At 42.2% G+C, this 119,932-nt stretch overlaps 4 protein-coding genes across 30 annotated transcripts; 2 read left to right on the forward strand and 2 right to left on the reverse strand.

Moving 5' to 3' along the window:
- The first annotated feature begins 371 nt into the window (after nucleotides 1-371).
- On the forward strand, nucleotides 372-90,705 carry LOC110530483 (obscurin). Of its 20 annotated transcripts, XM_036986132.1 has the most exons (74): nucleotides 372-584; nucleotides 2,417-3,515; nucleotides 6,541-6,810; nucleotides 7,298-7,558; nucleotides 9,715-10,020; nucleotides 10,527-10,793; nucleotides 11,554-11,660; nucleotides 12,019-12,187; nucleotides 12,928-13,200; nucleotides 13,426-13,704; nucleotides 14,179-14,457; nucleotides 15,421-15,696; nucleotides 16,154-16,432; nucleotides 19,212-19,487; nucleotides 19,857-20,132; nucleotides 20,473-20,748; nucleotides 20,834-21,106; nucleotides 21,220-21,486; nucleotides 23,532-23,801; nucleotides 26,266-26,535; nucleotides 27,213-27,482; nucleotides 27,594-27,706; nucleotides 27,855-28,008; nucleotides 28,302-28,463; nucleotides 29,273-29,377; nucleotides 35,511-35,780; nucleotides 35,983-36,249; nucleotides 39,488-39,754; nucleotides 39,923-40,189; nucleotides 40,909-41,175; nucleotides 42,249-42,515; nucleotides 42,969-43,235; nucleotides 43,884-43,958; nucleotides 44,655-44,756; nucleotides 44,978-45,070; nucleotides 46,275-46,361; nucleotides 47,061-47,138; nucleotides 50,298-50,567; nucleotides 51,240-51,503; nucleotides 53,823-54,101; nucleotides 54,573-54,830; nucleotides 55,095-55,361; nucleotides 55,844-56,119; nucleotides 59,627-59,893; nucleotides 60,482-60,757; nucleotides 61,035-61,307; nucleotides 68,644-68,934; nucleotides 69,207-69,479; nucleotides 70,078-71,484; nucleotides 72,447-72,728; nucleotides 72,946-73,027; nucleotides 73,161-73,282; nucleotides 74,010-74,207; nucleotides 74,364-74,396; nucleotides 74,545-74,643; nucleotides 75,387-75,605; nucleotides 75,832-76,002; nucleotides 76,897-76,953; nucleotides 78,043-78,182; nucleotides 78,490-78,690; nucleotides 78,815-78,891; nucleotides 79,226-79,396; nucleotides 82,632-82,791; nucleotides 82,909-83,025; nucleotides 83,188-83,352; nucleotides 83,472-83,630; nucleotides 83,916-84,093; nucleotides 84,305-84,418; nucleotides 84,557-84,724; nucleotides 85,483-85,585; nucleotides 85,788-85,917; nucleotides 86,304-86,397; nucleotides 86,635-86,677; nucleotides 87,255-90,705. In XM_036986132.1, exons 2-74 carry the CDS (start codon nucleotides 2,426-2,428, stop codon nucleotides 88,393-88,395), a joined length of 17,700 nt encoding a protein of 5,899 aa, XP_036842027.1. In that variant the 5' UTR covers nucleotides 372-584; nucleotides 2,417-2,425; the 3' UTR covers nucleotides 88,396-90,705. The 20 variants fall into 20 exon arrangements, 19 of the variants coding, with proteins under 19 accessions (XP_036842027.1, XP_036842035.1, XP_036842028.1 ...); XM_036986140.1 differs by lacking the exon at nucleotides 50,298-50,567; XM_036986133.1 differs by lacking the exon at nucleotides 43,884-43,958.
- A 298-nt stretch (nucleotides 90,706-91,003) lies between these two features.
- Nucleotides 91,004-101,766, reverse strand: LOC118936258 (guanylate kinase-like). Of its 8 annotated transcripts, none has more exons than XM_021611245.2 (8): nucleotides 101,466-101,766; nucleotides 96,706-96,850; nucleotides 95,436-95,549; nucleotides 95,294-95,335; nucleotides 94,906-95,141; nucleotides 94,619-94,703; nucleotides 94,433-94,518; nucleotides 91,004-94,254 (listed from the first exon to the last, which is right to left on the reverse strand). In XM_021611245.2, exons 3-8 carry the CDS (start codon nucleotides 95,545-95,547, stop codon nucleotides 94,216-94,218), a joined length of 600 nt encoding a protein of 199 aa, XP_021466920.1. In that variant the 5' UTR covers nucleotides 95,548-95,549; nucleotides 96,706-96,850; nucleotides 101,466-101,766; the 3' UTR covers nucleotides 91,004-94,215. The 8 variants fall into 8 exon arrangements, with proteins under 8 accessions (XP_021466920.1, XP_036842043.1, XP_021466919.1 ...); XM_036986148.1 differs by having other exon boundaries at nucleotides 96,706-97,617; XM_021611244.2 differs by lacking the exon at nucleotides 101,466-101,766 and adding an exon at nucleotides 100,423-100,539.
- On the forward strand, nucleotides 100,621-105,140 carry c8h1orf35 (chromosome 8 C1orf35 homolog). Its single transcript, XM_021613612.2, has 8 exons — nucleotides 100,621-101,177; nucleotides 101,952-102,105; nucleotides 102,188-102,233; nucleotides 102,532-102,614; nucleotides 103,025-103,097; nucleotides 103,299-103,387; nucleotides 103,501-103,593; nucleotides 104,435-105,140. Exons 1-8 carry the CDS (start codon nucleotides 101,081-101,083, stop codon nucleotides 104,682-104,684), a joined length of 885 nt encoding a protein of 294 aa, XP_021469287.1. The 5' UTR covers nucleotides 100,621-101,080; the 3' UTR covers nucleotides 104,685-105,140.
- Nucleotides 105,141-108,320: 3,180 nt separating this feature from the next.
- Nucleotides 108,321-110,267, reverse strand: arf1 (ADP-ribosylation factor 1). The gene is given in 5 exon segments (NM_001165170.2): nucleotides 108,321-108,805; nucleotides 108,968-109,092; nucleotides 109,191-109,301; nucleotides 109,493-109,672; nucleotides 110,238-110,267. Coding segments are annotated over 4 exon segments (543 nt in total). The 5' UTR covers nucleotides 109,638-109,672; nucleotides 110,238-110,267; the 3' UTR covers nucleotides 108,321-108,643.
- Between the last annotated feature and the right edge of the window lie 9,665 nt (nucleotides 110,268-119,932).

A 119,932-nucleotide genomic window follows, 5' to 3' on the forward strand; every position in this document is an offset into this window, starting at 1 on the left:
TGTGGATAAGTAGTGGTGTAGCGATGTTATGTGATTTACTGTTTAATTGTTTGCTTAATTGTAATGTAAATGCCTTGATGTGCTTAGACCCCAGGAAGAGTTGCTGCTCCCTTGGCAGAAGCTAATCTGCATGCATAATAAAATACAAAAAAATACTAATACAAATGTTTGATGGCCCTCATATGCACAATTTTGAATCTGTTGTTATGGGGTAGGTTAGTCAAGGTAGATAAGCTATACCAGCCTGTCCAGCCCCCTGCTCCAGCACCCAGGCTATATCTACAGTAAATGACAAGTCTATTTTGGGAAGGAGGCTGCACCATAATAGGAACGTCAGCTACTTGGCATCATGAGATACCAATGAAGAAAAAAGAAACACCCGTAGTCAAACACCCACTGCAGGAGACTGGGGGATGTTATACCGCCCTGGATACAAATCATCATTGTAGGAATATTGACCAAACATACATTTGTTGAATCTCAACGGCAAAGATTGCATCATCTTTCGGACTGTAAAACTTTGTTAAAGTTTTCGTCCACATGTTTCAGTGCTTGTTTTACCAGAGAGTGTCTGAAGACTCAAGGTGAGAAAATTATTGCTGAAATTGAATTAACCCAGTTCCCAGTTGAAATAGTCTAAATGTAAATTAAATTTGCAATAACTGAACAGCATAAATTGTAATTTAATCAGGCCTAATTAATGTAGGCCTATTTTTAAATGTCGAGTTTCTTATTTTTAGACAAATCATCTTCATTAGTGTGCTGTTCTATGTTTGTGGTGACAGTTTTACACGGTCTAAAACCTATGTTTTTATAACTTATATGTTGAATTGCAATGAGTAACTTATAGGTCGAAGAAGACCATATCTAAAATGTTTTTTGCCGACTATCTACAGTATATCAAACCATCTACATAAAACATGTATGATCTATTTGCATCATTGTATTGGTACATTTATCAAACAATATCGAATAACGAAGCTTTTCCTTCTCTTGCGGGTTCTCTACCAAACAGCTGAACTGTCTTTGCTACTACAAATGGCAATGGACAGAGACGCGGCCTGACAGCTGAGGTTATTTTTGGGACAGGCAGCTCAGGGGAGGGAGGTGACAAAGATGGCAAATGTCACCCTTTCATATACAATATTTGCTGTATTTAACTGGGTTAAAACAGCATTTATGGTAATCTGACAGTGCGCTGATCAGTTTGGGTAGGCTACAGGCCTAATAAACCACCTGCTCCCCTCTGGATACGCCTTTTTAGCAAGTGTGTGGGTGTTATTTGATCTTGATATGGGTCTGGTTGATGTCATATGCGACCGTGCTCCTCAAGTCTGGTCCTGCAGACTCAAATAATGTATTAATAAAGAATGTGCACCCCTGTGGGTCCCAGGACCAGAATTGAAGAACAGTTATGCCTATGGTACCAACTAATCTAAATATTCCACTTCAGTAGGCTAGTATTGTTTTAAGTGTAACAAATAGGCAGAAACCTATGAAATATGCACTTCTCACCCAAAAACCTACTGTCGGCTATTATTTTGGAAAGAATGAGGAGGATTGTTTTTCTATGCATCCCTCTGTCACTCTAGAATCTGCCTCCCTCTTGGTTAGCTCTGATGATTATTTATCATCAGTTGGACATTTTTTGCTAGAATATGATCCATTTTGTGGTTGTTACTTGTAATCTTGTTAGCCTACTCTGTATCACAGTGTTTTAGTTGGAAATCTGTCCTGGGTAGGCAAATGTGCTGTACAAAACAATAAAACTGCAGATTGTTACATTGAATGGGACAATTTTATGTTCGACCTTCATAGAGACATTATTTACAATATTTAAATCAGTATTCTGTATTGTTTATGTAAATGTAAACAGATGAAGGCTGAGTGATTTGCTCTATAAATGTTTTAACTACTGAGATATCATTGTTATCTGTCCTCAATGCATATCTTACATTTTGGAAAATATGTTTTGTTGACTTCCATTGCAGACAGACGTCACTAAAAATATCTAGGCCATAAGTGAGACATGTTAACACATTCCTCCAAGTTCCGATGAAAACAATCTTAGTTTACAGCAAACAATTAACTCTACAATGGCCCACCCAAACACAGTGTGAACCTATGTGTGAACAAGGTTTTCCAAACTTTAGTCATTACTTGCTGATGTAGAGTTACATTATTATGTCAGGCATGAGAAGGATGAGACACTAGAGGCTGTGTAGTGTCATGCAAGTTTGACATTCCAGTTCAAGAGGCAAGTGATTTAAATGATTGACAATAAGATTAGAAGGATATCTCATAGATTTGGTTGCCTTTCCTATACACTTCTTGATATAGCCTAGTAATCTTGATTATTCTATTCTCTCAAAGGTGTGTTTCAATTCTAAATGACACTATTTCCTTGGTACACTAGGATCTAGTAATGGACCAGAACCTGTTTGGAGGGGCCCCCAGGTTTCTCACGCGGCCCAAGGCTTTCGCAGTGTGCGTGGGAAAGGATGCCACCTTGAGCTGCACCATCGTGGGCAACCCCACCCCACTGATTACCTGGGAAAAGGAGAAGCTACGTCTGACCTCTGGGGGCCGCTTCAAGATGGTGGATGATGGTGACGTCTACCGCCTCACCATCTACGATCTAACCCTGGAGGACAGCGGCCAGTACATGTGCCGGGCCAAAAACAATGTTGGGGAAGCATATGCATGCGTAACCCTTCACGTAGGCCTTCCACAGGAGATGGTGGAGAGGGCCCCCGTCTTCATGGTCAAGCCTACCTCCACACGCGTAGGCCTGGGGGGCGATGTGGTCTTCCACTGCCGGGTTGCGGCTTACCCAGAGCCCAAATTTGACTGGGAGAAGGACGGGCGTTACCTGGCCGAGACGAACCGCATCAAGGTGACATCGGACAGTGACAGCAGCTCTCTGAGGATCCAGAGCGTGCGCAGTCTGGACAGCGGCACATACACTTGCCGTGCCCAGAATTCGGTAGGCCGCTCTAACTCCGCCGCCACCTTGGTTGTAGACACCCAGGACTCCCATCACCTGGGCAAGGACAACAGCACCTCCCTCCTCTCCCACCTGCAGAAGCGTAAAGAAGGGATCTCTATCTACTGCACCGCCGAGACCAGCAGCTCCACTTACAACTCCACCACCACCTCCTCGACCGCCACCACTATGGTCACAGATGGGTTGAGCCTTCTGGGTCTAGACCACAGCAGCGCAGCACTGGTCAGTCATCTGCCCAAAGGCGTCTTCACCCGCACCTGCACAGTGACTGAAGGCAAGCACGCCAAACTCAGCTGCTTCGTGACAGGCCACCCCAAGCCTCACATAATCTGGAGGAAGGATGGGGGGAACATTGGCGAGGGACGCAGACAAATCATGTATGAGGACCAGGCCGAGAACTTCATCCTCAAGATCCTGTACTGCAAACAGAGGGACAATGGTCTGTATACCTGTAACGCCTCCAATATGGCTGGACACACCTACAGCGCCGTGCTGGTGATAGTTAAAGGTAAGCAAAAAAATACATACAAATCACAAATGGTTGGTATTTCAAGAGCGATGTTTGATTGGAATATAAATTATGTAGAATAGTGCATTTACTCCATCGATTATTATTTTAATTTGAGAGTGCATCACATCTAAGTCTTCTAAAAATAAAATGTTTAGCATTAGTTATTCCATATTCTGCCATTACCGTACTCCCAAGTCTAGTTCATCACTCGGCTGTTGAGGATAAAGGGAGGGTAGTTTTCTTTAACGTTTCCATAACGAGGCAAAGGGATTCAGGTGTATTTAAGGGACAATGCTTGTCATGTGGGGAGATGACCTTAGATTAACTCTCTCTCATTGCTCTATATGAATTGCTGATAATCGACTAGTATATAACATGTATAGCATTTGCTTAAATATAGCTCAAATGTCTCTGCAATGCAGGCCTGCATAACAGTGGAGTTTGTCATTCTCGTGATGTTGAGGTCCCCCTGTACACGGGCTTATGTATGTGAAAGCATTGATTTCAAAGAGTGTTTAAAGGCCCAATGCAGCCATTTTTTACATGTTTTACCTTTTACATTTTAGTCATTTAGCAGACGCTCTTATCCAGAGCAACTTACAGCAGTGAGTGGATACATTATTATTATTTTTTTCCCATACTGAGCTCATTATCAAATAATTTCTGGGCGACAGTTAAGTACCTTATTGTGATTGTTCTCAATTAAAATAAAGAAACAAAAATAGCTTCTTAGCAAAGAGCAATTACTCCAGCAATAATTTTACTAGGACTGTCTGAGTGGTCTGAGTGGAGAGGTTAAAAATGAAAAAATGAGCTGTTATTCACCACATGTTGATGTCTCCATGGCAACACTCCATTCCACCAAAACAGGCTGAAATTTCAGGCGGTCTTTACAAACAGCTTTTACACTAAAATAACATTATCAACAATTGTATAATACACAGTATTATTACAATTTCATTGTGTGGAAATATACTGTATATAAAACACAGGAAAATCACATGGTCCTGCACTGGGCCTTTAAACATGATAGTGCAAGGAATCTGAAGAGGTTAAACGAGGGTGTGCTGTCCTTGAGATATCGGATAATGTCATACAGTCATGCTCTTACGGAAATGAGTCTCTATCCACACGAAAATAATTAACCAAAGTGAGCTAAAACGTTCACCTGAGCACAGTTTTACTTTGCCCCAACATAGACTTAAACTGTGCAACTAAGTGGTGGAATGCTGGCAGCGAAATGAAGGGGGAGTGTCATGTTTCATCTATTTTCTGCTAGTGATGAGTAGTTCACAGTTGCAATGATGGCCATTAGGTGCCAGAGCTAGGGTGATTTTCCATGAGCAACTCCTGATTTGCTAGAAGCCTGGAGCATGGAGATTTATCAATGGCGGTTGTTAATCTCGGTCTCAATTTGACAGCGAGTGCAATGCCCATGGCAGTGATTTTGGTTGCATCTGGTTATACAGTAATTGACACCAGATAATGGATTCTTGAGAGGCTTTACAAGCGAGAGGGACTGTATCCCTCCACCCTTTATGTACCTTTGTTTTTATTAACACCAGATCATTTGATGACCCACTGGTGTACAATAAGAACCTCTAGGAAATGTCATAATTGAAACATACTCAGTAGTCACAGTCCCAGCCAAACATTCAAAACACACATTCAAATGATAAGTTATGTGGAAAGATGATACCAGCACATAAACGCTAAACTAAAATGTAAGTGAATATGGTTTAGCCTCTGTTCCTTCTCAACTGTTTTCAAAGAGCATGAGCCAATATTTAACCTTTTACTGCAGTGGGCTAAACAAGGGTCACACAGTATGTCTTGGCAGCCTTACACAAATTTACTTTAAAACACAAGTCTACACCTCACACACATGGTTATGGTCTTAAAACAAAGAAGACACCTGTACCATGTCAGATATGGAGTTGAAATGCATTCCATTTTGAGTTTGCATCACAATATTACACTTGATATATATCACATAAGACTGAAATATAACAAAACAGTTTGACATAGAAACACCTGATTTTCGGGTGGGTTTTTGAAATAATGTTTATTAATTAAGAAATTATGCAAAATATGAATAACATTCCACCCATGAGGCAACTAGGTCATTTGACTGCGCTGCCTATTTTGAAATAATAAATAAATAGAGCTGATTATTCTGAGTGCTGATGTCTTGTTCTAAACTTGTCCAAATGGAAATGCAGTACATAATAATAGCCCTGTAAGTAGCCTTTTAAGCTCATTCCATAATAAAGTAAACAGACAGTTAAATCGTAGAGAACTAAAGCATTCTCAAAATGGAATGTTTCCTTTTGTTGCTGAAAATGGAACAGCACTTGTCTATGTAATCTGCTTTCTAAGGACTGTAAATTTTAGTTTTATTTGATGGAAATACTCTGTGATGTATTGGAGCCCATAGAAATCAGTCCTGTAGAATGTGTGTGTATCACATGAGGTGGACACATGACAAAATGCTGGCTTGGACTGGTCCAACCTTGGGTTGTTGATGGAGTACAACTGAAATACATAAGTGATTGAAACTTTAGTACTGTACAAGCACTTTAAAGGTTGAATCAGTGAAATTACGTTGCCACAGGCAGCACCGGAGATATTGAGATGAGTGAGAGTCACACGCAGTATCTGCGCATGTGCACAGATTCGCTTTGTGCTGTGTACAGTGTGGTAGCCAGGGCACCAAAACAGTGGAGAAGTTGAGTCTTGCGCTTCAATGCTCTTAGTTGTTGCTGTTTACTTTCTGCTGAGAACGGTTCAAAGTAAGATACATTCATTTAATTACAGGAGTCACTCACCTTTTTAAAAATGTTCTGCAATCTTCCTATGTCAGAGCCCAAGGCAGGGTATGGCATATTAAAATAAATACATCCATTGTATCTGCAAAACAGAAAGAGATTGACTTTATGAGCAATTGATTTACGCATCCACCAATTTCCATAATTTCACTCACCTTCTGACAATTATTGTGTGTTCTTTCAATGATCCTCAGAGCCCAAGGTGCCTTTCAGGAGGAAGCTGCAGGATGTGGAGGTCCAGGAGAAGATGACGGCCACGCTGCTGTGTGAAGTGCCCATCTCCTCAACCCAGGCCAGCTGGTTCATGGAGGAGACGCGACTGGAGGACTGCTCCAAGTACCGAATGGAGGAGGAGGGCACCATGCGGCGCCTCACCATCCACAACGTCACCACCAATGATGATGCCGTCTACATCTGCGAGATGAAGGAGGGGAGCCGCACCGTGGCCGAGCTCACTGTGCTGGGTACGACAGCCATTTTCTTGTATCTAGTCTTCTGACAAACTTTTGATGCCTCAATAACAAATATTATGCAACATTATCAACATTGAGATTGTTCCTACATCATACTTTGATGGAAAATATATCAGAGAGAAGTTTACAATGAAATGTTGTGCAGTTTCATCATGTAATAGGCATTACTGCCTATTACTGTCAAAATACTGTCAAAATATACTGTCAAAACACTGTCAAAGTATACTGTCAAAATATACTGTCAAAGTACTGTCAAAATATACTGTCAAAATACTGTCAAAATACAGTGTCAAAATATATTGTCAAAATATACAGTCAAAAAACTGTCAAAACATTTAATGATGCAAAGGGAGTCTCCAATTTCCTTTCTGACCTTTCAAGGGGGCAATAACCTTGGTATTCAGTTTACACAGTGTTAGTGCTGCAGCGTTGTAGACTACACTTGCCATTTGGTGACCCTTGTACTTGTCACTCACAGGCAACATCACTAAGAAGCTGCCCAGGAGAACTGTAGTGCCAGTGAGTGATACAGTGATCTTCTGCGTTGAGCTGGAGCACCCCTGTTCTGACGCCTACTGGACACGCAATGCCGAGCGTCTGAAGCCGGACACACGCATAATAATTGCGTGCACCCTCAGGCAGTACACTTTAACCATCAGCCACTGCCAAGCTGACGACTCAGGAGAGGTGGCCTTCATGGCTGGAGACTGCAAGACCTCCACAAGATTCTCTGTCACAGGTGAGCTACAAACATAGACCTACATGCATAGCACAGACTCTAAAGCCCTTTTCCTGTCACAACATCAAATTAGGAAATCCTACGTTTAAATTCCATTTTGATTAATCTGATCACAAAGGCTAACTATATTTATTTTATTTCACCTTTATTTAACCAGGTAGGCTAGTTGAGAACAAGTTCTCATTTACAACTGCGATAACCAAGATAAAGCAAAGCAGTTGGACACATACAACAACACAGAGTTACAAATGGAGTAAAACAAACATACAGTAAATAATACAGTAGAAGAAGAAGAAAAAGTCTATATGCATTGTGTGCAAATGAGGTAAGATAAGGGAGGTAAGGCAATAAATAGGCCATGGTGGCGAAGTAATTACAATATAGCAATTAAACACTGGAATGGTAGATGTCCAGAAGATGATTGTGCAAGTACAGATAATGGGGTGCAAAGGAGCAAGATAAATAAATAAATACAGTATGGGGATGAGGTAGATGGATGGATGGGCTAATTACAGATGGGCTATGTACATGTGCAGTGATCTGTGAGTTGCTCTGACAGCTGGTGCTTCAAGCTGGTGAGGGAGATAAGACTCTCCAGCTTCAGTGATTATTGCAGTTCATTCCAGTCATTAGCAGCAGAGAACTGGAAGGAGAGACAGTCAAAGGAGGAATTGGCTTTGGGGGTGACCAGTGAGATATACCTGCTGGTGCGCGTGCTACGGGTGGGTGCTGCTATGGTGACCAGTGAGCTGAGATAAGGTGGGGCTTTACCTAGCAAAGACTTGTAGATGACCTGGAGCCAGCGGGTTTGGCGACGACTAAGAAGCGAGGGCCAGCCAACGAGAGCGTACAGGTTGCAGTGGTGGGTAGTATATGGGGCTTCGGTGACAAAACTGATGGCACTGTGATAGACTGCATCCAATTTGTTGAATAGTGTTGGAGGTGTTGGAGTAGAGTGTTGTAAATTACATCGCCGAAGTCGAGGATCGGTAGGATGGTCAGTTTTACGAGGGTATGTTTGACAGCATGAGTGAAGGATGCTTTGCTGCTGAATAGAAAGCAGATTCTAGATTTAATTTTGGATTGGAGATGTTTAATGTGAGTCTGGAAGGAGAGTTTACAGTCTAACCAGACACATAGGTATTTGTAGTTGTCCACATATTCTAAGTCAGAACCATCCAGAGTAGTGATGCTGGACGGGCGGGCAGGTGCGGGCAGCGATCGGTGGACGAGCATGCATTTAGTTTTACTTGCATTTAAGAGCAGTTGGAGGCCACGGAAGGAGAGTTGTATGGCATTGAAGCTCGTCTGGAGATTAGTCAACACAGTGTCCAAAGAAGGGCCAGAAGTATACAGAATGGTGGCGTCTGCGTAGAGGTGGATCAGAGAATCACCAGCAGCAAGAGCGACATCATTGATGTATACAGAGAAGAGAGTCGGCCAAAGAATTGAACCCTATGGCACCCCCATAGAGACTGCCAGAGGTCCGGAGAACAGGCCCTCCGATTTGACACTCTGAACTCTATCAGAGAAGTAGTTGGTGAACCAGGCGAGGCAATCTTTTGAGAAACCAAGGCTGTTGAGTCTGCCGATAAGAATGTGATGATTGTCGAAATCTTTAGCCAGGTCGATGAGTACGGCTGCACAGTATTGTCTCTTATCGATGGCGGTTATGATATCGTTTAAGACCTTGAGCGTGGCTGAGGTACACCCATGACCAGCTCGGAGACCAGACTGCACAGCGAAGAAGGTACGGTGGTATTTTAAATGGTAATCTGTTTGTTAACTTGGCTTTCGAAGACCTTAGAAAGGCATGGTAGGATAGATATAGGTCTGTAGCAGTTTGGGTCTAGAGTGTCTCCCCCTTTGAAGAGGGGGATGACCGTGGCTGCTTTCCAATCTTTGGGAATCTCAGACAGAGAGGTTGAACCGGCTAGTAATAGGGGTTGCAACAATTTTGGCAGATCATTTTAGAAAGAGAGGGTCCAGATTGTCTAGCCCAGCTGATTTGTAGGGGTCTATATTTTGCAGCTCTTTCAGAACATCAGCTATCTGGATTTGTTCTATACATCTGCAGATACATCATATCACTGACTTTTCTCAGGATTTATCATACATACGTGAGCCATTCCAAACTATACCTCCCTACCTCCCAGCTGCCAGAAAGCATCCTCCTGATCCCCCCATCGATGTGGTGGTGCGCAACAAGACAGACTCATCCATCACCCTCCACTGGTCCCCCCCAGACAGTGACCGCCCTGTGCCCATCAAGGGGTACATGGTAGAGAGGAGGAAGGTGGGTGCCCAGACCTGGCAGAGGTGCAATGGCATGGAGATCAGCCCCTTTACTGAGATCACGATCCAGAACTTCACAGAGGAGGCCAGCTACCAGTTCCGCATTTCTGCAGTCAACAACTATGGCCAGAGCCAATACCTGGAGGTGCCCGGGACCTTCTACCTTGGTGAGACAGACAAACATCTTCTTACTCCTTATTATTTGGTTTTATTGAAGAAGAAACTAATGGCAGTCTAGAAATACTCCTGGAGATGTATGAGGTAGACAAGAAGAATGTGGGTCTGCACCAAGGCTTTTAGGTAGAAGGTGACTTGTACGTAAGAGTAAAATAACTAAGTACACTCTTAGAAAAAAAGGAGCTATCTAGAGCCTAATAGGGTTCTTCGGCTGTCCCCATAAAAGACCCTTTGAATTATCCATTTTGGTTCCAGGTAGAACCATTTTGGTTTTGAGGTTCCATGTAGAACAAGAAGAGGGTTCTACATAGAACCCAAAAGGTTTCTACCTGGAACCAAAAAGGGTTCTACCAGGATCCTAAAATGGTTCTCCTATTGGGACAGCAGAATAACCTTTTTGGAACTTTTCAACAGGTACTCACAATCAAACCGTAATATATAAAAACACCAGCATGCTACTTTTGTAATACTGATGTGATTCAACCATTTCTTACAGAGCCCAGTGCAGAGGTGAAAACAGGCCTGATGAACAGCACAGCCATCTCAGGTGAGGAGGCCTCACTCTCCGTGGATCTGTCTGCCGTGTGCTCTGGCTTCTGGTCTATCAACGGACGCCTCCTGCGTAGTGGTGGTGACTACCTCATCACCCGCCAAAAGACCATGCACACGCTGATGATCCGGACGGTCTTGATGGAGATGAACGGAGCCGTGGTCAAATTTGTGGGCGGTGGCTCGGAGAGCACTTGTATACTCAAAGTGAAGGGTAAGCACTGGAATAGGGGGCAATGCCAAGAATAAGAACTGTGGTTGAATATGCATATCTTCATTAGCATGATGCTTTGAGTTGCCTGTATAAATCAAATCAAATAAAACATGCTTTGTAAACAACAGGTGTAGACTAACAGTGAAATGCTTACTTATACGGGCCCTTCCCAACAATGCAGAGAGAAAGAAAATAGAGAAATAATAGAAAGTAAAACATGTAATAATAAAAGTAATAATAAATACACGATGAGTATAAAGGCTATACATACATAATCCAAAAAATGTACTACCTAGAACCGAAAAGGGTTCTTTGGCTGTCCCCATAGGAGAAGAACCCTTTGTTGAACACTTTTTGGTACTACTGTAGGTAGAACCCTTTTGGTTCCAGATAGAACCCTTTTGGGTTCCATGTAGAACCCTTTCCTCTCTTTCTTATTGATCTATTGACTAATTTACTGCATGGTGATGCCACCAGGCAGACCAAAACTCCATCCCACCAAAACAGGATGAAATTCTAGACTTTCTTTACAAGTAGCTTTTACACTTTTACACTAAAAGGGTGTTATACTAATTTTCACAATTTCACACTATTATTCCAACCTCATAGTGCTGTACAAGCAGTTAGGAACCTCATCTGTTAGCTGTTCTGTTGGTAGACAGTCACCATCTTTCCATTGGAATTTCCCATACAACAACTACAATTCAATACTCTGTAATAAGCATAGCCCCGGTAGCTTATGTGAAACCTCTATTTACAGCTCCACCTATCCGGTTCACCAGTAAGTCTGCTCACACTGAGGTGGTGACCTGCAGCGCCCAGTCCTCCGCCCAGATGACCACAGAGGTGTCTGATTACCATGCCCAGGTGTGTAGTGGTCCTTTTGTAGCTCAGTTGGTAGCGCGTGGCGCTTGTCACACCGGGGTAGTGGGTTTGATTCCCAGGACCAGCCATGCATAAAATGTATGCACGACTGTAAATCACTTTGGATAAAAGTGTTTGCTAAATGGCATATATTTTCTAATGGCATATAATATATGAAGTCCAGATGACTGAATTAATTAATGAACCCTGTTAGTGTTAGGAGTAGTGTTATAAATACAAAAATAAAAATACTTAAGACTTTCTCTTTTGAATTGTTCAGATTCAATTCACTGTGTAAATCACTGTGTAATGCTGTCTCTTGTGCGGATTGTGCATTTCAATGTTTCCTCCGACTCTGTAGGTGGTCTGGATGAAGAATGGACGGGAGCTGAAGATGGGCAAGAAGTATGAGTGCATAACCACTGACCACAAGAGGATCCTGATGGTGCACAATGTCACTGAAGAGGACACGGGAATCTATGAGTGTGTCCTAAACGAAGACAGAATGTCCCTGAAGCTTTCTCTAAAAGGTACAACAGGACAGCCGAAATATCAAGAATAAAGACTCAACTCCTGTAGTAATCTATCATGCTAGAAATAAGAAACCACTCCAATGTCTACAACATATTAATAACTTGTTGACACCTGGTGGAAAGTGGAAACCTGATCCCTCAGATTCCCATATAATTGTAATACAATAACAGAAATAGCTACATTTTGTACAGCTTCACTGAAAACCCGTTTTGTACTTTATCTTTATTTTTTACGTATGACAGATGTTGTTACACTATCTTAAACTGACACTTATGAAGTGCGACCTCTAACCTACATAGCCTACAGAAAGCCCCTCTCACAACCTGTGACACACAGGGACAGACTGTGCTGTGACAGCTAACACCAGGTGGTAGTGAGTCGTCTAGCATGGGAAAGAGCTCTCTGTCATCATGTAATAATGTCCAATGTGTCACTGGTACCGTCCCCAATCCTCCAACCACGCACAGGCAGACACCCACCTATCATATGATGGTGTATGAAATTTAGCTGTTTGGTTATAAAAGCATAATCAAATATTTGTAAAGCGAATAAATCATCATAGATGATTCTGTCATTGCATATTTTTTTGTCATATTCAATTCCACATGGGCCTTTGTTAACATTTAATTATAACCTTAAGGTATTAATAGATTTCCACCACAACTCTATAAACTAAAAAAGCAGACAAATCATGTTTTTGTTCTTGATGACAAATCCATCCATGTTTCTCTTCCAGATGAAGCAAAATTCCTGAACAAGCCCAGGGGTCCCATGGGGGTGGCACCTGCCCTCAGTGGGCACCTTGAGTTGAACTGTGAGGTATCGTCTGCCAGCGGGGTGGTGGTGTGGAGGAAGGATCAGACAGTGGTCATTGAGGACCAAAGAACGACCATTATCTCCAAAGGGACACAGAGGAGACTGGTTATCAAGAACGCCAAGAAGAGTGACGAGGGACACTACTCCTGCGAGACAGCGGAAGACAAAGTCACATTCCAGGTCAAGATAAAAGGTAAGAGAGAGAAGGAATGTCTGTAGAGCACACCGGACAAACAATATCATTGTATTCAGCTTGTATAATACCTAGTCATATATTTTTTTTTATGTTTAAGCTAGAAAAACTAGTGTCCCCTCAGAATCATAGACTGCCCATACAAATACTGTTCCTGTTTTCAGTGTTCAACCCAAAAAGAAATGTTTCTGATTTTACTTAGCCATTCCATGACTGTTCCCTCAGAAGTTCAACAGGCTGCCTTCACCAACAAGGACTCTGTACAGAAGGAAGTGAGAGCTACTCTCTCCCAGAAAGCCACTCTGAGCTGTGAGGTTGCAGATACTAAGACAGAGGTGAAATGGTACAAGGATGGCAAACAGATCATTGCAAGTAAAACAGTCTCCATGGAGACAAAGGGCAAGAGTCGTCTGTTGGTAGTAGACAAAATGGAGAAAAAGGATGCTGGAGAGTACACCTGTGAAGCTAGAGCAGAGAAGCTGGTCTTTAAAATACATGTGTCAGGTAAGCCAAATATTGAGTTACTGTCTATTGTCTACTTTTGCACGAGGTTGCTGGAGTGGTTGTCCATGTGCCAGTCTTGCAAATTTGAAATGTTTTCCCCCTTAGTCCTTGGTGATGGTTTGAACAATGTACAACATTTGAATTTCTTCAGCTCTGCTCATTATGTTAGAAATGTATGGTTGTTTTGTTAGTTTCAATGTGTTCTAATTGAGACCTAAAAATGTGTGAGGTTATCAGATAAAATATTGTTTGGAGATATGGGCTTCAAAGCTGTTTCATTGGATGATTTTGCTTTCATGGCTTCTGAGGACACCTCAATGATGCGATGTGTCTGCCTCTGCTATATTAGTGCTGTAGCTGGTTGACTATGGCTGTTATATATGTCAATGCTACCCATGTCTGTCCAGTGTCGAAAAATTATTCCTGTTTTCATTATTTGACCCCTACTACGCCCCTCCATGATTGTTCCCTCAGAAGCCCAACAGGCTGCCTTCACCAACAAGGACTCTGTACAGAAGGAGGTGAAAGCTACTCTCTCCCAGAAAGCCACTCTGAGCTGTGATGTGTCAGATTCCAAGACTGAGGTGAAATGGTACAAGGATGGCAAACTGCTGACTTCCAGTAAGACAGTCTCCATGGAGACAAAGGGCAAGACTCGTCAGCTGGTGATAGAGAAGGTGGAGAAGAAGGATGCTGGAGAGTACACCTGTGAGGTTGGAGCAGAAAAACTGGTCTATGAGATACAGGTGACAGGTAAGGAGGATATCGACTTGCTGTCTTGTCTCCTTTCTGCCCGATTGCTTGAATGGTTGTCTGTCTGCTCTTTACATTAATGAGGAATTGGACCTTGCATGTTACAGGCACCAGCAGTCCGCCACCCCACCTCCAAGCACTCTGAGCTCTTCAGCCTAATATCTGTTGCTTCTAATATTGTTATGTAGCCCAGCTCATTGTCTTTTTTCAATTATATGTGACATTTGAATTGTCCATTTTTTTTATTCTTCCACATATTCCTTGTTAATATGTATTCACTCCTTTTTCGCCAGTCTCTAATCAACTATCTGCTTGCACCTGTTGTGCCTGTTACGCACAGCAGGTGTGTCTTCTTAAGTACGTCTTCCTAATTTGTTTGTACATTACTGACGATAAGGCCGAAACGTATGCTCCGTTTTTGTTTATTAACTTTGTACTTTTTGTATTCTTTTGAGCGTGGATTAAATTAAGTGTATTATTTTTGCACGTCGGCCTCCTTGGGTTATTCCTTTTCATGGTTTTGAGTGCCAGTACCTTTTGAACTCTACATATATTTTTTCTCCTACACACCGGCTGCCTTCCATTGTAGCCTGACTGCAAACCCTCATACTGGCTTTCTGCTCTACACATTGGACATGTTTATCTTAGGAGAAGATAACTATTAAATATTTACCTCTCCCCTCGGATGCTTTGGCAAGTGTACTGTTGAATTACATTTAGCTTTTGTCTCAGTAAGAAACAAATGCCTAGTTTTTTGCCATACTGATAAAGTTGAGATCTTAGGATTAGTTGATTCCATCAGACAAGGGGCTATGTTTGAGGCTTCAACGTTGTTTCCTTGCTTGATTTGGCTCTGGTTGTTTTGCTTTGTGGCTTATGGGGGCGTCTCACTGGTCTCTGTCCCTTTTGTGGCTGTGTGTCTATTCCCATTCTAAATTTGAACTGCTAATGGTTGATTTACAGAGGCCCAGGCTGCCTTCTCCAATAAGGACTCTGTACAGAGAGAGGTTAGAGCTGCTCTCTCCCAGAAAGCCACTCTGAGCTGTGATGTGTCAGATACCAAGACTGAGGTGAAATGGTACAAGGATGGCAAACTTCTGACTTCCAGTAAGACAGTCTCCATGGAGACAAAGGGAAAGACACGTCAGCTGGTGATAGAGAAGGTGGAGAAGAAGGATGCTGGAGAGTACACCTGTGAGGTTGGAGCAGAGAAACTGGTCTTTAAGATACATGTGACAGGTATGGAGGATATATTGGATTTACTGTCTGTCTATTGTTTGCTCTGGGGCATATAGTGGGACGAATGGTTGTCTATATGCCTGACCTACAAATATTTATTTGATAAAACTTGTCTTTGACAAAGGTTGTTTCATTTGTCGAGTTGTCTTCCCAAGTTGACATCTCCTACATTCTGTGTTGCTGCTCTAGCTTATATTACATCTGAATAGTCTGTTTCTGTGTTGCTGCTATAGCTTATATTACATCTGAATAGTCTGTTTCTGTGTTTGTTGCGCAGTTTGTTTGTCTCCGTACCATGTTAGAATTGCTGACAGTTAACTCTCGGTGTCATTCTGTAGACAATTCTCCCCGTGTCTGTACAGGACAGTAAGTAGTGTGTTCTGTGTTTGGTGCTGATACTGTTTGACCCTAAATTAAGTTTTTCTGCCATTGTGCCCCTCCATGACTGTTCCATCAGAAGCACATCAGGCTGCATTCACCAATAAGGACTCTATACAGAAAGAGGTGAAAGCTACTCTCTCCCAGAAAGCCACTCTGAGCTGTGAGGTATCAGATACCAAGACTGAGGTGAAATGGTACAAGGATGGCAAACTTCTGACTTCCAGTAAGACAGTCTCCATGGAGACAAAGGGCAAGACTCGTCAGCTGGTGATAGAGAAGGTGGAGAAGAAGGATGCTGGAGAGTACACCTGTGAGGTTGGAGCAGAGAAACTGGTCTTTAAGATACAGGTGACAGGTATGCAGGAGTTGTTTTTTAGTTAGGAGCCCTCTGTGATGTGATTTAGGTTTTGGTTGCTTGAATGGTTGTCCGTTTGTCTGTCCTATTAATTAAAATTGTATTCTCCTTATTTAAAGATAATCGTAAGAGATTTTCTTAAGTCGGAGAAGATGTTATGGGACATACACAGTTACATTTTTAGTTCTGTTTTTTAACTTACAGCTATTTAGTTATTTTCTAAGTGTAATTGGTAACGTTGCCTTAGCATTTGTGAGTTCTATCTTGCAAAAAAATAGGTTTAATTGGTTGTTTTGATTGTGCACAGCATTGTCCTTTGAACATTTTGTCTCGATTCACAGATGTTTCTCATGGGGATATCTGAGTGCTCTGTTTCCCAGTTTGTTGCTCTGGACTGTGTGTCCATCTCCACGCCACATTTGAATTTCAGATGGTTGACTTTGCAAGGCTGCTCTATGTCGAATAACTCCCGTATTTGTCCAGTCTAGAGATATGGTTCCTGTTTTCATGTGATATTGAGGTTTCTCATTTCCATCATATCCCTAAATTGTTCCTCCTTTAGAAATGAAGGCTGCTTTCTCCAATAAGGACTTTGTACAGCAGGGAATGAAAGCTACTCTCTCCCAGAAAGCCACTCTGAGCTGTGAGCTGTTAGATACCAAGACAGAGGTGAAATGGTACAAATATGGCAAGCTACTGACTTCCACTAAGACAGTCCACATGTTGTCAATGAGCAAAGCTTGTCAGCTTGTGATAGAAAATGTGTAGAAAAAGGATGCTGGAGAGTACACCTGTGAGGCTGGAGCAGAGAAGTTGGTCTTTAAGATACAGCTGGCTCTATTATTGTTTCTCAGAAGGCTTTGGAGGCTGAACAGTTGTCAATGTACAGTGGGGAGAACAAGTATTTGATACACTGCCGATTTTGCAGGTTTTTCCTACTTACAAAGCATGTAGAGGTCTGTCATTTTTATCATAGGTACACTTCAACTGTGAGAGACGGAATCTAAAACAAAAATCCAGAAAATCACATTGTATGATTTTTAAGTAATTCATTTGCATTTTATTGCATGACATAAGTATTTGATCACCTACCAACCAGTAGGAATTCCGGCTCTCACAGACCTGTTAGTTTTTCTTTAAGAAGCCCTCCTGTTCTCCACTCATTACCTGTATTAACTGCACCTGTTTGAACTCGTTACCTGTATAAAATACACCTGTCCACACACTCAATCAAACAGTGCAACCTCTCCACAATGGCCAAGACCAGAGAGCTGTGTAAGGACATCAGGGATAAAATTGTAGACCTGCACAAGGCTGGGATGGGCTACAGGACAATAGGCAAGCAGCTTGGTGAGAAGGCAACAACTGTTGGCGCAATTATTAGAAAATGGAAGAAGTTCAACATGACGGTCAATCCCCCTCGGTCTGGGACTCCATGCAACATCTCACCTCATGGGGCATCAATGATCATGAGGAAGGTGAGTGATCAGCCCAGAACTACACGGCAGGACCTGGTCAATGACCTGAAGAGAGCTGGGACCACAGTCTCAAAGAAAACCATTAGTAACACACTACGCCATCATGGATTAAAATCCTGCAGCGCACGCAAGGTCCCCCTGCTCAAGCCAGCGCATGTCCAGGTCCGTCTGAAGTTTGCCAATGACCATCTGGATGATCCAGAGGAGGAATGGGAGAAGGTCATGTGGTCTGATGAGACAAAAATAGAGCTTTTGGTCTAAACTCCACCTGCCGTGTTTGGAGGAAGAAGAAGGATGAGTACAACCCCACGAACACCATCCCAACCGTGAAGCATGGAGGTGGAAACATCATTCTTTGGGGATGCTTTTCTGCAAAGGGGACAGGACGACTGCACCGTATTGAGGGGAGGAGGGATGGGGCCATGTATCGCGAGATCTTGTCCAACAACCTCCTTCCCTCAGTAAGAGCATTGAAGATGGGTCGTGGCTGGGTCTTCCAGCATGACAACTACCCGAAACACACAGCCAGGGCAACTAAGGAGTGGCTCCGTAAGAAGCATCTCAAGGTCCTGGAGTGGCCTAGCCAGTCTCCAGACCCGAACCCAATAGAAAATCTTTGGAGGGAGCTGAAAGTCTATATTGCCCAGCGACAGCCCCGAAACCTGAAGGATCTGGAGAAGGTCTGTATGGAGGAGTGGGCCAAAATCCCTGCTGCAGTGTGTGCAAACCTGGTCAAGAACTACAGGAAACGTATGATCTCTGTAATTGCAAACAAAGGTTTCTTTATCAAATATTAAGTTCTGCTTTTCTGATGTATCAAATACTTATGTCATGCAATAAAATGCAAATTAATTACTTAAAAATCATACAATGTGATTTTCTGGATTTTTGTTTTAGATTCCGTCTCTCACAGTTGAAGTGTACCTATGATAAAAATTACAGACCTCTACATGCTTTGTAAGTAGGAAAACCTGCAAAATCGGCCAGAGTATCAAATACTTGTTCTCCCCACTGTATATGTTCTCTACATTGTCTACAAATGTTTTCCATAATAGAAAGACGTTATAGTGTTGTCTTTTTTTATTGTTTTGCTAATGTCTGAATTGTCCGTTACCCTGTTTGTTGCATTGTCTTGTCTGAGTCTTACTACTTTATAAATGCAGATGGTTGATTTATCTAGCATTTGTATTGCTTATGTCCCCTAATGTCTGTGTGTAAGATATGGTTTGGTTGTTGGGATTGTTTGACCTTGAATGTTATGTTTCTGGTACTATCATGCCCCTCCATAATTGTTCCCTCAGAAACTCAAGCAGCTTTTACCAATAAGGACTCTGTACAGAAGGAGGTGAAAGCTACTCTCTCCCAGAAAGCCACTCTGAGCTGTGAGGTATCTGACACCAAGACTGAGGTGAAATGGTACAAGGATGGCAAACTGCTGACTTCAAGTAAGACAGTCTCCATGGAGACAAAGGGCAAGGCTCGTCAGCTGGTGATAGAGAAGGTGGAGAAGAAGGATGCTGGACAGTACACCTGTGAGGTTGGAGCGGAGAAGCTGGTCTTTAAGCTACAGGTGACAGGTATGGGACGATTTCAAAGCTGGCTGTCCATTGATGTTTCTCTCAAGGTTTTGGAGGCTGGATGGTTGTCAATGTACTGTGTCTGTGTTCTACGTTGTCTACAATTTTCTTCTCCCAAGGAAAGACATGTTATACTGTTGTTTGTTTTGATGGTTTTGTTAGTGTGGAAGTCTAAATTGTATGTTCTTCTGTCTCATAATGCTTTAGAAATGCAGATTTTTTTTTAACTTACTCTGACAATATCGCTTGATTTCCCTTTTGTATGTCATGTGCAAGATATCCAAAGGGTTTCTGATTTGGTGTTGGGATTGTTTGACCCTAAATGAAGGGTTTCTGGTTTTACCATACCCTTCAATGATCCCCATTCAGAGGCCCAGGCTGCTTTCTCCAATAAGGACTCTGTACAGAAGGAGGTGAAAGCTACTCTCTCCCAGAAAGCCACTCTGAGCTGTGAGGTATCTGACACCAAGACTGAGGTGAAATGGTACAAGGATGGCAAACTGCTGACTTCCAGTAAGACAGTCTCCATGGAGACAAAGGGCAAGACTCGTCAGCTGGTGATAGAGAAGGTGGAGAAGAAGGATGCTGGAGAGTACACCTGTGAGGTTGGAGCAGAGAAACTGGTCTTTAAGATACAGGTGACAGGTATGGAGGATATGAAAGCTGGCTGTCTATTGATGTTTCTCTTAAGGCTTTGTAGGCTGAATGGTCCCAAACCAGATGATGTTTTGTATACTCAAGTCAATGGCCTCTGAATGTATTGCCCATTTTGTTTTGGTAGATGTCTGTCTCTTGGTTGCATATTTGTGTCTAAAGCTATATTTCAATAGCTGGTAATTGACTTAATAGTCTAGCCATTGTATTGCTCAACACCTCCCAGTCTCATGTCTGTCCAGTGTAGAGATGTGCTTCCTGTTTGTTTTGTGTTCAACCCTGAATGAAGGGGTTCTAATTCCACTGTGGCATGTCATCATTTCTCCTTCAGAGATTCAAGCAGCTTTCACCAACAAAGAGTCTGTAAAGAAGGAGGTGAAAGCTACTCTCTCCCAGAAAGCCACTCTGAGCTGTGATGTGTCAGATACCAAGACAGAGGTGAAATGGTACAAGGATGGTAAGCTGCTGACTTCCAGTAAGACAGTCTCCATGGAGACAAAGGGCAAGACTCGTCAGCTGGTGATAGAGAAGGTGGAGAAGAAGGATGCTGGACAGTACACCTGTGAGGTTGGAGCAGAGAAGCTGGTCTTTAAGATACAGGTGACAGGTATGATGTCATTGACTCATTCAACCGTATTTGTTATACCCATCACTATCATCACTATGCTAACAAGTCTTATTTTTTTCTCTAGAATCCTCTGCCAAGTTTAAAAAGACTGCTGTGAAGGATATATGCAGTGTTCAAGCAAGTGAGAAGATTGTTTTGACCACTGAGCTGACTTCGGAGAGTGCCAGTGTTAAGTGGTTCAGGGATGGAGTAGAGTTGAAGGAAGGCACTAAATATGAGATGAAGAGAGAGGGTCATTCTCGTACCCTGATTGTGAAGTCCACCGAAGTCAAAGACAGTGGCACCTACTCTTGCCACACTGATGATGACAAGCTTGAGTTCAAAGTTCAAGTCAAACGTTAGTTAGCAATTCATTCATCAGAACAATTGATTGGCGTGTACAGTCAATACTGACATGAGAGTGTGCATATAAAATGTAGTTAATTAAGTTCTGTCCATGTTTCCTCTCAGATACACCGCTGAAGTTTGTGGTGCCGTTGCAGCCTGTAGCCACAGAGCTGGGTGTTACGCTGACCCTGACCTGTGAACTGAACCAAGCCTCAGGGGACGTACTCTGGCGCCACAACAGTCGTGAGGTCAAACCCGGTGGCAGGTTCTGTGTCAGCGCTGACAGTGCCAAGCGGGTCCTTACCGTAACAGGAATGACCAAAGAGGATGAGGGAGAGTACATCTGTGAATGCAAAGATGATAAGACCTCTGCCAAGGTCTCCACCAACGGTAGCTGAGGCTTTACTTTCATTAGATTTAACACTTGGTCACTCATTACTGCAGCATATAGTTACAGACATAAACAACATAGTTAATGACATATACAACACAGTTACAGACATGTACAACACAGTTACAGACATGTACAACATGGTTACAGACTTGTACCAGAAAGTTACAGACATGTACTACATAGTTACAGACATATACAACACAGTTACAGACATGTACAACATAGTTACAGACTTGTACCAGAAAGTTACAGACATGTACTACACAGTTACAGACATATACAACACAGTTACAGACATATACAACACAGTTACAGACATATACAACATAGTTACAGACATGTACAACATAGTTACAGACTTGTACCAGAAAGTTACAGACATGTACTACACAGTTACAGACATGTACTACACAGTTACAGACATATACAACACAGTTACAGACATATACAACATAGGTACAGACATATACAACATAGTTACAGACATATACAACATAGTTACAGACATATACAACATAGTTACAGACATATACAACATAGGTACAGACATATACAACATAGTTACAGACATATACAATGCAGTTACATACATATTCAACAGAGTTACAGACATATACAACACAGTTACAGACATATACAATGCAGTTACATACATATTCAACAGAGTTACAGACCTGCACAACATAGTTACAGACCTGTACAACATAGTTACAGACATATAGAACATAGTTACAGACCTGTACAACATAGTTACAGACATATAGAACATAGTTACAGACCTGTACAACATAGTTACAGACATATAGAACATAGTTACAGACCTGTACAACATAGGTACAGACATATACAACATGGTTACAGACATACACAACATAGTTACAGGCATGTACAACATAGTTACAGACATATAGAACATAGTTACAGACAAATACAACATAGTTACATGCCTGTACAATATAGTTACAGACACATACAACATAGTTACAAACCTGTAAAACATAGTTATAGACTACACCATAGTTACAGACATATACAACACAGTTACATACATATACAACATAGTTACAGACATATACAACATAGTTACAGACATATACAACATAGGTACAGACATATACAACATAGTTACAGACCTGTACTACAATGTTACAAACATGTACAACATAGTTACAGACAAATACAACATAGTTACAGACATATACAACATAGTTACATGCCTGTACAATATAGTTACAGACACATACAACATAGTTACAAACCTGTAAAACATAGTTATAGACTACAACATAGTTACAGACATATGCAACATAGTTACAGACATATACAACATAGTTACAGACCTGTAAAACATAGTTCCAGACATATGCAACATAGTTACAGACATATACAACGTAGTTACATACATTTATAACATAGTTAAAGACATATGCAACATAGTTGCAGACATATACAACATAGTTACAGACACATACAACATAGTTCCAGACATATACAACATAGTTATAGACATATACAACATAGTTACAGACATATACAACATAGTTACAGACATATACAACATAGTTACAGACATATACAACATAGTTAGAGACACATACAACATAGTTACAGACATATACAACATAGTTAGAGACACATACAACATAGTTACAGACATATGCAACATAGTTACAGACATGAGTATCATAGTTACAGACATATAAACATAGTTACAGACATATACAACATAATTACAGACATATTAAACATATTTACAGACATATACAACATAGTTACAGACATATACAGCATAGTTACAGACATATACAACATAGTTGCAGACAAATACAGCATAGCTACAGACCTGTACAACATACTTACAGACATATACAATATAGTTACAGACATATACAACATAGTTACAGACACATACAACATAGTTACAGCCATATCGTCAAACATACTAGATATGAACCCATGTATTTCAATATTAACTCATTTTCTTTGTGCCTGAGTCTAATTAAGTGTCTCCAGATAATCTTTTCCATTCTGAACTTTTCAGCCCCCAGACTGGTGAATCTGACTTCCAAGCTGAGCAGCATCGTTGCAGTGGAAGGGAAAGATGTCATCTTCAAGTGTAGTGTCACCCCAGCAGACGTCAAAGTAAAATGGTTCCGCAACAACGTGCCAATCACTGCTGGGCCCAAGTATAAGATTGAGCACAGGGCCACCAGCCACTCCCTCACCATCACATCAGTCAGTCAGGAGGATGCTGGGGAGATCAGCATGGCAGCTGAGGGCAAAACCTGCAGCGCTACCCTCCAAGTGCAACGTAAGAACCAACCTCTATTCACTTTAACACTTACTGTATGATATAATATCTGAGCTAATTTCCAATGGATATACTTCTGTTCTGTATTATCATCAAATAAAATAAAATGTATTTATATAGCCCTTTGTACATCAGCTGATATCTCAAAGTGCTGTACAGAAACCCAGCCTAAAACCCCAAACAGCAAGCAATGCAGGTGTAGAAGCACGGTGGCTAGGAAAAACTCCCTAGAAAGGCCAAAACCTAGGAAGAAACCTAGAGAGGAACCAGGCTATGTGGGGTGGCCAGTCCTCTTCTGGCTGTGCCGGGTGGAGATTATAACAGAACAAGGCCAAGATGTTCAAATGTTCATAAATGACCAGCATGGTCGAATAATAATAAGGCAGAACAGTTGAAACTGGAGCAGCAGCACGACCAGGTGGACTGGGGACAGCAAGGAGTCATCATGTCAGGTAGTACTGAGGCATGGTCCTAGGGCTCAGGTCCTCCAAGAGAGAGAAAGACAGAGAGAATTAGAGAGAGCACACTTAAATTCACACAGGACACCGAATAGGACAGGAGAAGTACTCCAGATATAACAAACTGACCCTAGCCCCCCGACACATAAACTACTGCAGCATAAATACTGGAGGCTGAGACAGGAGGGGTCAGGAGACACTGTGGCCCCATCCGAGGACACCCCCGGACAGGGCCAAACAGGAAGGATATAACCCCACCCACTTTGCCAAAGCACAGCCCCCACACCACTAGAGGGATGTCTTCAACCACCAACTTACCATCCTGAGAAAAGGCCGAGTATAGCCCGCAAAGATCTCTGCCACGGCACAACCCAAGGGGGGGCGCCAACCCAGACAGGAAGATCACATCAGTGACTCAACCCACTCAAGTGATGCACCCCTCCTAGGGACGGTATGAAAGAGCCCCAGTAAGCCAGTGACTCAGCCCCTGTAATAGGGTTAGAGGCAGAGAATCCCAGTGGAAAGAGGGGAACCGGCCAGGCAGAGACAGCAAGGGCGGCTTCCCACTCCTGGGCCAGACTACACTCAATCATATGACCCACTGAAGAGATGAGTCTTCAGTAAAGACTTAAAGGTTGAGACCGAGTTTGCGTTTCTGACATGGGTAGGCAGACCGTTCCCATAAAAATGGAGCTCTATAGGAGAAAGCCCTGCCTCCAGCTGTTTGCTTAGAAATTCTAGGGACAATTAGGAGGCCTGCGTCTTGTGACCGTAGCGTACATGTAGGTATGTACGGCAGGACCAAATCAGAGAGATAGGTAGGAGCAAGCCCATGTAATGCTTTGTAGGTTAGCAGTAAAACCTTGAAATCAGCCCTTGCCTTGACTGGAAGCCAGTGTAGGGAGGCTAGCACTGGAGTAATATGATAATTTTTTTGGGTTCTAGTCAGGATTCTAGCAGCCGTATTTAGCACTAACTGAAGTTTATTTAGTGCTTTATCCGGGTAGCCGGAAAGTAGAGCATTGCAGTAGTCTAACCTAGAAGTGACAAAAGCATGGATTAATTTTTCTACATAATTTTTGGACAGAAAGTTTCTGATTTTTGCAATGTTACATAGATGGAAAAAAGCTGTCCTTGAAATGGTCTTGATATGTTCTTCAAAAGAGAGATCAGGGTCCAGAGTAACGCCGAGGTCCTTCACAGTTTCATTTGAGACGACTGTACAGCCATTAAGATTAATTGTCAGATTCAACAGAAGATCTCTTTGTTTCTTGGGACCTAGAACAAGCATCTCTGTTTTGTCCGAGTTTAAAAGTAGAAAGTTTGCAGCCATCCACTTCCTTATGTCTGAAACACATGCTTCTAGCGAGGGCAATTTTGGGGCTTCACCATGTTTCATTGAAATGTACAGCTGTGTGTCATCCGCATAGCAGTGAAAGTTAACATTATGTTTTTGAATGACATCCCCAAGAGGTAAAATATATAGTGAAAACAATAGTGGTCCTAAAACGAAACCTTGAGGAACACCGAAATTTACAGTTGATTTGTCAGAGGACAAACCATTCACAGAGACAAACTGATATCTTTCTGACAGATAAGATCTAAACCAGGCCAGAACTTGTCCGTGTAGACCAAAAGAATGTGGTGATCGATGAAATCAAAAGCAGCACTAAGGTCTAGGAGCACGAGGACAGATGCAGAGCCTCGGTCTGATGCCATTAAAAGGTCATTTACCACCTTCACAAGTGCAGTCTCAGTGCTATGGTGGGGTCTAAAACCAGACTGAAGCATTTCGTATACATTGTTTGTCTTCAGGAAGGCAGTGAGTTGCTGCGCAACAGCCTTTTCTAACATTTTTGAGAGGAATCAGATTGTTTTGATTGACTGATACACCATTATAGCCATTGTTTACAAAAATGTATAAGCCTTTTAAGCATTTTAGCTTAGAAGGGCTACAGTTATCACGAAGGAGTTGTAATATCTGTGTTTTCTTTGTACCCTGACAGTGGAGCCGGTGATGTTCAAGAAAAAGCTGCAGAACGTGACGACGGTAGAGGATCAGAAGGGAGTGAAGCTGGAGGTGGAGCTTAGTAGACCTTCTAAAGAGGTCAGGTGGATGAAGAACAGCGTGGTGCTGCAGCCCGGAGCAAACATGGACATCAGGGTGGACGGGGCCAAGCAGACCCTGATCTTCAAGAGTGTGACTACCGCTGACCGCGGCTACTACTCCTGTGAAACTCTGGATGACAAGACCCAGGCCAAACTCACGGTGGATGGTAAGTGCATTTATATTTTAGTCATTTAGCAGACGTTCTTATCCTGAGTGACTTACAGTAGAAATTAGGGTTAGGTGCCTTGTTCAAAGGGACATAGACAGAATTTTCACCTAGTCAGCTCGGTGATTCGATCCAGCGACCTTTCAGTTACTGGCCCAACGCTCTTAAGCACTAGACTACCTACCGCCCAAGTAAGAGTATGTCGCATTTACAGATGCTGTAGTTTTATGATTATGTATAAATAGCGATCTAGTGATCTTAGTTAAGCACAGACAGTATTTCCTAATCTGACATGCAGTTTGTACATTTGATCTCCACACAGATGTTTATTTTGTTATGTATATATTTTTGTACCTTTTTTAACTCGGCAAGTCAGTTAAGAACAAATTCTTATTTACAATGACAGCCTACCCCGGACAAACCCTAACCCGGACGATGCTGGGCCAATTGTGTGCCGGTTGTGATACAGCCTGGAATTGAACCAGGGTCTGTAGTGACGCCTCTAGCACTGAGATGCAACGCCTTAGACCGCTGCGCCACTCTGTAGCCCCAGACTATATATCTACAGTGTCAGAGCCGAAAATAGATGCACAGGACACTTAGCGATGATTCTTTATAACCTAAACATTTAGCATATTCCAACACACCTAAATATTCCCTCTATCTGTATTTCACAGTGCAGAAGATTGAGGTGGTCAAGGGCCTGCTGGCCGAGGTCAAGGCCAATGAGAAGGAGACAGTGACCCTGGAGGTGGAGCTCAGTCAAGCTGACGTGGAGGGTTCCTGGACCAGGAGCGGAGCCAAGCTCAAGGCAGGGTCCAACTGTCGCATCACGGCCCTTGGAAAGAAGCATGCCCTTACACTGTCCCAACTCAAGATGGAGGACGCAGGAACGATTGTCTTCCAAGCGGAAGGGGTCAAGTCTTCTGGCAAGCTCATTGTTGCAGGTAGGTTATCTCAATTTTTGACCAACATTAAGATATTCATCAAGTTGAGTGTTATTTGAAGTGGCACCTCTTATTTAAATACTGTACCTTTTTGCATTGTGGCTCATACAGAACCTGCTGCCATGATCTCTAGGCCCATGGAGGATGTCAAAGCTCCAGAGAAGGAGAAGGCAACACTTGAGTGTGAGGTGTCCAGAACCAATTCTGAGGTCAAGTGGTTCAAGGTGAGAAAACATATTCTAGTGGTAAATCATAGAACTCGAACATTCAGTCATGCAAAACGAGAAAATTTTCAATGTCAGCAATTTACTTTGCATAATTGTGTATACAAAGTGAAGTAATCATTTGTACTAAAATATCACTGTTCCCTAGGGTGATACGGAACTAAAACCAGGAAAGAACTTTGGCATCCACTCCCAGGGTCGCACACGTAGCCTCCTCATCCATAAATGTTCCAAAGAGGATGAGGGCACATACGTTTGTCGAACGTCTGACGACAATACATCAGCCAAACTCACTGTACATGGTATGAGTCCTTACATGTTATTCTTATGATACAACATGATACATGGTATATTATGCGATCCAATGATAATGATCGTATAATACAATCCAATGATTGTATAGGCTTGTCAATGATAGATGTACTTACAGGTTGGTAAAATAGTGCATGTCTCAATTTTAAATAATAGGTATCCTTTTTACCAGATATATGGCTATGAATCAATGGAAAAGAATGGCCCTATTCCATTCAGCATTAGATGTGTTGAAGGCTCTCTGATGTCTCTTTTAATGGTCTCTTGTGATTCTCCCCCAAAGCCCGAGACATTAAGATAGTGAAGAAGCTAGAGGATGTGGAGGTGATGGAGAAAGAGAGTGCGTCATTCATGTGTGAGATCTCTCACGATGAAGTGGCCTGCCAGTGGTTCAAAGGTGACACCAAACTCAAAGTTGGTGACAACATCAAGATGAGACAAGACGGTGAGGAGGATACACACATTTAGAATTCTTTCCAAGTATATGTTTAGATGTCCATTTTAGCAATAGACTCTCATATATTATATTTTAGTAATAGACACTCATATATTTTAGTAATAGAAACTCATACATTTTATTAATAGACACTCATACATTTTATTAATAGACACTCATACATTTTAGTAATAGACACTCATATATTTTTGTAATAGACACTCATATATTTTTGTAATAGACACTCATACATTTTAGTAATAGACACTCATGCATTTTAGTAATAGACACTCATGCATTTTAGTAATAGACACTCATACATTTTAGTAATAGACACTCATGCATTTTAGTAATAGACACTCATACATTTTAGTAATAGACACTCATACATTTTAGTAATAGACACTCATACATTTTAGTAATAGACACTCATACATTTTAGTAAAAGACACGCATACATTTTAGTAAAAGACACTTATACATTTTAGTAAAAGACACTCATACATTTTAGTAAAAGACACTTATACATTTTAGTAATAGACACGCATACATTTTAGTAATAGACACTCATACATTTTAGTAAAAGACACTCATACATTTTAGTAAAAGATACTTATACATTTTAGTAAAAGACACTCATACATTTTAGTAAAAGACACTCATACATTTTAGTAAAAGACACTTATACATTTTAGTAATAGACGCTCATGCATCAGCTTTTGAATTATTAGACATCATTGATTAATTAGGTATAATGTACTATTTCTGTGTTTTACCATTCTGTACTGTTCTTATAAGTTGCCCTCTTTCAATTAAAGGTAAAATCTATGTGCTGCTGATTAAATCGGTGACACCAGAAGACGTGGCGGAGATTAAATTCACAGCTGAAAAGGCCTCTTCAACGGCCAAACTGACAGTGAAAGGTAAAGAAACAAAGTCCATTTCCAGCATGCATTCCTCATAGAATGCTATATACGGCACAATATGCCATATGATAGAATACCTTTGTTAAATTAATGATGTTCAGGTCATCACAATATACACAACAAATCCACAGAATTCACTAACACTTATTAAACATACCAATGGTGAATTCAGTGCTCTAACCATAACTAAAATCTAGTTAGTCTGTCCTCTGTGTCCTCAGAGTTATTGTCCTGGGGTTTATTTTGGTTCAGCAGCCAGATGTCTGTGGGGATTGCCTCTTTTATTCTGAAATGTTGGTGTTTTGCATCCCTGGCCAGAGGGCAAGATGACCCCTAAGAATATGTAGAGGTTGTGAGTTGTTTCCCTGGAAATCCATGGTGCAGTCTTTTCTTGATATACGGTTGTTTTACATCCTCTGGAAACCTGAACCACGGGACCCAGATCTTAGGGTGACCTGACCCCCCTCGGGAGCTTGCTCTCATGTTGCTTATGGAGATCCCTCTGTACCAGGCCAGGAGTGAAAAGGTCATGCAGTGACTATCCGAGCCCCTCAGGACGTTGGAGCAGATGGAGGACAGCACAGGAGAAATCCCTGTTCCTTGGGGTAGCCCGTGGAAATGAATTGCACAGGGAGATGTTTTCTTTGGCTTACTGACCCCTATTGAGGAGAAAGTCAATGACCCACTTAATTAGACTTAAGTCCACTTTGAGATCCTGTAGATTGGGACAAAGTTGGTACAAAAAAAATATTTGAAGAAAAATTAATTTGAGGAAAAATGTATTTACGATGACTGTGATATTTGGTTGTCTCATCTAGCTATCTTAAGATGAATGTACTAACTGTAAGTAAATCTGGATAAGAGCGTCTGCTAAATGACTCAAATGTAAAATGTAAAAATATAAGTCTGTCCAAATGTGTGTAGGCTGCTGATGCATCAGGGCGATTATTATAACGTTTTACTCCAATGAATTCCTCATCTTGAGGATTGGACATATTTCAGAGCTCCTTGAAGTTATTTCAAGATCTTTCCTATGATGAGATCCAGGGGACATGGCTCTTTTAGTGTTTCCATCTCAATTTAGGGAGTTTGCTGTTCTGTAAAAAAGCCAGTAAAAAAAGCCAGTGCTGTAAAGTACAGTTGTGGCCAAAGGTTTTGAGAATGACACAAATATACATTTTCACAAAGTCTGCTGCCTCAGTTTGTATGATGACAATTTGCATGTACTCCAGAACGTTATGAAGAGTGATCAGATGAATTGCAATTAATTGCAAAGTCCCTCTTTGCCATGCAAATGAACTGAATCCCCAAAAAACATTTCCACTGCATTTCAGCCCTGCCACAAAAGGACCAGCTGACATCATGTCAGTGATTCTCTCATTAACACAGGTGTGAGTGTTGATGAGGACAAGGCTGGAGATAAGTCTGTCATGCTGATTAAGTTCGAATAATAGACTGGAAGCTTCAAACGGAGGGTGGTGCTTGTCATCATTGTTCTTCCTCTGTCAACCATGGTTACCTGCAAGGAAACATGTGCCGTCATCATTGCCTTGCACAAAAAGGGCTTCACAGGCAAGGATATTGCTGCCAGTATAAGATTGCACCTAAATCAACCATTTATTGGATCATCAAGAACTTCAAAGAGAGCGGTTCAATTGTTGTGAAGAAGGCTTCGGGGCACCTAAGAAAGTCCAGCAAGCGCCAGGACCGTCTCCTAAAGTTGATTCAGCTGCGGGATCGGGCCACCACCAGTACAGAGCTTGCTCAGGAATGGCAGCAGGCAGGTGTGAGTACATCTGCACGTACAGTGAGGCAAAGACTTTTGGAGGATGGCCTGGTGTCAAGAAGGGCAGCAAAGAAGCCACTTCTCTCCAGGAAAAACATCAGGGACAGACTGATATTCTGCAAAAGGTACAGGGATTGGACTGCTGAGGACTGGGGTAAAGTCATTTTCTCTGATGAATACCTTTTCCGATTGTTTGAGGCATCCGGAAAAAAGCTTGTCCGGTGAAGACAAGGTGAGCGCTACCATCAGTCCTGTGTCATGCCTACAGTAAAGCATCCTGAGACCATTCATGTGTGGGGTTGCTTCTCAGCCAAGGGAGTGGGCTCACTAACAATTTTGCCTAAGAACACAGCCATGAATAAAGAATGGTACCAACACATCCTCCCAACCATCCAGGAACAGTTTGGTGACGAACAATGCCTTTTCCAGCACACCTTGCCATAAGGCAAAAGTGAAAACTAAGTGGCTCGGGGAACAAAACATCGATATTTTGGGTCCATGGCCAGGAAACTCCACAGACCTTAATCCCATTGAGAACTTGTGGTCAATCCTCAAGAGGCGGGTGGACAAACAAAAACCCACAAATTCTGCCAAACTCCAAGCATTGATTATGCAAGAATGGGCTGCCATCAGTTAAGATGTGGCCCAGAAGTTAATTGACAGCATGCCAGGGTGGATTGCAGAGGTCTTGAAAAGGAAGGGTTAACACTGCAAAAATTGACTCTTTGCATCAACTTCATGTTATTGTCAATAAAAGCCTTTGATACTTATGAAATGCTTGTAATTATACTTCAGTATTCCATAGTAACATCTGACAAAAATTTCTAAAGACACTGAGGCAGCAGACTTTGTGAAAATTAATATTGTGTCATTCTCAAAACATTTGCCCACGACTGTATTTAAGTAAAGCTACTTTAGTTTTTTGGGGTACTGGTACTTTACTTTTTAATTTATATTTTTGACTACTTTAACTTCACTACATTCCTAAATAATAATGAATAATGGTCTGGGGCTCTTTTTCATGGTTCAGGCTAGGCCCCTCAGTTCCATTGAAGGGAAATTTTACAATGACATTCTAGACAATTCTGTGCTTCCAACTTTGTGGCAACAGTTTGGGGAAGGCCCTTTCCTGATTCAGCATGAAAATGCCCCCGTGCACAAAGCGAGGTCCACACAGAAATGGTTTGTTGAGACTGGCGTGGAAGAACTTGACTGGCCTGCACAGAGCCCTGACCTTAACCCCATCAAAGACCTTTGGGATGAATTGTAATTGGAATGCAGACTGCGAGCCAGGCCTAATCGCCCTACATAAGTGCCCGACCTCACTAATGCTCTTGTGGCTGAAAGGAAGCAAGTCCCCTCAGCAATGTTCCAACATCTAGTGGCAAGCCTTCCCAGAAGATTTAAGGCTGATATAGCAGTAAAGGAGGGACCATCTCCATATTAATGCACATGATTTTGGAATGAGATGTTTGGTTAGCAGGTGTCCACAAACGTTTTGTCTTGTAGTGTATGCTGGAAGCAACTGTACAGTAAATAGATCAGATATGCTTACGAAGGGTTTCTGCATAGGCTTATAGGCTTCTTTGGTATTGCCATGGCCCATCAAGTACTTTCTTTTCTTTGTAGACTGTATTATTTTAGTGCTGCTTTGATGTATGATAGAGTTTTTATATGCTACTGTGGAACTGCTTAGTATGGCTTCCTTGTATTGATACGGTTGTTATTGTTACTGTAGAGCTCCCTGTCCAGTTTGTGATGAAGCTCAGGGATAAGTTAGCCATGCATACACACCGTGGGTTCCTGGAATGTCAAATGTCTCGGGCAAGCGCCAAGGTCAAGTGGTACAAGAACAAGAAGGAGACCAAGCCCAGCAAGAAGCACGAGATTAGCAGCAAGGCTATATACCGCAAACTGACTATCAATGACGTGGGCTCGGATGACGAGGATAATTACACCTGCAACGCCATCGTCGACAAGACATCCTGTAAACATGTTGTGGAAGGTAACGGAATGAAAATCAGGACATTGTCTATTGTAAACTTCTAGGAATTTTCTTTAAATTGTATTTTTATAAAGGTTGATGTGACTTTATAAAAATACACGTTCAATCTCTTTTAGCACGTATGATTACTTCAGGACACAGGATTACCCGTCAGTGAGTGAATGAATGGAAATAGCACTCTTATAATATCCCTAAAGAGTGTAATTAAGAGTGCTTCTGTCTCAAGTTAGACCTATACGCTCGGTATCTATGGTCCCTCTAGAGCAGGCCATCAGCATCGTACAGGAGCTAAGTGCCGTGGAAGTGACCGAGCCCTTTTCCGCCTTCTTCGAGGTGGAGATAAACATCAACTCAGTCAAGCACCCCAAGTGGATCCTGAATGGTGTGGCCATGCAGGACATTGTTGACTTGGAGATGGAGAAGGAGGGCTCCATGCACCATCTCACGTTCAAGAAGGCCAAGGCCTCCATGACAGGACCTGTCCAGTTCAGTGCTGGCAAGAGCAAGAGCAAGTCTGTGGCCCAGGTCACTGTCAAAGGTCAGAGGCTTCTCCTCACACAGAGCACCAGATTCCCAGTGGGTATAACTGGCTGAAATGACGTTGTTACAACCAGATTACAACCAAAACTGGGTTAGGACCATGTTACATGACTTGCCTATGATCAGAGCTGTTTGCACGTCTTATTGTCTCGACTACAGAGCGCCCTCTTGAGGTTGTAGAGCCCATTAAGGATGTGACAGCCAAAGAGAAGGGCTCAGCCACGCTGAGCTCCAAGTTCTCCACTGCACCCAAAGAGGTGAGCTGGTTCAAAGGCCAAACCCTCCTGGCGACATCAGACAAGTACAGCCTGAAACAGGACGCTGTGCGGGCTAAGCTGACCATACAGAAGCTGACTGAGGAAGACACTGGGGAGTACCGCTGTCAGTCGACTGCTGCCGAGACCAAAGTCACTCTCACTGTAGAGTGTATGTTTTGTATTTCTTTTGGGTGTTGATTTGACTTCAATGCTATTTGCTTTGCTGAGCATTGATGGTTCAAATGAGATTCCATCCTCTTAATTTAAACCAAATCCATGGTACAATGATGATGTGTGCTGTGGTTTATCGCAGTTCGGAAAGTGGAGATCACCAAGCATCTGGCGGACACTGAGGTGGATGAGGATAGTGATGCAGTGTTCACCTGTGAGATCAACTCAGCTGCTCAATGACAAAGTACTCTTCTCAAACGAAGTTAACACCATCACTCAGGTGGGCAAAATGCACACGCTCACACTCAAGAACCTTGCACCTGAGGAAAGGGGCACCATCACCTTCAAGGTCAGAGAGGTCAAGGAGGCTGTGATCCTAAAGGTCAAAGGTAAGGACTCATGACCTAGTCTGGTTCCAAGTCAAAATATTGTAGTGTAGAAGTGGGACTAAATAATATGTTAAACGTCTTTGACTGGTGGTTGTGGGGTTGCTCTCCGTTTGGATTCCTCCAGAAAAGTGTGCAGTGTTCCTCAAGTCTCTGGATGACGTGGTAGGAGAAGTAAAAGGTATGATCACCCTGACGTGTGAGGCATTCAAGCCCAGGGTCTCCCCCACCTGGAGGAAAGATGGTACGGTCCTGACCGCTGGGCCTAAGTATGTCAAAGCCGTAGTCTGATCGTCAAAGCCGTTACCAAGGAAGACGCATGTGATTACAGATGTGACCTGGGAACTGAGCTTTCCAAGTCAAAGGTCACTGTGAGAGGTGTGTTTGACGAAGCAGCATAACTTGCGAACAAATGAGTATAGTGCGCTGAAGCCTCAGGTCCTTGAAACAAAGATCCTCTCCCCACCTTTTACGTAGACCTGAGCACAGGTATCACCAAGCAGTTGAAGTCTGTGGAGGCGATGGAGGGAGAGACATGTAACTTTCAGTGTATTCTATCATGGGAGAGCACTGACGAGTGTGCCTGGACCTTGAATGGCCAGACTGTGGCAAATGGAGGATGCTTCCAGGTCTCCAGTACAAGTTGCAAACACATGCTGGTTATCAAGAACGTGACACCAGCCGATACTGGTGAGGTGGTTTTCAACATCAAGAACCTGAACTCCAAGACTACCCTAGCTGTTGAAGGTCAGACATCTGTACCAGTTGAGGCTCTAACATCAATCTGCAGAGCTTTTAGCATTCATTGTTTTGAAACGTCGAGCAACTGATCCCTGAGGTTATCGTTTTAAATTGGATATGTAGACCATTGGGAGAAATTAATACAATTAACCAATTTCTGAGCTTTTTTGGTTTCTGTAATTGGAAGGGAATTGAGCCATCCTCAGAATTAAAACAAAGGTAGTATAAATGTCCTTTATTTCAGGCAAAGCCCAATCTGTGTCACGGGAGCTGCAGAGCGTCAGCGTTGTCTCAGGGGAGGATGCTGTGTTTACCTGTGAGGTCTCACAGACCAGCACCACCGTCCAGTGGGCCAAGGATGGGAAGGACATCAGGAAGAGTGAGAAGTATAACATCAGCAAAGAGGAGAGGGTCATGAAGTTGACCGTCCGCAGCGTCACTGTCCAGGACTCTGGAGAATATAGTTGTGAGGTCATCGGAGGAGCCACTACCAAGGCCAAGCTGGTGATCAAAGGTAAGTCTGACAAGTTCCTTTCACAGACACCTTCAGTTGTTTAACGGTTCTTGTTTACTGGATATTCAGGTATCATTGACAGTGAACTACCACTTTTCAACTATGACTGCTTTTTTAATGTTAAATAACACTAAATATAAGCGCTGCCTCTCCTACCTCAATGCCTTCTGCTGTGCTCCTACCGGAATGTCCCTTTCCTCAGAGCCAGTCCACAAGTTCACCAAGGAGCTGAAGGACAGTGAGGCGGAAGAAAAGGGTTCAGTGACTCTACAGTGTGAGACGGCCCAGCCTGCCTCCAAGGCCACCTGGTCCAAGGGAGGCATCGAGCTGAAGGCCGGGGGACGCTGCGAGATGACCCAAAAGGAGACCGTTCTCACACTTACCATTAAACAGCTGGAGGAGAAAGACAGCGGAACTTACACCTGTGACGTGGGCACCGCCAAGATGACGGCTAAGGTGACAGTCAAAGGTAAGACCATGGCCTATATATGTGTCTTTGTCTGAAATTTTTGGTGTTGCACATTAATATGTTAATAACTTTTTTATTTAGTAATTACACCCGCTGTAAATGAAAGAGCTTTGCTGACGTAATGACTGCTGTGCATTGCAGGGCACAGAGCTTTGAATTTGTGTTGAGAATTTGGATTCTTTCCTGAAAATGTTTTGTGAGTGATGTGATTGACCTCTGCCAACATTTAAAGATCAGAACTTGAATATTACTTGAGGTCATATGAGTCATAGTTTGGTTGGGGTGTATCAGAGCTGACATTGTGACATCTAGTAAGATTGACTCCCCTGCTTGTCTTCTTGAGCAGACATGCCGATGATTACAACATTCATACGATGCAACAGTATTGACTGAGCGTAATTCATGTCCCTTTGCTTTGCTTCATTTTTAAACATTTGGGAGATCATTCCTTCTTACTGTCTATTCCCATGCTGGTTGGTGGACAAGAAATACATTATGCTCAGAGCAGCATTTGACCTGGATGTGTTCCATCCAGGTCAGACAGTGCTCATAGTAGAGTCACCCCAGGACGTTGAGTGTTTTGAGGGGGACTCTGCCATGTTTAGGTGCCTTGTAAGCCCACCTGACCTGACCCATCAGGTGCGGTGGTGCCTAGATCAAACCCCTCTGCAGCCCAGCCCCCTCAATGAGATCCAGGTACCTCAGGGGGGTTTCCACTCCCTCACCATGAGGGAGCTGACCCCTATGGATTCAGGCGCAATCTCTGTGGTGGTTGGGGATAAGAGAGTGTACGCTTCGCTAATGATCAAAGGTAACTCCCATGGCCGGGTCCATGGTTCAAATTATATGTGAGCTAGAGGGGGCTGGGAACCCTCATAACAATCCACCTCTCCCACATAACACTGTATCTATATATATTGTAGGTCTACAGCTCCAGTGGATACCAGAGATGGAAGTGCATCACTGCATTTGCCCTCTTTTTCAGTTTCTCTGAAAACTAAATGATACTTGCTTGACTTTTAACGTTCATCTAGACTCGTCGTTGCAGTGTGCATTGTGAAATGCACAATTCATCCAATTTCATAAGTGACCACCTCTGGTGTCTTCGATCTCAGTCAACCATTCTGTATCGGTCTGCGTTGGTCTTGTTAAAACTTCTTTGGGATAGGGGGCAGTATTTTCACATCCGGATGAAAAGCGTGTGCAAAGTAAACTGCCTGCTTAGCCCAGAAGCTAAGATGCATATTATTAGTAGATCTGGATGGAAAACACTCTGAAGTTTCTAAAACTGTTTGAATCAGTGAGTATAACAGAACTTATTTGGCGGGTGAAACCCCGAGGACAAACCATTCAGATTTTTTTTTGAGGTCACTCTCTTTTCAATGGGTTTTCATTGGGAATCCAGATTTCTAAGGGACTTTTGCTTCCACTGGATGTCAACAGTCTTTAGGAATTGGTTGAGGTTTGAGAAAAGAAGAAGTAGCACTGTTCAGAACGAGGGTACAGAGAAGTGTACTCTTTGATAGAGGCGCCTGACCTGAAAAGCACGCTCCACTTTGTTTTCCTCCGGTATTGAACACAGTTAATTCCGTCTTAAATTTGATCTATTATTTACGTTAAAAAATACCTAAAGTTGTATTAGGAAAGTAGTTTGAAATGTTTGGACAAAGCTTACATAAATAGACATTTTGGATATATATCGACTGAATTAATCGAACAAAAGGACCATTTGTGATGTTTATGGGACATATTGGAGTGCCAACAGAAGAAGCTCGTCAAAGGTAAGGCATGAATTATTTCTTTATTTAATATTTATTCTTTATTTCTGCATTTTGTGTCGCGCCTGGAGGGTTGAAATATGATTGTCTGTGTTTGTTTGCTGGGGTGCTGTCCTCAGATAATAGCATCATTTGCTTTTGCCGTAAAGCCTTTTTGAAATCTGACACTGGATTTACAACAAGTGTAGCTTTAATTTGTTGTGTTGCATGTGTGATTTCATGAAAGTTACATTTTTATTGTCATTTATTTATATTTGGCTCTCTGCACTAACGTCCCACATATCCCAGAGAGGTTTTAATCATTCTCTCGTCTTTGGGTCTCCAATCCTCATGGGAAGTGCATGATGTATTTAAATCCATGAGGCAGGTAAAAGAATAAAGAAAGATTTGATTCTTAAAGGATGCATACTTGATGAATAGAGGCATCCCTGATCCGTAGATTCTTAGTTGTCCAGTTTATTTGCTCACTCTACCTAGACAGTTAACAAATGTCTATGTAAAAAAAATATATACAGTACAATACCAGTCAAAAGTTTCGACACACCTACTCATTTAAAGTTTTTCTTTATTTGTACTATTTTCTACATTGTATAATAATAGTGAAGACATCAAAACTATAATATAACACATATGGAATCATGACGTAACCAAAAAAAAGTGTTGAACAAATCAAAATATATTTTATGTTTGATATTCTTCAAAGTAGACACCCTTTGCCTTGATGACAGATTTAGAGACTCTTGGCATTATCTCAACCAGCTTCATGAGGTAGTCACCTGGAATGCATTTCAATTAACAGGTGTGCCTTGTTAATTTGTGGAATTTCTTTACTTCTTAATGCAATTGAGCCAGTCAGTTGTGATATGACAAGGTAGGGGTAGTATACAGAAGATAGACCTATTTGGTAAAAGACCAAGTCCATATTATGGCAAGAACAGCTTCTTTTTTTTAACCATGTAGGCTCAGTTTTACATCAAAGGTTTGGACAATGTTTCTATTGTGTCTTGGAAAATACCGCAGGGTCATAAACTAAGACATTATTCCTATCTTGAAACTATTCTGAATATTGTTCATGTGCAGATGTGTGCCTCAATGCAAAGTTATGCTGCATAAGTGATACAAAAGCTCCACAAATGTATTTCTCTGTATGCTGCTGATCCTTTGTGCACTTTGGAAGGATTTCATTTTGTGGTGGTGACCAGTTGTGAACACCATGTTCATTCCATGTACTGGTTTGATAACTATCTTCAATTAACAAGTCATCTGTTTCATTGAACAACCTAATCATTGGAATCATATTTAGGTTCCAAAGGACAGCAATAAAAGCATCGGAATCATTGTCCACAACCCATTCTTCTCCACAATTTTGCATCTTATGCCCTTCCATTACAACTGAAGATTGCAAAGAAAATGATTTAGCCTACTTTTTAATGAAGTTGGGCATGTTCGTCTTTTTCCAGCCTTGCCTGCCAGCTTTAAACAGAAGCTGAAGAACCAGCAGGCCACGGAAGGAGAGAATGCTACTCTCTGCTGTGTGTTAGCCAAACCTGGAGCCAAGGTTCAGTGGAAGAAAGGCACTGAGAATCTCAAAGCTGGAAACAAATATGAGATTAAGCAAAAAGATGCCTGCTGTGAGCTTCAGATAAAACATCTGAAGGTTGAAGACAGTGGAGAGTACTCCTGTGAGTGTGGAGATCAGAGGACCACAGCGACTATAAACGTCAATGGTATGGGTACATGTTCTTGGTCAATGGGAATGTTGGGGAGGTCTTGTTTACAAGGAGTCAGTCAGTCTTAATTGATATGTGTAAGTTCATGTGTTGGAAGCAAAAATGTGTGTAGTTAGTGGACTGTATATACAGAATAATTTCCTATTTAAATCAATTGTTTGTCAGCGTTACCTGTGACCTTCAAACACAAACTGGCGAGCCAGGAGGCTGAGGAAGGGGGCAGTGTTACCCTGCACTGTGAACTCTCTAAACCTGGAGTCCATGTAGAATGGAGAAAGGGAACACAGGTGCTGAAGTCTGGAGAAAAGTACCAGATGAAGCAGAAAGAATCTGTGAGTGAGCTCCTGATCAGCAAAGTAGTACCTGAGGACAGTGGAGACTACAGCTGTGTGTGTGGAGAACAGAAGACTACAGCCAGTCTCAAGATTAAGGGTAGGGGGCAGATTGGTGTCATTAAATAGCTACTTTCTGTTCCGCTGAAGATGTTCTGTATTGTCTTTGTCACTGTCGTTATCAAAGTTTCAAGTGTGATTCAGCAGAATATTTTAAAGAACTTGGTTTGGTATAACGGCTCTGATTTGTGTTGAGTTGGCGTAGTTGTCAACTTGGCTTTGATTAATTTTGTACATTTAATGATTCATTGTCAGCAGGAAGTTCAGAATTGTCTGAAAATCTAGTGCTTAAGCTGATAAATGTTCCCATTTTACTATTACTCTCTCAATGTCTTATCTGTCTCAATGTCTTATCTGTCTCTGTGTCTTATTTGACTGTGTCTTATCTGTCTCTGTGTCTTAACTGTCTCTGTGTCTCATCTTTCTCGGTCTTATTTGTCTCTGTCTCATTTGTCTCTGTCTCATCTGTCTCTTTGTCTTGTCTGTCTATGTGTCTTATCTGTCTCTGTCTTAACTGTCTCTGTCCAGCTTGATCTTTGTAGTCTGTCTGTCTTCATTGTGTTGATTATCATGTTGTTAGTCTTTGTGTGCTGGTGATCATTCTGTCTCTGTTTCTGTGTTTGGTTTCATTATTCAAGTATCTGCTTTCTGAACTGTGCCATTCTCATGATTTTTAGAGAATGAACTCATGTCTGATTGCCTCATATCAGTGGTTATTGTGTTTCAGTGTATTTTATATGGTTTAATTTGAATCCACAGCCCAACCTGTTACATTCAAACACAAACTGGCGAGCCAGGAGGCTGAGGAAGGGGGCAGTGTTACCCTGCACTGTGAACTCTCTAAACCTGGAGTCCATGTAGAATGGAGAAAGGGAACACAGGTGCTGAAGTCTGGAGAAAAGTACCAGATGAAGCAGAAAGAATCTGTGAGTGAGCTCCTGATCAGCAAAGTAGTACCTGAGGACAGTGGAGACTACAGCTGTGTGTGTGGAGAACTGAAGACTACAGCCAGTCTCAAGATTAAGGGTAGGGGGCAGATTGGTGTCATTAAATAGCTACTTTCTGTTCCGCTGAATATGTTCTGTATTGTCTTTGTCACTGTCGTTATCAAAGTTTCAAGTGTGATTCAGCACAATATTTTAAAGAACTTGGTTTGGTATAACGGCTCTGATTTGTGTTGAGTTGGCGTAGTTGTCAACTTGGCTTTGATGAATTTTGTACATTTTAATGATTCATTGTCAGCAGGAAGTTCAGAATTGTGTGAAAATCTAGTGCTTTTAAGCTGATAAATGTTCCCATTTTACTATTACTATTACAATGTCTTATCTGTCTCTGTCGTATCTGTCTCTGTGTCTTATCTGTCTCTGTCTTTTTTAAATTATTTTTTACCCCTTTTTCTACCCAATTTCGTGGTATCCAATTGTTGTAGTAGCTACTATCTTGTCTCATCGCTACAACTCCCGTACGGGCTCGGGAGAGACGAAGGTTGAAAGTCATGCGTCCTCCGATACACAACCCAACCAGCTGCACTGCTTCTTAACACAGCGCGCATCCAACCCGGAAGCCAGCCGCACCAATGTGTCGGAGGCTACACCTGGCAACCTTGGTTAGCGCACACTGCGCCCGGCCCACCACAGGACTTGCTGGTGCGCGATGAGACAAGGACATCCCTACCGACCAAGCCCTCCCTAACCCGGACGACGCTAGGCCAATTGTGCGTCGCCCCACGGACCTCCCGGTTGCGGCCAGTTACGACAGAGCCTGGGCGCGAACCCAGGGACTCTGATGGCACCGCTGGCGCTGCAGTACAGCGCCCTTAATCACTGTGCCACCCGGGAGGCCCTTGTCTCTGTGTCTTAACTGTCTCTGTCCAGATTGATCTTTGTAGTCTGTCTGTCTTGTGTTGATTATCATGTTGTTAGTCTTTGTGTGCTGGTGATCATTCTGTCTCTGTTTCGTGTTTGGTTTCATTATTCAAGTATCTGCTTTCTGAACTGTGCCATTCTCGTGATTTTAGAGGATGAACTCATGTCTGATTGCCTCATATCAGTGGTTATTGTTTTTCAGTGTATTTTATATGGTTTCATCTGAATCCACAGCCCAACCAGTGACCTTCAAACACAAGCTGGAGAGCCAGAAGGCTGAGGAAGGGGGCAGTGTTACCCTGCACTGTGAACTCTCTAAACCTGGAGTCCATGTAGAATGGAGAAAGGGAACACAGGTGCTGAAGTCTGGAGGAAAGTACCAGATGAAGCAGAAAGAATCTGTGAGTGAGCTCCTGATCAGCAAAGTAGTACCCGAGGACAGTGGAGACTACAGCTGTGTGTGTGGAACACAGAAGACTACAGCCAGTCTCAAGATTAAGGGTAGGGGGAAGATCTATGTTATAACTATTCACAGTACTGCATAATTGTTGTGTTCTTCCGACGTTCTGATCAATTGTAGGTAATATTTCAAATGGAATTTCAGTGCATTGTCAAGCAGATTACTTTTGGTTTTAAATATATCTGTATTCGGTAATTGTCAATTATGACGTCCATTTGTTGGTTAACTTCATCATGTTTTGTGAAATGCCATGTTATGTCTGTCTCTCTGTGTTTTGTCTTTGTGTCTAAGGATACTTTGCTTCAGTGTTACGTCAGTGTATCGTTGTTTATATCGCTTTGATTCAAGGAGTTATATTGTTGTTTATGTAAATGTTTTAGTACTGTTTAGTTCCATTTATTGCTTTGAGTGTGTTTCATTGACTATGTGAGGATGACTTTAGTTTTTGGTTGTTAACTGTCGTCATTCGTAACTCAACCATGAATGACTTTCAGCCCAACCTGTGACCTTCAAATATAAACTGCAGAGCCAGGAGGCTGAGGAAGGGGGCAGTGTTACCCTGCACTGTGAACTCTCTAAACCTGGAGTCCATGTAGAATGGAGGAAGGGAACACAGGTGCTGAAGTCTGGAGAAAAGTACCAGATGAAGCAGAAAGAATCTGTGAGTGAGCTCCTGATCAGCAAAGTAGTACCCGAGGACAGTGGAGACTACAGCTGTGTGTGTGGAGAACAGAAGACTACAGCCAGTCTCAAGATTAAGGGTAGGAGAAAGTTAATACATTTAGATGTGCCTTTGTCACTAAATATGTTTGGTAAAAATATATTTGTATGGTCTGTAGATGTGCTACAGATGGTCATTCTATCAACAAACTATATGTTGATAAGAAACTGCTTTCCAAGGTTACAGTTAGGGTTAGGGTTATCAAGAGCCTCTGATGCAGGAGACCAAACTGGGTCAAGGTAGGAAGGGGAGGGTACATGGAGAACAGTTTTTCTGTCTGCTTTAACTTGTCATCTGTGCAGTTTGTCGTGCTTCTTGGTCCTGTTGATGATGTCGGTGATGATGCTGATAGTATTCGTTGTCCTTTTACAGTCAGTGCATATGTCGCTGTACTTGACGTTTCTTGTGGTTTGTTTGTGCCACTGTTTGTTGTGCTTAGAAAGGAAATTGAGCAGGCATCTTTGTCTCTGTATTCTGTTTGCAGTCAGTCCATATGTTCGGAAGGCTTTGTCTCATTGCTTCTGGTGTTCACAGTTATCATGTATTTATTTGAGACTTGTGTGGTACATCCTTTGTTGGCAGTTTGTATGATACGTCCCTCTGTTGGCTGTTTTTCTGTTATGGTGAGTCTTGTCATAAAAGGTTTGGTTATGAGGTTTTATATTCTAAGTTGCATGTTTTACGGCAGCTCTGAAGTATTCAGCTCCTCCAGTAACTCCCAAACAGGAGGAGCCCCAGAAGGAGAAGGCCAAAAAGGAAGAAGGTAGGGAAGGACAAGGAGAGTAACAGTTTGGTTTAATGCTTGATTATCTGTCTTTATGGTATGTCTATAGTGCCTATGTCTTGGCTGAATGCGGTGTGCAACATCCTAAATTGTCAGAAAATCAGAAAATGTTGATGTAAATTTGTGGTTGAATTAGGACAGTACAAATATACAAAGAGCGGCTCAACATTAAAGCTTGTTAAGGAGGAAAAGTATGCATTTGCAGCCTGAATGGGGGATGCTTTATGTACGAGCCGGTCCACGGGGAACACAAGTGTATTACCTAGGTCAGTGCTCTCCGGGATCCTTGGAACATCCCTACACCATTGAAGATGAAATTGAAAATGGTTAAGGTAAGGTTTAAGGTTAGGGTTTAGGTAAGGGTTATGGTTATGGTTATGGTTAAGGCTAGGGGTTAGGGTTTAGGTTTAGGATAGGGACGTCCCGAGGATTCTGGTTAGCACTGACCATTCTCATTAGCCAGATGTAGTTTGTTGTTAATCTGTCAAGAAGTAACCCTTAACCAGGTTGCAACTATGTTTTGTATGTGTATGTAAACCTTGTCTGTGCACAATTGTCACCTTAGCTTTGAGCAGCCTGACATTGTTTTGGATTCTCTGCTTCCCTTTGAAGGCATGCTTTTGTGAGCATACTCAGCTCAGAGTTGGATCTAAAGTGAAATGTTTAAACCCCCAGCTCCTCCAGTCACTCACAAACAACAGGAGACCCAGAAGCAGCAGGAGACCAAAGAGGCCCAGAGAGAGACAGTAGAAAGGAAGACAGTAGTAGAAGCCCATGGTAGGAAAAGATAAGATATGTTCTCTGTTGAGCTCATTCTGGAAGTTGTAGAATATTGAGGTATTCTGATTTCTGCTATATCTGTGATGCCTGCTGTTCCTGCCGGCCCTAAACCAGAGCCCCAGAAGGAGACCGTAGAAAAGAATACAGTAGATAACACTTCTGGTTACTTGTTGAAGTAAAGTTAAAGAATGTTTAGTTATTATGGTGTTTTGTCATAGTCTCGGAGCCAGCGACCCCTATTGCTCCTGCCACTCTCAAAACGGATCCCCAGAAGGAGACATTAGAGAAGAAGACCGTAGTAGAAGCCTCTGGTAGGAAAGATGAACTATCTGTTGTCTGTCACAGCAATTTAAAAAATCAATTGTATTCTGGTGTTGCTGTATGTAATTGTGTTTTATCCGGTCGATAATTGCAGTCAGATAGGCCAACAAGCAGTAGTTCATCTGTTCCTTTGTGGCTTTAGCACTGTGTGACTCATTTTTGGGGTCTGTGTTTCAACTTGTGATCCTCTCAGTATTATCTTACTTGACGCACATGTGTAATAATGTAGTAATGTAATAATAATATGTTTTTGCTTGGTTTTCCCTCAGTTTTAATGGCAGTGTGTGTCTGTTCTAAAGATGTTTAGTTATGTGACGTAATATGAATTCATGTTCATGCTGTCACGCGTGTTATTGAGTTTTCTGCTTTCTAGACAACTGATGAAGTTCAGTTATACACTGAGTGTCCAAAACATTAAGGACACCTGCTCTTTCCATGACATAGACTGACCAGGTGAATCCAGGTGAAAGCTATGATCCCTTATTGATGTCACCTGTTAAATCCACTTCAATCAGTGTAGATGAAGGGAAGGAGACAGGTTAAAGAGATTTTTAAGCCTTGCGACTACTGAGCATGTTTTGTGTATGTGTGCCATTCAGAGGGTGAATGGGCAAGACAAAATATTGAAATGACTTTGAACGGGTTGTGGTTGTAGGTACCAGGCGCACCAGTTCGAGTGTTTCAAGAACTGCAACGCTGCCTGTTTTTTTACTCTCAACAGTTTCTCTTGTGTATCAAGAATGGTCCACCACCTAAAGGACATCCAGTCAACTTGACACAACTGTGGGAAGCATTGGAGTCAACATGGGCCAGCATCCCTATGGAACGCTTTCGATACCTTGTAGAGTCCACGCCTCGACAAATTGAGGCTGTTCTGAGGGCAAAAGGGGTCCAACTCAATATTAGGAAGGTGTTCCTAATGTTTTTTCTACTCAGTGTTTTCTGGTAGTCATCTTGATGTTTTGTCATAGTCTCTAAGCCTGTTGTAGAAAAGAAGATCGTAGAAGCCCCTGGTAGGAAAGATGAGCTATCTGTTGTCTTTTCAACTCATACCTGTGGGTAACTGGTCACATCAATTCAAATACGGCTGCTCTTTGGCCTATCTGTTCAACTTCAAGCAAACATCATCCGTGGCTTTAGTATTGTGTGGCAAATTTTGGGGGTGATTATAGTCATTTTGGTGTTTTGTTATAGCCTTTAAGCCTGCTGCCCCTGCCACCCCCAAACCGGAGCTCCAGAAGGAGGAGACCGTAGAAAATAAGACTGTTGCAGACGCTCAGGGTGGGTACTTTTTGTTTTGGGACTGCTGCTCTTTGGTCAGTCTGTTCAAGCGTACGGCATTTGTGGCTTTAGCATTGTATGGCTAATTTTGGGGTTTCTGCTTCACCTTGTGGTCCTGTTAGTGTGTCCTGTAAGCTTCTTCTGTTTAGTCTTAGCCTACACTGCAAGTGAAGGACAATGTATTGGCAGTCTGTGTCACTGTCTGTTTCTCTCTTTGAAGACTGTTGCATGACGTTGGGAATTCATGTTCATGCTTTTGGTTGAGCTTTCTGCTTACTAGACAGACGATGAAGTTAAATTATATACGGGTAGTTATTTTGGTGTTTTGCTACAGCCAAGACGCCTGCTGCTCCTGCCGCCCTCAAACTGGAGCCACAGGAGGAGACAGTAGAAAATAAGTCAGTAGTAGAGAAGATCAGCTATCTTTTGCCTGTTAAGCTCATACCTGTGGCAAGTCTGTCATATCAATTTAAATACTACTGCTCTTTATCCGTTCAATTGGACATCATTTGTGGCTTTCACATTGTGTGGCACATTTTTGGGTCTCTGCTTTATCTTGTGTGGTCCTATTAGTCTGTGTCATGTATGATGGTTGCCCTTCACTCAAAGGGATGTAATGGCAGTTTGTCTGTTTAAATACTTTTTGTTGTATGACATTGGGAAGTTAAATCATATACCGGCTTTGATGTTTTGTCATAGCCGTGAAGCCTCCTGCCGCCCCCAAACTGGAACCCGGGAAGGAGACAGTAGAGATGAAGACAGTAGTAGGAGCCTCTGGTAGGAAAATATGAGCTGGCTGTTGTCTGAGCTCCTACCTGTGCACTGTCTGTCACATCATACTGTGTTTCTCAATGTAGACTATGTACAATGTAGAAAGCTTGGATCTTTGCTCTTGATTCAAGTTGTACTGTATGTGGTGAACAGTGTGGATATATTCTTTCTGAAGGCAAGTTGTGTCACATAGTCTTTCTGTAGCCCTTCAGCTAGCTTCCCTTATCTTGTGGCTTCGGCTGGTTTGTCAGGCTGTTCTCTTAAGAGGTGTTGAGGATCTTATCAAGTGTATTACTGTACCACAGTAGAGAAACCTCCAGTTCCTGCAGTCACCCTTAAACTAGAGCCTCAGAAGCAAGAGACCAAAGAGAGGAGATTCGTTTGTCATTCTTAAGTTCAGTACATCGGTCATTGTTTGTATGAATGGATTAAAAATAATTGACTTTGGACATGGTTTGCTTCCATCAGGTTTGCACGTGCATTTTTTGAAATGCAAAAGTTATTCATCTCGTACTTTAGGCTATCTGATATAGTTCCTGTCCTTTTCATCCTTACCTCGACGAAGTACATTCTTTATTGACAATATATTCAGTAGATTTTGCTACAGGTATTGTTTTGTCTGCATACTTTGCCATGCTTCTAAATGGTAGTGGAAAGAAAGTAGGCTAAAATGATGGTTGCCATTTGAATGGGTAAGATTTGAAGCTCCGTGGACAGTGGGCTTTGTTTGCTTCCGTCTGGTTCACTTAGGTGCACAATTTTAAAGTTGATGTTATAATGAAGATATATTCAACAGATTGTTCATGTTTGTGCTGTAGTTGTGGAGACACCAGTTGCTCCAGTCCAGCCAAAACCAGAGACTGAAAAGGAGGAGAAGACAGTGGTAGAAGCCAATGGTGGGAAAAGAGGAACTTTCTTTTGCAGTTTATTCTTGTATAATGCTGCCATGGAGCTTGCAGTTGTAATATATTTACAAGTCTCCTTGCCCTTAAATGGGGATCTACTATAGGTCTTGGTTGTCTTTTGTTGACCTTGCTGGAGTCTCCTTGATGTAGATTCCTTGTTGTAGTTGGATCATGATATTCCAGGTGTATTCTGCGTACAAAATATTGAATTTAGGCAGAGACCAGGATTGTTCATGCAGTCCTGTACATAACCTTGGTTATGTGTAAACCCAGAGTAGTTAAAATCTCACTTTCAATGTGGTGGTGGGTCACACACAAGTCTTTTTTTAAACTGCTGGCCTGGACGGATGGACACCAAGCAGAGAAGAGTGCCTACATTAATGGTCATTGAAAGTGTTTACCATACGTAGAGACACCATCCCAGTGGGATCGTCTTCCAGATGCTAACACCATATGGGTTTGCAATGTCTCTTTTTGAGGCATTGTGACAGTGGATGAAGATATTTTAACCCTTTCTTTCTCAGCTCTTCCAGCCACATTCAAACACGATCTTGAGAGCCAGGAGGTTGAGGAGGGGGGCAGTGTTACCCTGCACTGTGAGCTCTCTAAACCTGGGCTCCCTGTAGAATGGAAGAAGGGAACACAGGTTATAAAGTCTGGAGAAAAGTACCAGATGAAGCAGGAAGATTGCAGTGTGAAACTGCAAATCTGTGATTTGAAACCTGAAGACACAGGAAACTACCACTGCAGCACTGGAGACCTAGAGAGCTCAGCATACCTGAAAGTCAATGGTAGGATGATGACCTTTTCACTGCAGCCCAATTCTTCACTAGCACAGAAAATATCACCTTGATTTATGATAAATTGATCTGAAGCACCACATGTATTAACTGAAATGCTATAAATAGTTAGTAAAAATAGGTGATCCAACAAAACAGTTGGAATAATGCCTACCATTTATTATGTAAGTGTAGGCTTATAATTAATATTTTGCGATTTTGATTTGTCAGCTCTCCCAGTCATATTCACCAAAGATCTGCAGAGCCAGGAGCCTGAGGAAGGGGGCAGTGTTACCCTGCACTGTGAGCTCTCTAAACCTGGAGTCCCTGTAGAATGGACGAAGGGGGAGGTGGGTCTCTGCCCCTGTGCCAAGTATGAAATCGTCCAGGAAGGACACAGCGCCAGACTTGTCATCCACAGCTTAGACCCTGAAGACTCAGGCAGCTATACTTGTGACAGTGGCGACCGGAAAACCACAGCAAACCTTTCTGTGAAGGGTAGGCTAAAAGAAAACTCTTATGGTTTTAGCTGTGTATGCTGTCGGGAAAGAAAATCTAACTTTCCCACGTTTTATACATATTTTGTGGTTTGGAGGCACAATTCTGCCCTCTAAAAGTGTCTCTATCTCACCTCTCCCAACCTACATCGTTCCTACCCCCCCTTTTGCTTTCCACAGCCCTGCCTGTTTACTTCAAAACCCGACTACAGAATCTAGAGTGGGACGCAGGTGAGATCGCCATCCTCCGCTGTGAGATCACAAATCCTGGGGCCAGCGTTGTTTGGAGCCGGGGCGACAGGGTCTTGGAGTCTAACAACAAGTATCAGCTGAAACAGGAAGGTGCCATAGTGAAGCTTATCATCTATAACCTACAAGGCGATGACTCTGGGGAGTATATCTGTGACACGGGTTACCAGAAGACCTCATCCATGCTCACTGTACAGGGTAGGGGAGAAGATGAAAGTCTGCTACTGTCTTCTGACATTATTTTCAACCACTCTCTCTCTCTGCACACCTCTTGAATCATGGCACCTCTCTTTTAATTCACTCTATCCCTACCACCGCTTTCCATCCTGAGTCCCACAAGACTAATATCACGCAAGGCTTTAGAGGAACAAAGGCCTAAAGAGCACAGAAGTAAAGCTTGTTGGGATCTTCATCCATTTCCTGATTCAACTACTGCTTCCTATGTCTTTCATATCCTTCACACACCTTCCTCTGCACTTCTACCTTCATAACCATTCCACCCAAGTGCTCTGCTGTTAAGGACAATGATCTGTCTCACACTTCCACTTCTTCTGTCTTGACAGGAGCAACCTTATGTCTTGACAGTTGTCTCTGTATTGTAATTGTATTGAGTGTGTATGGTTAGGTGCCTTTTTTCTGTTGTAATCTAACCATGTACACCCATATAGACACTAGTGCTCCCTTAGAGTGAGATTCGCATCTAAGCAGTAACACATAACTGGCTTTTTAAAACAGAGCTGGAGGTGACCATAGTGAAGGTCTTGAACAGCTGCTCGGTGCGCGAGGGGGAGGACGTTCACTTTGAGTGCCATCTGTCCCACGAGGATGCCAAGGAGGTCCAGTGGATGCTTGCGGATGTCCCTCTGCAGAACAATGAAATGAATCTGATCCGCAGCCAAGGCAAGGTGCACAGCCTCACCCTCAGGGGGGTCACCCAGGCCGACTCGGCCACAGTCGCTTTCACCGTCGGCCACCATACCTCCACCGCCAGCCTGACCGTCGGAGGTAAGGGGTGCATATACATAGTCCAAGGTTAGGAGTATACAGTACATAGTCATATACTGTACATAGTCTGAGGTAAGAGATACATCTGCTGGTAATCAGCCCCAACCTTCTCCCATTGTACCCCAATACCAGGATCCATTCTGTCCATTCCAAATCCGTTTTATACCCCGAACGTCCAAGGTAAAGGGTACATATACTGTATAGTCTGAGGTAAGGGGTTATATAATATATGTATGATGCTAATCACTGACTTTTACTAGACCTAACCCTTTTCCATTGTACCGCAATACTTGGAGCCATTCTGTCCATTCTTTCATAGATTCTTCATGTCTTTTATCTTCTCTTATCAATAATAGATCTCTCAATTCATGTTCATATTGTTGTGGAGATCGATTATCATAGCAGTGCATGCCATTGGTAGGCCACTTGTTCATTTCTCTCACATTACAACATAGCAAGAAACAAGAAATCCCCCCCGTTTTTGTCATTTGCTATTTGAAACCTGCAGTGGTTAATGTCTGTTCAGCAAATGCTTTTAAATGTTGTTGTTAAATGTTGAATGTTTCCTTTCAAGATATTGGATGTCCGTCCCGTCCGTGTCCACTCCCTAAACCAGGTAATGTCTCCATCAATTTAAACCTGGTCTGTATCTATCTTGCTGTGTCCCCCCAGGGGCCCCTGTGGTGTTCAAGAAGGAGCTGGAGAGCCAGGAAGCAGTTGAGGGGGGCAGTGTCTCCCTGACCTGTGAGATCAGTGTTGAGGGCAAGGTGACATGGAGAAGGGGCTCCGTGCTCCTCACCCAGGGGGAGAAGTATTCCATGGAGCACACAGGTTCTACCTACATCCTGATGGTTCACAAGCTGAAGGTCGAGGATGCTGGAGAGTACACCTGCGATACTGGGGATAAGCAGAGCACGGCCACCCTGAAAGTCAAAGGTAATGGAGCGTCTGTATTCACATCGGTCTCTCGTTTGCTGTGACTCTACATTATCGTCTGCTTTCATTCAGTGTGCCAACGGACTAAGAACTTCCATCTTAATGCCAAGGCAGCAGCAACTCTTCCTGGGGTCCAACAGAATTAAGGCAGTTATACAATTCTAAAAACATAACAATACATCCACAAAAGATTTCACAACACATTAAGTGTGTACCCTCAGGCCACTACTCTACTACCACATATCTACAACACAAAATCCATGTGTATGTACAGTGCATTCGGGAAAGTATTCAGACCCTTTGCCTTTTCCACATTTTGTTATGTTACAGCCTTATTCTAAAAACTATTACATTACATTTTTCCTCATCAATCTACACACAATAACACAGAATGACAAATCAAAACAGATTTTTTGAAAATGTTCAAATTTATAACAATAAATATCAGATTCAGTATTCAGTCCTTTTACTAGTACTTTGTTGAAGCACCTTTAGCAATGATTACAGCCTTGAGTCTTCTTGGGTGTGACGCTACAAGCTTTGCACACCTATATTTGGGGAGTTTCTTCTCTGCATATCCTCTCAAGCTCTGCGTCACTGCACAGCTATTTTCAGGTCTTTCCAGAGTTGCCCGGGTTCTGAATGGGCCACTCAAGGACATTCAGAGACTTGTTCCCGAAGCCACTCCTGTGTTGTCTTGGTTGTGTGCTTAGGTTCGTTGTCTTGTTAGAAGGTGAACTTTCACCCCAGTCTGAGGTCCTGAGTGCTCTGGAGCAGGTTTTCATCAAGGATCTCTGTGTACTTTGCTAAATTCATCTTCCCTTCGATCCTGACTAGTCTTCCAGTCCCTACCGCTGAAAAACATCTCCACAGCATGATGCTGCCACCACCATGCTTGACCGTGGGGATGGTGCCAGGTTTCCTCCAGACGTGATGCTTGGCATTCAGGCCAAAGAGTTCAATCTTGGTTTCATCAGACAAGATAATCTTATTTCTCATGGTCAGAGTCCTTTAGGTGCCTTTTGGCAAACTCTGAGTGTGCTGTCATGTGCCTTTTACTGAGGAGTGGCTTCCGTCTGTGCACACTACCATAAAGGGCTGATAGGTGTAGTGCTGCAGAGATGGTTGTCCTTCTGGAAGGTTCTCCCATCTCCACGGAAGAATTCTGGAGCTCTGTCAGAGTGACCATCAGGATCTTGGTCACCTCCCTGACCAAGGCCCTTGGGTTTTGCTCTGACATACACTGTCAACTGTGGGACCTTATATAGACAGGGGTGTGCCTTTCCAAATCATGTCCAATCAATTGAATTTATCACAGGTGAACAATCAAGTTGCAGAAACATCTCAAGGATGATCAATGGAAACAGGATGCACCTGAGCTCAATTTCTAGTCTCATAGCTAAGGGTCTGAATACTTATGTAAATATGGTATTTATGTTTTTATTTTTAATACATTTGCAAAAATGTATAAAAACCTGTTTTCACTTCATCATTATGGGGTATTGTGTGCAGATTTATATAAAACAAATATAATAATTATCCAATTTAGAACAAGGCTGTAACATAACAAAATGTGGAAAAAGTCAAGGGGTCTGAATACTTTCCGACTGCACTGTCTAGTGCGTATGTTATCGTGTGTGTATGCATGTGTCTGTGCCTGTGTGTCTCTTCACAGTCCCCGCTGTTCCATAAGGTGTATTTTGATCATTTAAAAAAATCTAATTCTACTGCTTGCATCAGTTACTTGATGTGGTATAGAGTTCCATGTAGTCATAGCTCTATGTAGTCGTGGCTCTACAGCAACCAGTTTTAGAGGTATAATCTGTGAGTAAGCATAGTTGTCGAGTTAACAATAAAATGTTTGTTGATCATGAAATGTAGGTTTCATTAATCAATGTGTGTTTTTATGTTTGAACCACAGTCTATTTGCTATGTTGGGGACTACTGCATGTTGGTTTTGTTTTCATAATCAGACCTATATTAAGCTATTGTGTCAGATCACTTCTTGCATATACATATGTCTACAGTACCTTCCTACACGTTAGTCATTACGTAGGAAGTGAAAGTGTGTTTTGCGTAATATTGTACTCTTTCAATGAGAAGTCCTAAACATTGAGTTGGCAGAAAGAGTTTCACTAATATCCATGGTGTCTCCTGGAGTGCAAGTGTCCATCCTCTATAGAACTCACTTTTAAATCGGGATACCAATGTTGGTGCTCTAATGTTGAGTGTTTCACCTGAATGAATCCCCTGGGAAACCTTGACCCCAGGATCCTTTAAATCTCTCACTCCCCCATCGTCACATTCATTCAACTCCAGAGTCTGTACGCATCACTCGGGAGCTGCACGACATCACAGTGACCACCGGGCAGGATGCTGTCTTTGCGTGTGAGTTGTCCCAGGAGGGCGTAACCAATGGACAGTGGTGGCTAGGGGATAACCTCCTCCAAAACAACGACCTGAACCAGATGACCTTCCAGGGCCGGGTGCACCGGCTGACACTGCAGATGGTCACCACTGATGAGTCAGGGGACGTGGCGTTTGTGGTGGGCGAAAAGAAGACCGTCGCATGCCTACTGGTAGAAGAGAAGCCCAAAGGTAATGGAGATGTTAACGGAGATGTTAAAGATGGCAATCTAGTCCTCACCCCTCTCCATCTATATCTTCCATCAAACAGCATTGGAACAACCTCTGTTCATCTGCTGTGCACCATCATCCATTCCATTCTAACCTTTCTGTAAACGTGTGTTGGCCATCCTCCTGGCTTTTCTTTTTATAGCATCTTTGTCTTTAAAGATACTATGAAATGAAGTTGACAACAAGATGGTTGTCAGTGACATAAACATATCACTTTGCTAACTTCAGTATCAATTTGAATATCAATTGAGTGATTCACGCCTAATGGACATAGTCTTTATGGTTAGCATTGGCGGTATTGTAGACCTGTGGAAAAAGAGGCACTTTAAACACTGCCCATAGAAATACCATACAAGTTTGACATGCATGACATCTGACACTCAAAGTGCATTACACTGTATGTACTTAGCTTGGGATTTCCCATATCTACAGTCTTAATCCTAGAGAAGCCTCATGACACAGTGGCTTTGGAGGGTGAGACAGTCACCCTGTCCTGCACCGTCTCCGACCCCACGGCCACTATCAACTGGAGCAGGAATGATGTTGACATCAAAGCAGGCCTCAAGTATGACCTGCGGAAGAATAGAGCTCTCATGCAGCTCCGTATCCACAACCTGGAGATGGAGGACTCTGGAACTTACTGCTGCGATACCGGGGATGCACAGTGCACCGTCACATTGACTGTGGAAGGTAAAGAATGATACTGCCACTTGAAAAGTTTGGACCCTCTACACTGCATCTAATGGGTACTAGAAAATAGTCTCCTAAAACTGAAGGCTCAGGATGAGTTCCCCCACAATAGTGTTCTTAACTTGCTTGCCTTCTACAAACTATCAGGCACCCAGTCTTCCGTCAACATACAACAGAGCCATCTACGCCCCTGTCCACCATGCCACCATCGTCTACACATCTTCTATTGTCCGACACTGATGTCATGTCTCCTACTTCCACCAGGTGCCCCAGCATTCTTCCAGAAGGAGCTGAAGAACAAGGAAGCCCAGGAAGGCGATGATATCACTCTGCGCTGTGAGCTCTCCAAGGCGTGCACTCAAGTGGAGTGGAGGAAGGGAGGCATGGTCCTCCAGGCTGGTAAGAAGTATGAGATGAGGCAGGAGGGATGCGTTCAGGAGCTCTGCATTCGTAACCTGGAGCCAGAGGACAATGGCTACTACACCTGCGATGCTGGAGACCAGCTCACAACGGCGTCGGTGGCAGTACAAGGTATCATGTCACAACTACACCATCTGTCCCTGAAAGGGTTCATTTCTGTATCGTTTCTTCATTTCTCTAGGATCAAGGAATGAATTCCTAACAGTTTATGATACACTTGTTGAAACCACAAAGGCTATTGTATGTTTTTCAGCAAGTTAAAGATGACCAGTTATAGGATGTAATTGTAAATTAAAAAGATGTAAGATTTATTTGTTTACATACATGTTTCCAGTCTTGATTGAAAACAGATGGTTAACATTTAGTTGAACAAAATGTATATTGTATCATGGAACATAGGGAATAAATAACCCAATGAAGTGAACAAGGATGCTTGCCCTCTTAAAGTCAAAGTTTAAATGAGGAATGAGACCAGGTCAAGGTCGAAGTAATCTTTATTATCCCATAGGCTGGCATTGTGAGTGTTAGAGGTGAGTTGTGTGACTGTGAGTGGCAGTAGCTGAGTGTCTGACTGTATCTCCACTACTCTGCAGAGGCAGAAGTCCTCATAGTGTGTGGTCTAAAGAGCACCGATGTCTTTTTGGGCGAGTGGGCCACCTTCTCCTGCCAGCTGTCCCGCGGTGTGAGGCCCGGGGAGGTGCAGTGGTGGCTGGACGGGACCCTTCTCCAGGACAGCCCCTCCAGCGAGATAGGGCTGAGCAAGGGCCACGTCCACACCCTCACCCTAAAGGACCTGGCCCCGGATGCCTCGGGCACCGTCACGTTCAAAGCCTGCAGCCTGGTGTCCTACGCCAAGCTCTTAGTTAAAGGTATCAGGGAGGAGGAACTAGAGGGATTGAGAGGAGTAGGAGAGTGACTTCTAAAGTTCCAGCTGTGTTCTCCAGACCTTGCAGCATCAATGCTAATAATACTCAACATCCATACAGTGGGGCAAAATAGTATTTAGCCAGCCACCAGTTGTGCAAGTTCTCCCACTTAAAAAGATGAGAGAGGCCTGTAATTTTCATCTTAGGTACACTTCAACTATGGCAGACGAAATGAGAAAAAAAAATCCAGAAAATCACATTGTAGGATTTTTAATGAATGTATTTGCAAATTATGGTGGAAAATAAGTATTTGGTCAATAACAACAGTTTATCTCAATACTTTGTTATATACCCTTTGTTGGCAATGACAGAGGTCAAATGTTTTCTGTAAGTCTTCACAAGGTTTTCACACACTGTTGCTGGTATTTTGGCCCATTCCTCCATGCAGATCTCCTCTAGAGCAGTGATGTTTTGGTGCTGTTGCTGGGCAACACGGACTTTCAACTCCTTCCAAAGATTTTCTATGGGGTTGATCTGGAGACTGGCTAGGCCACTCCAGGACCTTGAAATGCTTCTTACGAAGCCACTCATTCGTTGCCCAGGCAGTGTGTTTGGGATCATTGTCATGCTGAAAGACCCAGCCACGTTTCATCTTCAATGCCCTTGCTGATGGAAGGAGGCTTTCACTCAAAATCTCACGATGCATGGCCCCATTCATTCTTTCCTTTACACGGATCAGTTGTCCTGGTCACTTTACAGAAAAACAGCCCCAAAGCATGATGTTTCCACCCTCATGCTTCACAGTAGGTATGGTGTTCTTTGGATGCAACTCAGCATTCTTTGTCCTCCAAACACGATGAGTTGAGTTTTTACCAAAAAGTTATATTTTGGTTTCATCTGACCATATGACATTCTCCCAATCTTCTTCTGGATCATCCAAATGATCTCTAGAAAACTTCAGATGGGCCTGGACATGTACTGGCTTAAGCAGGGGGACACGTCTGGCACTGCAGGATTTGAGTCCCTGGCGGCGTAGTATGTTACTGATGGTAGGCTTTGTTACTTTGGTCCCAGCTCTCTGCAGGTCATTCACTAGGTCCCCCCGTGTGGTTCTGGGATTTTTGCTCAATGTTCTTGTGATCATTTTGACCCCACAGGGTGAGATCTTGCGTGGAGCCCCAGATCGAGGGAGATTATCAGTGGTCTTGTATGTCTTCCACTTCCTAATAATTGCTCCCACAGTTGATTTCTTCAAACCAAGCTGCTTACCTATTGCAGATTCAGTCTTCCCAGCCTGGTGCAGGTCTACAATTTTGTTTCTGGTGTCCTTTGACAGCTCTTTGGTCTTGGCCATAGTGGAGTTTGGAGTGTGACTGTTTGAGGTTGTGGACAGGTGTCTTTTATACTGATAACAAGTTAAAACAGGTGCCATTAATACAGGTAACGAGTGGAGGACAGAGGAGCCTCTTAAAGAAGAAGTTACATGTCTGTGAGAGCTAGAAATCTTGCTTGTTTGTAGGTGACCAAATACTTATTTTCCACCATAATTTGCAAATAAATTCATAAAAAAATCATACAATGTGATTTTCTGGAGAAAAAAAATTCTCATTTTGTCTGTCATAGTTGAAGTGTACCTCTCATCTTTTTAATTGGGAGAACTTACACAATTGGTGGCTGACTAAATACTTTTTTAGACATAGTAGATTAGACATAATATTTAATTATGGTATTTATCTCTAAGTGACCACCAGAGCATTTTCACCACATGGAGAGTAGACTACTATTTGCACACTTACTGTCCAAGACTAATGTTAATCTTGACAGTCTTATGCCAGTGTCCTCAAGAGTTCAAAGCTCCCTGATTCAGTAGTGGGGATGACTAGTTCAGTAGCTAAGGTATTTTTGTGCCTCATCCATGCATGCTTCCATGCATGAGCATACATTTGAGTCATTTCACTAATAGTTAGAATGAGAGTTTTCATGCTGCATGCTTTTGATAAGACCAAAACCTACAAGATGGTGCAGCAGTAGAGGATGTTTCCACTAGTTTCTTAGTAATATGGAGCAAGAGCAATGTTATCCAATGAGGATTCACACCCATAGTTCCATTGTGTATCTACATTTTTAGCTAATAATGGCAAATGGTACCTAACAGTTGTGGTTTACAGAATATCTAGTTGTAATAGATTAGGACTAGCGGACATATTTTGATGATTAAAGGTGGAATATGCAGAAATCGCACCACCATTCCTGGTTGCAAAAATGTGAATTGTTCGCCTAATTTCAGTTTGTGTGTAGAGAATCATTGTACCATCTAAAGCGCTTTGAAATACATTTTCAATAACCAAAAATAATATGTTTGAAGCTGGTTTACAAAACCGAAAGTAAAAGATGCAAAAACTAAACTTAAGAACGGTAAGAATAGAAATAGCGCACATACAACAGATATACCACTTCTTAGACTTGCTTTCAATGAGAATGACAGATCTAGAACTCACATTTATACGTAAATTTGCTCAAGTCACCCAAAAATGAACATATTGCAGCTTCAAGTATAGTTCTAGGAATCATCCACTCTAATCTTATCCAACAATTATAGAAATAAATCATATATGCCTACTGTAGTGTATTCACATTGAAATAGATTACATAATATGTAATCTATTTTGTGGCAGTATGTGGGATGTATGATTGCTGATAAGTGATGTGTGCACACAGGTAGTGATTAAGAAATAAAGTGTGCACTGTGTATTTTATGAACTTAGTTTTGATGCAGTTCAATTGGTACAGTGGGACAGATTTGACCTGTAAACAAGCTTTGCTGTTGTTGTATGTCAACCTATAGAATCATCAGTAGCTGGAAATTACAGTGTAGGGCAGTACTGCTCCACCCATCCACCCTGGCCTGCCACTTTCCCTTACTTACTCTCACTCTTTGCTTCACCTCCACCCTGCACTGCACCGCCCCTAGCCTGCAAGCACTGAAACTCTCTAACCCTTCCTACCTCTGCCCTGTCAGTCTGGCATATCTATCCACCCACTGGCATATCTCCCCTTTCTCATTGGTTGGTTAGTGGGCAGTAGTTGTGTCTAACTCCCCCTGCCTCTTGAGGAGATTGGGCTTTTCACTCCCCCTTCAGTTTGGAGTAACAAAAACATATGTCACAGATAAGTAGACATTCACATACTGTATCTAAATGCATATTTGGCCACGGAGTGCTGCATCCATAGGATATACTGTTAATCAAGGCAACTCTAAGGGCTTGCCACAGCAGCACACAATGCATACTAAAATACTAAGCCACCTCTGATACCACCAACAACTCAAAACATGTATCAAATTTCCCCCTTGGGGAACAATAAAGTTAACTCAATTCAAAGTAATATACATCAAAATACTCCAAGGTGTACTGGGGTGTTTATAAAGCCCAGGTATTGTTATTTGGCATGCCAAGAGAGTGCATGTCAGTCATGATGACCTTGTCATATGACCCCTGCCCCCACTCTCAGACCCCACAGTAGAGGTGGTGAGCGAGATGCAGGACCTGCGGGTGGCTGAGGACAAGCCGGCTGAGTTCATCTGCCAGTACTCCCGGCCGGTCCAGGCCCAGTGGAAGAGAGATGGTCGGCCTTTGCAGCCTGACGGCCAGAGGGTGGTAGTGGAGCAGGACTGGACCGTGGCTCGCTTGTACATTAGACACGTGTCCACCGAGGACAGGGGGAGATACTCCTGTGAGGCAGAGGGGACCTGTGTGGTTGCCTTACTGGAGGTGGAAGGTGAGCTTCTCTCCATTTGGAAAGAGCACCTTGCTATTCTACCCTTCCACTGAACTTGTAAAAATGTTCGTTGTTGTTTTCAATTATGAACAGCAGATAGCGATTTAAAGTAGGTATTTTTTTATCCTTTAATTTATACCATCTTTCCCCCCACCCCTCTTTAGCAGGCAAGGCTAAATGATAAATGTACATGACTTCTAAATAGGGCCCTTGTTTCTCATGGTCAGGTCACATGCACAGGAAAAACTCGTGGCCCTAATGTGAAAATGGGGCAAAAGTATTGTAAGAAAACAAAGCATTGTAAGACTCACCAAAGACTGCATTGACTTCCCTGTCAGGTCATTTCATGCATTGTGTGTGTGTGTGTGTGTGTGTGTGTGTGTGTCTAGCAGTTTTAGCAGGTTTTCATTGTGAGGTTCCGCTTGAATAGCAGCAAGTGTTAAGCATAAAAAATCCACTTGACCTACAGGCCACCGTGAACCTGAAAACCCCACAAAAGCTTGTCTTATGACACATTCTCCCCTCTCAGTCAAAGCTATTATTTTACAGTAAACTGCCCTCTCCCTGCTCCCCTCTCCACCCATACAGCCAAACCCATTGAAATCCTACAAGGCTTGGAGAACATGGACACCATTGACGGCGGGGAGGCCCTATTCGAGTGCTCTATCTCTCGTTGCGAGATCAAAGACTGCCACTGGCTGATTGGGGGCAAGCCGGTGAAGGAGTCGCCCACCACGGAGATCGTGTCCTTCGAAAATGGACGCCGCCACCTCTTGCTGCTCAAGGATCTGCACGTTGGAGACAGCTGCAAAGTTACTTTCCAAGCCGGCACCGCAACAACCTCCGCCATGCTCAACGTCAAAGGTGTGTCACCCCAATTAATGTCCAACTTTCAGTATGTTTGTTTGTCAATTAGTCACCCCAGTTAATATCCCCTTATGTTTGTTAGTTCCTGTTTTTTCTGGAAGCGTAAGTCTTAGGCCTGGTCTACTGGTGGAAATAACATACTACAGATGAAAATAAGGAAAATCTGCCTGCAATTGCTATAGGAACCGAGACTAGCATTAGTTTCTGTATATGTAACAGTATTGTGAGTCTTGAGTTTGTTAGGCATTATATGACATGGATTTTGTGTGAGTAGGCTGGCAGCTGGATGTGGTGAGTGGTCTGGAGGATAAGGTAGCTGTGGTGGGAGAGACTCTAGAGTTCAGCTGCAAGCTGACTGAGCCTGTGCCTGAGGCGGAGGTAGCCTGGTACTCTAACGGAGCCGAGCTAAAGGCTGATGACACCTGGGGCATGAGGGCCGATGGCTGCTCCTACCACCTGGTGCTTAGACAGACACCAGCCATGCCACCACAGGAGATCACCTTCGCTGCCAGGGACGCCATCTCCATGGCCAAGCTCACCATCATCAGTAAGTGTCTGAACAGCCATTTTGGAATCAATAATAGAAGCGTTCTCCAGGGAAGTGATTCTCAATTCTGTTAGATCCATTTGTCTCTCTTTCTCCTATTCTCTACATTCAGAACCACATTCCTGTTCATGTTAAATACTGTTGAAGTTATATGGCTACAGGTTAATCTGCCTCACCTAAAGCCCATTCAGGTGGGAAGCTCCTATAGACCACCAAGTGCTAACATCAGTATCTGGATAACGTGTGAAATGCTTGATAATGTATGTGATATCAACAGAGGTACATTTTCTGTGTAATTTAAATTTTGACTGGCTTTCATCAAGCTACCCACTTAAGAAAAAGTTTCAAACTGTAACCAGTGCCTGCAACCTGGTTCAGGTTATCAGTCAACCTACCAGGGTAGTTACAAATAGCACAGGGTTGAAATCATCAACATGTATTGTTGACATCTTTACTAATACTGCAGAAATTAGCTTGAAGGCAGTGTCCAATCCATCAGATGTAGTGATCATAATTTAGTAGCCATGTCTAGGAAAACCAAAGTTCCAAAGGCTGGGCCTAATATAGTGTATAAGAGGTCATACAAGTTTTGTAGTGATTCTCATGTGGATTATGTAAAGAATATTTGCTGGTCTGTGGTTTGTAATAAAGAGCAACCAGACGCTGCACTTGACACATTTATGACATTTCTTATTCCAGTTACTAATAAGCATGCACCCATTAAGAACATGACTGTAAAAACGGTTAAATCCCTGTTGATTGATGAGGAATTTAAGAATTGTATGGTAGAGAGTGATGAGGCAAAAGTTATGGCAAATAAGTCAGCAGAACTGAATGGCAAACGTACTGCAAATTAAGAAATCATGTGACGAAAACTGAATAAAAACAAGAATAAACTATACCATGAAACAAAAATGAATGATAGTAAAAAGCTTTGGAGCAACTTAAAACCTCTTTGGGCTGAGATCCCGCTAACGGGATCGATATGACAACAGCCAGTGAAAGTGCAGCCAAATTCAAAACAACAGATATCTCATAATTAAAATTCCTCAAACATACAAGTATTTTACACCATTTTAAAGATACACTTCTTGTTAATCCCACCACAGTGTCTGATTCCAAAAATGCTTTACGATGAAAGCAAACCAAATGTTTATGTTAGGTGAGTGCATAGTCACAGAAAAACACAGCCATTTTTCCAGACAAAGAGAGGAGTCACAAAAAGCAGAAATAGAGATAAATTAATCACTAACCTTTGATCTTCCTCAGATGACACTCATAGGACTTCATGGTACACAATACATGTATGTTTTGTTCGATAAAGTTAATATTTATATAAAAAACCTCAGTATACATTGGCGCGTTATGTTTAGTAGTTCCAAAACATCCGGTGATTTTGCAGAGAGCCACATCAATTTACAGAAATACTCATAATAAACATTGATAAAAGATACAACTATTGTGCATGGAATTATACATACACTTCTCCTTAATGCAACCGCTTGGTCAGATTTCAAAAAAGCATTACCGAAAAAGCACACCATGCAATAATCTGAGTACAGCGCTCAGAGACCAAAACAACCCAAACAGATATCCGCCATGTTGTGTAGTCAACAGAAGTCAGAAATAGCATTATAAATATTAACTTACCGTTGATGATGTTCATCAGAATGCACTCCTAGGAATCCCAGTTCCACAACAAATGTTTGTTTTGTTCGATAATATCCATCATTTATGTCCAAATACCTCCTTTTCATGGCGCGCGATCACTAGGAGCAGACGAAAAGTCAAAAAGTTCCGTTACAGTCCGTAGAAACATGTCAAACGATGTATAGAATCAATCTTTAGGATGTTTTTAACATAAATCTTCAATAATGTGTCGTGACGTTGTATTAGTTAATGTGACGACTGTTGCTCATCGAATGATTACAAGTTTCTAATTACGTGATTAACTGAATCAAGCAATTATTAACTCATTAACCTGGGGCACCATGGGAAAACTAGCTTTTATTGAGTTTCTATTTCCCAAATTAACTCAAAGAATATCAGAATATCGATTTTACAACAGCCGCTAATTAACCAGTTTCCTCTACTAATCTCGTTCTGAACGTCGTATAGCCCGTGAATCTGCACGGACCCGGGTCCCACCAATGAATTCGTACCACACCAATCTTCGTTGAATATTTATTTACTAAAAAGCTAAAATGATGATAAAAGATACACATAGACAAAACACATTATAGGCTATTGATTAGAACTTAGTATAATGGGCCAACACACTATGGCGAGTGTTACCCACAATGGGAATTTCAAAAGAGAGAAAAAAAGAAAGTACACGAGAAATATACGTTTGGGTGAATTTGTCAGCTATGCTCATTCTAACCCTAGCCTTGCCCCAAACTGCCGCTCTTATGGGTCAGAATATAATGATGTAATTACGTGGGGATGATCGCCGAGGATTCTCTGCGTGGACCGTTCTGCTGTTCGATGGCGCATTTCTCCTGCGCAGCTCCCTGCTCGTCCTCTCCATGTCAGTGTCCTTTTTGGCTTAGGAGTCTGTTCCCTCACCCTGTTCTCTGGAAAGGGTCTTCTGAGGACAGACAGCTCTGTAGCTCAGAGCTCATAACATAGGAATTAAACTCTTTAGATACCACGATTCGATGGGAGATGGAGGCTAGGTGGTTCGACTTGAATTCACCCGCTTAGACACAGCTACTCAGCCGTAGCTTGGGTAGAAAAGGATTTCTTTGTCCTCAAACTTGCGTTGCGTTCTGGGTTCGTTGACTTTTTCAGACCTTGTTGCAGCTGGGGTCACGTAGTCCTGCTGTAAATTCTATACTCACAGGTTTTATAGCCTTGGGTCAGAAGTGGGCGTAGCCGCCTTTAGGGCGATTTTCTGGGCGTACCAAGTTCATGAGGCAAGGTCCAGATTTTACTCAAGTCCAATTTTAGACAACTAACTTAACATTTAATCTCCCCCAAAACATTCCCTTTGATTTGGACATTTTCCACACAATGTATAAACATCAAATATATACTAGGAAAACTCTTCATGTTGCAATGTTTTTGTAATAACGTCATCTATTAACCTTTAATAACAAAACAAAAATGACATACATTTTCATATTCCATCTATCGTCAAGACCACCATTGTGGCTGACAAAAACCATTGTTCCAAAGTCCCTTTAGTTCATGTTTAATGTTCTGAGGCTGGTTCTCCATAGTAACAGGACAAAGGAATTTGTCTGTGGCCTGAGATTTACCAGGGGTGTGAGGGTCCATAAAACCCCCCACATCTTCAGACCCCTAGATCTCTCCTCCTCTGTTGGGGTTGAGAGATCATCTGTAGGGTTGTGGTCTCCTGTAACCTGACCTGATCAGGACGGTCATGATAACTCAAGATAACTCTCACATGAACTCTCGTGGCCAGCTCGTGACTCTCTGGCAGACCTCTGACTCATTCCCCTCTCATTCGCCCCCACTTAACAGTAGAAGCATCAAACAAGGTTCTAAAAACTGTTGACATCTAATGGAAGCCGTAGGAAGTGCAATTTGGCCCCATAGATACTGTGCATTCGATAGGGAAGGAGTTGAAAAACTACAAACCTCAGATTTCCCACTTCCTGGTTGGGTTTTGTCTCAGGTTTTTGCCTGCCATATGAGTTCTGTTATACTCACAGACATCATTCAAACAGTTTTAGAAACTTCAGAGTGTTTTCTATCCAAAACTGCTAATCATTTGCATGTATTAGCAACTGGGCCTGAGTAGCAGACAGTTTACTCTTGGCACCTTTTTCATTCAAGCTACTCAATACTGCCCCCAGTCATAACAAGTTAAATTATATTTTAGGCAAAAAAGCATACTCAGCTCCATCATTCATCGAATCAGATGGCTCATTTATCACAAAACCCACTGATATTGCCAACTACTTTAATGATTTTTTTCATTGGCAAGATTAGCAAACTAAGGCATGACATGCCAGCAATAAACACTGACACTACACATCCATGTATTCTGTCCAAATTAGGAAAGACTAGCATTGCAATTTAGAATTCCGTAAAGTGAGTGTGGAAGATGTGAAAAAAATATTGACAATGACAAGCTACCGGGGTCTGGATGAAAAATAGCGGACAATATTGCCACTCCTATTTGCCATATCTTCAATTCAAGCCTACTGGAAAGTGTGTGCCCTCAGGCCTGGTGGAAAACAAAAGTCATTCTGCTGCCTAAGAATACTAACGCCCTCTTTACTGGCTCAAATAGCCGACCAATCAGCCTGTTATCAACCCTTAGTAAACTTATGGAAAAAAATATTTTTGACCAGATTACAATGCTGTTTTACAGTAAACAAATTTACAACAGACTTTAAGCACGCTTATAGGGAAGGACAGTCAACAAGCACAGCACTTACACAAATGACTGATTGGCTGAGAGAAATTGATGATTGTGGGGGCTGTTAGATTTCAGTGCGGCTTTTGGCATTATTGATCATAGTCTGCTGCTGGAAAAACATATGTGTTATGGCTTTACATTCCCTGTTATTTTGTGGATCAAGAGTTACAGTGCCTTGCGAAAGTATTCGGCCCCCTTGAACTTTGCGACATTTTGCCACATTTCAGGCTTCAAACTTAAAGATATAAAACTGTATTTTTTTGTGAAGAATCAACAACAAGTGGGACACAATCATGAAGTGGAACAACATTTATTGGATATTTCAAACTTTTTTAACAAATCAAAAACTGAAAAATTGGGCGTGCAAAATTATTCAGCCCCCTTAAGTTAATACTTTGTAGCGCCACCTTTTGCTGCGATTACAGCTGTAAGTCGCTTGGGGTATGTCTCTATCAGTTTTGCACATCGAGAGACTGAAATTTTTTCCCATTCCTCCTTGCAAAACAGCTCGAGCTCAGTGAGGTTGGATGGAGAGCATTTGTGAACAGCAGTTTAGAGTTCTTTCCACAGATTCTCGATTGGATTCAGGTCTGGACTTTGACTTGGCCATGTGTTTATTTTTGAACCATTCCATTGTAGATTTTGCTTTATGTTTTGGATCATTGTCTTGTTGGAAGACAAATCTCCGTCCCAGTCTCAGGTCTTTTGCAGACTCCATCAGGTTTTCTTCCAGAATGGTCCTGTATTTGGCTCCATCCATCTTCCCATCAATTTGAACCATCTTCCCTGTCCCTGCTGAAGAAAAGCAGGCCCAAACCATGATGCTGCCACCACCAGGTTTGACAGTGGGGATGGTGTGTTCAGGGTGATGAGCTGTGTTGCTTTTACGCCAAACATAATGTTTTGCATTGTTGCCAAAAAGTTCAATTTTGGTTTCATCTGACCAGAGCACCTTCTTCCACATGTTTGGTGTGTCTCCCAGGTGGCTTGTGGCAAACTTTAAACGACACTTTTTATGGATATCTTTAAGAAATGGCTTTCTTCTTGCCACTCTTCCATAAAGGCCAGATTTGTGCAATATACGACTGATTGTTGTCCTATGGACAGAGTCTCCCACCTCAGCTGTAGATCTGTGCAGTTCATCCAGAGTGATCATGGGCCTCTTGGCTGCATCTCTGATCAGTCTTCTCCTTGTATGAGCTGAAAGTTTAGAGGGACGCCCAGGTCTTGGTAGATTTGCAGTGGTCTGATACTCCTTCCATTTCAATATTATCGCTTGCACAGTGCTCCTTGGGATGTTTAAAGCTTGGGAAATCTTTTTGTATCCAAATCCGGCTTTAAACTTCTTCACAACAGTATCTCGGACCTGCCTGGTGTGTTCCTTGTTCTTCATGATGCTCTCTGCGCTTTTAACGGACCTCTGAGACTATCACAGTGCAGGTGCATTTATACGGAGACTTGATTACACACAGGTGGATTGTATTTATCATCATTAGTCATTTAGGTCAACATTGGATCATTCAGAGATCCTCACTGAACTTCTGGAGAGAGTTTGCTGCACTGAAAGTAAAGGGGCTGAATAATTTTGCACGCCCAATTTTTCAGTTTTTGATTTGTTAAAAAAGTTTGAAATATCCAATAAATGTCGTTCCACTTCATGATTGTGTCCCACTTGTTGTTGATTCTTCACAAAAAAATACAGTTTTATATATTTATGTTTGAAGCCTGAAATGTGGCAAAAGGTCGCAAAGTTCAAGGGGGCCGAATACTTTCGCAAGGCACTGTACCTGTCTAACAGAGAGGGTTTTCTTTAACATAATCCAGGTAAAATTTGGAATTCTTCAGGGAAACTGTCTAGGCCCCTTACTATTTTTCTATCTTGATGAACGACAAGCCAGTGTGTCTATGTAGAGTGGAAGTCGGAAGTTTACATACACTTAAGTCGGAGTCATTTAAAACTCGTTCTTCAACCACTCCACAAATTTCTTGTTAACAAACTATAGTTTTGGCAAGTCAGTTAGGACACCTACTTTGTGCATGACACAAGTAATTTTTCCAACAACTGTTTACACACAGATTATTTCACTTATAATTCAATGTATCACAATTCCAGTGGGTCAGAAGTTTACATACACTAAGTTGACTGCGCCTTTAAACAGCTTTGAAATGGCTTTAGAAGCTTCGGAATGGCTAAATGACATAATTTGAGTGTACCTGTGGATGTATTTCAAGGCCAACCTTCAAACTCTGACCACTGTTCAGTTGTGTTGTCCGGTACCACAAAGAGGAACTTAGGAAAATTACAATTGGTTTGAACAGGGCAGCACGGCTAGCTCTTAAAATATCATGGGGGCGCTAACATTAATGATATGCATTTTATCTCTCGTGGCTCATAGTGGAGGAGAGATTGACTTCATCACCACTGGTTTTTGTAGGAAGTGTTGACATTTTGAGTGCACCAAGCTGTCTATTTAAACTACTAGCACACAGCTGAGACACCCATGCGTACCCCACAAGACATGTCACCAGAGGTCTCTTCACAATCCCCAAGTCCAGAACAGACTATGGGAGGTGGACAGTACTACATAGAGCCATGAATACATGGAACTCTATTCCACATCAGGTAACTGATGTAAGCTGTAGAATCCCAATTATTCTTTTTTATACACCTTATGGAACAGCGGGGACTGTGAAGAGACACACAGGTACAGAGACACGCATACACACACAAACAATAGCACTCTACAAGCGCACATTGAAATAACGTTGTATGGTGTTATTATACATTTTGTATTGTAGATATGTAGCGGTGTGCTAATGCTATATGATATTTTGTTTGTGTAATATAAGTGCTTTGGCAGCAGCTAATGGGGATCCCTAATAATTACAAATACAAATTCCTCTCTCTTCAAACCCACCATTGACCCACTCTCCTTTTTATAGCTGTTCCTGACCCCCCGGAGGACCCAGAGCTGGTCAGTAAGAGTAAGCAGGCGGTGACCCTGTCTTGGTTCACACCCCTCAGCGACGGAGGCAGCCCTATTTTGGGCTACAGGGTGGAGATGAGGCTGGCGGACAGTGTCCTCTGGCTGCCGTGCCATGCAGAGCCTGTGTGTAACACAGAGTTCTCTGTGGATAACCTCATCCCAGGGAGCGGCTACAGGTTCAGGGTGGCAGCCATCAACAGAGCTGGGACAGGAGAACCTGTCCAGCTGCCTCAGAGCGTTCAGCTGGGTGAGTTGTCTATTTGATGAGCTCACACCTTAGCCAAACATATATATCTCTATATGGCTCTGTCTCGAGCCCAGCACGTTGAACAACCTAATTATAACCTAGTCCTAGATCATGTATGTGTTAGTTACACCATTTAAAACCTAGGAGAGTCTAATACATTTCCCATTGGCATGAATTGCATCTGTAGTGTCCCATCTATTGGAAAAAATATAACTCAATCAACAACCAATCAATCAATCAACGAACAGTCAATCAATCGTTTTGGTCCATAGAGGCTCCAGTGACAGTGACCCAACAGTTGGCCTGTCCAGACCTGCAGGAGGGTAAGATGGCCCGTGTGGCTTGTGACCTCTCTGCTGAGGGCAGCTCGGTCACCTGGCTCAAAGACAACAAGGAGGTGGAGTATGGGGTCAAATACCAGGTCACCACAGAGGGCAAGACACAAGTGCTGCTGATCAAAGACTTTGAGTCTGCTGACCAGGGTGTGTACACCTGTGTGGCCTCAGACGAGGCAGAAAGCTCCCTTAATCTCAACCTACCAAAAGGTACATATGCCCAAACAAACCAGAATATTATACCATGTAATTTTAATTTTGCTTTTCCATTCGCCCACATTAATTTATTATGAAACTCTTGTAAGCCATTCTCCTCAAGCCAAACTGGAAGCTTGGTGGAGATGTGTTTGTTATTTGAGGGTAAGTTAAGGTAAGTTCATCTGCTAGTTCTATCAATCAATCAAATCTATTCATAAAGCCCTTCTTATATCAGCTGGTGTCACAAATTGCTGTACAGAAAACCTCAAACAGCAAGCAATTCAGGTGAAAAAGCACGGTGACTAGGTAAAACTCCCTAGAAAGGCCAGAACCTAGGAAGAGAGGAACCAGGCTATGAGGGGTGGCCAGTCCTCTTCTGGCTGTGCCGGATGTAGATTATAATTATTATCAGCTAGTAATGGTGTGAGGTGAGCTCCTTCTTTCAAAGTATACATGAACACACTACTCCTATCAGAAAATAATTTAATCCCATGGGTAATTGTCACTACATGATCAACATAGTTCTTATAAATGTAGTGTGTGTTGGGGCTGCTATATTGTAGAGATGTCCATTTGCTGCATATAACATTCCATTGTGTCCTGGTTGTAGGTGGAGATGGGGTTCAGTTGGAGGAGGGGGCCCAGCCCAGCCTGCCTCCTGAGGCTGCCTCCGAGGGTGACGTCCATGCACTGTGGGAGGACCTGGCCAAGAAACGCCGCATGAGCCGAGAGCCCACCCTTGACTCCATCTCTGAGCTGCCTGATGAGGAGGACAAGGAGCCCAAGACACCCAAGGGACCAGTCAAGGAGAAGAAAGCCCTGGAGAAGGAGAAGGTGGGGGTGAAAGCCCTGGAGACTGAGAAAGTGGATGTGAAAGCCCCGGAGAAACAAAAGGTGAAAGAAAAGGAAAAGGTTGTAGAGCATGTCATCGTCCCTAAGAAGAAGGTGTTGGAGCCAAACTTGTACACCAGCTCTGAGGATGAATCCAGGCCTCCAACACTGGTTTCCTACCTGAAGAAGAGCAGCAAGTCCTCCCTCTCTGTGAGTGACCAGACAGATTCCATCTCCACTGAAAAGTTCTACGCACAGTTCAAGTTGAAAGAGGCGACCACAGTCCAACAGACTTCGGTCCAACAGACCTCATCTTCAGTACAGCAGATCACAGCACAGACCACGGACATCACGAAGGTCATTGATGAGGAGGACGAAGAAATGGGGCTGCTGGATGCTGCTGTAAAGATCCAGGCTGCCTTCAAGGGGTACAAAGCCCGCAAGGACATGCGTCCAGTCTTCAAGGACGTCTTCAAGGACCAGACCAAGGAACCCAATGGCACCATCCACCTGGAGTGTGTGGCGGAGGGCAAGCCAGAGAAGGTGCGCTGGCTGAAGGATGGCGAGCACCTGGCGGACGGCAAGCACCACCACATTGACATCTACAACGATGGCACCTGCTCTCTGGTCATCACCGCCATAACCACCAAGGACACGGGTGTCTACACCTGTGAGGTCACCAACAAGTTCGGGGTGACCACCCACAGCGGCAAGGTGACGGTGGGCTTGGCGCGGGAGGCATCTGGAAGGAGGCCCCTGACCATGGGCTACAGTGCCGACAGCGAGGCGGAGAGCTCGTCGGCAGAAAGCGAGATGGACGAGTCTCTGAGGCAGGCTAGCAAACGTCTTCGCCGCCTCCTCCGCACACGCCTGCCGGCCACGTCGGAGGAGGAGTCGTTCGTCAGCTGTGATGATGAGGCTGAGCTGCAGTCCCCCGACCCCAAATCGTACCGCGAGGACGAGCGATACATCTACATCCGCTTTGACAAGCGGTCTGAGGCCCAGGTGGCGTCTCAGCGCTTCAAGGAGATGTTCACGGCCCAGGGGGTCCCTGTGGAGACCACCATCCAGGAGGCTGGACCTCTCAAAGTGGAGCTGCGCATCATGAAGATGGGATACACTCAAGATGGCTCTGCAACACCCACACAGGAGAAGCAGCTGCCTGTGTTCATGACAGGAGCCCCCGGTATGAAAACCAGAGAGTACAATTCTCTGTACGCCTTGCTGCAATTAAGTTTGATGCTGAGATTATACCATATAATTAAATAGGTATTTAATGTATCTCTATCGGTTATACTAAGTCATTTTGTCTACCACTCTATTTAGTAATCTAAATTAACCAGTTAAATCACAAAAAGACTAATGCCTTTGACATTGAAGTAATGTACATGTAATTTATTTTGCTTGAATAATATAAATACATGTTTCAATGTGTTTAAATTCCAAACATTAACAGGAGCCTTTGCTTGTTAGCTAAGACGTTACGTGTGTACTTGCTAAATAAATTGTCAAATTGTCCTCATCCAGGCTTTCATCTTGCTTTTCATGGTGTATTGTGTGTTCCATGTGGTTATACTACATTACCTTTTCTGTCTTCGTGTGTGACCTAATGTTAATTTTCTCTTGCCCAAACAGTTTGTCTTTCAGTCATATCAGTGTGTGTCTTCATTGGTATGTTTGTTTTGATGTAGTGTCCTCAGTTATGTCCCAAACATTTGTTTGTTTGTGTTTGCTGGAATTTAATGGTTGCTTCAATTTCTTTTTACCCACTTCTTTCCAGTATTGACACTATATATCCATACTATCGTTCTAGTCACACTTACCCTCCATTTCTCCTCATGCTGTTCTGCCCTGCGGTAGTCCTCAGTTTTAAACATGTTTGTCTTTGCTCTCCTTGACCCACTCCGTTCTAGTATTGATACAATCCTTTCCATCCAATAATCCTCACGTTGCACTGCCTGCCTTTACACCCTTTTATATCTGTGCTTTTTGTTGTACTGTAAAAGCAAATTATAAAGAAATATATATAGATAATCCCGGTCAGTAATAATTACACATGGAATACCAGTGAAATGAATCCCCTGCATAATGAATAAAAGCTCCTAATTTATTGTTGTGCCTAACTGATTGTCCCGGTCTCTCCCCCAGCGGCCCCAGTCTTCCTGACTGAACTCCAGAGCCAGGACGTGCCAGACGGTTACCCGGTCAGCTTTGACTGCGTGGTGATTGGGAAGCCTCCACCCAGTGTGCGTTGGTTCAAGGATGGTAAGCTGCTGGAGGAGAACGACCACTACATGATCAACGAGGACCAGGAGGGCTGCCACCAGCTCATCATCACCACCGTGCTGCCCTCTGACATGGGCGTCTACCGCTGTATGGCTGAGAACACCAGCGGCATCGCTGCCACCAAGGCTGAGCTCAGGGTCGACAGTGAGTACAGAACATATAATATTGATTGGTAGGTTGGTCATTTTGTTTGTTATTTTGTTAGTTATGTTGTTTTTGTCGTTGGTTCTTTTGGTTATTTCGTTGTTTATTTAGTTGATTATTTGGGTATTTAGTTGGTTGGTTGGTTGACTGTATGCACAGGATATCCTCATCCATGTTATTTTGAGAGTAATTGTGTAATGCATCTCTCTTTCCTCAGTGTCTTGCAGCTCAGACTACGATACTGCAGCTGATGCCACTGAGACCGGCTCCTATATCAGTGCCAAGGGCTATATGTCTAGGTGAATGAGACAACTCTTTGAATGCAACCTTCTTTACAATGGAATCCTGATTCCTAATAGTACCTAAAACGTTTCTCTGGTCATGTTACTTCTTTACTGACAGCTTTACTTTCTTCCTATCCTCTCCCCTCAGGGAAACGGAAGCCTTTGAGTCTGTGGTAGAGGATGAGCAGATGCCACAAGTACTGGATGAGCTCCATGATGTGCACGTCAGCCCAGGCTCACCCATCGCTAAGATGCAGCTGAAAGTCAAAGGTTGGTCTGTGGGTTACTCTCCACCTCCTCTGCATTAATCAAACCCTGCAAGACTAAGTTGTCTCTGCTCAGTTCCTTCAGAGGTCGATAACTTAAATAGAGAATAATTAACTTCAGTCATGTGTACCTAGATCTGGTAAAAAAGCCAAGTAAACACTAAAATCTAATTTTATTTGTCACATGCACCGAAATGCTTACTTACAAGCCCTTAACCAACAACGCAGTTCAAGAAATAGAGTTAAGAAAATATTTACTAAAAAAACTACCGTAAGTAAAAAATATATATATAAATATATATAAGATATTAGATAACGAGGCTAAATACAGGGGGTACCGGTACCGAGTCAATGTACAGGTTAGTCAAGGTAATTTGTAAATAGACTTTTATTTTTTATTTTACCTTTATTTAACCAGGCAAGTCAGTTAAGAACAAATTCTTATTTTCAATGACGGCCTGGGAACAGTGGGTTAACTGCCTGTTCAGGGGCAGAACGACAGATTTGTACCTTGTCAGCTCGGGGGTTTGAACTCGCAACCTTCCGGTTACTAGTCCAACGCTCTAACCACTAGGCTACCCTCTAACCACTAGGCTACCCTAGACTATGCATAGATAATAAACAATGAGTAGCAGCAGTGTAAAAACTACTGCCCCCAGAGGCAATTTATTATTTCTGCCCCCAGGGTCAATAACTAAGTGAGTTGCTTACTCTTTGTTGATATTTCCCAGGGTTCCCTAGTCCAAGGGTGTACTGGTTCAAGGACGGCCACCCGCTGCGTTCCTCAGACAGGATTCTGCTGCTGGACAAGCGAGATATCCACAGCCTGGAAGTCCTGGAGGTGAAGAGGGAGGACACAGGAGAGTACTCTGCCTACATCAGCAACGCTGCTGGAACAGCATACTCCTCTGCTAGGCTGCTGGTTCTGGGTAGGTCTACTCATGACTGAAAGGTTTATATTGAGAGGGATTCCTGTCTTCTACTTAGGATGATGTATATAGTCTGCATTATGATATGTGTGTTATTGTATACACAACATAACATTCTTGTATTTACTGAAGAATTCATGGTTACCCTCTCAACAGGTCCAGGAGAGCTCACGCCTGTAGAGAAGCACGGTATTTCATTATGATTTTATAATATTCATTGATTAATTAATTTATTCATTCATTACTGCTTGCACTGTTGCCTATAGCATGTCACATTGTTCTGAATGTTGAGCTACGTAATGATGATGCTTTTCTACACCCATGTTTTACTTCCTAGATCCCAAGGTGCCTCTGGTGCCACCCCGCTTCCTGGAGAGGTTCAGCAACAGGAAGGTGAAACAGGGAGCCAGTGTCACCATGTCTGTCAGAGTGGAAGGTATCTATCAACAACACTGAACTCATATATAATGATGGTATATTTAAGCAATAAGGCACGTGGAGGGGTTGTACAGTATATGGCCAATGTCCCACGGCTAAGGGCTGTTCTTATGCACATCACAACGCGGATTGCCTGGATACAGCCCTTAGCCGTGGTATATTGGTCATATACCACAAACCCCCAAGGTGCCTTATTACTATTATAAACTGGTTACCTACTTAATTTGAGGAGTAAATGTTTTTTCATACCCGTGGTATAACATGGCTGTCAGCCGATTCTCATTTAGGGCTCAAACCACCCGGTTTATAAAACATGTTATAAACTTGGTAATTTGTGTCATGCCTAAGAACAGCCTTTAGCCGTGATATATTGGCCATATACCACACCCCCTCGGTCATTATTTATTAATTATAATATGTGGGTACGTTTTTGTTTTGTAGTGTGACGCCAAGCTAGAGAAACAACAACTTCAACCTCAGATTGTTTTGGCATGTAGTAATTGGTTTCTATAGCCGCAGTAACAGTACAGTATATCTCTCAACCTTGGCTGAGAGTTGACCGAGTCAGAGGAGCAGACCCAGAATCAGTAACGCGTCCTATGAGAGATACGCTTCCATAAAATATATTGTCATTTATCATACAGACACGCATGCGAGTCCACAGACTACTGTTTGATAAGACTATTCATCATACACCATGTGAATTCCCAAGTCCCACTATCTATATGTCTGCTCTCCAAGGTTCTCCCACCCCAATGGTGACGTGGTTGAAAGAGGAGTCTGCTGAGGACGTGTTGTGGATCAAGCCAGACACTAAGGGCTACAAGGTGGCCAGCTCAGGGCGCCAACACAGTCTCATCCTGATGGATGTGGGCTCTAAGCATGCAGGCACATACACCTGCATCGCCACCAACAGGGCCGGACAGTCCATTTGCACTGCCCAATTTGAAGTGGAGGATGGTGAGAAACTGAACGATACACTGTACTTGGTTTGTTTGTTTGGATCCCCATTAGCTGTTACTATAGCAACATTTCTTGAGTCCACAATACATATTAGAGAAACAGCTAAACATACTGACACATGCTTTTCTAATCATACATAATATAAATTCATGTAGGATATGCGTGGCAGACAGCGAGTTCTAATGTGAAACATTCCTAATGTATTATCTGCTTCCTGTTGTAGCACCACGACCAAAGGAAGAGACCACAATCCCTCTGGGGATTACTATCAGCCCTCCAGATGAAGATGTTGGCAGAGGAAAAATGCAGTATCTAGGTGAAGTTGGAACAGAAGAGTTCCTTATGAAGCTCACCTCCCAGATCACTGAAATGGTATCTGCCAAGATCAGCCAAGGTGAGTGAAAATGTGTCATGGGCTGTTCCATCAAAGGTCCAAAATAGGGCACAGTTAGAACATTTTCTTATTTGATTTAAAGAAATATTATTCCACTCTTTGTGTTGATTTAAGATCAAGTAAATACACTTTTTGATTTGATGCAAATGTATTTCGATTTTACATGTAACTTATAATGACTACTAGAATAGATTAAAGTACTGTAATATTAATATCTGGTAAATGGGGATATAACGGTCAAATGCATCCTGGTGTATTTTACAGTCTGTGCTTTTATTGCAGGCTAAAACATTTGAATCTGCTTGTCTATGCTAATACAGAAAATGTTATTATAGTGTTTAAATAGCATAATAAAATATATATGTATATGTCTCTAATATTGCCATTGATCAAGTCTAAATTCAAATTGTATATATACATTACCTTTGTAATGCTGTCATAAACACTATAAGCTATCTGTCATAACACTTCATCACAGTTTATGTAATGTTATGACAAGTTACTCTCATCCCACATGTACATCAGGCAAAGGGCCAACTAACACACCAGCGTTTGTTGGATACAGCTACACCGCTGCGACTGTGGATATGTCAGTTACTAATAGAGCTTCATGTAGGCTTTAAGAATGAACAGCTCAAAGAAAATGTCATGCACATTGCCTCTTGCTACTCGCCATTTTCTTTATGTTCATATAATTAAGTATGCTTTGATCTCTTTCTTCTCACTCACTAATACTTGTTCTGCTTGTGTTTTGAGCAATGTGTGGATTCCTACACCTTGTCCTCCCCTACGACCGACAGATATGAATTGTCATTGCTTCATTTCATCATCCTTCAGCCCTCCATCCATTAATTCACTCACATGCACTCATCCAATCGTTAATTTGTTATTCAGACAGCACACAGAACCATCAAGTGCTCCAGTGGATGAAATCATGGCCCAAAGCCTCCAGTATGTATCCACAGTACATAAAGATCTCAGCTACTCTCACTAAAAACCAGACATCCTTTACACAAGTTAGTGAGTCTCCTCTTATGTTATATGTCCTCCTCTCTGCATCTGTCTCTAGCTGTCTGACTTGGATTGGATTGACTGAATTTAAAAGAGGAGTACTACTTGACATGAAACAAGGGGTCAGAAAATGACGTCCCTCTGTTCGTGTTGCACGACAGTAAGAATATCTTGGCTATCACCGGCGATGATGACTTGTGGAGATGACATTAACATACAGTATTTCACCGTTCAAGACACATTTAAACATTTTGAAACAAAATGGTCAAGATGCCATTGCATAGTGGGGGACAAAACTATCATTAAATCAGTTCCATTATTCTGCTGCCATTTCAGTATAACAAAGAATATATATACCTGGTCAAACATTTCTCCCTTTATGTTTTTGTGCTCCATGATATTTATTTGATGCATTAGTAGAAGTTGTGTCTTGGCAAAGCAGTGATTACCTGAGCACATGATTCAAATGGCTTTGAAGTGATTCTCCGGATAGCATATAGCTGGAATACATGGCTGCACTCAGACATGTATGGACACAACTTAAGACACCAGGTCTTATTTGTACAGTATCTTTCTTATGCATGCATCTAGTGTTCTAACTAGTTTGTAATAGTGAAAACTATTTAATCAAATAACTTGTGCAGTAGCAGCAAAACTGTTGATGGCACTAATGTGTAGTTTAGCTAACCTTCTGAGGAATCTTGATAATTAATTGTGCTATGCCAGTGATAATATTCATTTTATGGGTCAAGAAGCCAAAGCTACACATTCCAGGTGGTCTGTGGATGTTTCAGTGGCCAATTTCACCTTTCTGTGAATGTGTGTACAGTATTATTAGGCCTATGTGCAGGTAACTGCCGAAATAAAGGAAACACTTGTGTAAATGAAGGATACTATTGACACTTAATGTACGTGTTTCCTTTATTTTGGCAGTTACCTGTATATACTGTGATATGTTGAGGTGTGTGTGTGTGTATTGTATGCTCTCCTGGCTGTCTCCCTCTGAACCCCTCCCCCTTGCTGACCCAGCCTCACTACGTGTCCCGGGAGGCGATAGTGACGACGAGACCAAGACACCCTCCGCCTCACCACACCATGGTCGCTCTCGCCCCGGCTCCATTCTCGCTGACTCCTCCTCTGAGTCTGACGACCCTGATGCCAGGGGAGAGGTATGGAACTATATAAAAGGATCTGTCATTCTTGTTCTTTGTTTGGAACACCTCAGTATCACATCACTCATACTGGGTCCTCTCTAATGACTCTGAATTTTTTTCTCTTATATTTTTGAATGGATTTGCAGACTACTTACTTGACTTATTCCTTTCAGAAAAGGGCCTCAACTGGCCTGCATCACCAGCAAACCCAGTTCTGGGCAAATCTCTTATAAATACAATTATATTTTTTCATCCAAGTCACTCTGCAAATGTAAACTCTTATAGACAAGACTTTGTGTCTGATGTTCGACTCCTTCTACAGATGTTTGACATCTATGTGGCTACGGCTGACTACAACCCCACCATCCCCAACAAAGATACCATTTCCCTGAAGGAGGGCCAGTATGTTGAGGTTCTGGACTCGGCACATCCACTCAAATGGCTGGTCCGGACCAAACCCACAAAAACCACTCCATCCCGACAAGGCTGGGTCTCACCTGCCTACCTGGATAAAAAACTCAAGGTGTGTTTGAAGATCCAAGTAATTGCTTTAGCACCAATATTGTACATCGACCTCTACTCTCTTGATCCTATTTTAGTTAAATGTTATTGTGTTCTTAATGTTACATTAAACCTTTGTGTTCTAGCTGTCTGATGTTGCTGGTGACATCCCAGAGGGAGGTGGAGAAGAGGTCTCAGAAGGAGAGTACAAGAAGAGACTACTGTGAGTCGAGAGCTTCTAGAACTTCTCACACTCTCTTCTATTAGGGCCAAAACTTAAACTGAGATCAGACTGCCATGCAACTCTGACTTTCACACAAATCAAGATGATTTGTGTGAAATCAATGCAGGTGCTTCTACACCTGCACTGCTTGCTGTTTCGGGTTTTAGGCTGGGTTTCTGTACTTTGCAAATACATTTGATTTGATTTGATTCGAGAATTAATGTTAAAAAAAAAAACAAGAAGATAGTTAGGATTCGGCTCTGCATGCACAAGCAAGAAACACCACCACACTCAACGACACCCCATAGTAACCACAATGCTCTGTCATCCTCAGCCAACTGATTCAAGACTTGATCAACAGCGAGGCAGAGTTTGTCAAAGAGATGGACTTCTTCACCTCCCACCACATCAAGCAAGTGGAGAGCCCTGACACCCCATCTGACATCACCAGCCAGAAGGAGGCCATATTCAGGAACATCAACGAGATCAAGGCCTTCCATAGCGAGTAAGTACCACTGACTGTTTTTTGGCCCGTCTTCAAACAAACTTAAACTTTTAAGGATTAATGAAGCTTTCATAAACCCTTTATAAGGCTTGTATGTATGCTTCAGAAATGACCTAACTGGTTCCATTGTATTGTCATTATATAATACCATACCATTACAAAACATTAGGAACACCTGCTCTTTCCCATAACATAGACTGACCAGGTGAATCCACCTGAAAGCTATGATCCCTTATTGATGTCACTTGTTAAATCCACTTCAATCAGTGTAGATGAAGGGGTAATTTTGAGACAATTGAGACATTTGAGACATAAGCCTTGAGACAATTGAGACATGGATTGTGTATGTGTGCCATTCAGAGGGTAAATGGGCAAGGCAAAATATTTGAGTGCCTTTGAACGGGGTATGGTAGTAGGTGCCAGGCACACTGGTTTAAGTGTATCAAGAACTGCAATGCTGCTGGGTTTTTCACACTCAACAGTTTCCTGTGTGTCTCAAAAATGATCCACCACCCAAAGGACATTCAGCCAGCTTGACAAAACTGTGGGAAGCATTGAGTCAACATGGGCCAGCATCCCTGTGGAACGCTTTTGACACCTTGTAGAGTCCATGCACCAACGAATTGAGGCTGTTCTGAGGGCAAAAGGGGGTACAACTGAATATTAGGAAGGTGTTTGTAATGTTTTGTACACTCTGTATATACCACTTATAAACTGGGTAGTTTGGGTTCTAGATGCTGATTGGATGTGTTAGGTTCTAAATAAACACAGTAAAAAAACTCAGACTCTTATTAAAGCTCAAACCAAGTTTATTCACCCACTGGGTCATACAGCTGCATAAGACAAATCATATCCACACAAGCAGTAGTATTTAATCCTTTCCCCTATGCTGAGCCCCTCTTTATACATCTGAACAGCCAATACACCTCTGTTACTATGCAGAAGATTAGTGATGAATGTTCTTCCCCACTTCTTCTAACCTGACCTCTGCCCACATTCCTCACTCCTCCCCAACTCACTGTCATGAGACTGTCTCTTCACCTCCCATAGGATCCCTAATGTCTGACAATAACATATCCTGGTAGAATGTAAACATTCTACATTCCCCTCTCTCCTCCAGTGACATGGAAAATGATATTTAATGTTTTCAAGTCTAAAAGTCAGAACCCAACAGATGAAACAGCATCCCAGCTATATCAGACAATATACCACAGGGATTACATAAAATTACACTGAACAAAAATAGAAACGCAACATGTAAAGGGTTGGTCCCATGTTTCATGAGCTGAAATAAAAGATCCCCAAAAATGTTCACACACACAAAAACATTATTTCTCTCAAACTTTGTGCACACATTTGTTTACATCCCTGTTAGTGAGAATTTCTAATTTGCCTGTAACGATTCTCTTCTTGTGAAGTAGAGGCGGACCAAAGCGCAGCGTGGTGGTTGTTCATTGTACTTTATTTACGACACTATACAAGACCAAACTAACGAAAAAACAAGAAACGTGAGAACTCAAAACAGTCCTATCCTGTGACACCAAACACAGTGACAGGAACAATCACCCACAAACAAACAGTGAAACCCAGGCTACCTAAGTATGATTCTCAATCAGAGACAACTAATGACACCTGCCTCTGATTGAGAACCATACTAGGCCGAAAACATAGAACTAGACAAACTAGACATGAAACATAGAATGCCCACTCAGATCACACCCTGACCAACCACAACATAGAAATATACAAAGTAAACTATGGTCAGGGTGTGACATTGCCAAGATAATCCATCCACCTGACAGGTGTGGCATATTAAGAAGCTGATTAAGCATAATGTAATGTCATGTAATATTTCTAATTGTATATAACTGCCTTAATTTTGCTGGACCCCAGGAAGGGTAGCTGCTGCATTGGCAGCAGCTAATGGGGATCCTTAATAAATACAATTTACACAAGTGCACCATTGTGCTGGGCACAATAAAAGGCCACACAACACAATGCCACAGATGTTTTGAGTTTTGAGGTGGTGTGCAATTGGCATGCTGACTGCAGGAATGTCCACCAGAGCTATTGCCAGAGAATTGAATGTTCATTTCTCTACCATAAGCCGTCGCCAACGTCATTTTAGAGAATTTGGCAGTACGTTTGATGGTGAGGTTATGGTATGGGCAGGCATAAGCTACGGACAACAAGCACAATTGCATTTTATCAATGACAATTTGAATGGACATCAATACCGTGACAAGATCCCATGGCCCATTTTCGTACCATTCATCCACCGCCATCACTTTATATTTCAGCATAATAAGGCATGGCCTCATGTCACAAGGATCTGTACACATTTCCTGGAAGTTGAAAATGTCCCAGTTCTACCATGGCATGCATACTCATCAGTGTGTGACAGCGTGTTCCAGTTCCCGACAAAATCCAGCAACTTCACAGAGCCATTGAAGAGGAGTGAGACAACATTCCACAGGCCACAATCAACAGCCTGATAAACTCTATACGAAGGAGATGTGTGGCGTGCATGAAAAAAATGGTGGTCACACCAGATACTGACTGGTTTTCTGATCCACCGCCCCTACCTTTTTTTTAAGGTACCAGTGACCAACAAACGAATATCTGTAGTCCCAGTTATGCCTATTTCAATTGATGAATTTCCTTATGTGAACTGTAATTCAGTCAAATCTTTGAAATTGTTGCATATTGCATTTATATTAATGTTCAGTATATTTTTTACTTTTCTATTTATCTTGGTAACCGGTTTGTAAAAGCAATAAGTCACCTCTGGGGTTTGCGTCATGCCTAAGGTTTGCGTAAGAACAACCCATAGCCGTGATATATTGGCCGTTATAAACTACGTGGTTTGAGCCCTGAGTGCTGATTGGCTGACAGCCATGGCATATCAGATCGTATACCATGGGTATCATAAAACATTTATTTTTATTACACTAATTACGTTGGTAACCAGTTTATAATAGCAATAAGGCACCTCTGGGGTTTGAGGTACTTTGCCAATATACCACGGCTAAGCGCTGTGTCCAGGCACTCTGTTTTGCATTGTGAGAATGAACAGTCCTTAGCCTTGGTATATTGGCCATATACCACACCCCCTCGGGCCTTATTGCTTAAACATATCACACCACCTCTGGGTTTATTGCTTAAATATACTGGTAATAATTACATTTCTCACAAAGCTGCTGAATGAATTGACCCCATACTGTGTCATATGCAGGTCCATGCTCCCTAAGTTGAGCCACTGCGACACTGATGACGACGTGGCCATGCGCTTCCTGAGGAGTGGCGAGGGCTTTGAGAAGTACCTCCAGTACCTCGTAGGCCAGCAAAAGGCAGAGGCCGCTATCAGTGACAAGACCGTACACCGCTTCTTCAAGGTAAGTGAACCCTTCACAAATACTGTTAGCACATGTGGTCATTAATGTGTAAGTCTTGTCATCTTAGTGACTATGTAAGGCTAGTAATGTTTCTAAACCCTGTTGTCTTTGTCACAGGAATACACAGACAAAGAACAGGCCAGTGCCGACCCTGCTGAAGGTCCTGTACTGAGCATCAACGCCTACCTACAGAAACCTCTGGACAGAATCCAGAAGTACAAGGCCTTGCTCAAGGTGAGAGTTTAACACTGTAAATTGGGTATTCTTTGTTCTTGTTCACACACTAGGAATTAATGCACCAGAGCATAAATTGTCATGTTTTTATGTTATATAATCTTGTTTAAATATTAGTGTTTTTATTATTATCTTAAATCGTGCCCATTTCTGTGATTGTAGGAGCTGATCAGGAATAAGGCCAGGAACGGTCAGAACTGCTGCCTGCTGGAGGAGGCCTATGCCATGGTTTCATCACTGCCTCAGCGTTCAGAGAACACACACCACGTCTCCATGATAGAGAACTACCCTGCCACTCTGGATGTATTGGGGGAGCCCATCAGACAGGTGAATAACCAAAATCCATTTGCTTCCGTTTGGTGGCTAGTGAATGCGACCATATTCTTGAGGATTTTCAACTAATTTTGTTTCCGTAGCCTTTGTGACGGTGTTGTGTTTTGTGACAGGGACCCTTCATGGTGTGGGAGGGTGCACCTGGGGTAAGGTCCTCCTCCAGAGGTCACCATCGACATGCGTTCCTCTTCAAAAACTATGTCATCATCTGCAAATCCAAGAGAGACACCAACACAGACACCCAGGGCTACGTCTTTAAGAACATGATGAAGGTAAGACTCTCTTCATTGCTCTTTCTAAAAACTCCAGAAGTAACTCAGCATGTCTATCCACTGAAACAAGTCACTAAAGAATTAGTCAACTCTAAACACCAGACCATTCCAATCTGTTGTTCAGGGTTGGCATAGAAATAGATTGCTGCTGGAGAGAATATATCATCAATGTCACAGTCAGCCAGAAGCTGGCTGACATAAAAATAATTTCCTAACAGATAAATAAATAAAGTGAATCATAGTCTTGAGGATAACTACTGTTTCTCTGTCTGTCTCCCTCCCTAGCTGAACAACATAGATGTGAATGAGACAGTGGAGGGTGATGACCGGGCCTTTGAGATCTGGCACGAGCGTGAGGACTCTGTCAGGAAGTACACGCTTCAGGCTCGCACCGTCATCATCAAGAACTCCTGGCTGCGAGACCTCAGGGAACTGCAGCAGCGCTACACCATGCCTGCCTGGAGTGAGTCTGACACACATATATTCACTCAGATCCACCAGACAAACAGAGACTAGTTTTACATAGTATATTGTGATCTAACCCTTACTATCAAACAAGTACTTTTTACATACTATGAAATTGCATACTATAATTTAATCTGTAATTGCATAAAATGTGTCATCTCTCCACTCAGGATTGATTGATGTGTAAATACATCCCTCTATCTGTCCAGGTATGCCTGACTTTGATGAGCTTCTGGCTGACTGCACAGCGGAGCTGAGACAGACGGTGAAACTGGCCTGCAAGGTTACTGGAGTACCCAAACCTGTGGTCACCTGGTACAAGGGTATGAGACACACCATCGAGACCGCTGTGCGAAACGCAATAGCTGTGCATGTTTGTTTTTATCTACATAGCCCATACCCTGTTAATGCTTTTGAGGTAGAAACACCTATGTTAAAACTGTTTCCTCCTCTGATGACAGACGGGCGGGCAGTGGAGGCCGACCCTCACCACATCATCATCGAGGACCCTGACGGTTCCTGCACCCTGATCCTGGACAACATGACGGCTGATGACTCTGGACAGTACATGTGCTTCGCCACTAGCACAGCAGGCAACGCCAGCACCCTGGGAAAGATCACTGTCCAAGGTCAGTCTCTATTACAGAGGGGAAATTACACCAACATTAGGCTTGAACTGTAAAAGTGACCATAGTGCACACCCAGACCCTACTCATATGAATCATTGACATACAATGAGTGTCCAAAACATTAGGAACACCTGCTCTTTCCATGACATAGACTGACCAGTTGAATCCAGGTGAAAGCTATGATCCCTTATTGATGTCACCTGTTAAATCTACTTCAATCAAATCAGTGTAGATGAGGGGGAGGAGACAGGATAAAGAATGATTTTTAAGCCTTGAGACATGGATTGTGTGCTATTCAGATGGTGATTCAGGTTCCTTTGAACGGCTTATGGTAGTAGGTGCCAGGCACACCGGTTTGAGTGTGTCAAGAACTGCAATGCTGCTGGGTTTTTCATGCTCAGCAGTTTTCCGTGTGTTTCAAGAATGGTCCATAACCCAAAGGACATCCAGTCAACTTGACACGACTGTGAGAGGCATTGGAGTCAACATGGGCCAGTATCCCAGCGGAACGCTTTCGATACCTTGTAGAGTCCACGCCCCGATAAATCGAGGCTGTTCTGAGGGCAAAAGGGGGTCCAACTCAATATTAGGATGGAGTTCCTAATGTTTTGTACACTCAGTGTACATGTCAAAAGTAAAAGTGATTGATACTTTGCTTTGGGGAAAATCTACAATTCCAAGAATCTAATTTGTCTGGGAGGAATGTTGATCTTATAAAAAAATGAGCCTGTTTTCAAGAGTAACAATTTGTGTTTTAGTGCCTCCTCGTTTCGTGAACAAGATGAGGAATGCTGTCTTAATCGTTGGTGAGGATGCTCAGTTTTCCTGCACCATCCAGAGCGCCCCCAGCCCCAAGATCAGGTACACTACACCACACCTGTCTCCTAGGCTTTTTAAACTGACAATTTTTTAGTGACAGTGGACTGTGCCATTTTCTTCTTCCTACTGTGCTCATTATGTTGCCCATTCTTAATAGTTAATATACTGTATAAGCTAATAAATAAGTATGTGTAAGGTAATTCATATTATCTCAAAATGTAATTTAATGCGTGTCCCTGAACAGATGGTTCAAGGAGGGCAGGCTGCTGACTGACCAGGAGAAGTATCAGACCTACACTGAGTCCCGTAGTGGAGTCCTGGTGCTGGTCATTAAAGGCCCTACGGAGAGAGACCTGGGACACTACGAGTGTGAGGTAGGCCTTTAATTCACCACCGCCTCAGCTAAAAAAAAATAGGTCCGGTTTCCCAGCCAAATAAAGCATAGTACAAGACTGAAATGTACTTTCAATAGAGATTCTTAATCCAGGACTGGCCTAATATGGGTCCAGGAAACCATTCCATACAGTTGTAAAACACTGGACTGCAAAGCACCTCGTGTGAATAGCTGCTGCTGTATCACTTGTGAATGATCAATACAAAAGAAAAATGAGAGATACAGTAGTAGTAACATGTAACAGTAGTTACATTATTTGGATGCTTGACATCCTTCAAAGAGGATTGTTTTCATGAGACATTACATTCATAAGATGAAGCCACTGTTTCAGTAAGCCTAATGTATTCTCCTCCCTGCCCATCCCAGTTGTCTAACCGACTGGGCAGTGCTAAATGTGCAGTTGATCTGTGCCTTCCTTCTGCTGTGGCTAGAAGAGGAGAGCAGGCGATCACCATTGAAGGTAGGAATACTCCCATTCATGCACATACCGTTGTGCATTAGCTTCATAATTTACCTCTTTTACCAGGTTCTTAAAATGTAGAGAATGTATGCTTTTATTTCCATAAGCCACGTTCCTACAAAGGAAAAGAGGAACCATCAGTTCATCAACAATTTAGATGATGTAGTCTTTTTGTCTTAACATTAGCTATCAATTTATCAGACTAACTCCATAAGCCCTGTCCTGCTTTCCTTCTAGTCACTGAGCAGGAGACTAAAACACCAAAGAAAACCATCATCATGTAAGTGTGAACAGTTTATGATACACACTATAAGAAGCATGCATACTTGTGTGTGTCCTCTTTAGGCCTCTGCATGCATGGCCAGGCAGTATTTCAATCCTGAGTGTAAGAGGGGCTCACTCAACGCCAAATATAACTTCCAAGGAGCCGGCATTTGGAATGGTTCCATAAGGGAATGGTTGTTAATATTTTTTTGTCTGCACATTTTCCTTAACTCATGTACCGTTGCATGACATGTTTGTATGAGTAGACAGGACTCCACTTTGTGTGTGTGTGCGCGTGTCCGTGTGCGTGTACACGCTAATTAACACCTTTTGTATGTAGTCTTATTGTGAAAACAGCATGCCAGCAAGTTGTTCTATCTCTCTGCTGTCTCTCTCATACCTTCTGTTCTGTTCCTGGCATACAATACACTCTTAGAAAAAATGGTTCTAACTGGAACCAAAAAGGATCCTTCTTTGGGTTCTCCTATGGGGACAGCCAAAGAACCCTTTGAGGTTCTAGAGTTAACCTTTTTTTTAAGTGTTCCTTCTGGTCTGTCCCTCTTTCACACCATCTGTGCTGTGTCCCCTTACAGAGAGGAGACCATAACTACGGTGGTGAAGAACACCCGTATGAAGCGTCGCGGCATGTCTCCATCTGGGTTCAACCTCTCCGAAACCAACACCCCAAATCTCCCCACCACCCCCACCGGCACGGCCAGGCAGAGGAGGCAGGTTTCTGCCAGCAGGAAGACCACCATCCCCACCCTGTACGTCACGGAGCCCGAGGGGGGTGCTGGGGCCCGGGCCGCAGAGAACAGGTGGGTGGAGGTAGAGGAAATCATTGAGTACAAGGTGAACAAGTCGCCCAGGCTATCCAGGAGAAGAGGGGTCTCACCAGCTGGGTCGGAGCGAGCGAACACCCCCTCCTTCACCCGGCCACGGAGGTCCCCGAACCCCAACACCAACAATTCCAACAACAAGCTGGTAGAGCTGCAGAACTGCTCCGAGCTAGAGGGGGCTCATCCTATAGCCTGGGATGATGATGAGGAGGATGAGAACATGGCTTGGTCTGAGGTTGCCCCTGGACTCAGTGGAGAGGCCTGCGAGGTCTCCGCTGTTCTAATCCCTTACGACCATGAACATGATGAGGCCTGGCTAGAGGAGCAGAAAGAGGCCTTTGTCACAGAACCGGATGATGATGATGATAACATGGAACCTCCCAGGAAGCTGGAGCCTAAGACCCTGACCCAGGCCGGTTGCGTTCTTACCCTGGAGGACTTGGAGGACTATGTTCCCAGGGAGGGGGAGACCTACAGCTCCTCCAATACCAGGCCCTCCCCTACCGAGAGACCCTGTGAGGTCTCTGTGCTTCAGAGGGAGATTGGGGGCTCTGTCGTGGGCCAGCCAGTGCTGCTCAATGTGGGGAGGCCTGTGGTGGTGCCCAGGGGGGGGCGCAGCCCTGGCTTCTTCAGCCGATTTAGAGAGTACCTCTCAGGCAGCATGTTCTCCCTGGCTGCCCCCCACCACCACCACCACCCCAGCGGAGACCAGTCTAGAAGGGAGAGAGAGATTCCCATCCAGGTCAGCCATGCCAAGCAAGAGGTCAAGCCTGCATACTGTTCTGAGGTGCAGAGAGTGGAGGGAGGGCAGCAGAGATACAAAACCAAAGTCTACACGTCAGTGGGCAAGCCAGTCACTCTTCAGATTAGCCAGAACCCATATCAAAACCAATAACCTAGTGTGTGAAAATCAGTTGCTTGATCAGAACCAAACTGATTTTTGTTCATTGGTGATACGTACAATAGCCGTTTTAGTCTTAAATGGGAACATTACTACTTAAGTGTTAAAAAGCATATTCTAACCTTGCATTTTCTTGCAAATGGGAGGATCATTCCATTTTGAAGCAACCCATCTGAAAGTCAAATGCAGACACAGGAAGTCAGTTGTTTTGGTCAGACAAAGTCGTTTTTAAAGGACAAAACATCAAAAGGGGGTTGGATTTGTTGTTTAGGCAAAATGATTTCCAAACGCCATTGTATACTATCCAGGCTTCAATTTATTGTTGCCTTGCTTGCCACATATTTGATTATTTGATGTACAGAAAAATATAGAATAATTGCAAGTCTTGCAACATGGACTGACACTGTTTGAAAGTTTAAAAAATCCATCTGCTTTACCCTCAGGTGACAGCTGTTTTGAATGTCAACATCTTGATGTTAAACTTCTGTTCCGTAGGAGAACATCAGTACAGTACTATATTTCTCTCTGTGTGTTGTCTCTTAAGTTCAATGAACAAGGAATATCCACCTTGACTTGTAGCATATCAGTTTGTAAATAGGCTAACTAACTCCTGTGAAAGGAAAAAAATGTGTCTCGACAGTAACTTACCAAACCAATGACTTCAGCAACGAAATTGCTAGAAGTACAAAATAATTCTAAAAGAGCATTGATTACAGACGTTGCTGGACTGTGTGAAACATTGACGATGTTCTTTCAAATGCAGCCACGGTCTGCTTGAGAATACAAGAAAGCCAGATTAAAGACTGATACATGGATCATTGAGTTGTACTTCAGATTGGGCTGTCCTGTCCTATGGAGAAGTCTAGAATTTTCTAAGCGTTTCTAGATGGGCAGTTACATGTTGTGCAGTGCTGATGCTTTTACATTAACTGTATATCACTCACTTGTGGTGTGGACTGTGGAATGATATAGGTCTATGATTATGTTATACAGGTCTCGTATAAAGGGTCTCTGTTTACTTTAGGTCATATACATGCAAAACATAGACCTATATAGGATATTTCATTTTGAACTGGGTCATTTGTTTTATAGAAAGGCACTTCATTATCAGTTTATTGAGAGCATTAAAGAGTAGATTGACCTCAGATAATTAAGTATTTGTGATTACTTTAAGGTCAAATGTAATTAATTATATTTAGAAAAGTGGGAGCATGTTATGTATTAGCTTTTTGAAAGCCGATTTGCGTGTTTATCTGATTGACATAATTTAATTAACACAATGAGTCCCACTGTAACGCCGACGCGTTTTGGACTTCTGGGTAGAACCATTGGATTTGTCTTTCTTCTGCATCCGTAGATACCAACCATTAGTCTGTGTAATTAACGGGGGCTGAGCTAGAGCTGTGTTTGTGAGACAAGGGCGGATCCCAATGGGGCCCTGGGCTGTGTCTTTTTACTAAAACCTATGTAGTCTGAATGATTTGAGCTACAAACTATTCAGATATTTATGAAAAGGTGAGACTCTCACGAACACATGCATGTAACTATGACGCTCAACACCTACACAAGAGTCATTAGAAGCTAAGGGGTTGTTCTACATAGAAGATCATAGGAAATCCCAGGACATAGTGTCTATAATAAGCTCACATAGTGGCTCTCACAAAATCTAAACAGTTGTCATTTCCCAGTGAGCATACAATTTCTGTACTTACAGCATTCATATCAATTCATTTGATCAGGATTTTGCTTTGGCAGATTAAAAACATTTTTTTATTGACATTTGTCAATAAAACTCATGAATGCAACTGTTTTATGTCAAATAGTTTTGTGTTCTACTTGTAGCCCTGGTTGTCCTGAAAAGAACACTCCCTTGTGAGGCTAGATATCAAGGCTGGACATGCCCTTATAATAAATTAAAGTCAGATACATTAAAATATGATTTTTGCTGGGGCTGCGGGACTGATAGGGTTAATATTCATCTTGTCACATTCAGTTCAGGTGGGAGCACAGTTACATAGTTAGTGAGCCATTGTACACTGGATTTATTCACTTTGTTGCAATATATTGCTTTAAAAAGTGAATTACCACTTTCCAAAGTAAGGGTGATGTTTTGTTTTTATGTTATTTTAAATGTCTTGTAAAAGCATTGAATGTTTAACTTTGTAAGAAATTCAACATAAATCACATAGGTTTTGACTGCCTGCACATGTTTAGTTAAGAGAATGAATAGTTCATGGATTTTTGGGAGGGTACTCCCAAGTGTTTAATACACCAAAACAATTAAATTTCAACTGATGAACTGATCAGCCTGTTGTTTTATTCACTCTTGGTGAATGTGTGGGTTGGTTGGTAATGCAATCACCGAATGTAAATGGTTGTGCTTTGTCTGCCTCTCGTCTATATCCTCTTCAATTACATTGAATCTTTCACATATAAAAGTGTAGGCCTAAGAAATACTAGTCAGAGTCAACAACAAGTAGCTCTAACCATTGATTATATATTTCAGGTAAGGTGCTTGGACTTCAACCATACTGGTCAGCAAATCACTGGCCGTTTTCAGTCAAGTTAACAGGATCACTATGCTTAAAAAAATAAAAAGATATCCAGGCAAAACATTTTTATTAATTTACTTGACTACACTTGTAAAATACATAATGTTACTAGAAATACATATTATTAAACAAAGACTCGTTGAAGGCTGGGTAAATTGTCAATATTTGGCCAAAGATGACACATTCAAAGCAGTGGTATAACATTTGCACCATTAAAAAGCTGTTCAGAGTGAAAAAGTTAAATAAATATATTTCAATAAGTAATTTGTGCAAAGGAAGGAATGTTTTGTTCAAAGGGAGATCAAATACAGAGGACAAGAAGCTATGGAGTTTAAGAGTCATGGGCCAGAGTATGTCATATTAGTTACCAATGAACTGAATTTGGGTTCTGAATGGAAAACATGTTAAACGACAAACTTAAAATAAATAAGTGCAGCCTTTTTAGAAGGCTGCCTTGAACAAAGAGGCTTTGTGGAATTCAATGCAACCAGTTTCAAGTAAAGCAAATGCTCTGTGTGCTTGGTTCTACGCTTTTCTATATTCTCCTGAGGACAGAGCCAATATTTGCTCCATTTATTTCATATTCATTCTCTTTAATTCTCACTCAAACATTTCCTTTCCAAAAAAAGGCCAACTGAATATCATTATAATATAGGTGAGATTATTATTTTACAAACATACAATACAAAAGTTTTACACCATTACAATGCAACTGTCAAAACAACAAAAACATGTATTAGGGGTTAGACTACATCACCGTGAGTTGTGGGCTCCAGAAGTGTAACTTTGTTATACAGAGGTTAACATCATGATTGTAAATCCTAAATGGCAATCCTTTGTTTTATGAGTGAATGAATATTGTACTTTATCATAATTGTATCAGTATGGTAAAACAGGGAAACTTCAAACATATCTTTTCACACACAAGATGACTAGGATCATTAGCTAACAGCAGCTAGGCTACAGTAAGTTCCTGAGATCAGCTGTAATACGTATGGTGCTTCCGTGTGACTATCTAGAGACAGAGTTAGCCTGTGCTTAGCTAGTGCCCAAGCACCTGGCCTTGTGATTGTTTGTTAGCTGCCCTATGTTGATGAACTACTATGGGTCAAGAATCCCTCTTTTAAAACTAATGAAAAGGCAACATAAAAAATATATAACCATTGATTTTCTCCTCTTCGCATTTCTGGCTATGGCACCTTGCTGTGGCCATTACGACAACCAATGCATCTCTGTACAACCACACTAACTGGTTTAAGGACATTTCTGCTGGACAGAAACAGAACAGCAATGCCATTTGCGAACATACCATACCAGTGTCTACTCTTGCTGAACAAATTGGTTTATCCACAAGTGTTGTGTTCGAGACCGCGTAAAGCGAGACCAATTCAAGACCAAGACCGGAGCAAATAGAGTCCGAGTCAAGACCAAGACGGAGGTGTGTGTGTGTGTGGGGGGGGGGGGGGGGGGGGGGGGGGGGGGGGGGCAGTACTGAGTCAAGACCGGGAAGGGGACAAGGGGTCCGAGACAGAGTCAAGACCAGAAAAATGCGAGTCCAATTCAAGACCATGATTGTAATTTGGTCAACTCACCACCAAAATGTCCAGTATTTCTGTTTTCATATTTAACAACATACGGATTCTTTAGGCATTCAGAATAGTGAGAAAATGCATGCTGAGGGAAAATACAACATGTGTGTGAAACATTGTTGCATTTCAATGTGGAACTGATAGCATTTTAGGAACAGGAAATCTTATTAAAAATGTGATCATATACACACCCCCCAAAAAATTGTCATTTTGACATTTTCATAAATTCTTAGAATGTTTGGGAATTACGTATACAAAGGCATTTGTGAAAATTCCATATCAATATAGAGTGGGGAAGCAGCCGTGTGTTTAGACAATTAATAGACACTGCAGTAAATAAAACCATAAATTAAACAGAATAAAAACATCTGTCTTGTCCAGGATCGGAGTCTACACAGACCGGTGCGCTATAGCCAATCAGAGCCACAGTAGGCCTTTAAACAAACGAGCCATTTGCCAGAATACATTTCCGAACACAGTTGTTCAAGTTCTTACTAGCTAACCAAATGATACCTGCATCTCTAGCTGTGTATAGCCACCGAAAAACGATGAGGGGGAAAAGTCAGTCAGTCAACAGCTAGTTAGTGTAGCTATCTAGCTAACGTTAGGCTCCAGGTTTTTTAGCTTGCTACATATTGTGTTTTACAAAAAGTGCACTCTCATACATGAGTGTGCTGGAATTATGGTTGCTGTCCTTTCAGAATGACAAACATGTCATACACTGAAGGCCTATAGGTTCACCACTGTACTAACCTGTCACACACTGAAGACCTATAGGTTCACCACTGTACTAACCTGTCACACACTGAAGACCTATAGGTTCACCACTGTACTAACCTGTCACACACTGAAGACCTATAGGTTCACCACTGTACTAACCTGTCATACACTGAAGGCCTATAGGTTCACCACTGTACTAACCTGTCACACTGAAGGCCTATAGGTTCACCACTGAGAAAACATGTCCATACTAGATATAAAAGCTGTTAAGGTATTTATGTTTCAAGATAGGAGTGTATATATTTGGCCTGGAGAAGCAGTTTTATGCTCTGACTGAATGGAAGCTGGTAATTAGGCGTTTTTTTTACTCTGCTGATCTCGGCTGGTCCCAGACTGAGTTAAGACCGAGTACAAATGTATCCAACACTGAGACACTCAATGTGGTCTTGAGTACTACAATACTGCCATTAGTGGGAATGAGTCTTGTTATTATGGCCTTCTGTTGTTGAAGAGCAGAGAGAACACAGTTAATGCTTTGGGGGTATAATACTACTAAATGGGCAGAAGAGAAAAAAAAATGGCAGAAACTCCTGTATGCAGTAAACATAGAAGAAAAACTTATTAGGGACCATCTCAGTCACAGGTTAAACATTAATGGAGTGTTTTTCTTTGTGGACAAAAAATAAATAAAACTGTGCCGAATGAGTAAATAAAGCTAAATAGTCCACTTCTACTTACAGTTTTCATCATCTTAATACCTACCTATATCCTCCCAATATGTAAAAACATAGGCTAGATCTTAGTGCACACTCAAAAGTCTAGGTGCAAGGGATGTTGTCTGGAGTTCCTTCCCACACCAGTATCTGACAGAAAGTTCAGGATTGGAATAGAGGGGCTGACATTTTGTAAGGAGTGGCCAGGACGGCTGGGATGGATGTCATGCTTCTCGTCGCTTAAGAGGACAAGTTGGTTTTCTGGACTTTTTTGATTTCCTTAAGAAAGAAAGTAGGTTTGAGGATGACATTTTGGAGATGGTGAAAATCAACACTGACAAAGATCTATTAAAGATTTAACAATATACATTATGTGACTAATTGGTTTTCAACAAGTTAAATGGTGCGTATGGTCCAGTCCATCATACCCAGCTATGTCATGTCGATACCAACTGACCTCAATAAGAGTGTCTTTCAACTTCCCATAGGCATCGTCAAGACTATCATTGACAATGACAACGTCAAATATGCCAGGATCTTTGCCTGAAAGATAGGGGGAAACAGTTTTAGACCATTTTTAAACATTTCATTTATAAACATACAACTCTGTTTTAGCCCAAAATCTCTCCAGAATCAGACTCACTTATCACCATGTCCACCTGGGCAGCATGCAAACGTTTCTGGAGGCTCTCCTCTGACTCTGTCTCTCGGTCTCTTAAACGTTTTTCCTACAATTACAAGTGACAGAAGAAGATGAATTAAGTCATGGGGGTTTATGTTTGGATCACAATCCCAGACTGAGTTATGATAGGTTTATAACCACATTACACGTTTATAAACAACATTCAATATGGTATATCAAGTCTCTCAAAGTAAAACGAGACAAAAATGGCCCTGGTAAACAGTTTTATAATGCTGCCCGTCTCTCACCAGGATGCTCATGGACGGAGGTTGGATGAAGATGTAGATGGGGTTGAGGTCTGTCGTCTTGACCGCCCTAACGCCCTGCATGTCGATGTCCAGGACGCAGATCAGGTTCTTGTCCTTGACGTCCTGCACGGAGGCCCTGCTCGTCCCATACATGTTCCCGGAAAACACTGCGCTCTCAATGAACTCCCCTTTGTCGATGCTGGCCTGCATATACTCCCTTGTAACATAATGGTAATCTGTAACACAACAACAGTTGCATATAAAAGGTTGGTTGTTGAAACCAATAGGACACAGCGGACAGCATAGGTGGTTGAAGCGAATTAAAGAGATGCAGCAGGAGGAATTGGAGCAAGATCATCCATCGTGGGAGTTTATAAACCCTACCTACCTTTACCATTCTCTTCACCAGGACGAGGGCTCCTTGTTGTGTCTGACGGATGAGAGCACACAATTGGATATCTTATTTCTGTAACTGACACCTCGCTGACATTATACAAAGTTAACATGGGACTGGAGCAGAGCACACTTACGTGAGACGCTGAAGCCAAAGATGCCCTCGTACTCCTTGAGCAGCTTCTTGAGCAGCGTGCTCTTCCCAGCCCCCGACGGGCCACTCAGCACCACTGGCCTGGGTCCTGCCATAGCTGGGGGAGAGAGAAAGAGACAGGGTTAGAGGAGATGAAAACACACACACACACACACCAAACGGAAAGATCAATTTACACAAATGGTTGGAACTGGTGTCATAAGGAGAAACAGACAGATTAAAAACATACCTAGGCCTATCCTTTACTCACATGAAACTGGAACAATCTCAAGTAGCCTATATTGAAAAAGATCAGACAGGTGGTGTAGTATAGGCTGGTACTACCACACTGATCTCATGAGCTTACGTAACTGGTTTACCTGTAGTACAAGGCTAGGTGTAATATGAGGCCAGGTGTAATATGAGGCCAGGTGTAATATGAGGCCAGGTGTAATATGAGGCCAGGTGTAATATGAGGCCAGGTGTAATATGAGGCTTGGTGTAATATGCCTGGTCTAAAGAATACACTATAGGGATGAATATGAAATGGACCTAATGAACCAAGCATCCCATAAAACATGGAACAAACAGATTAATTGCCTTTTGAAACAAACAAAAAAACATTTCAGAAGGTGATTATGTAGTAAACATCCTAAGCAATCAGAACAGGTTCCAACAAGACTAGTAGGACCAACACAGCTAGAGCAGTTATTAAGTCCCATTAGGCCGTTACCACGGCACCATCTACTAATTGGAGTGCCTAAAATTACCCTGCTGCTTCTGATTGCAAGGCATAAGTGCGTTCAGTACACTGTCTACAATTATTATTTTTTAACCATAAAATACATTTAAAAAGACTAAAATCAGTATGATCCTAGGCTAAATGTTTACTTGTTTCTTATGATGTAGCCTAGGCTATTTTTGAATGTGTTGTCCAATTTAGACATACCCAACAAATGTTCCACTAATAGGTCTAGGCCTAAACTGAGACTAGTACAATCTGAATGAGGAACAGCCACATACCGTGGAGTTATTTGATTTTCAATTTAGCTTGTGTACTAAAAACCATCAGCCGAGTCAACACAGCCGGGTCAACTACAGAGATAATGACAGTGATAATAGCAATGACACACTATTTTGGAATTAGTCAAACAAATCAGCTTTACAATAAAAAAAAATTCTGACCTGTCCTATTCCAGAATGATCTTAATCTTTAGTTGTTAGCCATATAGGCTAGATCATATTATTAGGCTAACGCCCCTCTTCCTCCTTACCTTCAGTCACTTTCAGTAGACGTGCGAGTGAGGGAGAGCAGCAGGTTGTGGGAGGACTGGATTGGCAAGTGAATGAGCAGCACTATTATATACTGGAGCTGGGTGTGTCAGTCTATGTGGTGTCTGTGTGGGCGCAGACTCAGCACTGTACAAACAGAGGAAAGTAAATCGCTACTCCCTCCAATCACCGCTCAGTAAGTTACACAGTAGCCTAAACCCTGCCCAACAGCTCGTGACATAGCCTAGATATTGACAGCTTCTTTCAGTTGTCTACGGAAATGATAAACGAATCATGCAAAACACAAAATAAACTCAGGTGAGAAATTATCATACAACAGTCTACTGCATTACTATTAAACACTGCAAACATAACTAGACCTAAAATGCATATCTCATAAATGACAAATGCCTCTTCAATCCACAAAATAGCATTGCACCTTAAACGACCATGTAATTTATATATCGCTAGCCTACACTGTTTTAGGCTACTAAAAGTAATGTATCAGTGGGTTTGGTTAGATGTCCAAAAATAAGAAAATCCATGTGAATGACGTGTCATACTTTACTTAAGTGGTGCCGCCTCCTCATAAATCTACAGATGCTAATTTAAAGGAATTAGAGTTGTCTGCAAAAAAAAGGAGTTTGTTATAATAGCCATGTAGTCTATGATCCCATATAAGCTCATTTCCATTTAAAAAAAATGGATTCTCTCTTGTAATAGGCTAATCAGACCTGAGCTCACCCCCTGACAAAAAGATAGGAAAAACCTCAGTGCGTGTAGCCTGACAGCTGCAGGTGACAGAAGCATTCATTCTCTGCCGCCTCTTGAATGTTTAAATCACAAACAAATTCACAGCTCCTTTCCAAGTCAGAATCAGTCATGGGTTTGACGCTGGGATGCAGAGGGTCAGACTGTTGTCACAAAAACATGTGGACAGAAAACAGACTATAAGAGTGGTTTAGGCTACATCCAGTCAAATAAGAAACCACTTCTCGCAAGGTTCAGATCTAACTTTCTCTTCCTTGCAGTCAGAATACCAGCAAGAAATGGTACAATTCAAGAGAAGGTGACAAGTTAGTCTGTACAGCAAATATTCAAAACAATTGGGTCTACAATGACACCATACATAGGGACATCTTATAGGCTTGGTCTAACATCTAAAGGCACCACTTTTCAAACGTGACAGAAAAATTGGCTATAGGCTACATCTACACAGGCAGCCCAATTCTGAAATTGTTTCCACTACTTGGCCTTTTGCCCAATCACATCAGATCTTTTCCCGTCAGATATTTTTCGGATCTGATAGGTAAAAAAAAATATCAGAATTGGGCTGCCTGTGTAAACAAAGCACGTGTTACAGAAAACGAGGTGCATGTGAGCCGACTGCAGGCACAGGGTAAGGCTAATTGAAATGGTTACAGGAAACATTGTTCTGCATGCCATTACAGATGTTGCATTCAGTTAACTTTAGGTCAACCCTTATATATGCTTTCCACAGCATGTGATCGATCTTTGCCAGACAGTGACCAACCTTTCATCATGTGAATTCAGTTGGCTCCTAATTTCTTAAAGGCTGTTACTGATTAGTATGTTTTCTAATCAGCTGCAGCCTGCGATAAAGTGCTCAGTCAGGTAAGATACACTATATGTCCAAAGGTATGTGGACACCTGTTTGTTGAACATCTCATTCCAAAATCATGGGCATTAATATGGAGTTGCTATAACAGCCTCCGCTCTTCTGGGAAGGCTTTCCACTAGATGTTGGAATATTGCTGCAGGGACTTCAGCCACAAGAGCATTAGTGAGGTTGGGCACTGACGTTGGGCTATTAGGCCTGGCTCGCAGTCAGCATTCCAATTCATCCCAAAAAGTGTTTGATGGGGTTGAGATCAGGGCTCTGTGCAGGCCAGTCAAGTTCTTCAGCACCAATCTTGACAAACCATTTCTGTATGGACTTCGCTTTGTGCATGGGAGTATTGTCATGCTGAAACAGGAAAGGGCCTTCACCAAACTGTTGCCACAAAGTTGGAAGCACAGCACTCTCCAGTCCCGTTCTGTGAGCTTGTGTGGCATATCACTTCGCAGCTGAGCAATTGTTGCTCCTAGACATTTCCACTTCACAATAACAGCACTTACAGTTGACCGGGGCAGCTCTAGCAGGGCATACGTTTGACAAACTGACTTGTTGGAAAGGTGGGATCTTATGACAGTGCCACGTTGAAAGTCACTGAGCTCTTCAGTAAGGCCATTCTACTGCCAATGTTTGTCTATGGAGATTGCATGGCTTTGTGCTCGATTTTATAGAACCTATCAGCAACCATGCTGATATGCATGTGTGGGTATGGATGTGGGTAAGCAGACAATCAAGCTACTACGGCCCCCCCATGATGAGTACAGATTTTTTGTGGCTGCCACCCCATCAAAGTTGACTATCCCCGATCTAAAGCATATTGCATGAGAAGGTTCTTACCTAAAAAGGTCTTCCATCCCTATTCTATGCGGTTCAAATTAGGCCAGAAAATGTTTTCCCATTCAACAGTAAGAAGGCAAAAGCTGCCAAACCAGATCCAATCTGTACTAACAATCAGTTTTCCTTTTCTCCCCTATAATAACTCATAGCTTTATAGAAACAGCCAAGTTGATAAGATATCAAGCCATAATAGAGCAATGTACTTGATAACTAATTTAGGCACCACTTACTGCTATAGCCTAAAGCTGTGTGGGAGAGTATAGATGATGATTATGTAAACAAGACATTTCAACTTCAACACAAATGGACAGTGAATTAGACAGCTCGGTCTTTCCTACTAGGTGGTGCCTATTGGAGCTCATACTTTTTTTGGAAAAGCATATCTTTTTTTGTATTCTATCAGAAAAAAAGGACATGTTTGACTTTCAGAAAAACATGTTGGTCAAGCTCAGGCACTTTTAAAAAAATGCTGGGGTGTATTTTCCAACCAGTTAGCTGCATAATCCTAAAGGGGTGGAATTTAACAGGGTGGGAATGTGAAGCCTAAATTAGCCATAGCTCTGTGAGTAAGCAAGATTGAGCTAGTATAATGGTGTATAAACATTTGAGCACGATTTTAAAAACAGATAAAACAGTGTTTATATTTATTTAGCTTTGCACCATTGTTTTCCCACCAAATAAATTATGACACTTCCTGAATGTGGTGTCATTTTAGGAAGGGCTTGTTTCTTAAACGGAGATTAACAACAAATTAACAGGGTGGAAAGTGATATCAGAAAATCTTAAATAAAACCATAAATACAATAATTATTAAAAAACGTTATTGATGAAAGACAATTTAACTAGGACTATAAAATAACTAAAATATGTAATATTTTATGGTTTATATTTCTCGTGGGAAGTTGATGAATAACACCCGGGGACATGGCAAAAACGCCTACATCCACTGAAAAAGTGTTCAAAAGTCATAACATTTCCTCTCAAGAGCCATATTTTTGAGGTAAAAGACACCGGACCTTATATTTAAAGTATTTTGGAATCCACATGTTACAGTAAATAAGAAGTGATATTTCCTGGGGACAGAATAATGCCTTGACACGGATTGACCAATGCGTATGGCCTGTGTGACAGACTGGCTCGCTTCAGTGATGATAACGAAAAACAGCAGGCTATTGAGAAATAGTTCATAGACTAGCGGTCAAAATAATATATGATCATCCTACCTGAGAAGAGCCTGGATAAATACCTTGTATACATCTACAATGACTGCGGTTCAATATCTCAATAATATCTCCAAGGCGTCATTTCCGTACTTATTGGGTGGTCTTTCTGCCTTTTCTGTCTACATTCCGCGTGAAGGCCATTAATATAGATGGTGTTTCGACGTCATCTTCACGAGCCAAATAAACAAGAGTACATCGTTCAAATACCAGTGTGTATACGTCCTCAACCGAGTACATTCAAAAAGGAAACGGTGTCGTATTTTTGTGAGCGTTTAAACTCCGCACGCGATACAAAGACCTTTTGAAAATCTACATCCAACCCAATAAACAGAAATAATATAATTACTTCATATAAGCATTTTACAGGGGTTGCAGATTCAGTATTACGAACTGTGCGTAATGAACGCCAACAGCTAAAAAGAGCTATTTGCGTGCAGATGATCGGCGCACAAACACGCGAGACCGAATAGTCTCGCGTTCTTGGTTTTTCACTTGTTTAGCTAGCTAACTCAGTTTATTCGAAACACGGAAAAGGTTACTATCCATGCTTCTAACCATCGCTTACTATATCGTCGTAAGCGGACGTGGGAGAGAAAAGCCAGAAGGAAACTCCCCGGATGAACAACGAGAGGGCCTAACGTGTAAACAAAGCTTTCATCGTCTTTATTCAACGCTAAAATAATGTTTGGTGCTTCAAGATCTGGGGGTGTAAGGGGGGGGCAAGACCAATTCAACTGGGATGACGTGAAAGGCGATAAACACAGGGAAAACTACCTCGGTAAGTGGAGAAAAATGGGCATCAACCCATCGTCGCCAATGACCTTTGTCTACTGTAATTAACGATTCGCTTCTTTGCGAATAGACAGCAGGGCGACTATCCAACTAATAATTAGGTCAAATGTTTAGTTAGTAACTAGCTAACTACGTTCTAGATGAAACTAGATACAATAGGCAACTACTTAGCATGTTATAATAATCGACAATGTAGTTAGCTAACGGTAGTTACCGCAATAAAGCAATAGGTTGTTAGCCTGTACTCATTTATTCTCGAGTGCCACGTTCTTACCTTTTTCCGAAGTGTAGTCAGTCCCTCATTAATGTTGCATTGCTTGTCAACAACTCAGATTGTCTGCCTGGAATATACTTTTTTTTTTTTTTACCCAGCTAGCTATGTTGGAATGGTGAATTTTGAGATTGAGATAAAACCAAGCGCAAACAATTGACTGTGCTGCCAAGGAGAGCGGCCACGCACACTCGACTGCGGCTGGTCAGGGAATGCAATTATGCTAGTCTGCGCATATACATGGCTTGCTGTATATACATGATGTTATCCAAATTAATACACTGGTCACGAACGAGAACTATTTCTCAAAGATTTTACACTGTGCAGCCAGGAGGAGAGGGGTGTGTATTCAACACGGCAACGTTGATTGTAGAAGAATAGTTATGGCAATCACTTCTTTATGTAACTTTATTACCTAAGCCATGTCTCTGATTTGGACATGCATGCATTTGGAGTATATTTATATCCTTGCTATTGTTTCAACCCCAGGGAACTCTCTTATGGCACCAGTGGGGCGATGGCAGAAAGGCAAAGATCTGACGTGGTATACCAAAGACAAAAAAGGTGGTGTCAAGCCTATGTCAAGAGAAGAGGAGCTTGCTGCTGTGAAGGCAGCAGAGCAAGAGGCACTGCTGGCTGCCCTGTAAGTGGAACATCACACAGAAACGACTACCTTACAGAAATATTAGAGTAAAATGTCAAACTGTCTTATTCATTATTTTCAGAGGCCACAAGAATATAAAGAGACAACCATCTGGCCTGACCAAAGAGGTACTTTTTTTGCCTTCATAGGGTTTGAGACTCATTTGTATTATGTGCTTTTTGTTTACACAAGTTCTAGTATGTTTTGGATTATAATCATGTCTTAATTTGATAGTATCACAACTGCATTAGACCAGGGAAGATGACATTTAGTTTAGTTTAAATCTCTTTTATATACATTTTTATTATTTTATTTTTAGCATTTGTCACCATGATTTAACGTAACTAGCCTAGTCATATTTTATCATAAATCTTAAGGATGAATACGGGATTGCTTTTGTAATGCCGATTCCAATGTGTCCAACAGGACCTTGCAGATGTGTGCAGGAGGGAGGATGCGGAAGCTGAGGACAGAGATGTGGACAGAGTTTCTGGCCTTGGAAGCTCCGGGTAACTGACTGAACTGTTTGCAAAAGTGTTGTTTCACAAATTCTGTTTTTAAAGCTGGGTTGATACTGTAGGAGACTTCTCACCAAAATATTTTTTTAATATACGTAATTTAGTAGACCCTCTTATTCAGTGCGACTTATAGGCACAATTAGGGTCAAGTGCGTTGCTTGGTGATTCGAACCAGCAACCTTTTGATTACTGGCCGATGCTCTTTAACTGTGAGATTTTTTTTTCTCCCACGTCTTCTAAGCATTCTCTCAGGTCGCTCTTCACTCGTTTAGACTTTTTTTAGCAGCATATATGAGTCCATGACCGAGTATCCCCTTGATATTCAAGTGGAAGAAACAGTGGAAACATTATGGATTGGAGTGTACTAGTTGAGTAACTAGGAGTATGTTTTCTGTCACCAGTGCAACGTCACGGAAAATGGTGTTCTCCCAACAGGAGAAGGAAGCTGCCAAAATAGGCTTGTCAGTCTTCACAGTAAGTTTGTTTATGCTCTCTGAGTAAAACATCCTCACGCAAAGGTGAGCCATCTAAAATAATACACCACTCTGTGTAGGTGTGTTAATCCATTTGTGTTAGCTACATATTTTTCTAACATGATTGATACCGCTTGGGAATTGATTCTGTAATAGTCATGTTACATGATTACGATCATAATGGAGAGCATTGTTTTCACAGCACCATAAAACAGAAGGGAAGTCTGGAAACCAGGAAGCCTCTGCCAGAAAAACATCTGCGAACACAGAGAAACAGGATGTGGATCAAAGGTAGTGTGTTATTGATCAGTGTGTTGGCAATCGAATATCTGAGGTAAATTTCTTCAGATTACTGTCTCAAAAAACCCCTCAAAAGACTTGCCTGTTATACTTTCCCATCATAGACACGATAGCAGCAAAAAGAAGGAAAAGAAGCGCAAAAAGAAGAAAAGGCAGAGAAGAGACTCTTCCTCCTCCGATTCAGAAGATGACAAAAGGTTAGCGTGTTGTTTCTCCCTTTTATACCTGTGGGTCACTTGTATGTCATGTTCACTTTGCCTTCCCCTTTTTAAATGATAAAATCACAAGAAAACAGAACACCAATGTCCAATAATGTTACAAGTGGCGCAGCCACCTAAGGCACTGTATCTCGGTGGAAAACCAGGCTGTATCACATCCGGCCGTGATTGGGAGTCCCATAGGGCGGCGCACAATTGGCCCAGCATCGTCCGGGGTAGGCCGTCATTGTAAATAAGAATTTGTTCATAACTGATTTGCCTAGTTAAATAAAGGTACAATTTTAAACCGCTTATTTGCTTTAGCACTAGAGGGTGCTAAATCACTGTTGGCGAGGTGGAGAGCTGGTCTTTGGTTCCATCTCAAAATATGGGTTTTTGCCAACCTGCAAATGTTCTGTCAACAATTAGACTTTGTATGCTTGGTAGAAACATAGAACAGGTTGTACACTTACTAGGGATGTGTCAGTTAATGTGTCCAGCTGCTCTATTCTGTGGTAATACAAGACTGATTAAATGTTTTTTTTTTTTTTAAAGCAGGCTTGGGATGTTTAGCAACAGGAAGAGGTAGTCTTAGTTAAAATAAGGTGTAGGGTTGATTTTTGAACTGAGTGAATGCATCATCCAGCCCATGTCATGCTTATCTTGTTTGGGGGGCGGGCCTTATTTACTATTCTCCTATGGAACCCAGATAGTTATCCTTTTATAGATGAGGCAATGGTTTGTATCATAATTCAGTGTATTCCTAATGTATCTTCCTCAGCTTACTTTGACCCCTGCCTATTAGTCTCAATCATTGATTGTGTGTTTCTTTACTCCTCAGGCGCAGAAAGGACCACCGTCATCATAATCCATCATGCCTCAGTCAGACTGGAGCCAGACCCCATGACAGCCATTCAAAGGGGGGACCAAAGGGTGAACGCCACCCCCTCTCCTCTCAACGACGCCAGCAGAGGCATGACACACACTCCTCCCACAGGGAGTCCCCCGTCCCCCGCGCCAGCCACAAGGCAGCCCATGCTGCTCTGACACAAAGCCACAGGCGGCGCCATGACACAGACTCTGACGAATAATATCCCCCCCCCCCCCACTCAGACACATTGAGGGAGAGGAGTGCTCTATAGCCCACAGCAGAGCAGCTTGACTGGTCTATGAACTGGACTCAAGGGCTGTGGTTGAGAACAGTAGGTCAATCTGTAGGCTACTCCTCAAACCACTAGCAGGCTTGTGTCCTTATTTGAACAGACCAGTTTTTATTTGTGTTGAATTTTGAATTGTTAAATTTGTTTCTATTGGTATTTTATTTTTCTGAACCAGCTCAAATGTATTTTATGTGTCTAGCTACCAACATTGAAGGACACTATTCATACAATTGAATCAGGGACTACCGAAAGCAAGTTAAGTGCATGTGTTCTTGGTGCTGAAAATAAGTTAGTCAATACAAACTATTGCTGTCCAAGACATTAAATCCGGCGTGACACTTGCCCATTAAAAAATGTATTTAAATGTGTGCCAACACCTAAATGTTACCGAGTCTCCTCTTTGGTTTGTCAGTCTCGTCATCAGTTGAGAATATTCACTTCTCTACATCCCACTGTGCCTCACAGTACTCAGCATTTTTGCTCCTTTTCCTCTATCAAGCAAGAACTCCTTTGCCCCATCACTCTTTTCTGTTCTAGGTTCAGTTGCCTGCCTCCCTGGCTGGGGTAAGATACAATGCACTCCAGTGGTCATAATGGAGTGTAGTGTTTGTATTTGCCTTAAATCAGGTCTGAAAGGGGGCATTCTACTGGCTGGCACCTGATGGTGAACTAAAAAGAGCAAGACATTCACAAAGGAGTGTGCAAAGAAGAAAAAAACAGTGGTCTTTTATATGGCAGAGTACCATTAGGACTGCCACACACAAACCAAGCTGATGGACAAAGTTACACTAAGGGACTCGAGACTCCTGCCCCCTCCTTCCACGACCACCATACTTCTGCCATGTTTTATAGGCTTGGCTGCATTAACCAGCAGTCTAATCAACCTGAAAGAACATCATAAATTGCTCCCCAATTATTGCCACCGCCCATCCCTAGCGCAGACCAAATGTAACAGACAGGCCCAGCTGTAGCCATTTGTAACTTATTCAACACCCGCGTTGGGTGGTTAGTTGGCTGCCATCACCTTGGACCAACCCACTCTCTTAGTCCAAGTCATGGGGGGAGAGTAGTTGGGTGTGATTGCGGATTTGGGACAAGAGAAGGGAGGAGGCTGTCTGACCAAAGCACAGGCAAAGTCCATTTTTAGATTAGGATTAGGTGTCATTTTGAATTCATAATGGGGAAAGAGGCTTGATTAACTCCTACTCATGGGGCAGTGTGGGTTTCTAACCTGGAAGTTAATAATAAATATGTAAATGGTAAAATGTACAATATTTGAATTGTGCCAGTTGGCAGATTCAGTATATGTTGCCTTTCTTGCTGTTGATCAATAATGTTCACTGTGCCTTCAGCCCTGTGAGTCCAAGGAGGAGATAGAGGTTAACGGTGCAATGTCAGCATGATCAAATCCAATAACTTAAAAGAGAATTACATGAAAAATAACAGAACATGTAAACAGTCTCTAATCACTTTAATTACAGTGCTTTTCTCCAAAAAATTAAAGCTGAAATAACTTTACAAAAAAAAAAGTTTAGACAAAAGTTCTGCTAAAGAGATTAACGTTTCAACAAAAGGTTCAGGCAATCAGTTTTAATCCAATGCCTTGCTTTAAAAGAAAGACTAAGAAATGTCCATAGCACTCTGGTGGAATAACACCCAGAACCTTTTGATAAGAAGCACAAAAGGTTGTAATGGAACAGCATGTTTCTTTGACATGAGGACAAAAGTATCCCCCCAGAACTTAGCCAAGGACAACATGAGCTACGAAGGACAAAAAAATACTAGTGCCCACTAAGTAAAAAATATGGAGTTCATACATTTCCTATTGCCACTGACATTGATGCATGCCTTGTTCCAAAACTATTAATATACTTGAATCATTCCCAATAAAAAGGGATGAAAACAAGGTCTTCAGGTCATGATGGAGGACATCAGAATTCAGAATACAACTGCTTTTGTCATATCAGAGCATCATACAGCATATACCTTCGAGTGCAGGGGTAAACAACCAGGTGTCTGCGATGGGGGTTCAATGTTTTTATGAATATCGCTAGCAACAGACTAAACACATTTTGAATGACATACCTACAGTAGAAAAGAGGAAAATATCTTATTTCTCATGATGTCAACTTTATTTCTCCACTACTAATATTGAACAAATTACACTCACTGGAGTATCTGACATTGGCTTTGAAAAATAGGCTACCAGTGTGGTAAGTGCTACTGGCTGCTGGTAAGTGTTCTTGACTTGGACATACATTTTTGCCAACCCATGGATAGCAAGCTAAACAGTTGCGCTTAGCGAAAGTGTTTGCAGTTAGCCTATTAGCTAGAAAGGTATGTTAGAGTTTACACTTCCTCTTCCAATTATAAATGTGGGGAGGTCAAACTAATGAAAAAACATTTACCAAATCTATTAATTTCAAAATGTTTTGAATACTTCGCCTTGACATTCACCTGATAGGACATGAGGAAAAAAATGTTTTGGCTAACATAATGGGAGTCCCTGGTTCAGTGGTTTGCCTGGAAGGGGGAAAGATAAGGTTGAAGACCCCTGAGTTACAAGGTTGTTGTGGCGCTAAGTCATTGTGATGGTGATGTTGAGGACATCAAGGTATCCCAACCCTTGAGCACCTGCAGCTGACAAGAGTAATGACAATGCTTATTTAGACAAAAATGTTTAACAATCAATTAGATAGTCCCGCTGACAATCAACGTGTTCGAGATATTCGATTCTGCACAGAACATGGATTATAGCAAATGGATAGGCAGGAATTCTGCTTCTCTAGGCATTGTGAAAATCTGTTGATTTGCACAGAATCTGTGTGTCTTAAACATGCATTTGTCCAACATACAGACCACATCATGCACTTTTTTTGCTATTAAATTCAGGCTCACTGCGACAAGGGCAGTACACATGATTATTAACCTGAGCCACTTTCATACATCATAATGCTGACCAGACAGTACCTCTGTCCATCACAAAGCAGGTGAATGATGAGATTCATGGAGGAACATAGTTACTCTGCATGGCAGCCACTTCTCAACGAAAGCCAACATGATCTGACAAACAACAAAAGCCGGTAAGTGTCGACAAGAGTTTGACTTTGAAGCCCACTAACCTGTTTTAGGCTTCATCTCAATAATATGCTCTTCAGTGTTTTGCTAAATGGTATTTTGGGGGAGCAGGATATTGTAGCCGTCAGAGGTGTTAAACCATAATTGTTGAAAGTTGTACATCTGTATGTATGCTTAATTCAGGAGAAACACTCCTTTCAGTAAAAATTACCAGCAGACTTATGTAAAAAAGTCAATAAACATAGGGTCCCATCAATTATTTTTTGCCTCCCTTTTCTATTTACTAGACATGCATGTCTGCCCAAGGGTCAAGAGGAGGAAATAACCAAGGTAGATTTTTAAAAGTCTGCAATAAGCTGCCTCTTAAACCCCTCACCATCCAAAACAAGACTATTTACATTAAATAAGAAACCCAGACAGCTTTCCATGATTGGGTTATTATCCTCCCTGGCCCATATGGTGTATTGTTGTAACGAGAGATGAGAAATGAGGGCAGCTTTCCAGTAGGTACTTTTGACAAAAGTAACTTAATTTTCAACATCAGAAGAGTACAAAGCAAAGATAGAGAAGATACAGTGTTACACTTTTCACACTACTGAGCCGAGCCAAACTGAGACGAGCAGAGCTGTACTGCGCCAGCAGGGCTGTACTGCGCCAGCCTGGTAACTCTTCTACCACACAGTTGCTAGAACCATGCAGGAAAGGACAACGTGAAAGAAAATCATCTGAGCCACCGTACGGTTTGAGTCAGCACGATAGAGTGAAAAGGGTATATGTGAGTTGAGGAGGACAGTGGATTATGATGATTAGGCCTATTTCTGGTTTTTTAACTGATTAGACAACCAATCCAGTCCTTCATAGAGACCGTCTCCGCTGGTGGCACAGGTGGCCTGGATGTACCAGTTTCTATGGCGGAGGGAGTGCAGTCCCAACTTGTCTGTGAGTTCGGCCGCATTCATAGCATTTGGGAGGTCCTGAAAAGAGAAGTTCTCCCATAATGAGACAAAAGCCAAGCCAGGGAAGGACATCCAAAGTATATAACAGGTGTATTGTCCTTTCTATTTTATTAATACAACAAAAACAAGTTGGAGGCTTTTTGCTTTCACACAATGGACAGGTGAAAAATGTAGGAGTACCTGTTTGTTAGCGAATACTAATAAGACTGCCTCTCGTAGTTCATCCTCTGCCAACATTCTCATCAGTTCTTCGCGGGCTTCGTTCACTCGCTCTCTGTCATTGCTGTCCACAACAAAGATGAGACCTGAAACACACCAAAATAAAAACATTTTGAGTCAACATCTCTAGTCTGTTGGTCCTCCTTTGACAGGAGTAAAATTACTTGCTGTCAGCACATCTTACCCTGTGTGTTCTGGAAATAGTGACGCCACAACGGTCTAATTTTGTCTTGACCACCGACATCCCACACTGTAAAACTTATGTTCTTGTACTCGACTGTCTCAACATTAAAACCTGAATTGAAGAAAGAAGATATTAATAACCCGCACAATCTATTTGATGCAAGTGAACATGTCCAGGGGGAAATTGTGTTGTTTCTAATTCTATATTTTTAAATAGTCTCAACGTTACACAAAATATGATATTCATACAAACTGGGCTGACAACACTTGTGCCTACATGCCACCACCAGTGCTACTACTTACCTATAGTTGGAATGGTAGTTACAATTTCTCCAAGTTTGAGTTTGTACAGGATTGTTGTTTTACCAGCAGCATCGAGACCCACCATGAGGATCCTCATCTCTTTCTTGCCAAATGCTTTAAAGAGGCTTGCAAATAAATTCCCCATAGTGAAAGACGGATTCAACTTTGGCAGTAGGAATACTAGAAGAGAACAAGAGGAACCCAATTTTGTAACCGTCAGTGTGTAGTTGTGCACTGCCAAATACAGGTTCTTATAAACTGAGTTGTTTAATATACCTAGTATATCAACTTTCTGACAACTATGTTAGTTGATTAGCTAACAATATAACTAAAAACAAGACGCTAGTTAACTAACCATATAGTGCGCGTCAATGCTTAGATAGCTGCTAGCTAACGTTACACAAATCATTTCATAAACTAATCAGTTGAATAAATGAAGGTAACAACCATCGCGTTAAACTGCCTTGCAGTGAAAGACAAATGGCTATTACGTTAGCTATATCGAAAGGTCACTCACTATAAGTTAGCTCTCTAATAGATAACTGACTGTTTTGCTAGCTTTAGCAAGCGGCGCCAAGCTAGCCTAACCAGCCATCTGGCAAGTTTTTTAGATACCTTTTTAACTAGCTAGACCCCAGGAAATGAGACCCCTTTACGTTATATAGCTAAACAGCTAAATACAATGTATGTGACGATTATCATATTCAAACAACATCAAGCGTAAAAATGACAGTTTTCTGCTTACAGTTGTTTTCAATTCTTTCCTCTTTAAGGCGTTTCCTTCCTCAAGATGTCGGGTTATTATTTGGCCACGTCAGAGCTTCCAGAACGACTTCCGTGAAACAGAGCGTTTGGTATGTCGCGCCCTATGGGCTGGAGGCGAATGACACTCATTTTTACATTTTTGTGCTGCTAAAACATGAGTTTGCTTGTTGCAGGTGCGTGAGAATAATTATTCGATTATATGAAAATAAAAAACGCACACACTGCTTTTTCTTATATAACTTTAGTTTTAGGAATGCCAAAAGCATGGCCCGAAAGGTAAACTTATAGGGAAAGACAACATTTTAAGGGTTGTGATATATTGTATTGAATATGATCTCCAATCAGAAAAATGTTTTACCATTTGATGTGCCATTCTATAAATATTTAGATTTTTGGGATAAAGTTCAAGGTGGGCACCATTTTGAAAACAGAATTCAGTCAACTTGATCTACTCTCTTCCTGTACAGCATAGTGAAAGCTACTGAAGAGTGCTCTACTGGCAAACAGTGTTTTCCTTTTCTTTTTAATCAAATTGTATTAGTCACAAGCACCGAATACAACTGGTGTAGACTTTACCATGAAATGCTTGCTTACGAACCTTTCCCAATGATGCAGTTTTAAAAAAGTATGACAAATAAAATACCAACACAAGACATAAAATAAAATAAACAAAAATTGAGCTATATATAGAGAGTACCAGTGCCAGATCAATGTGCAGATGTACAAGGTATTTGAGGTAGATATGTACATGACGGCAGGGTAAAGTGACTAGGCATCAGAATATATAATATATAATATATAAAATAAAGAACAGAGTAGCAGCAGCAAATGATGAGTGCAAAAGTGTGTGAGTGTGTGTGTGTGTGTTGTGTGTGTGTGTGTATGTGCGTATGTAGTGTATGTGAATGTGTGTGGGTTTTATGTAGGAGTGTCAATGTAGTGTGTGTGAGTGTGTATATTGTGAGTATACTGAGCCTTCCTCTGACACCGCCTGATATAGAGGTCCTGGATGGCAGGGAGATCAGCCCCATTGATGTACTGGTCAGTCCACACCACCCTCTGTATCGCTTTGCGGTCAATGGTGATGCATTTACCATACCATGCGGTGATGCAGCCAGTCAAGATGCTCTCAATGGTGCAGCTGTTTAACTTTTTGAGGATCCGTGGGGCCCGTGCCAAATATTTCCTGAGGGGGAAGAAGCACTGTCGTGTCCTCTTCATGACTGTGCAGATGTGTGTGGATCATGTTAAGTCCTTAGTGATGTGGACACCAAGGACCTTGAAGAGCTCGACCCACTCCACAACAGCTCCGTTGATGTGGATAAGAACGTGCTCTCCCCTCTTTCTCCTAGAATCCACAATCATCTCCTTGGTCTTACTGACATTGAGGGAGAGGTTGTTGTCCTGGTACCACACTGCTAAGTCTCTGACCTCCTCCCTGTAGGCTGACTCATCGCTGTCGGTGACTGTCGTGTCGTGTCGTCAGCAAACTTGATGAGGGTGTTGGAGTTGTGCGTGTTGGAGTTGTGCGTGGCCACACAGTCGTATGTGAAAAGGGAGTACAGGAGGGGACTAAGCACACACCCTTGAGGGGCGCCGTGTTGAGGGTCAGCTGGTGTTGTTGCCTACTCTCACCACCTGGGGCCGGCCCATCAAGAAGTCTAGGATCCAGTTGCAGAGGGAGGGGTTCAGTCCCTGGGTCCCTACCTTGGTGATGAGTTTTCAGGGAACTATGGTGTTGAGCTGTAGTCTATGAATAGTATTCTCACATAATTATTTCCCTTCTTGTCCAGGTGGGAGATTGTCTAGGTGGGAGATAATTCACTATGACATAATTCATTATTTCTGCCATAGACTTCAGGAGACTACATGTCTTCAAAGGGCTTCACAAAAGGCCAGATGCAGGGCCCACACGATCCAGACCAAAGCTAAAAAGACCCAGCTCCTCTTTCTCCACACCTAGCACAATGGAAGACCATCAGTTTGTGGAAAAAAATCAAGAGTGCATGTGGTAAACTGCCTTGTTTTATTCAAACTCGCTAAGGACCAACATTTCCATTATAGGCCATTTCATACCCTCCTTTATTCCTTGACGGCTTAGCAACAGGGCAGATTGAGTTACAACACTGAAATGTTTGATAAAGTATGAACAAGATTCTGTATCTCTAACCATGACCTGTGACACTGTTTGAAAAACATTACAGTCATAGCAAACCCATGAACATGAATCCAATCCAATGTTTTCATCATCAGACTTATGGACATTGGTTGTCCTAGTTCTACTCTAGTGTAGAAATAATAATATAAGTCAAGGGGTGGTGGTGCTGCTGTCACTACAAAACATCATTGTTTCTTTCTATACAGGTCCTGTCTTGTCTCCCAGGTGTTAGATTGAGTAAAGTAATGAACCACCCTTGCCCCTTGATTTTGCCGCCACTGTACAATGTACAATGGCACATAGGCCTATTCATGTGGGCAAATCTGCAGTGCCAATCGGGGGCATTTGAGGGGTGTCTACGAGACACTTGGCTTTTCATCATGTCTGTCTTCTCACGGTCTCAGGGTGAAACCAGGGTAGCTCAGCTGTTGCCATTATGGGGGTGGAGTGCAGAGGCTAGCCAGCCAGCCAGCCAACCCGGCCCAGAATCACCCCTTTCTCTGGCATGGCAAGACCTTGTCCACTGAATAGCTTATCATGAAACAATGTCCTCTGTGTGACTGTGAGACAGGTGTCCATACATTGACAATAGATGCTAATGTGAGCAAGCAAAAATATCTTATTGGAAAAAGAGAACATAATGCCGCTGCCACCGGGTTGGTTGCAAGAATAGATGTATGACTTTATGTTCCATTACTTGACTATTCTATTCATAACCAAATGTTCAAGTGTGAGTTGGTTCCATTTCAAAAGAGAGCAAATTGTGAATGTGCTTTTATGTTCTGATATACAGTATGTGTGTGTTGTCTGTTGGTATATAATGTTTTAAAGTTTATATGTTCACCTGCCCAGAGACTGCAGATAAGTAAATTAGCTGTTAGCTAAATCTGGGGCAATGCATCACTTCTAATTTCTGAGACTTAGCCTTTGTACATTATCCTTTAACAAATAAACATAATAAATCAATGAAACACAATTCAGGCTAAATGTTTCCAATGGATAGAATGGGGATGTTCTCTAGGCCTACTAAAGATAATTAATTCACACTATTGTGATTGCAATTTGTTGTGCATGTCACATTGGCCTATATTTATCTGACTGGAATTCCAATACATTTCGTCCACAAAAATATTCCAAATTCTAGTAATCAAATATTTATGTGCAACAAGTTCAATTTTAACCAGGGTCAACCATGTCTGCCCCTTCTCCAGTGGAGAGGGCAGTGCCTGGGACTCAGGGACAGAGCAGCAGGGGGGAGAGTGGGTCTGTGGTTGGTGGAGGACCACACAGCGAAGCCTACATAATGCCGTCTCACTACTGAAACCTTCATTTGTGGTTTTGGCCTGCCAAATGCCTGAGGAAGAAAAGCTTTCAGCATAGGTTTGTTTCACAGGCAGACAGTGTTGTATTCACTTTTAAAGGAGTGCTGTGTTTTCTCTGTAAGATGGTTATTTTTTATTTTGGATGGTTGGGGTTTCACTGTTTTAATGTTGCAGTCCTGTGCCAGATCAATCTAATATTTTTATCATTTGGCCTTTCATTTTCTTTCCTTGTACATCTCTGTTGTGCTTTTGAGACTAAGATAAGAGTACCATGATTTATGCCTTATATACTGGATTTGGCTGCATGATTTCAACAGGATAAATAGTTACAATCCACATTTTTTAAGATCAGGTTTTCGGCCTAAAGCATTTAGAAAAACAAACATGATGATTTCAATTGTAATAGTCACAAGTTTTTGTAATTAAAGCCTATCTGTTTTTGACAGATTACATTAACACATTTGGCAATGGCACTGGAAACATTAAAATATCACAACAAGTAAAAAACATTATTAGCTATAAGCAGTAGGTATCATACTGGTATAAACCTAACACTAGGGAATCCCTTTCTCAATAGTGACCTAACGCCCTCTATGTGTCAAACAGAGACTGCATACATAAGAGGTTGACAGCAAAAAGTGACTGGGATTTCCCCACTAATAGGGTACTTACTTACAGTTGACTACTTAGTTGAAAAAATGGAAACCACTGTGTTTGTGTTTGTTAGGTCATATTACTGGGCTGTCAGCTCTTTTCATTATTATTGTGGGACACTTTTATCAGTTTCAGAAAAGTATGATTCAAGTCAATTATTTCCTCTTTTCCTCACTGCTTAAAACAGCTCCACCCAACTGGGTCTGTGCACTACATGTATCAGTGATGCCAATGTTGTCATTACTTTTAGTTTTTGTCATAACTATGATAATTAAAGTTAAATATTCAGCTTTAATTAGTTACAATTAGTTGGGTCGTTATATCCAAACATGCTGTAAGACCAGAAAAGAAGGACTATATTTAAAGACATGAAAAGCAAGATTCCTCTTTACAAATACATCCATGCTGTTTGTGAAAAATCCCACCAATTCAAGTTCATACACAATAGGGGGTAGGCAAGGTTGCTTTGTGGAATGTCACACAGTTTGCCAATGATTTTCCTCAAAACTATGGATCGTTTATGGGGTTCTATTTAACCAAACCAGGCTGAATAAGGAATACTGTTACAATCCTTCAATTTCACAATGAAGGATTGTGCGTCGACGCTCCCTCCCAGCCTATGCATCAATACAGTGTGATTGTAACACCCTCAGTACCTTAAAAGCAGTCAGTGCATTAGCCTCAGCCTGCTACTGTGTGGTCTTCCACAGAACTAGCACGCAGGAACGTGATTAGACAGATGGAAGGCAAGGGAATGAACAGAGGCCTCAACAACAATGCATGCTCTGTGACTCCTATCCTCCTAGCCTGTAGAGTTTGGGTGATTTCCTACTTCCCAACCCATGCCCGAGGGACACATTAGTAAATGCAGTTTAACAAGACCAAATTAAGCACATCCAGCAACAAAGCACTGTTTGACTTGGAGAGGACTTGCTTGCTTACAACTGGAACCAATGAAAGTCCGTCGGTCACCCCGCACCCACATAGTGCCTTCAGAAAGTATTCATACACCTTGACTTATTTCACATTTTGTTGTGTTACAGCCTGAATTCAAAATCAATTAAAATAAATTCTCACCCATCTACACACAATGCCCCATAATGACAAAGTGAAAACATATTTTTAGAAATGTTTTGCAAATGTTTTGAAAAAGAAATACATAAATAATAATACTAATGCTAATTTACATAAGTATTCACACCCCTGAGTCGGTACTTTGTAGAAGCACCTTTGGCAGCGATTACAGCTGTGAGTTTTTATGGGGAATCTCTAAGATCTTTCCACACCTGGATTGTGCAACATTTGCCCATTATTCAAGTTCTTCAAGCTCTGTCAAATTGGTTGTTGATCATTTCTAGACAACCATTTTCAGCTCTTGCCATAGATTTTCAAGTAGATTTAAGTCAAAACTGTAACTCGGCCACTCAAACATTCACTGTCATCTTGGTAAGCAACTCCAATATAGTTTTTCTTGTGTTTTAAGGTTATTGTCTTGCTGAAAGATAAATTCATCTTCCAGTGTCTGGTGGAAAGCAGACTGAACCAGGTTTTCCTCTAGGATTTTGCCTGCGCTTAGCTCCATTCCTTTTCTTTCTTATCCTGGAAAAACTCCCTCGTCCTTGATGATTACAAGCATACCCATAACATGATGCAGCCACCACTATGCTTGAAAATATGACGAGTTATACTCAGTAGTGTGTTGTATTGGATTTGCCACACACTTTGTATTCAGGACAAAAAGTGAATTGCTTTGCCACATTGTTTGTAGTATTACTTTAGTGCCTTGTTGCAAACAGGATGCACGTTTTGGAATATATTTATTCTGTACAGGCTTCCTTCTTTTCACTCTGTCATTTAGGTTAGTATTTTCGAGTAAATACAATGTTGTTGATCCATCCTCAGTTTTCTCCTGTCCCAGCCGTTTAACTCTGTAACTGTTTGAAAGACACCATTGGCCTCATGGTGAAATCCCTGAACTGTTTCCTTCTTCTCCGGCAACTGAGTTAAGAAGGACGCCTATATCTTTGTAGTGACTGAGTGTATTGATACACTATCCAAAGTGTAATTAATAACTTCACCATGCTTAAAGGGATATTCAATGTCTGCGTTTTTTTATTGTACCAATAGGTGCCCTTCTTTGCTAGGCATTGGAAAACCTCCCTGGTCTTTGTGGTTGAATCTTTGTTTGAAATTCTCTGCTCGACTGAGGGACCTTACAATTATCTGTATGTGTGGGGTACAGAGATGATGTAGTCATTCAAAAATCTTCTTAAAAACTATTATTGCATACAGAGTGAGTCCATGCAACTTATTATGTGACTTGTTAAGCAAATGTTTACTCCTGAACTTATTTTAGGCTTGCCATAACAAAGGAGTTAAATACTTATTGATTCAAGACATTTCAGCTTTTCATTTTGAAAAACAAAGTTCCACTTAGGCCAGTGACAAAATATTTTTTGTAAAATTCAGGCTGTAACACAACAACATTTGGAAAAAGTCAAGGGTTGTGAATACTTTGTGAAGACACTGTATATCCCCAGTCAGTTAGTCTACAGACACACTGAGAAAGACAGAGCACAGAGCACAGGTGCAGGTGATGATGTTTGACAGGTTAGGTTAGGGGGAAACACCTGTGTGGCATCCTGTCAAATATACATATTTTATTTTGGTAGTATTTTATTTTATCCTGTCAATAAGCCAAGATTCCACAAGGACGGATATGAGAGCAGAGCAATCACTTTTTCCCTGCATGTTTTGAAATAACAAGCGCCATATGATGCTTGAAATACTCTTTGTAAGGCTAAAATATGTGAATAGGGGATTCGGTATGTTACAATACAGGCATAGTATTTTTTAGGTGCTGCATTCTGCATGGGTCTCATTCTCAAGTTATTTCTCAATATATTACACAATTTATTTATCTACATTTATTTCTTAACCTAATATTATTTCCCAAACAATTGCTCAATCAAAACGTGTGTCAATGTTTATAAATTTTACTCACTGCATCATGAATAGAAATACAACATTTATACCACAAATAGAGCTAAAATATTACCTTTTTTACAGTAAAAGCTATTAATATTCATATTCACTGTTTCTGGACGAAATGTTCTTCATATCATACCTGAAATATATACCGTATAAAAATCATGCGAATTTGCAACAAACCCTGACCTGGTTTTAGTAGGCGAGATTCTGCGGACATCCTCCCATAGAGTGGTATTATCCATATGTTGGTGTTCTTCCTCTTCTCTTAATAACTGTCTAAAGAGTGACTGTGTGGACAGACTGTTACAACTGAGATAATACAGGGTCTATATCTTCCACCCGCCCTTCTGAAAAAACACAAACACAAGCACATGCACACACAAGCACGCACGCACTCACTCACACACACTCACTCACTCACTCACTCACGCACTCACTCACTCACTCACTCACTCACTCACTCACTCACTCACTCACTCACACACACACACACACACACACACACACACACACACACACACACACACACACACACGCACACACAGTTTCCTTATGCTCGTCAATAGCTTCTCCATATCAACCTTTTGTTGAAATGAGACTGGGACCCAGCAAGGACAGTAAGGCCTACAGGAGTATCTGTGTTAAACACCCGCTATAGGCTACATATGACCATGGGAAATGTTGAAGTAGCATCTTCAGCTTAGGTCATCAACCCTGGATGTGTTATTCATGTAGCTGAATCATTCATGCCCAAATCAAAGCAAATTCATGGGTAACCAGGCAGGGAGTCTGCAGAGCTAGTCGGCACTGTCTGAATGGAGGAAGGAGGCCAGCGGGCTGATCAGAACAGGCTTTTCTAACTGTAGGAAGTTGGTATTGGTCTCAGTAGGGGGCAGACGTGCTCCCCTCTGAGATGATGCCTGGAGAGGATAAAACACGCTCAGTAAGGGATTTGAGAACAGTGGACTCTTGGGTGTGTGTTGTTGCTGTGAGTGTATGTGTGTGTTTTGCTGTGTGTGTGTGTTGTGTGTGTTGCTGTTTGTCGGTTACTGTGTGTGTGTGTGTGTGTTTTGCTGTGTGTGTGTATGTGCGTGTGTGCGTGTGTGCGTGTGTGCGTGTGTGTGTGTGTGTGTGTGTGTGTGTTAGAGCCCTACTGATGTATCGGTTCACTAATATCATTGTCTGTTTAACGCTATATCGGTATTGGTAACCAATAACCGATATTCAATCAATTGGATGAAAAAAGGGAATCTCATGCTGATCTCAACATTTGCGACAATTCCCATGATGTGTCATTCACTTCACAATGTAATAAATCAAGAATTGAAACATTTCTTGGAAAATTGCTGTTTTGGATGGCAATCGGTACGTTTTGTCCCCCCAAAGAATTGCTATGGGACCCCAAAAAAACATATCGGTCGGGCTCTAGTGTGTGTGTGTGTGTGTAACAGTGGGGTATTTTGTCATCCTTGTAGCAGATTAGTAGCCCTTCAGAGTTTTAGACAGCCTGTGTATGGATGGAGCCCATGTACTGTATAGACCCCCCCCCCCCCCCCCCCCCCCCCCCCCGTGAGGACTACACAGGGGTTCCAGGGTGGGGGTTAGGGTTGGGGCAAATAATAATAATCTGAATAATGATGACAATAGAAACACATTATGGAGCAGATTGGTCCAATGGGACCACTAATGGACTGCCCTGTGAGCAGTACAATGGGGCGAAAGAAGGCCAAGTCGTGCTGGAACACAGACAGACAGGCATGGATGCCTTCCACTGCGCCTGATGTGCTGGAATATTGGCCCTGGCCTATTCCCCAAAGGGAATGGGGTGTGTGGGCCTGGAAACAAATCGAACATTATTACCACGACCCACATGGTTGCCGTGAGAGGATCCATGCTGGCTTTACCCCATTGGCAACGACCGCCACTGGGCACCCTACCCCACGCCTCTCACAGTAGGGGGCGCTATAGAGCGAGGTGGTGCTGGGCAAAGGATAACTGTGCACCATGGTGTCGGCTGCCAATCACCTTTGTGTTGCGATTGTCAGCGGCCTGAAAAGGTCGTTAAGGGGATTTACATAACATTTTGTATGCCTTGGGCGCATAAGGAAATGTGTGGTACCCCGTTGAGGATTCATCTTCAATGAGATTTTGATGGCGGATTGTGCCAAGAAGAAGACTAAATGAAGTAGACCAATCACTATAAATTAAATATTGTCAGCGAAAATAATTAGGACTTTAGGTGTTTTGCATAAGATTATCCCAATTACAATAAGGAGCTAAGCAGACCACAAGGCACAATAAAACAATAGCCCCTATACTAAATAATTCTGAAAGAAACCCAATCCAATCCTGAAGACAGAAATCCATTCTCCATTTGCCCTAGCTTCTGCAAAAATATGAGGAGGCGCTTTCCTATAACAGATACAAACAAAATCTGTTGTAGAATGTATCTACTAACCAGTAGCATTAACTTGTGGGAGCTAATTTGGCCAACATTAATTCCACATTGGTGCTGAGTGGGATGATAAGTGGTGACTGTGTGGGTCATTG

The sequence above is a fragment of the Oncorhynchus mykiss genome, chromosome 8 (assembly GCF_013265735.2).
Source record: "Oncorhynchus mykiss isolate Arlee chromosome 8, USDA_OmykA_1.1, whole genome shotgun sequence".
Taxonomy (NCBI): Eukaryota; Metazoa; Chordata; class Actinopteri; order Salmoniformes; family Salmonidae; genus Oncorhynchus; species Oncorhynchus mykiss.

Excerpts from the sequence above, each read along its gene's own strand:
- c8h1orf35 (XM_021613612.2), top strand. The coding sequence starts at position 101,081 with ATGTTTGGTGCTTCAAGATCTGGGGGTGTAAGGGGGGGGCAAGACCAA. Across the intron at positions 101,178-101,951 it reads ACACAGGGAAAACTACCTCG|GGAACTCTCTTATGGCACCA; the intron begins GTAAGTGGAGAA and ends TTTCAACCCCAG. Across the intron at positions 103,594-104,434 it reads GATTCAGAAGATGACAAAAG|GCGCAGAAAGGACCACCGTC; the intron begins GTTAGCGTGTTG and ends TTTACTCCTCAG.
- LOC110530483 (XM_036986127.1), top strand. The coding sequence starts at position 2,426 with ATGGACCAGAACCTGTTTGGAGGGGCCCCCAGGTTTCTCACGCGGCCC. Across the intron at positions 83,631-83,915 it reads TCTTTAAGAACATGATGAAG|CTGAACAACATAGATGTGAA; the intron begins GTAAGACTCTCT and ends CTCCCTCCCTAG. Across the intron at positions 84,419-84,556 it reads TGTGGTCACCTGGTACAAGG|ACGGGCGGGCAGTGGAGGCC; the intron begins GTATGAGACACA and ends CTCTGATGACAG.
- LOC118936258 (XM_021611239.2), bottom strand. The coding sequence starts at position 100,433 with ATGTATACAAGGTATTTATCCAGGCTCTTCTCAG. Across the intron at positions 95,336-95,435 it reads CTTTGGCTTCAGCGTCTCAC|ACACAACAAGGAGCCCTCGT; the intron begins GTAAGTGTGCTC and ends CTCATCCGTCAG. Across the intron at positions 95,142-95,293 it reads TGGTGAAGAGAATGGTAAAG|ATTACCATTATGTTACAAGG; the intron begins GTAGGTAGGGTT and ends GTTGTGTTACAG.